Source organism: Rousettus aegyptiacus, unplaced genomic scaffold (assembly GCF_014176215.1).
Source record: "Rousettus aegyptiacus isolate mRouAeg1 unplaced genomic scaffold, mRouAeg1.p scaffold_m13_p_7, whole genome shotgun sequence".
Taxonomy (NCBI): Eukaryota; Metazoa; Chordata; class Mammalia; order Chiroptera; family Pteropodidae; genus Rousettus; species Rousettus aegyptiacus.
Genome location: NW_023416310.1, coordinates 17,325,091 through 17,426,454, shown reverse-complemented (window position 1 = coordinate 17,426,454; position 101,364 = coordinate 17,325,091). Strand labels below are relative to the sequence as shown.

At 43.7% G+C, this 101,364-nt stretch overlaps 1 protein-coding gene and 1 pseudogene across 1 annotated transcript; both read left to right on the top strand.

Moving 5' to 3' along the window:
• The first annotated feature begins 21,568 nt into the window (after positions 1 to 21,568).
• CAPN13 (calpain 13) lies at positions 21,569 to 100,119 on the top strand. Its single transcript, XM_016136025.2, has 23 exons — positions 21,569 to 21,715; positions 41,864 to 42,080; positions 50,926 to 51,004; positions 52,556 to 52,671; positions 57,728 to 57,864; positions 61,972 to 62,146; positions 63,030 to 63,104; positions 67,696 to 67,781; positions 71,526 to 71,600; positions 72,631 to 72,776; positions 74,543 to 74,685; positions 78,464 to 78,475; positions 80,507 to 80,709; positions 81,730 to 81,766; positions 82,115 to 82,171; positions 85,444 to 85,501; positions 85,595 to 85,653; positions 87,257 to 87,325; positions 89,051 to 89,126; positions 91,041 to 91,169; positions 92,077 to 92,132; positions 92,697 to 92,747; positions 100,038 to 100,119. The coding sequence occupies exons 2-22, from the start codon at positions 41,883 to 41,885 to the stop codon at positions 92,721 to 92,723; spliced, it is 2,013 nt and encodes a 670-aa protein (XP_015991511.2). The 5' UTR covers positions 21,569 to 21,715; positions 41,864 to 41,882; the 3' UTR covers positions 92,724 to 92,747; positions 100,038 to 100,119.
• Positions 83,209 to 83,326, top strand: LOC118606350 (annotated as a pseudogene).
• Positions 100,120 to 101,364: the final 1,245 nt, after the last annotated feature.

The window sequence follows — 101,364 nt, the reverse complement described above, 5'->3', positions numbered from 1 at the left end:
TATTTCTTATAATCTGTTCATTATAAGGTTAATCCTAATGTCCCCTTTTTCATTCCTAATTTTAATAATTTGAATCTTCTTTCTTTTTTAAATCCATTTGTTTAAATATTAATCAATTTTGTCGACTTTTTCAAAGAACCAACTTTTGATTTTATCGATTTTCTTTATTGTTTTTTATTCTATATTTATTTCTATTCTAACCTTAATTATTTTCTTCCTCCTGCTTGCTTTGGGTTTTGTTTACTCTTATTTTTCTGGTTTCTTAATTAAGGTAGAAGATTAAAATTTTGTTTTTAAATCTTTTAAAAATAGTAGTTTACAGTTATAGATTTTTCTTCAAGCACTGCTTTGTTGTATCTCATAAGTTTTAGAAAATTTTGTCATTTTCGTTCTTCTCAAACTATTTTCTAATTTTCATTATATGATTTTCTTTGTTTCATTCATTATTTAGGAGTGTATTATTTAAATTCCACATGCTTGTGAATATCTCAAATTTTCTTGTTATTGTTTTCAATTTTATACCATTATGAATGGAGAACATACTTTATATGATTTTAATCTTTTTAAATTTATTGAGACTTGTCTTATGAACTAAAATATGATCTATCCTGGAGAATGTCCCATGTATACTTGAGAATGTCTATTCTGCTTTTATTGGGTGGAATGTTATATAGATGTCTGTTAGGATTAATTTTTTTATAGTGTTGTTCTATACACAGGAGTCCTATTTTTATTGATCTTCTTTCTAGTTCTATCCATTATTAAAAGTGGGATGTTGAAGATTCCAACTATTATTGCTAAATTGTCTAGTTCTCCCTTTAACTTGTCGTGTATTTAAAGGCTCTGTTGTTATGTGCATATGTGTTTATACTTGTTATATCTTCTTTGTCCTAGTAAGGTATCTTTTTTGGTCTCCAGTAACAACTTTCGTCTTACAGTCTATTTTCTTATATTATAGTATAGCCATTCTAGCTCTCTTTTGGTTACTATTTGCATAATATATCTTTTCCATCTGTGTACTTTCAACCTATTTTTATCTTTGAAACTAAAACGTGTCTCTTGTAGGCAGCACATAGTGGAATTACTTTTTATGTATTCTGCTAAACTCTGTCTTTTGATTGGAGTTGAATAATTTATATGTACTGTTTAATCCATTTATAGTTAATGTGATTACTAATGAGGTATTATTTGTATCTGCCAGTATGCTATTTGTTTGTGCACACCTTTGGGGTTTTTGTTGTTGTTGTTGTTACTCTGTTATTTCATTACTGTGTCCTTTTGAGTTAAATAGATATTTTCTAGTATACTTTAATTCTCTTGTCACTTCATTTACTATATATTTCATAGTTATTTTCAAAGTAGTTACCCTGGTGGCTGTTAGGCTGCTGGTTTTCACTGTAATTGTGAGCTGTTGGTTTTCATGGCTACTGCAGAGCTGGGGAGAGGGAAATGAGAACAGAACAAGTTAAAATGCCATATGCTCTCATTTTTTTTAACCAAAGTTTTCTCATATAGATGCCCATCGAATTTCTGCAAGCCTTTGGTTAATTTTCAGAGTTCTGAAAAAGTTAATGTTGAACATGTTTGCTATGTTAGTGATCCTTACCCTGTGATTTTCACCGATGTCTCTGTTGTATTTTTTTTATGTAAAAGTCAAATATGTCCATGCTTTATTTTATTAATTCTGAGTGTCCACTGTTCATTAGTAGAGTCTCCTCAACCTTAGATGGTAGGCTCCTAGGCTAATACATATAGATATAGATAAATATCATATATATTAATAGCATATATGTTATATACCTGTACATATAAATATATATTGTACATTTATATAATACATACAAACAATATACATATTTGTGTGTATACGCACTAGACACACACATATAAATTCAATTTGTCGATATGTTATATATTGATATAATTGTATATGATATAAAGAACCATCCTTAGTATAAAAGCTGCTTAATTATAATATTTTTAAAAATCATCTCCAGATTCTATTTTCTAATATTTCATTTAAAATTATATATATATGATATTGGAATATAGTTTTCTTCTTTGTTTTCTTTGTCAAGTTTCTATCATTTGGAGTAGTTAAATTGGAACTACCTATTTTTAAGTTGTATGAAATCTCAATTTATAGGCTTGGTGACTTATTCAATGGTAACTCACTAATCAATTTGTCTGTGTCTTGCCTAATAATTGATCAAGATTTCCATTTTCTCTTAAATCAATTTTAATAGGATATATGTTACTCGGAATCAATACATTTACTTTAAGTTTTAAATTTCGCTAGTATTCAATTTGAGCATGTAATGTGGCACATGTTTCCTTTTTAATTTTTAATTTTGTCTATTTTTAAACTTTCTTCTCTGCTCACCCCCGCCACCTTAGTTAAGTTTGCAAGAGGTATATTGTTTTATTGGTTTTCTCAAAGTATCAGATTTTAGATTTATCTTTTCTATTTTTAAGTTTCCATGTCACTGATTTCAAAGAGGAAATTTAAAAAGCAATTACTACCTATATGCTAATGAAAAATATAACACTTCATACTAAAATGACATTATAAAAGCATTATTAAAGAAGGACATTGAAAAATAAAGGAACCAAGTGTTCATCATAAACTGGAAGAACAATGAAGTAAACCAAACAATCAGAAAAAAAAAAATCAATAAAGAAAAAACTAAAATCAAAGAGATCTTCCTTGCTTGTATATTTATATTTACCTATCAGGTGAAAATCACCTTCTTAACCTAAAGATGGCACCTAAAGGTATTCATGATCTAGTTCCTGTCTGCCTTTTAGCCCCATTAGTTGGCACTTCCCAACACACTTTATGCTCCAACAATACCAAACTGCTCGTGGTTCCCCAAATACACTACGTTCTCTTTCTTGCCTTCATTTTATTGCATGCACTATTCTCGTTCTCTGGAATGAATTTCCCATCTTCCACCTGGCAACTTCCTTTTAATCTTTTTTTTTTAATATATTTTTTCAATTATAGTAGACATACAATATTATATTATATTATATTATATTATATTATATTATATTATATTATATTATATTATATTATATTATATAAGTTTCGGGTAAACAACACGGTGATTAGATATTTATATAACTTATGAAGTGATCACCCCAATAAATCCAGGATGCATCTGAAAACTGCTATTTTCCCCATGCTGTACTCTACATCCCCATGACTACTTTGTAACTAGCAGTTTGTACCTGCTAATCCTCTGCCCCTTCTCCTATCTCCCCATCTCCCCATCTGACAATCATAAAAATTCTTTCTGTATCTATGAGCTTGTTTCCGTTGTTTGTTTATCCTGTTCTCTAGATTCCACATATGACATTTATCTTTTTTTGTCTGACTTCACTCAGCACAATACCTTCCATGTTCATCCATGTTGTTATAGATGATAAGACGTCATTCTTTTTATGGCTGAGGAATATTCCATTGTATATATGCCACTTCTTTTTTATCCATTTAGACATAGACACCCAGGCTTCCTCCATATCTTGGCATGTAAATAATGTTGTAATGAAAATATGTTAAATAGTGCTACAATGAACATATGGATTTACATGTCCCTTTAAAGTAGTGTTTTGGGTTTCTTTGGGTAAATACCCAGAAGTGGGATAACTGGGTCCTTCTTTGTCTCTTGATACAGCCTTTGGTTTAAAGTCTATTTTATCTGGTATAAATATTGATACTCTAGCTTTTTTCGTTTGTTTGTTTCTATTTTCATGAGACATCTCTTTTCATTCCTTTACTTTCAATCTGCATGTGTCTTTTGATCTGAAGTGAGATTCTTGTAGGCAGCATATGAAAGGGTTCTGTTTTCTTACCCATTCAGCTGCCCTGTCTTTTGATTAGAGCATTTAACCCATTTACTTTTAAAGTAATTGTTGCTAGATATGTAGTTATAGCCTTTTTTTATTCATAATTTTTTTTTTCCTTAAATAAGTCTCTCTAATGTTTCCTATACTACTGGCTTGGTGATGATGAACTCCTTTAGCTTTTTCTTGTCTGAGAAGTTCTTTATCTGTCCTTCAGTGCTAAATGATAGCTTTGCTGGGTAGGCTAATCTTGGTTGTAGATCCTTGCTTTTCACTACTTTGAATATTTCCTACCGATACTTTCTGGCTTGCAAAGTTTCTGTTGATAAATCAGCTGATGGTCTTATGGGAACTCCCTGTAGATAACTAACTGTGTTTCTCTTCCTACTTTTAAGATTCTCTCTTTGTCTTTAACCTTTGGCATTTTAATTACAATGTGTCTTAGTGTGGGCCTCTGGGTTTATCTTGTCTGGGACTCTCTGTGCTTCTTGGGCTTGTATGTCAATTTCCTTCACCAGGTTAGGGAAGTTTTCAGTCATTGTTTCTTGAAATAGATTTTCAATTTTTTACTCTCTCTTTTACTTCTGGTATCCTTATGATGCAAATGTTGGTACGCTTGACGTGGTCTTAGAGACCCCTTTAACTTTCCTCATTTTATTCTTATTGATGTACTGATTGGATGTTTCCTGCTACCTTATCTTCTAAATTGCTGATTTGATCCTCCGTTTCATCTAATTAACTGTTAAGTCCTCCTAAAATATTCTTCATTTTGATTATTGTATTCTTCCTTCCTTTTTTATGTTTTCTATTTCTTTGTTAAAGTTCTCACTGAGTTCTTCTATTCTTTCTTTAAGTTCATTGAGCATTCTTATAACAAGTGCTTGAACTTTGCATCTGATAGATTGCTCGTCTCCATTTTGTCTAGTTCATTTTTCTGGAACTTTGTTCTATTTTTTATTTTTTATTTGAGATGTGTTTCTTAGTCTTCTCATTTTGTCTGCCCACTTCTGTTTGTTTCCTTGTATTATATAGGGCTGCTATGTCTCCTGGTCTTAGTAGAGTGGCCTTATATTAGTAGGTGTGGCTTTGAGTCCCAGTGGCAAAGTCTTCCCTGGTCACCTGAGCCAGGTGCTCCAGCATGTCCCTTGTATGGGTTGTGTGTGCCCTCCTGTTGTAGTGGAGCCTGGTTGCTATTTGCTTGTCAATGGGAGGGATTGACCCTCAGATGGATTGGTTGCGATGACTGGCTGTGATCAGTGGAAGAGCCACTGTGCAGGTGCTGACCCCAAGTAGCAGGATTGGCTTTAGCAGTGCTCTGGTGCCTGCCCTGTCTGACCTTTGGCTGTGTCATCCTCAGATGTGACTCTCAGTGGTGCTTCAGCTCAGACCAAAGCCAGCAACTGAATATGCTGGCTGGGGCGTCCTGGGAAAGGCCTTGCCACAGGCCACATTCAGCTGCAGCCTGTGCCCTGCCAGAGACCACCTGGTTTAAGCCACCAAGTAATCTGCAGATGGCCACCCACACTGGCCTTGGAAGTACCACTAGAGGCCAACTTGTAAACCGAGGCCAGCTGCCTCTAGTGCTAGGCTTGGAGCTGCTCAGCAAAAGGTGTGGGGCATGCCGAGCCGAAGCTGCCTATTTAGGTTTTGTGAACCTTTGAGAGATCTTAGGAAAGTCTGCAGCGTGAGCCAAGATGGGCCATTTGCATGGAAAATCCACTGGAGGCAGCTTGGGCAGGCTGCATGTTGGGGAGGGGCGAGGTCTCAGGGAATCATCAAGGCGGGGCAGCCAATGTTAACTACATCAATAGAAACTCAAACATGGCGGCAGCTTGGGTTTACAAACCTGATTGGGGAGGGCTCAACAAATGCCCTCTGGTAGCACTTCTGTCTGGGAGAAATCTGCCCCTCCAGCCCTCACCCTGAAGCCAGACAACTCGGTTCCCTCTCATGTGTCCCTGGCACCTTTTGAGCTGCTGCCCAGTATCCGGAGTTCAGAGCGACTGAGTCTGTCACTGAGTAAGCCCATGCGCGGGCCCCGTAAGAGTAAAGTCTGAGACTCCTTCAGCTTTTGTCTCACTCAGCCGCAATCTCTGGTGGTTTTCACAGCCAGAAGTCTTGGGGACTTCTCTTCCTGACACTGGAACCCTAGGCTGGGGAGCCTGGTGTGGAGCCAGGACCCCTAGCTCTTCCGGGGGATCTCTGCAGCCCAGATATTTCTCCTGATTCCTAACCCCCACACAGGGTGTGGGACCAGCCCATTTTGCACGTCTGCCCCTCCTCCATTCTTGAACTGGCTTCTTTTATGTGTCCCCGGTTGTAGGACTTCTGTTCAGCTAGACTTCAGGCGACTCCCAATGATGTCTATTCTGTAGTTTAGTTGTAATTTTGATGTGGCTGTGAAAAGAGGCAAGCACAGCATTTACCTACTCAGCCACCTTGACTGGAACTCCCTTTTAATCTTTTAAAACCCATCTTTATGGCAGCTCTGTAGGCAGTTTCCCAGACTCCTCTACCAAATAGAACACATTTTTTTTTTTTCCTCTGAGCTTCACCTGCACCTTTATATACCTCCACCGTTGCTTTTATTGCAGTGTTTGCATGTGCCTTTCTTAAAAGACTGTGAGTACCTCAAGGACAGGAATTATGTCTCCCTGGTCTCTATAGTGACTCCTAGCTTAGTGTCTGGAATGTATTAGGAGCTCATAAAACATTTATCGAATGAGTAAATGGATGTCATGACTGTAATATCCAATTATTTCAGGTCTTTGTCTGAATACTCTTTCAGCATTTTCTATGCTTGCTTCGTCTACACTCTGGACTTTTGGTTCCTCATAATCTTTTACATAATGCATTCTGTTCTTATCACTTCAGTAAAATGGCTTAACCCAAAGTCTTCAACTCCAAAAGGTTTCTTACTGCCGAATTATTAAGTAGCCGCCTCTTCTTCCCCTGGTTTTGGTTGACTTTTTGGCAGCATTTCCCTGGTAAAAGCTCTCCATCTTTTAGCTTATTTCTTTTATTCTAGGGTAGCATTCTCCATGAGTGTTGATTCTAAGTTCCTTCTCTTATCCCCTTCTGAATGAATTTCATCAGTGTGGCTTGGTCTTCTTCTCCATTCTTTTCCCAAGTGGCATCATGCATTCTTGCGGCTTCAATTCATACATTTAGATTGAAGATTCTCCAATCACTGGCTCCAGCCCACACCTGCCTTCTGAGATCCAAGGGGACACTTCTAACTATCAATTTATTATCTGTCCCATAGGCACCTCAAATTCAACTGCATGATTTTCTTTTAATCTCTCCTTTCTTCTGCATTCCTCATCTTTGAGAGTGGTATAAATATTTCCCAAGTCACTCAATCTTTAAACAGTATCATCTTTGTCTCTTTCTCGTTCACCGCTTATGTCACCAGATCTTGTTCGTGCCACTGAAATGCCTTTCAAATCTCTCTTCTTGTCTTCATTCCCACAGATGTGACCCCACATTCATTCTCATCATCTTTTTCTTAGATTATAGTTATAACATTGTATTTGCTTTCTCAGCATCCAGTCTCTTTCCTGCTAATGTATTCTTTATTTCATTTTCATTCTAAAACACAGATTTGGTAATATTTCTCCACTAAAAAAATATATATCTTTGTTAGTTTCCCACTACCTAAAGGACAAAGTATAAACTCCTAAGCACTGCACTCTTGACCCTCCGCAACCTTTTAAGTTTGTGTCTTTTCAAACTCATGTCCATTTTTTCCTCAACAGGAACCCAGCACATCAGGCATGTGAGGTCATACATTTATTCATACGTTTGACTGTTGAATACCTGTCCCTACCCACCTGTCTATCAGCTTCATGAAATCAGAGACTCTGTCTTATTTACTATTGTATCCTTAGTGCCCCCACACCATTTCCGACATGTTGCAGGTGAATGAACATACTTCCACACTTCTTCATTTTTGCTGTTCCCTTTACCTGGGATGCCAGCCCCCAATTTTCTCGTATAAGTGTCTATTCAGCCTTAAGAATAGCTCAAGTATCAATTTCTCCATTGAGTCTGACCTAAACATATTCTTTCCCAGCTCAGAGTGAGTGACTTTCCTTGTCTATGGCCCTAAAACAGTTTCTCTAAAATGCCAGTTTAGCATTTATCTCCTTGTGCTATAATTATTTAAATATGTATCTCCTATTTCACTAGATTTGAACTCTTAGTAGGTAGGAGAATGAGTCTCACTTATGTGCATTTTCAAACACTGATTATCACAGTGCTCAAATATTTGAGCTGGAAGAAGGCGGATTCAGATTTCTGCCTTTTGATGATGTGAAGTCTTGTCTCCAATTTGGGCAGGGCTCCTTCTCTGCAGAGCACCACTTCTGCCTGTCTCGCTAGCTCCTCTCCCATTCTCTTTCACTGAAGCTTAGAACCATAGAATGTCAGAACTGGAAGGAGAAACCGAGGCCCCACAGCTGAAGTGATTTGTCCAAGGCCACGTAGTAAAGATAAGAGCCAAGGCCAGGGCCCGATCTTTCAGGCCAGTATCTTTCCCACTTGATTGTTTCCCTCTGCTCCCTCTTTGTATCATCTTCAACAAGTTGCTTCCTTAATAAGAGACAATGGAAAGCAAAGTGTCAGGGAGTGAGAGGAAATCCATGGGCCGAAGGGTAATATCATGATGAGTGTGTGTGTGTGTGTGTGTGTGTGTGTGTGTGTGTGTGTGTGCAGTCACAATCTAGAAGATGTCCAAGGCCCTCACAACATGAGCTATGACATACTCAACCACACCAACGTCAGAGAAGAGCCCTGAACTGGGAACCAAACAGCTTTGAAATATCACCATCACCGGGAACTTAGATCACCAAATATGGAAAATGATAAGCCTGTGTCCCATCTCATTCCATTACTTTGGCAAACAGCAACCCAGAGACAGCCTCTGACCTCTGCCCTGCCCTGGCTCCCTGTGGTCCAGACAGAAAGCAAAGAATAGCTCAAAGGAATTTGAAGTCCCCGCATCCTCCAATATCAAATTAAAAAAAAAAAAAAAAAAGGGCACTATCCTCAATAGACATGGTTTTATTGTAATTGCTTGGTTTTTGAATAGCGTGCCATAACCATCCCCATAAATTGGACTTTTTTAGATTTATTAAGCTATTTATTGAATGGTGGGTAATAAACATTCAGGATTAACAGCTCTGCAACAGCTCCGAGCTCATTGCATATAGAGTTGCTAAACTCCCATAAAATAATTATGAATCAGCTACCATGCTGACAAACCATAATTGTCAAAAGTTCACTGCAGACTCAGGGCCTTATTTAAAAGTTTGTTCTTGTCTGCAGCTTTTAATCTGACCTTTCTGTCTCTTGGCACTACCTTTCCTGCCTCTCTTTTTTGACTTTCTTCTCATTTCCTGTCGTCTTCTTTTCTCCCACCATCCTTCCTCCTTTCATTTATAATACAGGGAAGTAGCATGGTATGAAGAAAAGAGCAGAGATGTGAGGTCAGAGACATGTGAGCTCAAGACAGAGATCTGCCAACTGCTAGCTCTAGGACTCTCCCTGGGCATGTCACTTCTCTTAACCTTTATCTTCTTAACCATATTATGGAGGTAGAGCATCCAGGATAGAAGAGGCTTCCTTTCCCTTTCTTGGTACTCTGGCTCAGTTCACCTTCAACATGACTGCCAGATTGTTTTCCTGCAGGGATACCCACTCCACGCCCTGTCCCCATGTCTCCTCTTACTGCTGGTCTGTCAAGACCCCCACAATTTGGCCCACTGCCTTCCAACTTTATCACTTTATCTGGGACCCTAGTATTAGCAGGATTATAATTCAAATCAGATAAAACTATTTTTTAAATTGTGGAAAAATATACATACATAAAGTTTACCACTTTAATCAATTTTAAGTGTACCGTTCAGTGACATTAAGTACATCTATATGGTTATGAAATCATTACCGCCATGATTCTCCAGAACTTTTTTAATCTTGCAAAACTAAAACTCTGTAACCATTAACCTTTGAGTTACCACTGTCCTCTCTCCTACTCCCTGGTAACTTCCATTCTACTTTCTGCCTCTACAAATTTGACTATTCCAGGTACCACATATAAGTGGAATCATATAGTATTTGTCCTTTTGTGACTGGTGAATTTCAGTTAGCAAAATGACCTCAAGGTTCATTCATGTTGTAGCATGTTTCAGAATTACCTTCCCTTTTAAGGCCCAATAATATTCTTTTGCATGTACATGCCACATTTTGTATATCCATTCTTCCATTGATAGATACACGAGTTTCTTCTACTTTTTGACTATCATGTAAAATGCTGTGAAAATGGGTGTACAATATCTGTTTGAGTCTCATCTTTCAACTCTTTTGGGTATACACCCAAAAGAACTGGAATTACTAGATCATGTTTGTGGTATTTAACTTATGAAGAACTACCATACCACTTTCCGAGCAAACAAAATACATTAAAAAAATCTTTCCAATAATTTTTTTGATAATACATGTGCTTGTGGATAACTTGGAAAATACAGAAAAGTCTGAACGAGAAAATTAATTACATTTTGAAATATATCTAACCTTCTTTCTTTTTGTAACTTTCTATTTACGGGCTTGACCTGATTTTATTTATTTGTGTTTTTAAGCAGAATAATTTAGATAACCTTGTCTATACAATTTTGATGTTTTTTACTCCATATTATATTATGAACATTTCCCAATGTTGTTAAATGTTGTGTGTGCATGTGTGTTTGTGTTTGAATGGTTAAACATTACTCCAGTAGATAATGTATACTTTTTAGAAGGACGCAGCTAAATTAAATCAATGAAAGTGTCTATTAAGATTTATTATTGTATAAAATATTGAACAAAATATTATATTTTGTGCATAGAAAAGGTGACACTTATAAGTATATAAAATTCATCAGATACCTAATTTTTTTTTAATTTGGGGCTTTTATAAAACTCAAAGCTTCTGCCCAGTACCTATATCCCCTACTTCTTTGATTTAAAAACAAATAAAAATAGTTGTTTTCACCTTGAAGAACTATGTAATGAATATTTAAAAACAAATAGAGAGGAAAGTTACCTACCAGCCTAATACCCAAGGAAAAACTCATAGGTTTTGTTTTAAACTTCCTAAACAATTTTTTATAATTGTTACCATTCTGTATGTGCATTTGCCATACTGCAGTCCTAGTAAAATTAATTGTAATGGCCGCATGCTATTATCCAGAGGGCATGTATCATATTTATCTACCAATCCTCTATGGTTGAACATTTTTACTTTTCCCAATTTGTCAAAATAAAACACTATAAGACATATCAAAGTAAATATGAACTATGTGCACAATTTTATTTTCGTTGGGATGATTTTCTCAGCACAGAGTGCTAAAAGTTAAAATATTGGCTAATTTATATGAGCATTTTTAAGACTTTAAATGAAATTTCCTTTTTAAGAATCAGCTTATACATATATTATTTAGGATTAGTGTCTGATGACTTTATATACCAATATAGATGCCATATGCTTATTTTCCCATCGCTTGGAAACTTTAAGAACCGCTGGAGATTACTGAAATTGTTACTTCACAGGTATTTAGTCAGAAGATCCTGAGCTATACATTTTGGTAGGTTATATAAGCCCTGGACCAGTGGCATGGTAGTAAATGACTTCTTGGAAGGGAAAGAAAGAACTGTGATTATACCATTCGCCAATTTACGTGGTGTAAATGCTCCTATCATGGGTAATTTAAGCTCCCCATGTGATACCACTGAACATGGACTTGGGAAGAGATGCAAATGATTGGTTCCCAGAAGTTGTAGAAGCAGTCTCCAGCATACCACTGCCCTGGGCTGATAAACAACTCTCCTGGACTTAGTTGTCTCATTGCAAATGAAGGTCAGGATGTTTAGGCAAAAAGAGAGAATAAATATAATAAATAAGTCAGAACCTTTGTTAAGAGGAAGCATAATAGGAGGACTCATTCTTCTCAGTATTAAAATATAAAATAATGTTTATAAAGCATCATCATAACGAATATCAGTAATATGTAACATCATTGTAAAATATCACAAACCTTATTTTTTAAAATATCATCATGTTATTATCACTAAAACAACAACTAAATCTGCTAATGCCCTCTACTTTTACTTCTTAATATTGAATATGTTATATTTAAGTAATTGTTTGCATAATTACATTTTAAATGACCATATGAGCATTTGTTGTGAATTCTATGAGAGAAAAGAGGTGTCTATTTCACTACAGTAGACCAGCGCCTGGCCCTTAATAGGCATTCAATATATGTAATATATGTTGTAATAAATGAATGAAAGCCTGATTAATGGTATAACCTAATATCCAGAGGAGTGGAATTTAATGTCTAGAGAAAGACACAAGCCAATATAAGACTCTAGTATTGTAAAAAACTGGCATTTCTGAGCAATGAGTAGGAGATGGGTTAGTATTGCACCCTGTGGAGTGTGGGGTGCTGGGGAGTTTACTAATTTAAAACTCATAACAAAATAAACTACGTATGGCTTAATGATTTAAATGTAAAACCTGGAGAATGTCATGAAAGGATATCAAATTGACAATGGTAGCTACTTTTGAGAAAGAGGCTGAGAGTAGAGGGGTATCTAGATGGAAGTTTTAATTTTATATATCTCACTTGAAATTTTACAGAGCATGTGAGTAAATATTTTTCTAACCTTGCATTAAACCTGATACATAAAGCGAAAAAAACTAATTTAATTTCATAAAATTTAAAAATATTCATATGTTAAAAAACTAAATAACATTAAAAGACTTTAAGCCTCTCATATTTACAAAGGGATTAAAGAGAATATTACCCTTTAATATATGTTGGGCAGAGTTAGAATGAGGGACAATTATAAAATATTGATGGAATATAAACTTGTCAAAAAAAAGAACAAGTTCTAGTTATAATATAAAGAAATTTTGGAAATGAAACAGACAAGATGATGACCATCGTTAACATTGCTGTATGATATATTTGAAAGTTGCTAGGAAAGTAGATTCTACTCGTGACAATAAAAAAAACATTATTTTTTTGCTATCTATAAGAGATAATGGACGTTAACAATACTTATTATAGTAATCGTTTTATAATATATATAAGTTAAATCATTGTGTCATACATCTTAAATTATACAGTGCTGTATGTCAATTATATCTCAATAAAACTGAAAAAAAAAATTTTCTGAAGGCCAATGTGAAAACTGTGTAAAAAGATTAAAATCTGTATAACATTTGATCCAGTTATTCCATAACTATGAATTTATCTTAAGAAAATTATCAAGGATAACGATTTCATTTTTTAGCATCTTCATTTTGCATAAAGGTGTTTATAACAGCTTCTTCAAATAGTGAAAAACTAGAAACGAACCAAATAACCATCAATCAGATATTGACCAAATAAATTGTTTATATAATGGAACACTGGGAGCCATTAGAAAAGATCACGTGTATTTATATTTATTGATGTGGAAAAATATACATCTTATAAAGTGAAAAGAAGAAACTATTTACAGTTTCGGAGTATGACCATTTATTTTGTTCTACAATATTACAAAATATAAAAGTTTATGTACAAACGTGAACTGTGGTTATGTGAAAGTGATGCAATTATAGCTGTTTTGAACTCATCTTTATAGTTTTCCACATTTTCTGAAAAAAATTACATCTTACTTTTTCAATTGGAGAAAAACAAACTCAGTTTTTAAATTTTAAAAAGAAAATGTAAAAACAAATTATCTGACCCATCTACTTCACCAGAATGTTGCAAATATCAAATAAAATAGAACAAAGGGCCATCCTTTTAAAATAACTCTTCCCTTGTACTTTTACAGGCTGGACTTGGATGGAGAAGGGCTAGTCATCAGCAGTGGTGATTTTAACCAAGGTCCTTCTGTCCACTGCCTTCACGCCCTTAGATTCAGAACCTGTCTGATTTGGACAAACTTACTCACTACTCACCAAGCATGGGCTTCCCCTTTTTTCTGGAAAGTCCTTCCCCCTTTTTCCCTGCTGAACCATGTCTCTCTTCTAAAATCACTGCCCACGTGCTTTGCCTCCTCCTGGAAGCTTTTACTGACTGATCCCATTTGACATAATTCACCTGAACACTGTCTGATCCAGTTAGAATTTAAATATATGTACAAACAGAGAGAGACCATGAAAAATAGAGGAAAACAGATTTCAGGATAGATTTTCAAATAATGCTGAGTCCACACTCACTTTTCAAATTAGTGTTCTCCAAAACAGAGCTCTCTCTTTTTTCCTTTCCATTCATTCAAGTTTTTAAAATATTTTTATTTATTTAAATTAGTTTCAAGTAAACAGTGCATTGGTTAGACATCTATAATGTTCATAACACGATCCCCCCAATTGCTCCCTCCCCTCCCCTGACCCTCCACTTAACCAGCATATTAATGCTAACTGCATTCCCTCTGTTATGCTCCCCGTACCCAACTATAAACTACTAATTTGTACTCGTTTAACCCTTCACCCCATTCTCCCAGCCTCCCAACCTCCCTCCCTTCCGTCCTTCACCAAATTGTCCACTATATTTTTGAGTCTGTTTTTGATTAGTTTGTTGCTTTTGTTCCTTAGATTCCACATATAAGTGAAATCATATGGTAGTTATCTTTCTAACAGAATTCTCTTTTTGATAGACTCTCCGTTTAAGGCATTATACACGTGGATGACCCCAGTCACCTGGACTCGTGACAAGAGAAGATAATGTAACATTTAGAAGGAGATCGTCAACATGTTAATTAATGCTGTATCTTATTATCTGTACTGTTGTCTCCCAAGGACCCAAATAGATTTTAAAAACACATTATTAAGACAAGTTTCAGAAACGCAACATTGCCTAGTGGGAAATCTGTATACAGTATCTTTATCATAGCAGGCAAATTTACAAGCTGCATCCAGATTCAGCTTAGCGGAATTTTACCTAATCTCATGAAACTTAGATAAAATAAGATAAAATCAAATACAATAAAAGAAAAAATTAATGATAAAAATTAAAACTTAAAATTTCTCTTAGATTTATATCAATCGATCCTAGCTCTTTCAGTCCTCGGCCTCACTTTCTCACTCATTTAAAGAAAAAAAAAAAAAACATCTTTGATATGGAAACTTCTAGACATTTCATTCTCATATAAAATTTTGAAACCAAGAGAAATTACTTTTTTCCCCATAGTCCATAGCCAATTTTATCGCAGAATCAACCAGGAAAAATCATATCTTCAAATTATGCAAGTCCCTAAAGAGTCAAGATAAAACTGTTTACAGGTCCTGATGTGATCAAGCTGGTTATGTGATGTGGGGCATTTATTGAAATGGTGAACCACGCTCAGGAAGAAATCCATGTTTACTACTCATGTAAGTATTTCTCAGGAATTGGGTGCACCTGTTTATGGTTATCTTACCCTATTTGCATAGTAAGGCTAATCTTGTGATGGACTTTTCACTTTTGATTGTGAATTTCTTAAGAAAGGGAGTTTACTTCTTTATATCTCTTTTATTGATTTGTAGCTTGAAAAATAAGACATGTTTATTATCTGGAGAAGGAAGAAGGGGAGGACATAGTGGAGAGGGGAAGTCCTGGTTACAGTTTCTGACGACATCCCAGAGGGCAAAATGCCCTGGTATGGGAAAACTCTGCTGAGGGTTTAGATCTGCTTGTGAGGTCAGAGTTGGAATGAACTTCTGGATCCTGGAGTCCAGGGTTTCTAAGCTGTGCTCCTGACTCCCTTCATGTTCTTCTGAGGTGTTTCAGTGGCCTCGCATCTAAGGTAGGGGATAGAGGATGGGAGGAATCCTGGAGGACCAGGTCCATTTGCCAATGAGGACCTGAGCAGTGTGAAAATCCTCTTAAGAAAATTCTCTCTAGTTAATTTTTTCCTTTTAGCAGCTATGGTAAACATCACTTGTGAATTGTCCCAAATATTTTTTTTTTTGCATTATACAATTGATTTGACAGTTTTGCATATTAAAGGTTAACGGGATGCGTGAACAAGAAATGAATAAAGCTTGATTGTTCAGTCACAGCGTTAGCAATTCAGCACACTGTACTTCTGTTCACCCTAGTCCACTGTCTAATTATTGTCCTCTCAAGATGTAAGAATGACTCTAGGATGGATGAAAATAGATATCAATAGACTTGTATGCACCTCCTCAGTAGCATCTTCTTATCAAGGAAGCACACCTAGTTAGTTCTCTGACCACCCATCTTGCCTTTTGTAATCATAATTGGCATATCTGAGCTTGACTGAAGTCCTCTCTGTGAGGCATCTCAGTGTATTTCTTACACAGTAGGACTTGGCAATTTTAACTTCCTCACTTAATTACTTTGCGATGGTGCCAGCATCCCTATAAATGAAATTATTTTTATTATCTGTCATAGGTGGCGTGTCAGTGGGCGGCTAGAAGCCCTATAAGGAACCGCATGTGAGTCCCTGCTGGTCCGGGCCCTAGGGTTTCCCCTTTCTTCCTCTCTGAGGCCCGCTCTCACCTTTTGTTCTGGTGACTCATTTCTCGGCTCTGTAGTAGTTTCTTTTGTCATCACCAAGGCTGGCTTAGATGCAGACTGTCTCTTCAAAACATCCTCTTCTTTCTATTCCCCCTACCCCCACCATAAATGAGCATAGGCACCCTTTTACATTGGTTTTCTTGTTCGTTACGTTAGGGAGCAGACGAAGAAGCCTGGAAATCCATAGAAAGTAGCTGTACTGGCTTAACCAGGCTCTCCAAGATCATTTTCTAAGGGGGTCCCTGGAGGTCTCTCCCACTGGGGCTGAGAGCCTCTTTTCAGGCCACTGACACCGAGCTAAGCCGTCCCACTGTAGCCCACATGAATTTTGGTTGGCACTGCTACTACCACATCTGGTGGCTTCTCAGGCTCTGCCGGAACCTACTTGTCAATCCTTTGTCCCGAGCACGCTGCCTCTTCCTCCCCAAGACCTGCTCACCCCCAAGGTTGGTCGCTGACTTTCCTGGCCGAGTGAAAGCTTTCTCCACCAGTTTACCAAATGCCCTTTCTCTGTCTTCAAGTCATTACGCACCAACTTTGAACACTTCTTATCTGTACCTGTCCCTACCCATTTGTCACCTTTCGGGAAGAAGGAAGGGTTTTTCACAAGGCCCCTGGGTTAGGTAATAAATGCAAGTAGAGACTACAGCTTATTCCAACCCTCCCTAACCTACCCAACACGCATTGGCTGACCTAAGCCTTCTGGTCTCAAATTTCTAAAAACTTGTTTATTGGGGATGTAATCAAAGAAGGAAGTAGCAACCACAGTCTCATATCTTTTCTCCTCACCTATTTGTAGTCCTAAAACAGGATATGGCCCTGGTCCACAGTGCCTTCCTCAAACTGCAGTGACAGCGACCACCCTTGGACTGTGCTCTCATGGACCCTGGTGTCCACCAAAGGAGTTCACCATGAGGCATGCTGGACCAGGGACAGAGTGAGGACCCGATTATGTGCCCTGACACAGACACACATCTCTTGGCGCGCTGGCTTCCTCCTCCTTCAGCACACGCAGGACCGGGGTTTGTCCGGTCCCCCCACCCCACCCCAACCATGGCCACCACATGAGAAAGCAGGGAAGGGGTTCATTTCCTTTCAGCCCACCCATGGCTAAGGTTTCCATACTAGTAGCAGAACTCATTTCTCCTTGACCAAATGCTTCTGTATATGACTTACATATTGAAAGAGAACTTTAGGAAACAAGTGAAAATGATGTTCTGCTCCCTACTGGACTTTCTCTTGGTCAATGTGTCCTACGTTACCACCTCTAAGTTTCCCATAGGTATCCGTGGTTTCTGCTTTAGAAGTCCCAGCTTCTCTCCTAATGTGACTCTCCTAAACTTCCATCCACCATATATAGGTCTGGTTTTACTTCATAATAGCCACCATTTATCGAATAGTTATGAAGTACCAGACTTAGTATTAACCAATGTACCTACCTTTGCTTTTTTTTAATTCTCCTGATGCCTGATGAGTTAAGCTATTATCATCACCATTTTGGAGTTGAAAAAACAGGCATAGAGTTCAGGAGCTTGTCTGAAATTTCACAGTAAGCAATAGGACCAGGACACTTTGAAAATGTGAGTGTTTATAATGCTTCTCTTGAAGGTAATGTTAGATTTGTCACCTATCGCTCTGAGTCGAAGAGCATAACTCGGGCAGTTCTTAACCCATCCAGAACACGTTCCAGAGCACGGCGAACTCAAGCTGGGTGAATTCCAGTCCTGTTATACTTTTTTGGCACTAACAAAAGTCACCTCACTTTGTTGACTTCACTCCTCCACCCACAGAGGAACGTAAAAATACATAAAATCTGTTAGATAATCGGTTCGACTATGTGGCAAACACTCTATATACCTGTTTGCCCTTCCACAAAAGTCCCCTTAGTCATATTTTGCAGGAGCATTTGATTGAATCTGCTTAATCAACACTGGGTTCTTATAAAGGAAGAGAGGATGGAGCTTATCAAAATTAACAGGACTAGAGACAGTTTATGTTGGAGGTCCCCTGGAAGAAAGCGATGAGAAGCGGCCGTCAAGGGGGCTTTGGGTACCAGGAACACTGTGTCTCTTAACCTGGGTGTCAGTAACTTGGGTTTCACTTCGTGAAGGTTCATCAGGCTGTCCGTTTGGGATTTGCACTTTCTCATCACCTCACCCCTGCCTGGACTGCCTCCACCACCATCTTGCCTTGCTTGGTTCCCTCTCCCGATCCGTCGCTCCCTAGCAGGGCCTGCCATGAGTCCTCCGTTGAGATCAAGTTTGCTTGTTCTAGGTTCTCGGAGACCTGTGAGCGCCCCCACAGCACTGATTACAAGTGAAATTTCCAGCTCTTTTTGTGGTCATCGGTTTCACGTGTGTCTCTCGCTGGACTCCAAGCAGCCAGGGCTCACTGCGTCCACCGGGTCTGCTGCCGTAGCTCCTGGGCCTGGCACAGGTGGTGGCCACTGTGAAATAGTTGGTAAAGGAATGATGGGGGGAGATAGTGGGAAGCGGGTGAAGAAACAAAATAGAGAGGTGGAGAGAAGATGAGAAGGAGAAGAAAAGGGAAGGAGGAAGGGAGGGAAGGAGGGAAGAAAAGGTGTGTCTCCCAGGATCTGGTATTTTGAGGCATGTCTAGAGATTGGCAAGAGGGGAGCACTTGTGAGTGTATTAAATAAGTGAGTAAAGAGTCTCCTGAGAAAGAAGACATTCTGATGGACGGTAGACTCACTGTGGCAAAACTGGCTCAAGAACTATAGCCTAGGCTCACAGGGGAGGGCGGGTCTACCTCAGATTTTTTTTTCTGGCTGAGAGAAAGTTGCTATGGGAAGTGGAGGGGGAGAAATTTTCCTCTACCTTCATGGTTCTTCTGGATGATCTAAAAATCAAATAGACAGGAGACAGATTAATGAGCAAATAATCAAATTTAAGACATATATGTATGGGAACCCCATATATGCATGAGAGAGGCAGAGACCCCACATGTGCAGGAGGTTTAGAGATAGAAAGGAAATGTGGGTATATGAGATATTCTGAGCTAGGGAGGAGGCAAGGTATCCTGGGGTCATTGGTCATTGCAGATGTTTAGTAAATAGGAGCTGGCCCTGCCCTGTAGATAAGTCAATTGGAATTATCTTTGATAATCTCTTATTATGGGCAAGGCTCCTAATTCAAGTTCTTCTAGGTCGTTAAGGGAGGGGCAGCTTCTCTTGAGCACAGCTAAACTTGCCTTTAACTCATAACAATCCACGTACCACATGGGCACATTTTGGGGTGACTCATTCTTAACCCCGCATTGCCTAAAAGGGGAATTTCTCTGTCATTTCTGTAGCACATAGAGAACATGAGGTTTTTAGCCACCAGGTTCAGGTGGCAGCCTTGGGGACAGCCATGATACTGGCAGAGGAAGGCTGGGGTGGCCACGGCACTGTGGCGATGACAGTGTTTTCTGTATATAGTGAACACCTGAGTTGCAGCCCTGGTGGCCCTGGCAGGGTCTGTGCCATTGTCAGCCAGCCCTTGTGTGCAGTGAAGGTGCCCAGCCCTCGGCGGAAGATGGCATGGATCCCACACACCTCAGCACATGCAAACTGCCTGATGGGAAGGATCTGAGGGGCATGCCACACTTCCTTCAGACCTGGAGGAACTTTAGCTAGAAATTTTTGGCTAGAGGTTACCCAGGCCAGAATTCCCGGAAAAACACAAACCATTGAGAGTCGGCTTCTTAGGAACATGCATGCATGAGGAAGGAGAATATTAAAGAGCCAATGGAGCCCAAAATTCAACTGTCACCTAAAGCGACTTATCTCCTGGTACCAAAAACATTCCTTTGGGAGATAATTCCCTTTTTAGCTCAGTATTTCCTAAGACTGCTCTAAAGCGACCACTCCTATTGCAAAGGGGGGAACTTTTTTTTCTTTTTTGTTACTGTTACTGAAGAAGACAAAATTATCATCAATAAACAGGAAAACGCCCAACTATTGTTCTTTAGGCACTGTCTCAAGGTATACTTATGTGAGTGGGGTTTTCTAAAGCATTTTCACACCTTTTGTTCCCTAAAACTATGGCTTCAAAATGTTTTTGATTGTGTATCCTATTAGTCAAATCATTCTGAGCACACATCATAAGTATATGTGTATTTATTCATTAATTATACTTATATAATAGTGTTTATTATTTACTGTATTTATAGTAAAAATTCTAACAGAATATGTCTCCTGGGATGCAGGTACCCTAGTAAATAAATATGAGAAAGACAAGTCTAGCATCATAATCCTCATTCTACAGATTAATTAACTAAAATTCAGAGGGGGAGATAAGTGCCCGAGTCAGAGAGCCAAAAATTGTAGGAATGAGGTTAAAACCCACTTCTGGTCTCTGAATGACCCCTTCTTGCCCACCATCCTTCCTCCCAGACGTGCGTTCTGAGCCACACTTCCCAAGCGCCGTTTCATCCTTCCATGATCACAGTCCCATCTCTTCCTGCTCGTAACAGTTTGGGGATAGATCTGGTCACACCAGTTCCCGGTGATTTCCACATTTTCTCTTGCTTACCTATTTTATTATCCTCTCCTGTAACCTCAGGTGAGCTGCACCCTTAGGGTTCTGGAGTCAAGGAGCACCTGCTTTCCATGCCTCATCGCCTTCTCTCTGATTCATTAGGCAGGGATGATGTGGAGACCTTCCCAGCTCACCATGCCCAGGGGACGATATATTCTGCAATTATTTGACGAAAGAAGATACTCCCTCCGGCAGAAATGCCATGCGATGGGATTTACTCTGAGTGGCCGCTCTCCAGTGCAGCACTTGGCAATGGCACTTTCTTGCATGCAAATGCAGCATGCATGTTGTTTCTCTGAGTCAGTTTAATACTAATTCCCTGAAGTAAAATTAAAAAACAAAACAAAACAAAAAAAAACAAAAAACAAAAAACCTACAACCCAGGCAGCCAAGAAATCAGCAGCTCCAGGAAGTAAGATGTGATCAAGTGGAGATTACCTCTGGGTGGAGTATCAGGTAGATCTTGAGGTTAAATCTAATATTCCCTCTCCAGGAAGGCCCTCTTCCCCTTGCTTTCTGGAGTCATTGTTTAACTAAGGTGTGACAATAAAAGGCTGGCGTGCCCATATAAGGAAGAGCCTAAGGGGAAGAAGCAAATGGCTGTCAGTGCCAGCACTGCCTTCCCTCCTGCCTCTCTGCAAAGGGACTGCCATTCTCCATCCACAGGCTGCTCTGCTGAGCCCCTGGGACCTTCCCAGTTCTACTCCATCCCTGTGCATATACTGTTAACACCGAATCCTCCACCAGAGGCACCTGTTGAGGAAACAGGTAAGATGTGAGGGGGTGACCTCCCAGGGCTTTGGGCCAATATAGTGCTCTGAACTTAAGTGAACATATGAATTTCCCCGGAGAGCCTCTTAATTATCTCCACCTCCAGAAATATGTATTCAGTAGCTCTGAAAACCTGGTATTTCTGATGCAGTGGTCCAAGGATAAGCTTTAAGGAAGCATAGGGCAAAGGATGAGTTGGCTCCCTAAGAAAAGATAACATAAACTTTGCACATTTCATGCAGCAAGGGCATCTCTGAGTCATTGAGTATTGCTTTCTGCTCAAGGTCACAACCTTGACCATAAGGAATACTCTGTGGGCAGTAATTGTGTTGTCTTTGTTCCTCCGTGTATAATTTCTGGTGCATAATGGGCTTGATATTTTCTGAAGGGAGAGTGGGGCCCAGGCCTCGCCTTTTGTTTTCTAATGATCTAGTTTGATAATTATATAATCAAAGTTGAAAAACCTGAGTTCATCAGAAAAGACCGATCAACGCCACTTCGGAGGGTTAGATGGTTCCTGTACCCACTCAGCTGCTTCACAATCAGCACATGTGCCTCTGTGGCTGCTAAAGTTGTTTAATCTTTATTTGATTTTGTTCTCAGGGAGACAGCTGCAGCTGTTTTGCTTAAACCCAAGCTAATCAGATTAGAATGAGTACAGGTATATTTCCTTTGTAGGTACAGTTGAGTTACGACCTACTGAGGGCCGTGTTTGTCCTAGAACACAAACAACTTTGCTGATTCTCAGGTGGCATTAACTGGATCTTCAGTCAATGTATTCTTAGGTACTGTCCCATCTGTACCCTGCGAGACCTAAACTTTGTTTTTGTGGGTGACAGCTGAAAGAGGACTCAATTATTAGCACACTGGTTGATGAGAATAAAGTTATCTACCAATTACCTAATAGAGAAGAGTTATTTGTAACATGAGGTCATTATAGATGGAAAAAATAAGGTACCTGGTGAGTGACTCGCTGCTAAGTTCATACTAGATACAAATGACAGAGCTAGAGTTATATTGTCCCTGGTACCTTGTCTTGTCCTCTGGTTACCTAGTTATATTCAGTGAGTGACTCACTTGAAAGAATACGTTAAGGAAAAAAGGTGCTATTAAGAAATTACAAATTAATGACCCAACTACAGGCACTAAAGACTTACTCTATATCCAGCACTGTGCTCGTTTCTACTATGTGTGCTGTATGATACTACCATTTGGGCATGTTACTTAACCCCTCTAGGTTCCCGTTTCTCATCATTAAAATATGGTAATAACAGCATCTGCCTCACATAGTTACTGAAAAGACTAAATGAGATAATATGTACAAAGTACTAGGTAGTGCCTGGCACATGGTAAAGGCTCAAAAAATTTTAGTTATTACGTTGATACTATTTGAGCCTCAGTTCTCTACAAAATAAAGCTTGAGGCAAAGCTTAAGTACTAATGCCTTGCTGGGAGGTACGAGGATGAGAAAAATGAGAAATAAGGAGAAGAGGATGGGAAGCAATACAAGATGTGTCACAAAAAGACATAGCTGGCCACTTGGCCAAAACAGGACATCTATGAACCAGCTTTGCAGAAACACTGGGGTAGATAGTCCACTCAAGAAAGGCTGGAAAGGGAATTTACATGCTGGCTCCTATCTTCCAATGCTCAAGATCTGCCCCATGGGGAGATAACTCTCCTGAACTTCTGGTTTCTGCCATCTGGCCCCTTGGCAGCCATTGGGAAATCCAGATCCTCTTACCTGAGGCTCAACACCTCCTCATCTGAGTACAGAAGTGGTTAGAAGAGCCATTTTTTTGCCCGAGGCCAAAAAGGGGCCTAAGAGTCCCAGAGACAGATGACACGAAGAGAACCTGAGATAGCACATAAGATTTGTCCAAGACAGATCGAATTATCATTATTAATATTTGCTAGACCTGTGCAAGGCACTAGTGTTCCCTGATCTTAGAGAGTCGCCTCTTTTTCCCACGAGACAACCATGAAGGGTCCCCAGGTCGAAGAGTACATCCCATTCTCCTCGATGTTGAGGTCAGACTGAGTGCACCCTTCGTTCTCTCAAACCTTTATAAGGCAGAGCATGCCATTGATAGATGGGACTCTGTCTCTCTGACAGGTGTTTCCCAAAGACTTGGGTGAATGTCGCTTCTTCCTCTCCCCTCCTTGAGAGTCCATGATTCAAATTTGCATATAAAGGCTCTGAGAAGGCCAAAACAAAGAAATTGGTCCAACCAAGTGTGACAGCACTTTCCTTATGGTACAGCTGTTGTAAGCACTGCATTGGTGGCCCTGGGTTCAGTCTCTCTTCTGTCTGGACTCCCGAATTCTCAGAGGACTCTTCTCTACCATGTACTACTTTGGGCTTTGCACAAATATTTTTGAATAAAAAAAATCTTCAATATAATGTAAGGCTGTGAGTGCTCACCAGTCTTCAAAGCTGCTTCTCCCAATACTGGATAGCTAGATCATTGAACAAGGCGATCCTTAAGAGGCCTTCCAGCTCCTTGTAATCTGTGACACTCATGCTGAAATTCAGTTGAAAGTCCTCTCTTCCAGTTCCTGCACTGACACAGAGATGATCTATTTAGCTAATAAACACATGCAGATTTTTAAGAGATGGTAGAGGGGTGTGGGGGTGGAGGCTTACCCACTGCTACACCCTATGGTAAGAGTTGTGCTTAAGAGAAGTATCTTGTACTGAGGTAGTGGCTCTGGGCAAATAGGCTGCCTCTGGGTCCTTGGGCTGGAAGAGAGCTGGGCCCCTTGGGTTAACATTCTTGCTCTGCTGCATCACAAGGGACCTTTAAAACAGAGTGGCCAGAAGCTCTGATTTCTCCCTGAAAGGATGGCCCCTTGGGCAGTACTCTGTCCTCTGATCACTGGCTGGGTTAGCCCTGCCATGCCCACCTCCCCTGGCTGTGGATCGAGCCCATCCACAACTTCCCACGCAGCTCAGAGGACTGAGCAGCCCCCCTCACATGGCCTGCAGACAGAGACCCTGAGGGGCATGTCTCTGTAAGAACTGACCGCACACCTGCCTTTGGGCGATGCAGCCAGTGACCCGCATCTGGGTCCAATTAGCTCTCATGTGCCTGAGGTAGAAGAGGTCAGGAACGTGTTTCCCCTTCTCACAGTCAAACATTCCATCTTCTCCCCACTCTAATCCCTATCTAGAAGTGTCTGCCAACCAGCTGAGCTACATCATTCAGCTCCATCTCTGAAATCTTCAGCTTCCTTTCAAGAACTAAAGTTAGGAACCTTACAGATGGCTTTGCTTGGCAGAGGAACCCAGGGCAGAGGTATTCGGTGTGAGCTGGCTCCTGGGCCACCTCGGGCGTGTTCCTTCAACGTGGAGGCTGTCCCGAAGCCGCGGTGCTGTCTCCTTCGGACACTGTTTGCCCACCCCGTCTTCTCCCTCAACCTAGTCACTTCCCCCAGCCAAGCACAAGCGTCCCGTGGCCCCTGCCTGCCTCACCTTTTCTAGAAGGGGGCCTGGGCAGGGGAGGGAGACAGAGCGCTCCTGTGGCAGACTCGTGACCATCTCAGGCTAAGGTTGTGCAGGTGCGGTCCCATCGCCCCCCCCCCATCCCCCAAAAAACACCTCACAAGCACGCTCTCAGACCGGTTCTGCTCCTCTCCTGTACCGTCGTCGCCTTAACCCAGCCGCTGCCTTCAAATGCTCCAGCCTTGGATGTTTTAGGAGCAGGGGTGGGAAAGGACGAAGGCAGGAGCGTGGGAGCCCCCAGAGGCGTCAAAGCCTCCTCGGCCCGCTTTTTCCCTGCATCACTCACCCGCTCCTACACACGTGTACACACCCTTGTGTTCTAAGTTCACTCGCTTTTGGGGTGCTCTTTGATATCCCATACGTCCTCACACTGCCCGGGAAAGGGAGTCTCTCCCTCGGCCAAAGAGCTTGGCAGCCGGTGCTGCTGTACCTCTTCCCCACACCCACCGCCAGGCGCCAGGCGACAGTGCGAGGGGCGGGGCAGGGCCAGAGCCAGAATCAGGCTCCCGTCTTGGGGCTCCGCCCACTCGCCGCTGTGACCCCCCAAGGCCGGAGAGGCCCAGCAACGGCCGGCACAGACTGAGACGCCCAAGGTCGCCAGGCCGCAGGTCCAGCTGCTGGCCTCCCTGTCCTTTTCTCTCCCCTGCTGTGGCCAGAGGCAGTGCCCTTTGATCTCAGCTCTGTCATAGCGGGAGGGGACTTCAAAGAGCTTCTGCAGCGGGGTCTCAGCCGTTGTACATCTGTCTTCCGAGTGCTCCTTGAGTGTTCACCTCTGAGGGTCAAAAAGCTTGGTGGTGTTTGGACTCCATTTGGACCCCACAGGATGCTGGAATCACATGAGAAGGCCTGCCGCCAGGGCACGTTGTCCCTTCCTGCAGCTCGGCCCTCGCGTTCCTCCCTTTCTTCCTTAAGACCCTGGTCTCTGCTGACTGTCTCTGTCGTTCCGTCTCTTTGCCCCTCTCTGCCTGGGTCTCACTGTCCCTCTGTCTTTGTCTCTGCCTCATCCATTTTCTCTATCTCACTTCATTGAAAGCCTAAGAAGTAGGCCAAGAGGAAATCCTTTAAGAATAAATCAATTATCTAAATGTGGTGTTAGCCTCCGAAGAACCTTAAAAGAAGAAAAGGCCCTCCGCTTACTATGCACGGGCTCGCCTGGCCCTTTCTGGTTCCTGCCTCTGGGGAATGCACAGCCTGGAGTCTGGGGCTACCTGGGGAGCATGGGTCAGAAATAGTAGCTCTTAGACCCACCTCATAATTTGCTACATGACAGGCCCCAACTTCCTAAGTTCCCTAATTTGCTTAAGAGGGAGCTTGAATTAGCTAAGTGGGAAGTATATCCTCTCTTCAGGGATGAAAAAAAAAAAAAAAATCCAAGCCCAGAAATCCAAGTTCACTTCAAATATTACACAATGTGTCTGGGACACATATAGTACCCAGAAAGAACATTCCGCCTTGCCCTCTGAATGCTTCAACAGTCTACTCTGGAAAGTTCTAGGCCTTTTTTCATAACTGAATGACACATATCAGAACGTTTGAGAGTGAGAAAGGAGGATTGCTTTATGCAAAGACGAGTTCCTTTTTTTTTTTTTTTTTTGTATTTGCACAGGACTGAAAAGAGTAATCACTGGATTCCTGTTTCATTGTCTGCACAACAACACCTCATGAGGGTACATGAGGACCCACATTCTCAGTCTTGGGAACAGAAGGTCACAGTTGAAAAGCAATTAAAAGAGTATGTCTAACCTTGTTGGTGTTCCCAATGGGGAAACTGGGGCTTGCCCGCAGCTCGCATCTTTAGTGGAGTGGCGCAGACTCCTTTCTGCAGGGTAAATGTTCTCTGTCATTCTGCAGTGTCTCCTGGGAGGGACCCATAAGTTGAGGTCTCTGAGCTCCTCTAGGCCCTGAGTCCCCGAAGAGCCTGGGTCCACATGGCAAGGCCACCAGGGAGAGAGGGGATGGGGTCGCCCTAAGTGAATCACAAAAGCAGTTTTTGCTTTCTGCCTCTCTCGTGCCAGGCTGTTCATCTCCTTGGCAGTCAGCCCCGCTGCTGAACCCAGAGTCACTGGCAGGCAACAGATAGTTCTATTCTGAGCACTTACTTCTCTGGCATGTGCTCCAGATCTGAGAAGCTTCGGAGCTTTCTAAATCTGAAGCCATGTGAGAGGCTTCTTTCATTTCTCTCTCTCTCTCTCGTGGCCCTTGGGGGGTTAGGGATTATATCAGACCCCTCTCAGCCCTAATACAATAGAAAGTACAATGCCCCTTGGTGGGGACAGTGCTGTGCTTTGTCCACGGGCCAGATCACCAGTCTTGAAGCTGGGAGCTAGAAAAGAATCTGTCTATTCCAGGTGCTGTCCAAAATTCTCTTGCTTGATCTTAAGCCTCAGTTTCCCTTTCTGCAAAGTAAGCTCTGCATAGCCTTTCACTGAGGCCTGCCTCTCTAGGGTTCACTAATCCCACCCATGGCTTTCAAGCCACTGAGTCATGGAAACTCACCGAGAGGATTCTGACGTGGGGGAGTGACCCAGAGAAATTACTGGTCGAGGGATTAAGCTCTGTTATAAAACCTAAAATTTATGTTCATTCTCACCCTGACGCTGCCTCAGACTAGCTTTCTTTGAGAAGTCGTCACGCATCCTCCCCAGCTCTCGGTAGATTTGCACACACGGAAAATTCCCCTTTTCTCTTCCTTCCTACCTCTCCTCTCTCCTTGTCTCCCCCTCTGTTTGCCCCTCTCCCTCCCTCCTCTCTCTCCCTGCCTCCTTTTCTCCCTCTCTCCCCTTCGCTTTCTCTTTCTCTCTCTCCCACTCCCCCTCCCCCTTCACTGTTTCTCTCTCCTTTCCTCTCTCTCACCCCCTACTCTCTCTCCCTAGCTCTACCTCTCTCCCCGACTTTCCTTCTCTGTTCTCTCTTTCTCCAAAGCCCTGAGTTGTGCCCAGGTGGCATAGAGCTAAAAGTGGTTTGCAAGGGTTTTTTTTTTTTTTTTCCCCCACCAGAGAGCAGTTAAGTGCCTTATTTTCTCCACTCGGGTGGCTAAATTATTCTCGATGTGTTAAACAGTGTAATTAAACACATACACACGCGAGTGTGCTGAGCGCCTTCCCCCACCCTTCCTTGCTGCTTGTCAGCAGAGAGTGTCAGCCCCAGCCTTCAAGCTCTGTTAGTTTTAATTTGAGTTGTGGAATTAGTAATGGGTTTTGCCGGAACACTGTTGTGGGAAATAGATCGCTCCTCGTGCGGGGCCCGGGCACCATTTCAAATGAGTATTTGTTAAGGGGAAAACCGTCCCTTGTCGTGTTCTGCTACATTACATCAGATTTATTTCCATTGTTCTGAAAAACACCAGCCAGGAGAGAGCTATGGGCTCCACTCGCCAGCAGGGAATAACTGAACGCTGCTTCCTGTTTCTTAGCTTATTGAAAACAAAATGCAGGCAGAATCACCCGTCGCCGATGGGATATGCTAAGATCGCCCTGGATTCTTGGGCATGCCCTGCGCCTGCCACTGTGAGGCCTGAGGAGCCGCTGCCCCTGGTCCTATCATATCACTGGCAGGAAAGTGACTAGGCGGCTTGGCGGCAGAAATATTTTGTTAAAGGAAAGTGATTGAATGGAGATGACCCTACGGGTCGAAGTTGAAAGGAATCTGCCCGCTTTGAGGATGCTTCTGCTCCCCCTTTTTTATAATCATCCAACCTCGGCCTGACTATTCCATTGAAGAATGTGCATGCCCTTCTTGGTCTGTGGTCATCTGTGTCGTTAGCAGTTCTTTCCTTTGGCGCTGTCCAATAAGGCAGCTACTAGCCATGTGTGGATATTTAAATTTCAGGGTAAATTAATTAAGCTGAAATACAATGAAAAATTCAGTTCCTTAGTTGCATTTGCGATATTTTTCAAGTGCTCAATGGCCACAGGTGGCTAGTGGCTACTATATTGAACACAACTCTGGGGACCCAGAGAAACCTACTGTGGGATGTCCAGGAGGTGAGTAGTCAATGCTGGGAATGTTCACCACCTGTTACAGGACCCTGACCACTGGGTTCAAGTACAGGGCCAGGGTAGTGGACGCCTGGGGAGAATTCTGATTCTCCCCAGGGTAATGGTCACAAGACCTACCGCATAGCCAAGCCTTTTACAAGAATTTCTCATTTAATGCCCACCTAGTGCTGCAAGGCTGGTTTCATCACCACCACCTCCAGCCCATTTTATATGTAAGAAAAGGAGGTTCAGAGAAATGAAGAGCATTGCTCAGGATCATTTGGTCACTAAGCAACATCTGGATTCAAACCAGTTTCAACTTGATTCCACATGCTCTTGACCACCATTCCACTGTCTTTTTTTTTTTAAGGGACAAGAGGCAAAGCTTAGTTTTCCAAACAGGACCATAACCTTGGAGGTCAGATGAAGCAAGAGGAAGCCTGGTTGTGGGACCAGAGGTGGTTAAATCTCTGTTCTCTCAGACCAGGATTATGCTATAGGGCTGGGGAATAGGACAGCAGAGCTGGGGGTTGGACAGTCACTTTATGTCCTTCAGTCTATCTTTCTCTCACTAAACATTTCTAGATTTCCAACTTCCTAGGAAGTGATCTCTAGGTTCCTGGCATGTATATCTAACGGCATGTTTGTGCCAATTACAAAAAGTCACCACCTTTTCCAGGGAGATATACCTGTATGCCAAGAAACCCTGCTTGCTAACAGGCTGCATCCTGCCCAGGCACCCCATGCTACTCTGAAACCCTTCTCGGGGAACCTTTCAGAGTGTTGATGTATCTCTTAAAATGCTGCCCTCAGAACTGAACAGAGTGGGTTAGATGTCCATGTGGGGTCAAGAGCAGCTCTGTACAGGGGGCTGGAGCTATCCTGTCCGAAGCAACACCACATTGCTGTCACAGTAGTTCAGGTTGTGTCAAATCTTTTTGCTGTAAGTAGGAAGCCAAGTAAGCCATGTAAAATATTTTTGAAATGAAATTTAGCCAAGGCAGATCCCACTCATTATTTACTTGCACAGTTAACTTCTAAATGTGAAGACAGATTTGCAGTTTCCTTGGTTGAATTCCATCTTCTTGGGTTTTGAGGTCCTTTTGAATTTTGATTCTGCCATCTGCCTCATTAATTGTTCTTCCTTTCTTTCTATCATTAAAAACGATGAAAGAATTGTAAGGTATCTTTATGTTCATTTCAACATCTTCATCCAGGACTAAGATAACAATGTTAAAAAGTAGAACAAGGGACAGAATAATGTGACTACTACAGTAATTCCAAGATAATCCAGAAATATTTGGCCATAGTCTCAGTTTCAAACTGTGAATTCTATTTACTGTACTCTATTGTGCTATATACTACACTGTATTTCTGTACTGTACAATACTACCTACCCAGTCTAGCAGTCTAGTCTGATTTCACTCTCTTATATATAGGGAATAAAGGGGGATTTTATCAAATGCTTTTTAAAAATCATGATATGTTATATATAACATACATAATATATATATAACAGTATATACATGGTCATTTATATCATATATACACATATGGAGATATACGTATATGTATATGCGTATATATATGTATATAGCATTCTTCTGTTCCTCCAAAGAGAAACTATTTTTGGAAGTAAAAAAAACAGAAAGAGAGAAAGTTAAGTAATTGGTTCTGGCAAGGCTATGTTTGCTTCTAGAAATACGAACATTATTTCCTAAGTACTCAGGTGTTTCTTTGCAAGTCCATTTCAGAATTTTGCTATGAATATTACACTTCTTAAAAGTATTATTATAGACCTACAAAATTTTTTTTAAATCAATGCTTTGAGGGAATGAATGTGTTAACAAATTTCCTGTTTTAAAAAGAGAATCTCTCACAGAGTTTCTTACATTAAGTTCCCATAAGAATTAACATTTGGCTCAATTTATAAAAATTAAGCTTCTAAGCAAATATTCATAACACATTTATATTTGTATAAAGTGAAGAATATCTGTGTTCATCAAAGACACTGTAAAGGAAGTAAAAAGATAACCCACCAACTGGGAGAAGACATTTGTGATACAGATGACTAACAAAAGATGAATATTCAGAGTAAATAAAGAATTCCTACAAATCAATAAGAGAAAGACAACCTAACAGACAAATGGGCATAAGATATGAATATTCATTTCACACAAGAGGGGATTTGAATGAAGAATAAACATATTGAAAGGTGCTCTATCTTAACAGTAATCAGGGAAACATAAATTAAGATTGCAAGGAGTTGCCGCTTTACTTTCACCAGATGTATACAAATAAGGAGTCTGCTGATACCAAGCATTAACGACGATATATAGCAATGGGAGCTCTTTTACTTTGCTGGTGAGATTATAAATTGGTACAACCTTGGAAAATAGCTGGGCATATTTAGTAAGGTTCAATACACGCATGCCCTAAATCCAAAAATTCTGCTCGGTAGTTATACTATTTTACATATCCACAAATAGTACATGAAAGTTCCAATTCCATCTCCTCAACAATGCATAGTATGGTCAGTATTTTTAATTTTAGCCTTTCCAATGGGTGTGTGGTGGTATCTCATTGTGGTATTAATTTGCATTTTTCTGATGACTTATGATATGGAAGATTTTTTTCATGCTGCCTACTTTTGTGAACTTGCATCTAAAAATAGGCATGGTTATTGCCTATTTTTATATGTTTTTGGATAAAATATTTGTTTAAACCTATTTTTAATAGGTTATATTTTGGTTATTATTGATTTTTAGGAGTTCTTTATATAGTATGAATACAAGTCCTTTGTCTCATATATAAGCTACAAATTTATCAGCCCCATGTTTGAAAATATTTTCTCCTGTTTTCTTCTAAAAGTGTTATAATTTTAAGTTTTATCTCTAGGTTTGTGGTCATTTTGACTAGATTTTTTAGTGTGGTATGAAGGGTCCCTGCTTGTTTTCCAGATGGATAGCCCGTTGATCCAGCATCATTTTTTGAAAGACATTTCTATCCCCATCGAATTGCCTTAGAAACTTTGTCAAAAATTAACCATATATGTTTTTGTCTATTTCTAGATTCTGTACTCTGCTCCATTAACCTATGTGTCTGTAGATATCTATTTGTCATTCTATTTGCCAATATTATAGCTTTATAATAAGTCTTGAAATCAGGTTAGTAAGTCCTCCAACTTTTTAAAAATTCTTTTGTTATTCTAGGTTCTTTGCATTCAGATGTATATTTTAGAATCAGCTTGTCAATTTCTAAAAAAGAAAAGAATTTCGATTGAGGCTATATTAAATCTATACATAAATTCGAGGAAAATTGCCACCTTGGCAATGCTGAGACTTCCAATCAATAAACCTGATACATCTCTCCATTTATGTAAGTTTTCTTTAATTTCTCTCAGGGATATTTTGTAGTTTTTGATTTAGAGATCTTGGATGTCTTTAGTTAGATTTTTTTTACCCAAGTTTTTTTTTGGAGGGAGGGGGGAGAGGTGGTGGTACTATTTTGCTATTGTTTGCTCCTAGTACATAATAATTCAATTGATTTTTATGTTAACCTTGTCTCTTGTGACCTTGCTAAACTCAATTATTCTAGTAGTTATTTTGTAAATTTCCTAGTATTTTCTATAAAGACCATTTTTCTTCTTTCTGATCTTTGGACTTTTATTTCTTATTGAACTGGTTAGGACCTCCAGTACAATGTTAAAGAAAAGTGTTGAGAGCAGACATCTTTGCCTTAATAATGATCATAAGAGGGAAAAATACACTCTTCCATCAATATGATGTTTGGCTATAGATATTTCATAGATGGCCTTATTTAGTTTGAGGAGGTTACCTATTTTTTTTAGTTTTCAGAGAGTTTCTATCATAAATATATAGTGAATTTGGTTAATTTTAATTCCATCATTGATTTTCTTTTTAATCTTTTAATATGATAATTACACTGGTTGATTTTTTTTTCTTTTAGTATTAAACCAACCTTATATTCCTGAAATAAACCCAAATGGTCTTAATACATTATTCTTTTTCTTTTCCTTTTTACACAGTTAGATTTGACTTCCTAAAATTTTGTTAAGAATCTTCACCGTCTGTGCTCATGAGGGATGTTAATCCATAATTTTTTTTCATGGAGGGTGATCTCCTTTATGAGGTGCTATTAGTGTTATGATGGCCTGATAAAATAAGTTCAGCAGTGTTTCCTTTCTCTGTTTTATGAAGAAATGTGTGTAAGTTTAGTGTTTTATGTCATTGAGGTATAACAGAATTCACCAGCGAACCTCTCTGGGTCTGGAGGTTTCTTTCTGGCAAAGCTTTTAATGACAAATTTTGTTTCTTTGTAAGATATATGGTTATTCAAATTTTCTGTTTCTTCTATCAACTTTGGTAAACTTATTTTTCAAGAAACTACCTATATCATATAATACCAATTTGGGGGGTATTAGTTTGTTCATATTAATCTCTTTTTAGCTCTTTAATGTCTACAGGATGTGTGGCGATAAGCCCTTTATCAGTGATGGTGTTGACGATTTGTATTCTCACTCTTTTGTCCTTGATTAGTTTGACTCTGGGTTTGTCAATTTTGTTGGTCTTTTCAAAGAAGCAGTTTTTGCTTTGTTAATTTTCTCTTAATTTCTGTTCTTGTCTTTATTATGTACTTCCTTCTACTGATTTTTGGTTTTCCTATTTCCCTATGATATCATCTTTGACTCATGAATTATTTAGAAGTGTTTGATTCCAGATATTTGGGATTTTCTTAAATATCTTATTGTTATTGATTTCTAATTTTAACTTACAGTTAGAGCATACTCTGTGATTCAATCCTTGGAAATACATTGTTTTATGGATCAGTATATTGTCAATTTTGGTGACTGTATCTCATGCATTTGAAAAGAAGGTATATTCTGCAGTTAGATGTAATGCAATATATGTGTCAATTATATCAAGGTGATTGATAGTTATTCAAATCTTCTATGTCTTCACTGATTACCAATTTTTTTTTTGTCTAGTTGGGATATTAATTGCTAAAATATGAGTGCTAAAATCTCCTACCGTAATTGTGGAATCATTTTCCCCCCCTTTATTTCAGTTAAGTTTTGGTATTTTCAGGTTCTATTACTAGGCGCCAACACATTTTTGCTTTTTATTTTTTCCTGATGAGTTTTTACCAATATTAAATGCCCCATTTTATCCTGATAATACTCTTTCTTATGAAGTCTATTTGATTAATTAATATCCATCCCAGCCTTTGTATATGTGAATGGTACATCTTTTTCATCCATTCATTTTCAACTTATTTATGTCTTTGTATTTAAAGTGTCTCTTATAGGCAGCATAGTTGAGTCTTGCTTTTTTAATCTACTTTGTCAATCATCACCTTTAAACTGGAGTTAAATTAACATTTGATTTAATTGTCAATATGGTTGGATTTATATATATCTTAAGTTTGTTTATCTGTTGTTTCCCCTTTATGGACTTCTTCTAATTATCTGAATATGTTTTAGTGCTCCATTTCAATATATATATATATATTTTTGGCTATATTTCTTTTTATTATTTTGTTAGTTGTTATCTAGGAGTTAGAATATACATACCTAACTTTTCACATTCTATTTTACCACTTTATGTAAAATACAAAAAACCTGGAATCATAAAGGCCCCCTTAATTTCCTTCCACTGTTCCTTATGTTATAGTTGCCATATGAATTATATCTGTACACATTAAAACCTCTCCAGACAAAAAGTTAAAATTTTTACTTTAAACACATACCAGAATTTTAAAGAACGTAAGAGGAAAAAATAGTTTTACTCATTTACGCAGATATTTACTGTATCTCATTCCTGAAAATTGTTTTCCCTGTTGTGATTGCCTTTCGATTTGAAGAACTTTTTTTTTTTTTATCATTTATTCTGAAGCATGTCTTTGCACGATGAATTCCCTTAGTTTTCCTTTATCTGAAATGGCTTTAATTCACTTTTATTTCTGAAATGTATTTTTGTGAATTTAGAATATCTGATCGTTTCTACATCTGGATCATTGCAAAGCTGACACCTGCAGATTGTGTTTTTTCCCAAGAATGGGTCATGTCCTTTTCTTTTTATTTCGAATAGTTTGGGATTATATTGGACAAAGTGAATGCTGTGCTGTGTAGGCTTCGTGTTCTGTTAGCATCCTCTGGAGAATTTTTTTTTTTTTAATGTAGCCAGTCAACCCATTAAGTCATCTATGCATTCTAGCTCATCTTCTGTGGGAAGTGATAAAAATCTCAGTTCATTTCTTTAAGCCTTTGCTCAGCTGGTTTGGATCTGTCCCCACATATCCACAGTACAGATGAGTTAAGCTAAGATTCATGTAAGTTTATACACAGAATCAGAGGATCCCATCCTTTGGCTCTCTTGGTTCTCAGCCTCCTCTTCCCAGCCCCTTACCCACAAGTCTGTAAGAACTCCCTCACCAGGAAGATGGCAGAGTTTCCATCAAAGCTTCGGTTATCTGTAACAGGCATCCTCATGACTGGGACCCACTGTCATGGCAAAGATATGAGAGAGAAAAACAGAAACCTGGACTTGCACCCTCGGTCTTGCTTCTCTTCCAAGTTTGACTCCCCCCTACAATTTGCCTGCTCTTCTTTTTCATTTTAGGGTCCTAAAGTAATCGCTTTATATTTTTCAGAGGTTATAGTTATAATCAGCAGGAGAGATGGGCTTTATAGAGGAGGGCTTCTTACAGTGCCAGAAAGGAACTGGAAATCCTATATAATTTTTAAACCTGTAGAACAGGCAAAATTAAAACAACACAGTGTGGACATACATAGGTATACGATAAAGCTATTTTTCAATAAAAACAAGAGAATGATAAACACAACATCCAGGTGGTGGTCTCCTCTGAGGGAAGAGAGAAAGTAGCATCAGGCAGGAAAGCATGGTGTCAGTGAGTTCATAAACTGGGTGGTAGGGTCATGGATGTTCATGTGCTTGTGATTACTTGGTAACCTACATAGCTAACATGTTCTCTTATAGATAGCAAAAGTGACCCAGGTTAAAAATTAAACAATTTTAATGGCTTGTGTAGTTTAAAGACTTTGGCTACTTATTATTTAACTGTCCTCAAAAATATTTCTACCAACTGAGAGACATATGGGGGGGGGGATTTGTTCTTCTTAAATATGTTTAAAGCTCATTTGTCTCAAAAGCATAAGGACTACTCTTCAAAAAAGTTTTTATGAAAATTCACAGGAAATTTCTTAGTATATATTGAAGTTATTTCCAAGAGCATCTGTATACACACCTATACATGTTGGTTTTCTCTTTTTCCAAAGATAGCCCAGCCTGTGAATTTTAATGTAGATCAACACATGTGGGAGGTCTTTTCCATAAATGCCCTCTGTTCTGTGTCTGGGTAGAAATACTTTAGACAATCCACATATGTATTTTTCCACTTATTCATTTCTGAGTGGGAGAAATGCAAGAAAGGTTAGAACAAGATTATCAGAGTCAGAGAAATCATAACTTATAGCAGTGCGAGGCTTCATGATTTAAATCTCTTCTCATTTATTTTCTCGTCTTGTTTCTCAACCAAGTATCGTTGCGTCCATTTGACAGAAGGAAAAACTGAGGCGCTGGGTGCTTAGAACATCTCCTTAGGATCATATGGCTAAGTAGGGGCAGAATGAGGACTTGAGTCAGCGTCTTCTGAAGTGATTTAACTGTTGTGGATCTTTTTCATATGGTAATAAGAGTTTTCTAATAAAAATGACTTGCTGGCTAGCCAGCGTGTAAAACACTGGAAGTAAACCTAAATAGGTTTCTTTGCTGAGGATTTCTTAGAGCCTTTTGTGAATCTCCATAAAGACTACTTGATATGAAATATTTTCCAAAACAATTTGACCTCATAATCTGTGCTTTATGGAGCATTTCATGAGTTTTCTGCTGCACAGAACACGCTTGAGAATACCTGATACGTGACATTCATTCCACTGATACTCACAAGAATTTTATAGAATACCTAATATGTGCCAGGGCTGGCACTAGGCGATGGCAGACCAAAGAAATTATTGTCTAAATATCTAAGACATTTCTGCCATCATGGAGTCCTCATCTTCCCGTTAATTTGATTAACGTTTACATACTCAGCACTCTTGGGTTCTGCCTGTCATTGTCCCTTGTGTTCACTGGCATTCTTCACCTGTTCTCTGAGGTCCTGACTGATATGCCCCAATTTCTCTTTGATCCACACACTCCCTGAGATGCGCAGCCGGGGCCAGGAGAGCTGTCGAGGCAGTCTGGGGTTAATCATTGCCGTGGACTGAATTGTGTTCCCCTCAAATTCACATAGTGAAGCCCTAACTCCCAAAGTGACAGTTTCCGGAAATAGAGCCTTTGAGGGAGTAACTACGGTTAAATGAGGTCATAAAGGCGAGGCCCTAATCCAACAGGACTGTGGCCTTAGAACAAAAGAAAGTGAAATTTCTCACTCTCTCTGCCACATGAGGACACAGCAAGAAAGTGACTGTCCGTGAGCCACGAAGAGAACACCTGACCACGCTGACCCCCGGATCTCAGACTTTCGGCTTCCAGCACTGTCAGGAAATAAATGTGTGTTGGTTAAGCCCCCAGCCTGTAGTATTTTGCTGCAGTCCAAGCAGACTGAGACAGTCACCCACCTCAACAGAGAACGCAGGGAAGGACTGAATCAAACTCATTTTATAGATATGAGGAAAATAGAAGAGCAGGGTTCAGAGCCACCAACTGCACTTCTTGCCTGCGTTTCATCCTAGTTCTGAGTCTTGATTCATTAGCTCATACAGCTTCTACATTAAGAACTTATTATCAACTTTTTGCCATTTTTCTAGCTCTTTCTGTGACATTTTTCTTGCTCAGCCTAAGAGATAACCCAGCAGCAAGACAGATTTTTATCCTGAATATCAGGTAGACCTTCCATCTCCCTCTCCCTCCTTCTTCTTCTTTTTCTTCTTCTTTTTTTAAAATAAGGTAGTTGAGTCTTCTCCTGACTTTGCTTATCTTTCGAAGTAAAGCAAGTAGGGTAGAGATGAAATATGCCAAAAGCTCTTCCCAAAGTGACAGACAGGAAAATTGGTTGGCCTTTTCCGCTGCACACAAAAGTGAATTGTTGTCAAGGTCGCTAGATCCTCCTTGCCTGAGAAAATGAGTATAAAGGCTGTCCCCTGACAAAGTCATGAGCATTCATGGAGAAAGAGGGTGAACCTGGTAGGTATGAGGTCTGCCTGTGGGGTTCAGGGGCAGGGCCTCCCCTTCCTTCCTGCCTTCTTTTCTCCATCAAGATTCTTCTCCCTCCCAGAGCAGCTCACGTCCTCCAGCAAGACACACCCAGGCCTTACCACTTGTTCCCCAGAGTCCTTCTCTTCCCTCCTGGGGTCTAAGGTCTCACCTAGTGGGTGCAGAGCAGCAGCAGAGCTGAGGGTGAATGTGTGATGCCTCACCTTTGACCTTCACTCCTGCAGGCCCCTCTGAGCCCAGCCTGTCATTCAGAAGAGCAAGACCCTGTGTTAGAGGGGGTGGGGCTTCTGCACAGTCCTCCCATGGTCAAAATGATAATGGTAATCATACTAATAACCATCATTTATTGATCACTTTCTACTTACCAGTCACGGTGCAAAGTATTTGACAAGTATGGTTTCATCTTAATTTTACTGCTCTATACCATGCATACTTACCACTCTCTCCATTTCACAAATGAGGAAAGTGAGTCTTGGAGTGGGATTCCTAAAGTCAGCCAGTCCACTATCCAACAGCAGGCAGTTAGAGCCCTGCTTATGGCCTGGGAACTGATCCTCAAATGTAGAGTCTTTGCAAGATTCTGATGGAGAAGGCAAGCCAAATTCTTTAGACTCATTTTTACATGCAGTTAAGGGTTGTTTACTAGCAGTCTCATAATTATGTAATTAAAGGCAGCTACAGTTTGGTATTCATAAACTAAAATGAGCTCACTGCTGGAGTTTATCACGTCCTCTAATCCAGCGTTTTACCGGGATGGTGGCACCTTGGCACGCCTGTATTAGTTTCACTGTCCCCAGGCACATACAGAGTTTGCAGACCTACGATTTTCACAGCTCTCCCTTATCGGGTGTTGCTGACTTTGTCTTGAATTGACAAATTCTGTTACTGCTTTCTTGCTCTTGATTGATACTTTACTGTTATTTCAGTTTTATCACTATATAATTTGTTGTGGGCTCTCCTCTCAACCTTATAGTGAGTGGTGAGGTATATTAACGTATTTTCACCCATTATTGTTTAGGAATGAAAGCAAAAAAATGTATATATCATTTTAGGCTAAACCAAATGAAATTGCCTATATTCAACCATTTTTAACTTAGGTGAAACCATATGAAACTGACTCCAGCCATTTCTGACCTTCAAGAATGACAGTTTCACATGGTTCAACCTAATAATTCAAATATAAATTATTCTTACCTCGTTTGCTAGACAATTATGTACATAATTCCCTCCAAATACATGAATACAGTGCCACTTCACTGGTGATAGTCTGCCTACGAATTTGTGCTATCGAAATGACTTGCAACATACTATTATTATAAGTTAACTGTAAGAAAATTGCTGTTATTTTAAGTGTGCCTGTTTTTTCTGTCATCCAAGATCTTGATTTGAGCTCACATTCTCCCATTATTAGTTGTTCATGTATGTTCCTCTCCCATTCTTTATCATCACCTGATTTCTTTTCCACTGGGAAGTGGAAATGGATAGTACATGTGGATCTTGGAGTCTTTTGTGCCATCTAAACAGACACTGGTCAAAGAAGCTTAAAATGCAGGGCTTTAAGGGCTAAGGAGGGTTTTCAAGTCCCACAACTAGTAAGTGTGGACTCAGGATTCAGATCCAAGTCATCCTGCCTCACAGATGGAGGATGTGAGGCATGTTTTAGTAAACGGTGTCAGCTACGCCCCCTATGGCTTCCTGGACAAGAAAGCCCAGACTTCCTTGACATCCTTTTGGAGAAATTAAGACACCCCTATTTATTGAGAGTCTACTGTATGCCAGACACTCTGCCTGGTATGTTAGGCCAAATATGAATACCACAACAAACCCCGGAAGGTTGGTGTCATTAACCCATACAGGTGGAGAAATAGGTTCAGAAGGCTTGAATACTAACTCAGGGTTGCAAAACCGATAGGTAGGTGATAAGAGCAGAGAGCAAACTTCAGAACCCATTTGAATGTCCGCCACACTGCTTTTTCTTTTTCCTCCTTCCCCTTCCTTCTCTACTTCTTGCCCCCATATTCAATTCATCATCAAATCCTATGAGTTCTTCCTATAAAATGATTCTGAAATTTGTCTCCACCATTTCTCTGCTAACACTTGAACACTCTCTCCCATGGACAAACGCAGCAGCCTCCTAGCCTCCTCTCTGTCTCTGTCCCTACCCACGTCCTCCGTGTGGCCTCCCACTTGCTCCACAATCTATATCCGGACCTGATCACGAGCCACCTCTTCCATGGCCCTGGGGTGCTTGCAAGGTATAAAACATTTCACAGTCCAGTTTTCTAACTATGGACAAGAGACAACTGTTCTATGGCATGGCTACCACCTGTCCCACAAACCGGGCCCAGGCCGGAGGTTGCCTTGGTGTTCATTCTGATAGAAATCAGTACCCCTCCCTATCTCCTGCTACGCTCCAGGTCCTGGAACAGATTGTTGTCCTGACCTGGTCAGGCATGAATTTCCAGTACCTGGAAGTAATCGCGTTCTGGTGCCCATGACTGTACCCGTCTTTACACTGTATAATCATTTGACCCCTGCCAAGCAGCGCCAGGGTCCATTTTGTCTTCCTGTCGTATGAGACAAGCCTCATATCTAAGTTTCCCTTAATAAACTGTTAATTACCAGACCGTAGTGGCCAGCCTCTTTCTTCAGTCTGTCCCTGCCCTCTGCTTGCAGAAGTAAAGTTTCAGTCCTCGGTACCTCTTCTGGGTCTCCATGTACTAACATCCACCTACTCTCCTGGCTGTCTCTGCCCACACTCCCTATCCTCAGCCCCCATACCACTGTCTCCTCCAGCCCCTCCCATTTCCTCTAACACACATGACCTTTTCTATCCAACTCCTGGGCCTCCTTGCACTTGCTACTCAGGGCACCTGGAGAGACTTGTTTTTTATAGCTAACATTCTCCACCTGGCAAATTCTTCTTCCTTCAAGGCCCAATTCAAAGGTCAATGGGCAGTTCATAGCTTCTTTATGTCCACAGGACATGGTACACATTTTTAATTAGAAAGTTTCTGTTGAAATGTCTAATCTATCTTTCCCACTTGATGATGAGCCCCTGGAGGATAAAGATCATGTCGTATTTATTTTTGAATTGCCAGCATTCAGAAAAGCGCCTGGCACAAGGTCAGTACTTAATAAATGTTTATTAATGTACAAATACCCGCATAGTCTCTGGGGCACATAGAACATACTGAGAAACTCTCAGTACAGCAGAATGAAAACTGAACTGGAAGGAAAAATGATGGAATTCTAGTCTGGGCTCACCCACCAACTGGCTGTGTCCCCAGAGATAGACTGATCTAGGTCTCACTTGTGAGTGGGGGGAACGTCTGAATGCCCTTCCAAGGCTCACTCTGATGATGCAAAGGACTTGATGTCTCATGCTTAAAAATGTCTTTTTTAGATATCTTCTAAGGAGAGCCATGGCACACAACCAGGAGCCAGCAGCCAAGACCCGCATCGTCAAGTTCAATGGCCAGGACTTTCACTCCTTGAGGGATCATTGCCTAAGCAGAGGTCTACTGTTTGAGGATGAGACATTCCCTGCTGAGACTTCCTCCATAGGTGTGCAGCTGCTCCAGGGGAAAAACCTCTCCAGCCTGAAGTGGTATCGGCCACAGGTGAGTGAGCTCCTCAGTTACACACCCAGCTCCCCGGCCCTCTGAGCCGCCTCGCCTGCCATGTCCCTCTCACTGATAGCTGGTTCCAAGGGCAGCCCAACCCAAATGGGAAGGAGAACGAAATTTATCTGGTCCCTCGGCTACAGTGGGATGGAAAGACCCTGTACCAGGAAGCAGGACCTCTGGGTTCTAAGTTCTAAAACTGAGCACATCACTACATTTTATGCCTCAATATTCTCATCTGATAAAAGGGAAGCCATGAGTGGGAAGAGTGTAGTAGTTGGTCCCTTAGGTCTTTTTCATCTCCATGCTTGAGCCCATCTATCAGTCTTCAACACTCTATTCTCTTCGGGTATCACTGTCTTTACCTTCTCTCTTTTCCTGTTAGAATTTACTCAAAGGGAAGATACCATATCAGTCATTTATTCAAGAAGATGAATTTAAACAATTGCCTCTCTCATTTTTATTTGTATTTCCAAGCTTGTAAACTTTCGATCACATATAAAAGAATTTCAGACATCAGCTGTAAAATTAGGGAGATATTGCCGGGCATCAGCCACACTCCCTTGATTCCTGCAGCCCAGCGGATGGCCACTAACTCCACCTTGCAGCAAGGTGAGCCCTAAAGGTTTTTCTAGAACCATCTCAGTTTCAGGGCATAAAGCTCCAAAGGAAATTTCTCAGCCTGCCTGATATTTTTATAATCTCATGAGGGCTACTGTTGAGGAAAAGGACTCAGGTGAGGACCACTTTGAGTGCCCTGATGCTCATATCTCCTGTTCATGCTCCCAAAAGCATCCAGTAGAACTTGAATAAGAGAAAAAAATATGTGTTGTTCATAATAATTATTTATAATAATTATAAATTATTGATAATTATAATATCAGCAAGAATTACTGAGCACATATTAAATGTCAAGTTCTTTACTGAGCCTTTTCCATGAAGTAAGGTTAGGTTATACAGAAAAGGTATTTTCTAATGTCGTAGAACAGGACATAGAACTCTAGGTACCAACTCCTGTCCTAACTCGGACAGATTTGTAGCCTTGGGGAAGGGAAGGGATTAGTGGAGATCTGGTAGGGCTTGGATGCTGCTTAAAGGAAGATGGGGAGCTTCTGACTTCTAGGGTCTATTTTTACAAGCCAAAGGCAACAAGTTCCTGACAACAACTCTCTTGGGCCTTCACTGCCTAAGAACAAATGAATAGGGAACTCTATTTAAAGTTTGAAAGAGTTATATTTTCCCTTAGTTATTTTCAGACAATGAGATTCTTTTCAAAGGTTTTTTTTTCATAAGGTGCTGAGCAATAGATGTGAGACCATATTTATAGTGTTTAAGAATTCATAGCATTTATTTAGAAAGGATTGAGAGTTTCTCATTATCTTAATTCCAGCAGTATCTCAACTTGTGATGTCTTTTGGGGTCAAGGAGAAACTGAGGCAAACAGAAATAAAATGACTTACACAGAATCATGCCAGGAACCTGAAACAAACGCAGCTAGAGGCCAAATACAAACTACTCCCATTCCTCTTCACATCCAAAAGCTTACCCGAACTCTACTGGTGGGTTCTTTTTCATTCTAGAACTTCTTTTAAAATGTATATGTGGATATGTCATGTGGTTTTGTGTCTTTTATCACAACAGGAAGCAGTTATATTTGTATAGTACTTTCTAGAGCTTTCCGTTCATCTTCTGTTACTTTGTTACTTTTGTTCTTCTCTAGTTTTATAAGAAAGAAAACAGGTTCAGACAGGTGATGTGACTTGCACAAGGTGACACAGTAGAGAAGGACCTGGCACTTAAGCTATGATTCCTGACTCACTTGCTACTTGCTATACTTTTCCTCATATGGGGTTGTGTGCCCAGTAGGACTCTATTAGGTTTGGGGTGAATGAATGAGTGAGTGAATGAATGAGTGAATAAATGACTAGGGGTGCCTGACATGGGTTTTAGACTCCATATGTGCAACGGAGAATCTTTGGGTCGACCTGTTTCTAAGTAGGATGGTAGAGGAGAAAGCCGACGTGTTCACCCCTTCAACGTGGTGACATCCTTGACTGCCACATTTTACAGCTGTGACTACAAAGAGACTTGGAAGAGGAGACAGAGCCAGTGAGATCCAATGCCAGCTGTAATGGTCAACATCTACATAATACTAACCAAAAGGTAGACCCAGCTTTAGGTGCTTTGACTCATTGAATCCTCACAGTAACTCTGTGAGGAGGTACTATTATTAGCCCCCTTTTACAGGTGAAAAACAGAAACAGAATTAAGTGAACTGCCCAAAGTTTTAGAGCTTAGATTTGAACCCTGGAGCCTGTCTCTAAGACCTGTACTCCTAAAGCCACACTATGTCGCCTCCTGTAAGGCCTCATCATGAAGTCATGTTGTATTCTGGGTTCCTATTTGCCATTAATAATATTTAATGCACAATAGACTATCCTACCTCGTCTGGGTAATCAGAAATCAATCTCTCTATGTTCTGCCCTTCTTTCCACTTTTTAGGTGAAAATGAATGAGGATAAAAATGGTACCTGTACCTCACACGATCATTCTAAGGGATAGATTAAGACAATATTTAGAACAGTGTCTAGCATATTGTAAGCACTTACTACATGATGCCTATCGTTGCTGCGATTAACTTGGGAGGAATGGGATAGAGTAGCAGCTTCAGGAGCTATTCCCTCACCCCTTGGGCTATCACAGCCCAGTCATCTCAGCTTCAGCCCTCAGCTAATTTCAGCAAACACTGGTAGGTCAGAGGAAACCATTCGGGGAACTTCAGGGAGGAGCCTGGCAAGGAGTGTGGAGGGAGCCTTTCTTCTCATGATCAGCTGCTTATCACTGCTTTTAGAAGGTTGCCTCCCAATGTAGAGTTTAAATAGGGTCCAGAGGTCTAACTGGCACGCCTTAAACTTCAACCGTATAATGGCTGAGGTGGTACCAAGGTCATTAGGCCATCTCCATACTCTAGGCTTTTCTAGACAATGAGGAAGCTTTATATTCTAGGCTACTACTAAACCATCATGGATATAATTCTATTTTGACTGCTCATCTAGGCGTGGTAGGTTCAACAATAGCTTGAGTCAGAGGCGTGAGACTTTCTAAGTTGTTTCATGTCCCATAGCGTGTGTTTTTTCACCCTGCCACTCCCCACCCTGCCTCTTTTGCTGTCCATTGCTCCTTTTCAGCCTCCTTCCTTCTAAGGGACAACCTAATCCGTTTTACTGGTATGATTTCGTTTGAAGTAGAAGCGTCTTGTCTCCTTCATCTCCTGCTTCATTCAGCTTTCTTTGTTCAAGGAATTTCCAGCCAGGCCCCAAGCCTCACTCCCCGCAATCAGGTTCTGCAACAGCCTGTGGCTCTGCTTGGAGAAAGTGGCACCGACAAGATCCAGCTCCTCATCGGCCTCAGTGATTCCTGCAAACCCCCCATCTCAGCAAGAGACAGTGCCGAGAATTACACTTACACATGGAGTATCATGTGTTATTTCCCTGAAGTATATTTGGTACTTAGAGTGACTTTCTCTTAGAATTTAGAATTTTTTTTATTTCCTGAGTAATAATAATAAATCGCATTTATCAAGTATGCACATGTGCTAGGTATTACTCTAAGCACTTTACATACGACACCTGCCGTAGCAGTCCTGTGAGGCAGATAATATTATTATCCTCATTCAGTAGGTCGGCGCTGTCACAGAGCTTTCTGAAATGATGGACTGGATTTTTCTGCACTGTTCAGTACGGTGGCCACTAGTCACATGTTGCTGTTGAGCATTTGAAGGAGGCTAGTGTGACCAAGGGATGAAAGTTTTAATTTTATTCAGTTTCAATTAATTTAATTTAATATGACTTGTAGCTACCCTATTGGAGAGCACAGCAGAGTCACCAATGTGTCAGATTGAGGGACTAATATGTTATCTTTGTCCCCATTCTTTAATGAAAAACATTTTATTTCTTTACAGAAAAAAAAATACTTTACTTCTTAAGCTGTGTGCCCAAAATATGGAAGGGGGTTCTCAGAGCTTAGCACCCAACCCTACTGTGGATTCTGGCCTGCGGCCATCCCAGAATGAAGCATTGCCTACCCGGGCAATAACTTTTATCTTCCAAGAAGCCAAGGCAGAATTTCTGCAAGGATGATTTAATAGAAATTATTTATCTTGGAACCAAAATGAGTTCTTTAGAAAAGGAAAGAGTAAACGACGTAGAGATATGATTGTGAGTTGTGAAAGCGACAAGTAACAGAAGGTGACAGAAGATGAATATGCCAACAATCAGTTGCCATTGAGCCAAAAAACTTTGATGCCAGTAAAGCAAAGCTCTCTAGCAAAAATACAAAAGTGACGCTGCCACCTGGCCCAGCCTGAACTCTGGCCACCCTCTCAAAGGGCCTGTGTCTCAATGCCAATATGCTCAACCCGCTGCTTCTTTATCCAAGAGCAGCACACCGTCTGGGGACACGCATGAGCAGCCTTTGGAAAGAATGCAGGAATCACTGTCAAAAACAGACCACGTGAAGTCACGTTGGAAGAGACCTCTCCCAGAAATGACTACGGAGAGTGCTGGGTTTGGTGCCACTTTAGAGAGGTTATTTCTAACATTCCAGGGGCTTGAATTATGTGAATTTCTAGCATACTTGATATCATAGAGCTTGCCCCAAACTTTACATCAAGAAAGAGCTCCGTGATCTAAAACTAAATTCCTAAGATTACTTAGTTTGACGATTGCTGATGGTTTCTGTATTAGTCTGGGTTCTCCAGAGAAAAAGAATCAATAGGGAATATGTGCATCCTATAGTATATAATTAATAGGAAATACAGTGATATATCCCATTGATATATTTATTAAGAAGAAGTGGTTCATGTGATCGTGGAGCCTGAGACATCCTACAATCTACCATATGCAAGCTGGAGACCCAGGAAAGCCAGTGGTATAGTTTAGCCCAAGCAGGAAGGCCTGAGAACCAGGGGAGCCGATGGTGTTATTCCCAGTGCAAGGGCAGAAGACGACCAACATTCCAGCTCAGCAGTCAGGCAGAGAAGGGCTAATTCTCCCTTCCTCTACTTTTTTGTTCTACTTTGTTCTAAAGATTGGATGATGCTCATCCACACCGGGGCGGGGGGAGGAGGCGGTCTCCTTTTCCGAGTTCGCCCATTCAAATGCTGGTGTCTTCTGGAACCACTCTTACAGATTCACCTGGAAATAATGTTTAGCTGAATATCTGGACACCTCATGATCCAGCCAAGTATAATATGAACTATTACAGCTTCCTTCCAAACAAACGGGTGTTTCAGAGCCTCAAAGGGCCAATCCGTCCCACGGAATCAGAAAACACTGAAGCTGCGAAGCCCCTGCATGCCGGTGAGGTCTGTGGAGAACAGCTGGGCACTGTGGAAGCAGATTGCCCGGCTCCCGGCCCACCTTCTGTGGGACCCGGTTCAAATCTCTCTGCTTCTCCGAACCTTCCCTCCCCCGGCTGAGCCTCAGAATCATCTGAGTTGCTGTGTAAATCCTGACCGATACCCCTGCTGACCTGCTAAATCCAGGTTGTGGGAGGCGAGACCCCAACAGTCTCCAAGTCTGTGAAGCTCCTGGGTGACTCTGAGTCACACGATGCAAACGATTCCAGTGTTTGCCCATAAACTCGATGCTGCCTATTGACTTTTGATTTGAAATAATTGCCGTTTAATTTTCATGACATTAAAATATCTTTCTGTTCCTAATTAGCTAAAATTTTGTGGTTTTTTTAATTTAAATTTTTATTATTTGGGTAAATTAGAGAAAGTCATGCATATATCAAATGCCTTTATGGCATTTATTGGAAGGATATAAATTGTTTTTTTATCCATGAAAATGCTATTTTATATTATTAGATATTCTGTTATGAAACCACCCTGACATCCTGCATTTCTATGGCAAATGCTACTTGATGATAGTGGGTTAGCCTCATTATTTATTGTTAATTTCCTGGATATTTAAATTCAGCATATTTCCAGAAGTGAAACGAGACTGTAGTATGCTTGTGTTTTTGTGTTTTTTTTCTCCCAGGTTGGGCATCCAGGCTATGCCAGCTTCATAGAATAAATAGCAGCAGCTTTCTTTTCTTTCTTTCTTTCTTTCTTTCTTCTTTCTTTTTTCTTTCTTTCTTCTTTCTTTCTTCTTTCTTTCTTTCTCTTCTTTCTTTCCTTCCTTCCTTCCTTCCTTCCTTCCCTTCCTTCCTGTCCCTTCCTTCCTTCCTTCCTTCCTTCCTTCCTTCTTTTCTTTCTTTCTTTCTTTCTTTCTTTCTTTCTTTCTTTCTTTCTTTCTTTCTTTCTTTTCTTTCTTTCTTTTCTTTCTTTCTTCTTTTTCTTTCTTTCTTTTTTCTTTTTTTCTTTCTTTTCCTTTCTTTTTTCAATACTAAATTGTAAGTGACAACGGAATTGTCTGTGCTCTGAAAGTTTGAGAAAGCTCATCAGGAAAATCATGTGTACCCAGAAAACCTGACGTTAGGGAGATATTCTTTCATTGTTTTAAAAAATACTATGCCAAGGTTATTGATCTTTCAGATTATTTACTAACTTGAATAATTTTGAGACATTTATTTTCATCAAAAAATCATCAGTATTTTTACTGATTACTATAGGATTTTACATCATTTTTTTTATATTACTTAAACCTCATTTTTACTTCTACTTTTATTTAGGTTTCTCTACATTTTTGCCAAAGTTTAGGTCCGTGTAAACTTCTCCCCCAAACAGAACAATTTATTTGCTTTATTGATTTTGCTGGTTTTCTATTTTATAACTCACTAATTGTTTTTTTTTTTAATCACTTCCTTCCTCCTATATTTGCAAGGCCCTTTTTGTGTTTTTCTTTCTAACATCTATGAGTTGACTGCTTAATTCATGTTTCTATTCTTTGTTGTTTAATAGTGAATGGATTTGAGGCTCCGGGTTTGTCTATGAGTATGGCTTTTTTAATTTTGCAAATACTGCAGAAGGAGAGAATCAATATTTATTGAACATGTTCCCTGCCTAACATTGTGCTAAGTATTTACATCCTTCCTCATTTGTAAAACGGAAGGACTCCTGCTTTGCAAGGCTGTTGGGAAACAATCTGTGAATAAAGTACTTAGCCTTCAGCAAAGGTCTGATCATGGCAGCCAGTGCCTCGATCGCTTTATCATTTCAGTTTCCCATTTTACACTTGAGGAAACTGGGGCTCAGCAAAGGAAAGGAACTGGCTCAGGGTCACCCAGGGAGCTGCGCGGGGCAGGATTCCAACCAAGTCTGTCTGAACTGACTCCGAGCACACACACCCCTCCTCTTCCCATCACTGGGGAGAAACCAGAGAAAAACAGTGAAGAAGAGCTTTGCTGTGGGTGGTTTAAGAAAGCTGAGCAACATTGACTTTGTTCCTGGTCCAGACACCCCATGGCCTCCACCTTCTTCTTTAATTCCCACGGCGGAGTGTCTCAGCATCTGCTCACTGACAGCAGGCCTGCATTCGAAACTTACTTCTCTTTTCCATTCGAAGGGGAGGAGACAGTTAAAGCCATTGAAGTGCCCCAAGTTGTTCTGAAACTAGACAAGTTGCTCCTTCCATGGCCTTGCAGAGAGCTCTGCCCTACTGGCTTGGAGACACCCCCAAGTTCCACCCAGCCATGGTGACAGCAGAGGGCCGAGCTTGGTGCCTGAGTCCCAGTGCACCATCTGAGAGGCCCGGTTATTTGTAGGGAAGGTAGCGGGAGGGAGAGTAGTGAGATGATCCCCCCCCTTAGGCACCTGCTGGACTGCTATGTTTGCAAGATGTGCATACACTTTGTTTGCCTCTTGGTGGCTCCACCAAGAAAGTGATTGTTTACAAAGGGCTGGCGGTCTCACAGGCAGGTACAGGACTCTACACATTCATGGCTGTTGGGTAAATGCATCTATTTCCATTGTGCAGTTCTTCCTTCTGGGAACTTATTTGTCGATGTGAAAATAAATGATGCAGGCACAATTACCAAATGATGCAAATGTAGGCAATGGACATCCTCAAGGAGCTGCACAGAGAGGATGCTGCAGAATGTCCCTGAAGGGGCTGGTGCGGGAGCCAAACCTTTGGCCCAGTGTCCCCCCAAAGTGCCTGAGGAGCTCCTTTGGGAATTCCCACCATCCCATGGCTTCTATGAGTTCCCAAAATTCTTCCCAGACATTGCAGCACCGCAGAATCCTCTAACGGCCCCCTCTCTGTGGCTGGCAGGCACCAGGTGTGTTGGGGCCTGTGGAAGAATGGGGCACTGAGTAACAGCACTTGAGACGAGGGGCCCGGGGTCTTCAAGAATCAGTCTGTGAGTTAGCCATGAGGCAGACAAAGATTTGAGTAATGCTCATCTTGCATCCCATATAGCACGTGGCTGGACATGAACCTGGAGCCCACGAGGCTTATGCTAACATCTAAGAGGTGTGACATTTCACAGGAAAGCGTCATTATGTTCTAAAGTTTCTTCTCATAAATGTATCCTTTTTTTTTTTTTTTTTTTTTTTGCTTTTTTATAACCTCTTAATAAAACCGCTTGTTAGGACCAAGGTAGCTGACTATTTGATGTAAGAACTCTGAATCCTTATTTATGTTATCTCTTCATGCCATTTGCTTACATATTTATTGCCTATCTCATCAGTTACATATACACCCCTTTGACATCTGCCTTCCTGATAGCAATAAAACTTGAAGAATGGGGGAAAGTTTTCTAACTCAGGTTTTAAGCACCTATTTAAGAATTAACCTCTACCTCTCAAGGACAAAGTGAGTGATGTCTTGGGTACTATACTAGGACACAGAGAAATGAAAGATGCTCATGGTCGTTCTCTCTCTTTCCTAAGGATTTATTAGAGGGTAAATCAGAGCCTCACTTCATCCTGGAAGGTGCAAGTAGATTTGACATCCAACAAGGAGAGGCAGGTAAAAACTCAACTTTTCTTCCATCCCTGGATTGAGAGAGGCTGCTCAAAGTCAGCCTCCAGATAGGGAGAGGGGGAGGGGGTGTCCACCCAGAGCCTCAGAATTCTGCCCCAGCTGCTGAGAGGACGAGGCCAGCCTTCTCAGTGCTGCTGTGGATGGACAGCTCACACCCAGTCTTATACCCCGCAAGCCGGCTTAGCAATGGGTATGAGGAATCATTGAAGAAATGGAGAAAATGGATACAAGGTTTAGTCTGAGCACTGAGTAGAGAGAGGCATCAGCTGCTGGGAAGATGGGAAGGAAAGAGACACCAAGAAAGAGTAAGTAAACAATTACTGAGCTTCCGCAAGGGCTGTGCTAGATAGTTTGCATATGCTATTTCCTGTATGCCTTGCAGCATCTCCACTCTATACATGGGGAAATGAAGGGTCCGAGAGGTAAAATAATTTCCTTAATATCACATAAGCAATAGTGACAGAGCTGAGTTTGCATCAGGGCTGTTTGACTCCTTCCCACCCACCAGCCAGCCAGAGGGCAAAGTTGTGGCTAACAGCTTAGCAGCGTGGACAGGGAAGAGGAGGGCCTGCCTTGAAGGAGACCCCTCAGTGGTATCAGGATGGCCAGGAGAAACCCCTGAGCGAGAGCCTAGGAGTGGAGGGGCAGGACTGGATGGGAGGGGAAAGTGGACAAGGAGATGAGAGACAGCAGAATAAGACAGCAACTCTTCTGAGAACAGACTCTATGTCCTTAAAATGCCAGCTTACAAATTATGCCTGTACTTGGACTTCATCTGGTGGAATCATGGTTTCTTGGGCCAAGTTGATGAAAGCCTCCATGACTTGTTTTCGGTGTTGGAGAAAACCCCCACCAGCCACTAATCCTCCTATTAGAGCTTCACCTGACTGGAGAAGGGACCTCTCTGAGGAAGGAGTCTTTGTGGCTTCTGCACCCAGCACAGTGCCTGACATAAAATGACATTCGAATACTTGATTATGTTGAAGATAAAGGAGGGAAGACGCAGGAGAAGGGGATGATGCTCGTGATCAGAGGGCCCGCAGCGACATCCAAGGAGAAAGTCAAGCTGTGTGTCCATCAAGGGGGATGAGGAGAGAACCCCTGTGGGGTCTCCAACACGGGTGAGGGCTGAGCAAATATTAGCAAAGAAAAGCACCAACCTGTTTCCTGAAATCATTAAGAGTACCATTGCCACTGATGCTGGCAACAAAATTCACTGTAACTTTAGCTCCAGACACCTCTGGCAAAATGAGAATCAGAAGGCAAGTTGGCCCACTAGCCCTGATGAAGCCTGGCTGGACCGTTCCTGACCCCTAAACTGCCGTTCACCTCTAACCCCTTCTCTATCGCTTGGAACCACCCAGTCAATCCTTCCCCCAACTCTCCTTTCTCAGACAAAAAAAAAAAAAAAAAAAAAAAATCATTATTCAGAAGAAGGTATGTGGACTCTGGTAGCAAAGACCTGTGAAATGCATGAAGTGGGGCTTCCAGGTGTGCCCTACCCCCCTCTCACGCTTGCCTCATGTCCCCTCACAGGAGACTGTTGGTTCCTGGCAGCGCTGGGCTCCTTGACACAGAACCCCGAGCATCTGCAGAAGATCCTGATGGACCAAAGCTTCGACCACCAGTATGCGGGGATTTTCCGCTTCCGGGTACGGGGCGCTGCTGGGACGCGCTTACACGGGTTTCTCTGTGAGCACACGGAGGGACTCTCGAATATTCCCGGGGTCTGGCAGCGCGAGATGTGGAAGAGACACTTGTGTGTTAGTTACTCCGCGTAGCTCTGAAAAGGAATTTGAGCTCATGATCTGACACCGTGGCAAAGACCACAGTTAAAATGTAGAGAGTCACTGAGCAAGAATCCTGTACATCACTGAGCTTTTCGTCTATGTCTGTTCCTGCGCCTCATATTGTTCATTTGATGACTGTAGCTTTAGAGTAAGTCGTAACATCTGGTAGGATAAGTTCTCCTTCCTTGTTCATTACTCTTTTTTTCTGAAAAATATCTTGGTAATTCTTGCTCATTTATTCTTCAATGAGAATTTGTAAAATAATTTTGTCTAATTAAAAAGAAAAGCCAGTGTAATGAGGAGAGGAGCAGCATTAAAGTTACGTATTAATTTGAAAAAAAAATTATTTTTATTATTTTAAATGTTTTTTTCAGAAACATGGTCTATCTTTCCATTTGTTCAGAACTAGTTTTATGCCCTTCCATAAAATGTTATAGTTATCTTTTTGTATTGTTGCTGCGCCCTTCTTGGTGAATGTATTCTCAGATATTTTATAGTTTAATAGTTTATGTGAATGAGATTTCTCCCCTCATTTCTTAACTAGATGTTGCTGAAAAGAGAAAAGCAACTGCTCATTATATATTAAATATTATGTAGCCACCTTACCAAATTACTTTATTTATTCTATTTTTTCCTTTAGTGAAGAAGTCTGAGTTTTTATAGTTATCTAATATTGTCTGCAAATAAAGATAATGTTGTCTCTTCTTTTAATATTTACAGACCTTATTTTATTCTTTGGCCTTGTCACATTAGTTAGAACCTCACGATTCTGCCTAAGAGTGACAAGAGCAAAATCCTGCCTTCTCTGGATTTTGGTAACAAACTTTTTAGCACACTGTTCATTATACGTTGGATTCAATTTCCTAAAACTTTTATTAGAATTTTTGCATCTAAGTCATATGTAGAATTGGAGTATAGTTTTTTATATTATGTTTGAGTTATGCTAACTCTTTAAAGTGAACCACTGAGCTTTCCATATTTTGATCCGAAATAATTTGAATAATGGTATTAACCATTGGCTATCTGGTTTTTGAAAGCAGATAATAGTTAAAGCATCTGGACCTACCTCCTTTTTAAAAGTGATTTCTTTAACAGGTCCAACATGTCCAATGGCTATTGATCTACTTGAGACTCCTATTTCTTCTGGAGTTAATTCTTGGAGTTTATTTTTTGCCAGGAAAGCCAACTGTTCCTTCTATAGTTCTAAATTTATTGCCAAAAAATTGCTTATATGATTCTCAGAAAATTTATTTAATTTCTTTTAATCTGTGGTTAAATCTACTTTATCAATCTCAATTCTATATTTTTCTTTTTTCCTTTTTTTCTTAACTTAGTTTTTCTTAATCTGACCAGTCTATTGTACTGGTTTTTGAATGAATTAATTAATTTATGGTTTTTACTAGTCTGTCTCGTCTTTCTTTGGGGGTTGTTTTCTATATAATTTCTTTCAACTTATTTTCACTAATTCCTGTTTACTTTCTCTTTGTTAATCTTTTTTTCCTTCTATTTTCTGAAACTTCACACTTAATTCCTAGTCTTTTTTTAATGATAAAAGCTTAGGATTTTAACATTTCCTCTGAGACTTTATTCACATCTGTAGGTTTTGATATAAAATATATTTTATTAATTTGAAAATAATATGTTTCTAGTTTTCATTTTTATAGGGGGTAATCTGTTGGTTGTAGAGTTTTAGATTTATTAAATTATGGTCAGAAAATATAATAAATCTCTTCATTTTGGGAAATTGCTAGATTTTGTTTATGGCCATGTCTACCATAGTTTTTGTAAATGTTTTATGGACATATAAGAAGAATATATATTATTTAAATATTATTTTATGTGTAGAATCAAACTCTCTAATTTGCATATAGTATTATCTGCAATTATCTCTTTTATCATGGCTTAATTTTTGTCTCTGTGATTTGTCATATTCTAAAAGAAGCAATGTCAATTGAAGTTCTTCCCCAAAGTTACAGTTTGGAGGATTCCTCTTATGTTTACAGACGTTGTGGCTTTACACTTTTCCTTCTATATTCTTTGATGTCAAAGTTTATGTTCTTGCTATCTGGTTATTGGAATAAAAGCTTACAAATATCTCTCTGTTATAGGTAATGCTTTGGGCCTTGAATTCCTCTTTATCTGATAATCATTTTCTCCTCCAGCTTCCTATTATTTGCTTATCCTGTTCTATCTTTGCTCATCTCTTCATTATCAATCTCATTGTTACTATTGTTATAAGTATGTTTCTTGTACGAAGCATATTTAAAATTCATTGTTCACCACTGTTTCTTTCACCCTTCATTTTCCCTTGTTTTAAGGCTTTCATTATAATTTCATCCTCATTAAGTAGGAGTAGGTAAGAGTAGTTCCTTGAATAATTTCCTCAGATTACGTGAGTGTTTTTCATTTGCTCTTACTTCAGAATGATATTTTTGTTGGGTTTAGGATTCTTGAATCACATTCCCTTTTCTCAGGGGTCTATGGACCTTATTCCATTGTCTTACAGCTTCTAATGTTGCAGAAGAAAAATCCAATGCTAATCCATGCTTTTGACTCTGTATATAGCATGTTCTTTCAAACTGCAAGTTTATGAGGCTCTCTCTCCCTGGTGTTCAGAAATTTCTCTGGAATATGTTTAGATTATACCTTTTTAAAATTAATCTTGCCTGGAATTCAGTGAGCCTTTCTATTCTGAAGACCTGCCTCCTTTTTCTGCTCAGTTAAATTTCCCTCCTTTATTTCCAAGCATCCTCCTTTATCCTGTTCTCTCTTCCTGAGACCAATTATTTGCATACGAGATCTAACAAGCGCCCAGGTGATGCTGCTGTTGCTGGACCAAGGATCACACTAAAAAATGAGCTAGAGGATGCTGATTTCAGCTGTGTCTGAGATTTGCCTCAGGTGGTTGGGACAACCTGAGGCCAAAGAAGACAAACTCTGTTCTTCTGGGTGTTGAAGAATGTCTCACAGTTCCCTGTAACGAGCTGCAGTGCTGACCTCTGTACATCTCTTCTCATCACTCTGACCTTGGGCACCACTCTCTGGAAAGGGCCCAGTGCCCAGGCAATGTGGACACTTTCCCCAAAACACTCCTGGTTTCCCTTCAATACTCGGGTGTTGGCAAAATGGCACCAACGTGCTTCTTGGAGGGTGCAGACATTATCCAGATGCCAGCCCTCGACACCCACAGAGGTGAACCAGGAAATCCAGGTCTGTGGCTTCGTTCTTAACCACCAGTCAGGCCATTTGCATCCTCTCAGGGAACAATGATCTTACCTGATGTTCTCTTTGTATAGGGAGAACAAGTTTTGTGTGGGAAGATGGGGATGAGAGTGATTTCTAAGGGGGAACCCATGAGAGGAGCTCAGTCAAGCCAGGACTCAATCATTCTTGATGGCCTACTCTGTGCCAGGCACTATCCTGGGTGCTGAACCAAAAGGCTACTGAAAAACAGTTCTTACTTTCAAAACTACGATACCGCTTTTACGATCTCATCTGATCTGAATCACAGCCCTGCGAGGTAGTTCTTACTCCTACCATCATTGGACGGATGAGGAAACTGAGACATGGAGACTTAAGAGACTTACGCAATGTTTGTCGCTCAGGAAACTAAAGGCAAAAGCAGGCCTCAGGCACAGTGCCACCGACTAGACACTGTTTACTACACTTTTCTCTCCCACTAAACCCAAATCCAGATTGGGCTGTCCCTTCAGTACTCCATCTAGGAGCTGGAGTAGCTTTCCTTGGTGCTTTAGCCACATACCATGATCTCCCCCTATAACAGCCCGGGTGGCTCTCAAGGGCAGCCACCTATGTCTGTTACTGCGATAGGCACCTGAATTCACATCCGCTCCGGAAGCAGCCTCAGTGCTCCGGTTCATCAGTGACCATGAAAACATCTTTGCTTTATCTCCACTGACATCTCTGTCTTGCTCTCCATCTCGTCTTTGAAAGTACATCTTTCGTTGATGCAACAGCCCAACACCTGGGACATCCAGATGTGGAAAAGGCCACGTGGATGGCTTCCTGTCACTGCTGAGCCAGGTGATAGATCGTATCCACCTGGCTTTACTGAAAGCACACCTGTCGGAGACCTGCCTTCACCAAGGCTCAGACCTGAAGCTGGAAGCCCTGCTGCTTATCCAGCGCAGGAGGGACCAGTGAAGAAATTCCACAAGGCTGGCTTTGCTATGAATTTTCTTCATTTGGCAATGTCCTGGGTGAACCATTAAGAGTAGAATGCTGAAGATTAAAACAGGCTGTTCTGGAGGGGAACATCTGCTTCATTTGCGCTCTTAGCAGTAGTGGCACCAGCCAGTTTTGTCACTGCTGCTCTGATGGCGGGGCCAGGGAGAAGCTGTAACTGCTCCATCCTCCTGAGCACTTCTCATCATTCGGCCTCCAGGCCTTGGCCCACGCTGTCCGTAGCATCTGGGATGCTTTCCCTATCTCTTCCTCCTCCTGCTTAGACCCTGCCTCCCTCAAGCCTTCGGCTCCCAGCGGGCTCTCCTTCCCCTACGCCAGCATCTGTGTCCACCATCCTCCTCTGTTATTCAGCATCTGCTTCTCCTACTGCCAGTTTGTGCAGAAGCTGTACCTGGAGCATCTCACGTTTGGAACTCACAACGGACTTGCCAAAGTGAGGCCAGAGTTAGTAGCAAAGTCAACCTAAATTCCAAGCCTCCTTCTTTTCTGCTAGTATTTTTCTTGACTGACTTGTTCTATGACTCGTTTTCTCCATCTGCCAGCGGAGATGACATGCCTGTCCCCTTTCTATCAACATAGGATGAGATTTGTTCTGGGTAGGGTTTGTTTTTGCTTTGTGGAGGTCACATGATTATCTTTTGGCATGGGTTGAGGGTCCAGGAGCTCCCTCCTGCCTTGATTCTACTAAGCCATATACTCATCTCTCTTCCAGTTCTGGCAGTGTGGCCAGTGGGTGGAAGTGGTGGTTGATGATCGCCTGCCTGTCATAAACAAGAAGTACCTCTTTGTGCATCCTCTCAGCAACAACCAAGAGTTTTGGCCCTGCCTGCTGGAGAAAGCCTATGCCAAGTAAGAATGGGCTGGCCCCTCAGCCCAGGGCCTTGACGCTGGCCCTGCCTACCCAGCTGTGTGCCCTGATAGATTCCCCCCACCAGTTGGCTCTGAGACTTTTGGCAGCTTGGCTGAATGCAAATGATGCCCCTGGGAGCGTCAGAGCATTTGCCGCCTAGCTGGGCATCCACCATAAGCAATCGCTGTGTGTAAATCAGTGTTAGGGCATTTGGGAGAGACCCAGAGGCACATAGTGAAGGATAGGCAGGGCAGATATATGTGCTGACAATGATTATTGCAAGGGCTGGTATAAGAGCTCAAATAAAATATAACATCACAGTCATAGTCCGTTTAGAGGGCAGAGGAGAGAGAAAGCAGTCTTGACTTTCAGACTCACAGGGAGTCAGGCTGAGGCTATGCAGAGAAGGTGGCGTTGAGTTAGGCCTTGAAGGATGGGTAGACTTTCATCAGGGGGAGAGGAGATATGTGGAGGAGGCATCCCCAACAACAGAAACAATTTGAGCAGAGACCTAAAGGTGGGACAGTTCAAAGCGAGGTTGGGGCAGTGGGGGCCTGGTGTGACTGCTATGGGGTTATATTTATGCAGCAGATGTAGGGCTGGAGTTGTTTATGTATGGTTCAGACACCATGATTCAGGGCTATCTTCTGGTGTTGACGAGCTCAAGGACTTTGAATACCCCAATTCACATGTTTTTCTAGTCTCTTTGGGTTGCTTTGACTCAACGGATATTTACTGATGAGTAACAGATGAGCATTGAACCATTGGTCAGGGACTGTGCTTGGCACTGGCATGGAGATGCTGAGACTGGCTCAAGTAGGTATGTGCAACAGTGTGTGTGTGTGTGTGTGTGTGTGTGAAGTCACTGTTGTAAAGACCCACACAGGTGACCAACAGACACCTCAAAGCTAGAAATCAACACAAGGACAAAAGGACAGAGGACCACAGCTTTCAGGAGAAAATGGGTAGTGGAGAGTGTTACCGAATCAGGCTTCCCAAAGGTCATCATCCTAAGCAACTATTGATTTTACGAATGGGGAATCCAAGACTCCAAACAGTGGTGTGATGGCAGGAGTAGGTATCTAGCCTGAATCCACTGAGGTCGTCAGTCATTTAACTAAAGGACATCATTTAGCAAGACTGAAGACCCTGTGAAGTCCTGTCCTGGGCCCTGAGGGAGAGTGACAGACAGCCCCACAGACGGTCCCAGTCCCTGTCCTTCCGGAGGTCGCCATCTGAACAGCGAGGCATCTCAAAGACATTTTTTTTTTTTTTTTTTTTTGTATTCTTCCTTTGGAGCCAACTTGCAAAAAACTAAAGCGGTTGCTCTTCCAGTGTCAAGAAGAGCTGTTCATTAGCATTTGAGAATGAAGCCCAGATAACAGCCAACGTTGTTGAACCAATCCATATGTTTGGGGAGGTTAATTCACATCTAAGCTCCTTACACAAACACTGCCATTATCTTTTCAGTATGGAGTCAGGCCTCACCACTTCAGGGCCTCATTTTTTTTTTTTTTTTTGCAAAAAAGATGAGGAAGCCCAGCAGTCCATTGGGAGAATTAGAAAGCTTGAGGAATGAAATGATGACTCCGACCCCATTTCGTTAACAGCTGACCTGAGGCAATCACTCAGCTTGAAAAGAAATGGGAAACTGGACCCGGAATCCACATTCCACTGCCTAAAGATATCTAGCAGAGAATAAAATGTTTCAAACTATTAAGCTGTTCAAAAGCTTTTTCCTCTATCCAAAGAAGGAAGTTACAGAATGCAGGAGTGAATCAAATAGAAATTATAGCATATCAGAGCTGGACGAAACCACCGTCCACATCAAACCCTACCTTTTTTGAGATATGAAGAAACTGAGGCTCAGAGAAGTCAAATGACTTGCCCAAGGTCACAGGGTGTTTGAGGCCACGCTGGAATGAGAACTATTCTCCCAAGTCATCCATCATCCCTTTGTACTATCAGTCCTTTGGGGGAAAGATTTATCTTTTTGCTTCTTTGGAACTCAATGTCTGGCTCACAAGGGTGCAGGCAACACCAAGCTAACATGTCAACTCCAAACTTTCAATTATTCCTGTGGCCTGGGCGTCTGGAAATGCACTGCTTATGGCAGTTGGATGTGCGGGGGAAATCATGTTTGTAGATTCCCACCCCATCCCATACCCCCCGAGGTTATAAAATAGAGAGGAGATTGGGATGCAAGATCTGGTAAGTTGTATATCATTTCTTATAGAACCTCTGCAGATAAAAATCGCAGCATTTCAGCATCCTTTCCGACTCTGATTTAGACATCTGAATTCTGCCCTGTTTCATATCATTTCCGGGAAGATAGACATTTCCCCCAAATGAGGCTGAAGCAGAGGATTGAGAACGAGGCTCTTTCAGAATTCCTGGGTCCAGGTGACAAAGCTTAGTGACAGGTGTGGTGAACACAGTTCTGTCTATCATTCCTTCCCTTGCTATCTCCTGTCAGCCAAGGGGGCTAAGAATAGCTGCCATGTTCCTTGAAGCCTCAGCAGGATTTGTGAGCTTGTGTTTGTAAAGCAGGGAGATAGCTCCTTGTCAACGCATGCAGCTGCTGTTGGGACAGGCGTTGTGGGCACTGCAGAGAGACAGTGAGAAACGGCTGCGGAAGACGCCGAGAAGGGGGATGCTGGCCACAGCTCCTGTCCTTTCCATTGGGTGTCTCTGTGGGGACTGCAGAGTGGTGTGGGTGCAGACACCAGGCGAGTCCCATAGACACAGAGGCAGCGGGCCCGAAGCGACGGGATAGAGCCCGACAGCTGCTTTCTTGGAGTGGCTCTGGTCCAGCCCCCTCTTTGAAGCCAGAGAGGGCCCCCAAGAGTTCCACCAGGGCGCTACAGTGTAGGAGGTCATACTGGTGGGCTCAGCAATGGGTTCCAGAACCCCAGTTTTGTGAACTTCTAGTCCCCTCAGCCAAACCCTCTTAATCTTGGGCCAGGAGCCAGAATACCTGTGGGAAATCAAGGGAAGCAGACATTCAGACCCAATTGGGTGTGATCATGGTAAAGGCACGCTTTGTGGTTGACTAAGCAAACAGCCCGGAGATAAGAGTCAGAGAGAGGAAGAGGAAGATGAAACCTAAAACCAGTTTGATGACAGGCTGAGATCAGTCACATGGTGCTTTCTGTAGAATGGCCCTTTTGTTCTGTGTATACTCGGCTTTCTTTAATTAAAGACTTTCTAAACCATCTATGGCATTTGTGCTTGGGAAGGTATCCTGCTTATAGTGGCTGCTTGATATGTATTTGCTGAAGTGAATTTATGTGAATTCTGGGTAATACCCAGGAGGAGAGAATGACAGAGGTGGAAATAGGGTGAGAAGGGAGTATCTGGGGTGGGGGCCCAGAGTGCTCCAGTCAACCTCACAGTTTCCAAGCGAAAGGCTGAGGACCAGGAGGGGAAGAGTCGTCCAAGGTCACGGGCCCCATTGAAAACAGCTGCATGGATGGACCCAGGCCCCTGACCCCTGAGTGACTGCATTACCAGAAAGAAGACCATCCTCAGTGTCCCCACTGCCAATTGCCCTCATCTTTCTTACCTTCAGGAAAGTTGATGGCGCTGGGGTGAAGAATCTGAGAATGGGAATGGGAAATTCTGGATCAAGCTTTTGACAAAGTGAGAACAGAGGCTGTTTGTTTGTGGCCACAGCAGGCATCGGGGTTGTTGACTGTAAAGGCAGGATCGGGGTCTCGTTCGTCTCAAACACTCAGAGCCTAGCAAAGTGCCCTGAACGTAGGATGCACTTACCATGACTGTTAAAATAAATGGGAAGCAGGGGATCCTCATCATACTAATATCTAATATGTACTCACCTGCACACCTAACCTCTATATAATACTGCCACTCATGGGGCTGCCCAGGGAAAAGAAGGGGGTGAGGGTGACACATCACTAGAATCTCCATCCAGGTGAATGGAAGGTAGATGGCTGTGGTGGCGGGGCAGGGGGAGGCGGGCGGTGGCGGGGGAAGCCTGGCTGTCCTCCGCCTGGGAAGTATGCAGAGGTCAGGTGTGCAGCTTCCCTTCCCGAGCCTCTCATGGAAAGCACCACCGGGGTTTTGTTCTAATTTCCTTCTCCCAGGTTTCACGGGTCCTATCTCCACCTGCACTATGGCTACCTCCCCGATGCCCTGGTGGACCTCACAGGAGGGGTGGTCACCAGCATTGACCTGCACTCCTCCACTTCTGACCTGGTAATGATGGTGAAGACAGCTGCCATGGCGGGGTCACTGATGACCTGTGCCACCCCAGCAGGGGTGAGTGGAACGAGAATCCCTTTGCACTGGTTCAAGCCTTTCCTCACAAGGAGTATTTGACCACTGGCCCATTCAGCTAGGGAGGAGAGTAGCCAAGTGGCCATCAGGGAGCTCTGATGCTGTACTTTACCAAGGTTGTCATTTAATGCTCATGACAGCCTTCCCTCTGAGAAAGGGATTGCAGGATTCACTTACAGAGAGGAAATGGGCTCAGAGAAGCCAAGTTAAATGCTCCCCATCACACAGCCAGTAAATGCTGAGCAGGGGTCCAAATGTTGCTGTCTAACTTCAGAGTCTTTGCCTAGCACATCCCCTTGACCAGGAGTGATGGATCCAGAGTGACTAGTGTGTGTGGGAGGAGGGGGTTGCTTCTCCCTGGCTCTAATTCTAAATGCAGCATCCCAAGGGTAGCATGTCCCATTCTGAAAAGCTCAGACAACCCTCTAAATTATTTCAGTGTGAGATAGGCAGCTTCCTATCCCTGAGGACTCTTTCTTCACTCCTGAAATTCCACCCCAGAATTAAGATGCACTTTAAACCCCATTTACTCGCAGCACAGGTATGCCCGGCAGACACATTTAGTGCTGTGTCTCATTGATGACAAGTGATTGGAGGAGCAAGCAATCCAGGTCCTCTGGACTCTGAGGGTTCCATCAGTAATGGGGTGGTCTCTTGAAGTATGAAATGCCTAGGGTCTCAACTCCCCAGCAGCCTTCAAACTCTCCTTTCTAGAGAAGAGTTCCAGAAATATATGCCATTCCAATGTGAGTCAGTGGGATACTTTTCATTCAACCACAGCCTGGCTGCTGATTGAATTGTGCTTTTGTATTTCTTTGAAGAACCTGTGAATGTTTAATGCATGGTCTGCTTTTCTACTTTGAAGCCAACAGGTGAGGCTTTAAGCATGGAGAATGGCTTGGTGAGTCAGCATGCCTACACAGTGACTGGAGCTGAGCAGGTAAGGCTCCCATGAGCTGGGCCCCAGTGTTCATGCTCCTTTAAACAGGAGTCAGAATCACATGCCTTCAGCAAGCCCAGCAAAACTGAAATGAGTATTTATCACCCCCGTCCCCTGGTGGCGTCCATCATGGATAGCCTCGTGCCTTCATCCGTAAGTTCGGGTGCCCAGGATCCTCATCCCCCAGAGACCCACCAGAGATCCCACTTCCCTTGAACTGTGTGTTCCTCAGAAAGTGAGTGCCTAGCTAGACTGGAGGATTAGCCCCAAAAGGAAGCAGAAGGAACTAGCCAATTGACTCTGGGGGAAGTTTTTCCCCGAAAGGGTTTTATTTGTAACATACCATCTAAACTGCTATAACAGAGATACTCCAAAATACAGAACTCAAACAAAATTCAGTTCATTTTTCTCTCAGGTGAGCAGGTGATTTCAGAGCTAATAGGTGGCTCTGCCATCTCCAACGTGAGGCTTCTACCCATGAGCCCAGGGCACCTGCTCCAGGTCTCACCTCCCAGCCAAGGGAAGAGGAAGAGGCGAGGAGACACTATGTCCATACATGGGGCATGCGTCAGGAAAGGCACACGCCACTTCCTCTCAGGTTCTGTTGTTCTGAACCCAAACATGTGGCCACGCTGAGGCCCAAGACAGCCTGGGAAACATACCACCTGGCTGGGCTGCCTTACACCCAGCTAGAACTTTATTTTCATAGAAGGATGGCTACGGAGGGCAGTCTTTCCTTTGATACAAGCACTGACTTTGAGTTGATAAAAATGTATGTACTGGATGCAGTATCATTTGGTCTGGGGGGAAAAAAAACACACTATTAAAGTCCAGCTTCCTCCAGTCGAAAATGAAGATGCCGAGGCCTTAGAAGGGAAGGTCTTTCACAAGGTCACGCAGCTACTTGAAATGCCTGGGCCTAGACACCACGTGTCCTTGGCCCGCATCTGTGCTGGTCACGCAGCCACGCAGGGATAGCACTTCCTGGCCTTGGAATGACTTCCCACAAGCGTTCCCCCATCTCTGTATTTCTCACAACTCTCGAGGTCTGATAATGCCCTCTAGGCCCTGGGAGATGGCATTCCAAACTCCGGGATACATTTTTCGCAGGAGTGTATGGGCCAAGGAATGCAGAGCATCCAGTTCTGTTTCTAGCATGCTGTCTCCTATTTGCCTTCCCTTTCTCCCTATCAATCTGCCTCTCCTGTCCGTTGACCTAAGGCCAGTTGCTCTAGCATTTCATGTTTGGTGAATGTGCTGACCTACAAAATAGGGACAATATCTTCTGTCTCCTGCTTGTCTTCCTAAGGTAATGAGTAACAAAATGCTTCCTCTTTATAGTACCTGGGAGGCAGTAGGCACCTAAAAAATGCTTGTTAGGTCAATGGATGGGTGCACTTTAATGAGTGAATGATGCATTTGTTCTTGGCCTATGAAGACAATATCACTGATCCTTTATGACAGGATGTGTGTGAGGAGCTCAAAAGATATTGCCCACAAGCAAGGAAAAAGTTGTCCTGATAAACCCAGTCACAGCAGCTCCAGACTCCCTTCCTCTACATTCTTCCAAGCCCGTCTCTGAATTCTCAATGGGGACAGCCAATACCATCATCACACCTGGCTGTGTACACTCCCCATAGCTCCCTGTTGCAAATACGGACAAGTCTAGACTGGCAATAGCAAACAGATTTTCTTAAAATGTGTCAACCTTAATCGACTGGCTACGCTACCCGGATTACTGCGTTGACAAGACTTTGTAACTGCTTCTGGGTTTGGAGAAGGAGAACTATGATCAGTAAATGATATCTGTGCTGGGTGTGGAATGCAGGGACTGTGGCACCAGCGTCATGTAGCTGCCTTTCCCGGATAAGGCCCTTTTCATACACTGAGCAGCTTTGTTTCTCTTCTGAACACAGGGGAGAGGAACTTGTGTATACAGAGGTCCAAATGGCCATGGGGTGTGAGTTCCCAAATAAGCGAGCATAGAGCTGGCTGTGACTGCCAGGTGGTAGAGTAGCCATGTAAACGCCAAGGGCCAAGGGAATGGAGGTGAACTCAGGAGCTGGGCTGTGAGCTAACCCTGGGTTTGGGCTCCCGATGACTCCTCTCACAGCCCAATCATTTGCTTCCCACAATACACACTGAGTGGTCAGCACAGGACACCTCCCCTGTGATAGGAGGTTATTAAGACTACGTATCCGGAATGGTCTGTTCTCACCGTTCCTGCCATTCTGTGGCTGTTGACACTTCCCAGCCTGTGTTCTACAGAGCACCAGTCCAATGAGATCCTCAGCAAAGCTCACCATGTCCCCTATTTGGAGATTCATAGTAGACATTTACATTTTAAAGGCTCTGAGAAAGCCTGTATTAATGACACAGATGCAGTTTGGTTGTAATCTACCATTAGCCATGAAATGATTTTTTTTCTAAAAATAACTATTAAGAGCCTATGTAACTAGCATTCATGAGAATATATTTAAGGAAATAGTATCCTAGGATAGATAACCAGGATTACTTCTTGCCCAATCCTCTCTGACAGAGCTGACCAGGGTCAGTGGTACAGTTGCGTAGCCAGGAGAGTAAAGCGAGTGAGCTAGCCTATTCTAAAATACAGCCGTGACCTTGGCCTCCGTGCCACCTGGTATTGGCCCTTGCGATCATCACTAGGGCACTGCCGAAAAGGAGTGACATCGTCAGAGGAGGGCCTAAGAACTTGACTTGGCTAAGGATTTCTCCTCCAGAAAGAAGAGGTTATAACTGTCAGCATGTGCTAAGATTAAACCAGCCCATAAATGCAGCGTGCTTTTTAATCTGCTCGTCCTCCCTCTGGCTGGGACACAGACAGGAAGATAAATGAAATTGGCATTTTTTATTATGTACCTAGCTTGGTCCGTGACTCCCCTGGGCAAGGGGGTGAGTGTTTATCTGCATGCCTCATTTAGCCCTCCTCCAGCCCCCTCCAATCACTGGCCACTGTTCTAGCCTGTGCCCCGCTGAGCCCCTGACTGTTCCTTAGGCACCGAAGGGGGCTCATTAAGCTCTTTGGGCCACGAGGCAACCATTTCTCACATCCTGCTCCATGGGCCCCTCCAGGTGCTGGCAGTTAATAGTGCACTGTATGCAAGGCCTGACTGCCTGAGTGTGGGGGAGACAGGGGCAGGAAATCTGGGTTTGTGCCAGGAGCACCCCCGGTCTGTGTGGCATTAAAAGCCAGAGCCCCTTCCACTGCAGTGCCAGCCAAAGACAGAAGCAGACAAGAAAAAGCCATAGAAGAGAAACTTACGCAAGCCGGGTTCTTGGGCCCCTGTCGGAAGGCACTGTTCTTTCACGGCAATGCCCCATCGGTGATTACATGGGCCTTGGCCAGGTGGCCCAAGGGGTTATACACGAGGTCAGGATCATAGCCGCATCTGAGAATGGTCTGGGCACTGGAACAACTGTATGATTTATTCACCTCTAATTCCAAAATTAAGAGCCTGGGCTGGAGACTGACAGGGGCTGGGGCCAGAATTCTGCCTCTGCCGCTTACTCTGTGGCCTTGCAAAAGTTGCGTAACCTCTCTGATGCTCCATTTCCTCCTCTGCAAGAGCAAGGATGATGTAAAGACGTACCTCGGAGGACTGAAGGATGTAAGGCACGTTAGGCACCGGGCTGGTGCCTGGCTCCGAGCCCTGCCTCCACACGAGGGTTCTTTTCCAGGTGGGAATATTCCACTTGGCTGCCTCTGACCTAGAGTCAGTGAACAAGTTCATCCCCTCCCTCACCCTCCAGGCTTCTGCGTCCGCAGACAACATTAGCACAGATCGATATCACAGCTACAACTCAATCATACTTTAATTTCTCTCTCCAGGCTGAGGGCTCCTGGGTCAGGCACTGTAGGTTTAGGAGTGGCTGCTGTTCCATTGTAATTTTTCAGCAGTCCTGCCCTCTGGCCTCAGCGGTCTGAAGGAGCAAATGTGCCAACCTGCTGTTCTGGGAAAGCGATGATGGGGTCCCTGGGGAAAAAGAAATTCCAGGCCATCGTGGCGCCCTGCTCCTCAGCAGAGGCAGGGGAGCAGGATGAGGTGGGCTAGCCTCCGGTATCACGATTCCCCGGTTGTAATTGTTGCTTGACCCCGCCTCCTTACTCGGGAGGGCACTGTGGAGACTCCCACACAGCTGCCAACAGGCAGCTGGCAGGGAAGTGGCCATGTCTGTGGAATAGAGATGCCGGCTGTGACAGGGCTTTGGAGGTGGCTGGGGACCCATGAAGTTCTCCCCTCTGCAGTCTGAGAGCAGCATCCTGTGCTGTTTATCTGCTATTAAATCTCAGCTCGCCCAAATTCTGGGATGCAGCCGTATGGGATGATGAAGTTGCACCTGTCCTGTGCGGCACTGAGCAGAAAGGGGCCATTTTCTCCTCTATCTCATTTCAACGCCATGCAGGCAGCAGACATTGATTTTTTTTCCCTTTCAATTTTTTTCTGGCTTCAGCCAAATGAGGTCAGAAGTTAAATTAGTCCTTGGAGGGAAAAAGCAGCTGCATTCATATCCCCTCTTTCTGCTGACTTTTGCTGGAGTGCACCCACAGTTTCTTTTCCGTTCTTAACAGGTTCAGTACAGGAGGGGCTGGGAAGATCTTATCCGCCTGTGGAACCCTTGGGGCAACACCGAGTGGCGAGGGCGCTGGAGGGACGGGTATGGCTCCTGAAAACCCCTGTACCCATCACTGAGACCCAGTGTGCAGGGGCCGCTCTGCCCCAGGAAGGCGGGATCTGTCTCACCTGCTGTGGATCTCACTGCAAGCTTTTCCACTTCACACCTGTATATGGCTGTCGGTCCATCTCACGCTCCCATGATGCCATTCATCTATTAGACGCCAACCGTGTACTCTCTGTACTAAGTACACTGGGTTAGGCGGGTGCTTGTGGCATATCTACAGATGACAAGGCCCTAGTGTCTGTCCTTCAGAATGTCACAGCAGAGCTGTGGACCCACATATCCAGAATTATTTTTTAAAAAAGTAGGGGAGTGGGCAAGGCAAGAACCAAGTTCTACCTGTCAGAGAGCTGGAGAGAAGGTGCCTCATCTCATAAACAGGTTCTGTGGGATTCTGTTCCTGATGACACCATGTCCTCAGGATGGAAAAGACTTCATTTTGGGGGAAGTTAGGGGAACCAAGGAAAATATCTAGATGATATTTTTATTCAGTCCAGCTGGGTCGTCATCCTGCCCTACTGATCTGGCCTCTCACATGTGACCGATGCCAGGATTAGCACCTTGTTCAGAGTAGGAGCGAATGGAGGTAAGGGGGTCTCAGATGCTCCTGTTGGCCATGTCCCTGGCAATTGCTCTCTGACCCAGCTGACCAGTGGGGACCTGACTATGTGGTCAGAGGTTCCCAGGGAGACGGGCTGGCATTTCCCAGCTGCCCAGAGAACTTGTCCCTGGTCCTGCCCCCTTGCTGAGAGTGAGATGGTGGTTCTGGGAGGGACAGAGAGACAGTCACAGGTTATTTGCTCCTCTGGACAGCTAGTGGGGCCCAGTCCCGTGGCATTCCTCTGAGGACCTGTGTGACTCCATAAGAACAGTGGTGACCACAGCAGCATTGCTGGGCATGGGGTCAGGGGAGCTAGAATATGTGAGGAGAAGGTGGGAGTAGGATAGGGAACATGATCTAAAAGGAAATACAAAGCATTCAGACATCCGGGAGGACAGGACCCGACGAGCGGTGAAAAGCAGCACCCAGGATGTGGCCCAGTGGCCCAGACTAGGCTGTGGCAGGGACCGCTCTGATCCTCCGCGAGCCCCGACAGCTGATGTGAGCCTGACCCATGAGCGCTCAGCAAATAGGAGATGGAACTACAATTAGGGTGGAGGGTAGGAAGGCGAGGAAGGAAACAAAAAAGTGAATTCATAGCAAAAAACCTGACGTGACCACAGATGCACCCTGGATGACTAGGCCGCTGAATCCCCTCCACAGGAAGGGAAAGAAGTTGCAAAACTGGGAACCACTGAAGAACATTTTCACTTAGTCACCCTGTCTCCTCTTCTCTCACTTCATTCTTCTCCTTCCCAGGGGTACCCTTTGCTCCCTCCACTGTAAATCTTAACAACTTCTGGTCTTTTCCAGTGCTCCTTCCCAATCATTACCTCAAGCTGCCAGATATAGCCCGGGGGTGATATGATTAGCTAGAATCCCTGGCTCGGGGCTGGCTATTGGGTATAGGACCAGAGGAGGGGCAATGTCAATGACACATTCCCCCTGGGGTAGAAGACCAGGGTATCGATTCATGTGAGTTGATGTTTTGCCCAGTCTCTCATGCTAAATATCAGATGACCCGTAAAGGCAGGATGTGACGCTAGAGATCAGAAAAGAGAAGCCCCAATGGGCTAGCATGTTCAGTGAAAGCTTTGTGGATGGGGAATGAACTTGAGTTTGGCCTCCAAAAAAAGGAGGAGTCACTTCGGAAGAGATCATCACGTAGGTGGGGAAGCGAAGGCCGCCGTGCTGAGCTAGGAACGTTTATAATGTGTTCAGGGCCAACAAGCAGGCCTGAGGCAAAGGAACTGAGGAGCTGGGGCTGAGCCCAATGCCAGCTTGCAAGCCTGGATTTTCACCCTATGGGCCTGGGGGTTCACGAAGACCTCTGAGCAGGGCAGAGATGTACGCGCAGCAGGGACCAGGGAGACGAATATGGCAGCACCTGCACTGCGGGAGCAGGTCTTTCGGCCGAGCACTAAGATTCACCATTTTCCACCAGAAACCAGGCTAGGAGAAAGCCACAGAGCCACATAATCACTGTCTCCATGCAGGTGGTCGATTTCCTCCCTACTTATTAAAGAATGGGGATGGAAGGAGAGAGCCGGATGGTCTAATCTTAGGCATAATTGAAATTTCAGTCGCACACACTTAAAGGCAAACTTGCATGAATCGATAGCGTATTGATTTACACTACATTTATTTTCCCTTACACACTGCAGAAAATGTAATTATCACTTAATTATAAAATTGCCATTTTACAACAGTACATCTGACTGGCTCAGCCTGCAGCCAAGAGCCTGAGGGGTGGTTCCTGCCTGGCTCTCCCGGCACAGACGTTGACCCGGGCTCTCTACGTAAGCCACTGGCAAAGAGAGATCTCATTACACTTCTGTGCCTCTGGGGCTGTTGCCTCTGAGCACGCCTCCACTTTTAGCAGCAGGCTGTGAGGGTCTCCTCCTTCACCACAGACCCTAGCACTAGCTTCTGGAACACATTACCCCCAACGAAGTGCACAATTTTAATTATTAGTTAAGCAAGCAAAAGTTCACTGCATGCCTGCTATGTGCCGAGGCATTGTGTTAAGCCCCTGTGATGATATCATTATCATCGTGAGCAAGGTTCATCGATCTCACGGAACTTGGAGTCTAGTGAGAGACAGCAAAAAATGGACAAGCACCAGTAACACCGGGTACCAAGTGCTGAGACAGGAGTGGCATAGGGTGCCGGGGCTCAAAGGAGGGTCGCTGACTCTGGAGGCGAGGTGGGAGTGTCAGAGGAGGACGAAGTTTCCTAGCAGAAACGCCTGTTAGGAGGAAAGACAGTGAAAGTTATCGAGTTACAAGACGGAAAGGAGGAAAAGGATTCCAGGCAGAGGGAGCATCACGGTGAAGGCCGAGAGGTGGTAGGGAGAGGGGAGGGGCAGGTGTTTTTAAGAAAACGAATACTCATTATTGCTGGAGCGTAGAATTCAAGGGTGGGTGTGGGGTGAGGACACAGGGAATTGCTCAGGTAAAGCTGGAGAGGTAGGCAGAGGCCACGGCTCTGTTTCAAGAGTTTGCACTTCATCCTGAGAGTCAAAGGGGACCATTCATGGGTTTTAAGCAGGGAATGCCAGAATCAGATTTCTGTTGTAGGAAAATCATTTTAATGGCAGCGTGAAGAATGGGTGGGAAAGCAGGCAGGGCTGAGTTCGGGGAGATCAGTCAGAAGTCCACGAGAGAGATGGGAGATTCTGAACTAGGAAAACAGCAGTAAGGACGGAAATATGCAGGTGGCTTTGAGGGGAGTTTAGGAGGTGGAATCATTGATATTTGGTGATTGTTTTGCCATGGGGGTGTGTGAGAGAGAGACTCTCATGTTCTCGCTCGGGCAACAGGAGGAGCGAGAGAATGAACACAGATTGAGATGGGTTGATTTATGGTCACTGGGCCTCTGGTGGAGATGTAGGATGGACCACAGCACGCATCCAAAGCTCAGGAAAGAGAAACAGGCTTGGCATAGCCTGGAAGCCACTGGCATGTAGAGAATGACTGAATCCTGTTACTAGGTAGAATGGCGCTTTCTACTTGGACCTAGGAACTAATGGAGGCCTGAGTGAAAGGCCCCTCCTGGGCCACATGTGGTTGAGATAAAAGACTCTGGAGATCTCATGCTATGGTCTGTCTGTCCACACTTAGGTCTTCAGAGTGGCAGGAAACTCACGACAAACGGAAAAGCCAGCTGTATGAAAATAAGGACGATGGCGAATTTTGGTATTTACCCTTCTTTTAAAATTGTATTTTAAATCTTTAACTATTGCCCAAATCCTCAATCCCTACCCCTTTCCCTAAACTTTTGTGAGACTAGTGATTAGCTTTGCAGAGACTAGGACTAACTTCCGGAATACATTACCCCAACGAAGTCCTATATAGAAGGAGACTTTTCTTTCTGCCAAGATGCAAAAGCTTTGAACTGGAAATTACCTGTGTGCCCTCTCTTTCTGTGAAGATTTCAGCTCTGAAATATTTGAACTTCCAGAAAATGATAATGGTAAACGGGGATATTGGCACCAAAGCTTTGAAACCAACAGTTTCCTGGGAACTAGGATGTGTGATCATCATGCCTGTATCTCCCGGGCTTCTTTGTGGGCCCTGGAGCTCCACAGTGTACCTCTGGCATGAATTCCAAAAGAGCATCTCAGCTCAGTGTTCATATTCCAGCCCTGATTCTAGAGTTCTAGGTGAGACATTAGTGTCATTGCCCAGCAGCTATGTAGGACTAGATGTTTTGAAAACACATTTCTGACCATATGCTCACATCTTAAAGGATATGATGGACATTTTTCTGAGGGGTTGACTGCTTTACTTAATGACATATTTAAATAAAACTTAGCATGTGGGAAAAGGAGCTTGGGTCTAAGTAATTAAGAATCAGAGGGACAAATGCAAATTAGAAGGAAAAATATTTCCCGAATCTCCACTTTAATCACAGCATGAGGTGGGATTTTACGTGTGTTGAATGCATTTTATTCTAATAAAGACCTCATCCTGCTGGCCATGGGAAGGCTCACAGTTTGATCAGTGGTTTGAGGAAATGAAAGTTAATAATAAAGCCCTTGCCAGTTGACATGTGAACCCAGAATTTGACTCTGCCCTTGATGGCAGATGACCCTTGGGTAGGATAGTGGTAAGTTAATGGATACTGTAGCTGACAGGCAAAAGTACAGTAAAGTGATGGGAAACCGCCCCCTACCCAAGGGAAAATAACTGTGGTCATTAAGTGATGTGTATCTATTTTTAACAGGATGTCATGTCATGATTTCCAAGAGAATTTCTCCTGCTTGTATATATGTAACCGATTTCCAATCAACCTGGACCACAAAAACAGGCTCCATGAAAGATGGTCCCAAATGATGTTTAAGAACCGCGTGATTCCAGGAAACACTGCAGGTAGTTATGACATTGGTAATTATTTTGCCAAACAGGAAGCTGCCAGCCCTAGCCCTGTCCTGGCTTCAGGTCTCAGTGGCCCTTGATCCTGGGCCATCAGCCCAAAGTTGTAAGGAGAGGAATTTTTCAACCTAAAGGGACAGCTGTAGTTCTCCAGTGGAAATGGTTGCTGGCGGGGGGTGGCAGGAGAATCTCAAATGTGCGTCCCCTGTCTTTTCTTGCCCTCCCACTGTCCTTCTGCTAAACTCGACGCAGCTCCCAGGAGTAGAACAGGCTCACTGCTCTCCAGTAGTTAACTGGGGGTAGAAAGAACACTGAGCAAGAGTCAGGGTCTGGGTTAACGCTCGTCCTTGCCCATACTGGCTTCGTGACTCTGGGAACATAGCTGGTCTCTGTCCTCAGCCTCCCCACCTAGAAACACTGTGATTAGTAATCCCTGTCTACCCCTGGAAGCCACAAGCACCACCCAGCAGGAAGGGAGAATTTGTCTGCCCCCTTGTTTGGTGTGTCCTGAAACGGTGTGCTGAGACAGAGGCAGGTTCTCGGAATCCGTCTTCGGGGAACCCCTGAAATGGATCTGGTTGGTTGTGATCTTAGGAGAGCCACACATTCTCACCGCATCTCATGCTCTCTATTTGTGGCATGTGTGAGTGAAATAGCTCTCTGTGAAGATGAGCCTGAGGGTGCTTACACATCTTTGATAGGAGAGGCTGTGTAAACAACATGTGTATGTGTATGTGCTTGTGTGTGCGTGTGCGTGTGTGTGTGTGTGTGTGTGTTTGCACCCAGACATGTTCATTCCCTCTTCCTATCTAGGATAGTTTGTTTAAATGACCCTATCTTCCAGGGTGTCCTTTTTTTTTTAACCTCCTGTTCATTCTGCTGGTCAGAGAACCTTGTCACCAGGAGGCCATGGTCAGACTCTAAGAAACTTCTGAGTCACTCAAGTTTGCTGATTCACCTTCCTGAACTGTACTTGTCCTGCTGTGGGGCCACAGGCCTCTTCTCTGGTTATAGTGCATGTCAACGGACTAACCTAAATTATATGTTGGGGCCATTTTTAGTAATTCCTTACAAGGAAGAGAAGGAAGCCAGCACACAAGCACGTGCTAGGTGCTGCTAATTCACTAATTCACTTAATGTATCGTTTTGTTCGACCCTCACGAAAGCCTGTGACAGTGATAACCTTCTGCCTCCCCATCCCCCTTTCACAGTTTTCCAATTGTGCCCTAAACCTTCTGATGTGTATTAATTCATCTCTATCTTGACTTCGTTTCTTCATGCATCTGAACCTAACGGTTTTCACATTTGTTCTCTGTCTGGCTCTGGCTTTGATGCACATGCTTGGATGGTGGAGTATGACGAACCACCATCTCTCTGCCTATTTTCCTATCTCCATTGGTGTTTGGGGAATTGACATCTTTGCAAGGCTCTGATGTTATTACCAATACATAAGCTCATGCATACCTGAGGACTCTGAAACTCCACTTACTACTATAAAAATAGTATTCGACTTTACAGTTTAAGAACTGTTTTCACCAAGTGGGGAGTATGCCCTCCTCCTTGTTTTTAAAAGGAAGAGACTGAGGCTTACAAAATAAAGATGCTTGTTCCACAGCTAGTAACTGTGGGGACTGAGACTCAGGCCTTTGGTCTCCAAATCCAGTTTCTAGCCCGAGCCACCAGGGGTCTCTGAGCTGAACATGGCCCCATCCAGGAGTCTCAGGAGCTGAGTGGAGCTCTAGTGACAGGTCTTTCTCTTGCAGAAGGACTTCAGAAGGACACACAGTACATCTTCTCTGTGCCAGAGAGCCTGGAAGGCAACAATGTCATCGTGTCCTTCAATGTTATGCCACAAAATTTAAAGGCAGAAAATGAGAAATTTCCACTAAACTTCCACGTGTTCAAGGTAAGAGAGCCTGCTTCGGGGCTTGCCCGTTCAGGACATTTGCGTATAACTTGCGGGGAAGAACTGCCAAGCAGGCGGGAAGAATTCATTAAACCACAGCCTTGGAGATAAAACCCAGAAGGGCTATAGAGTTTATCTGGTCCAGCTCTGTAAATTTGCAGGAAAATCTGAGACAGAGGAGATTAGACTCGACCAAGTTACAATGCAACACGCCTCCCGCCTGTGTCACTTGTCAGCACGTCCTGGTATGCTGCAGGCTCGAATAACTCAGTGCTTGAAACAGTCTCATCCAAGGCTAGTTGTCGTAACAATACAGAGATTCCTTGGACCACCCCAAACCTTCCGAATCTGAATTTCTGTAGACAAACTCTGAAAATCTGCATTGTAGTCAGCTCCCCAGGTGATTCCTATAAACGTGAAAGTTTGAGAATGATTGTCTAAAACTTTGGAGAAGTTTGAGAAAAAAATAATTCTGGATATAGAGCTAGGAAGTATCTTTTCTCTTGTTTAGACTAAAGTCCAATCATCGCTCTGTGGTTGGCTTGCAAACATCTGCTTGGCTGCTCATCTCAGGCCAAGTTTTCCTCTCCACCTAGCCTCCCCTCCTCTTCATGGCATTCCCAAAGCCAGCTTTTCAGCTCCTGAGGGGTCATTCCCCATCCACAAGCCTGCACACACCCTAACTGTGAGTAGGTAATTGGGGAATTTATTTTTGAAAATATCGTTTAAAAGAAAAGTGTTACAAAAGAAAACTGATGTCTCTGCTCCTTTCTCCTTCCCCAAATAATTTAACGCATCTCAAAGATAAGTGGTTGGTTCTTGAATCACATACCCCCCACAGTCTCTCTGCACTCACTTGTATAACTAGGATCATGCAATTATGAAATGCTGGGATCACTTCTCCTCGTATTAGACTTGAAGAAATGGAGACTCAGTAAAGTGAGGTGATGTAGTCAGAGTTCATGGCAGAGTTGGAGACTGAGCACCAGAGTCACCCAAGCCTGCAGTCAGATATACCCATCACCTCTATGGCTGGAGCTCTGATAACAGCATCTCTAGGATAACCTCAGTTTCTGCCCACTGAGGCTAAGGCAGTGTTTACACATGGATCTTAGCCCATTTACAGATAGCCGGGGCTCCTGCGTACTTCGCTCTCACAGCAGAACAGTTCTGTGTGCTGGCTGTAGTTCACTCTTCTAAGAAGGCCTCATGATGATATAGTATTTCAGAGTGCCGAGCATGTTCACATTCGTTTTCTCAAAAACCTTAGTATCTCCACTGTTATGGATATGGAAGCCAAAGCTCAAAGAGCAAGAATGACCTGCCCAAGGCACAGCTGGGAGGTGATGGGGCAGGGCTTGATGCTGGAAGGTCCCAGGTTCAGGGCTCTCAGCAGGGCTTAGGCATTTGCCTTTCTGGGGATGCTCACAAGTCAAAGAAACACACATGATTCTGGCTGTAGAAGCAGGAGAGCCCTTTGTGTTCTGCCCACTCTGAGCATAATTTCACTTCCTAATTGCATAAAATCAATGGAAAAGAAATTGTTGGGATTTAGCACAATATTTCTGAGATGCCTCAACCCTGCTAAGACTATCAAAGATCATCTCCTAAGGATGCAATAATGGACAGTTGTTATTTTCATCACCGCAATGCACTTGAACATCCTTTCCGCATGGTGGAGGAACCTCAGTGGAAGGGAGGATCCAGTCTCCCACTGCAGCAAAGAGGCCAAATATTCCTTCTCCCTCATTCTCAAATGCAAAGAGGAAGATTTGTGACCCAGGTTTGTCCAATTAGATGCCCCATCATGCCCCTCTGTTACACGTACACACTCTTGGTTCCTCTTGGCTTTAGCTCTTGAGGAAGTAACTAAAAGAGATAGGACTGCCAAACGGTTATTTGCAACAAATCTTTGGGCCTGGCAGCAGCAATGGGTACAGACCCTGTGGTGATGTCCAGCTGTGTAGCCATCTCATCTAGTTTCTGCCCATTTTCTAAGCTGCATTCTCCAGAAGTTCCATTAATTCTATGAGCTAGCCTTCCCATAAGTGACTTTCTGCTCAGCCTACTCTACGTTCGTTCCCATTGCTTTCAGCCAAGAATCCCAACTGATTCAGGTGCTTTCTAAGAAGACCCTCATCCCCAGATTCCCCCCCCCCCCTAGTTCTCACCTCTGAGAAGAACAAAAAAGAAGAGCATTGAGACGTGTTGAGAAGGAATTGAGATATCTGATCTACGCAGCTAAGACTGAAAGTGCAGAGTATCAGACAGGACAACTGAGAATATCTCAGCCAACTCTTCCCCTTCCTGATGGGAGAGACAGAAGCTCAGAGAAGCTATGAGGGATGCCCCAGCACACAATTCCTGAAGGTGCAATTTGCATTGTCATCTGTGAGTCTGGTGCCCCAGAGCTGGACAACATAGAAGCCTTGTGTTAATTGATTTGCCCAAAGCCTTTACAGTTCATGCTAAAGGGGCACTCAGACCCAAGACCTCCTCAGTCTCTCTGGAGATCCCAGTGGATCTTGCAGGATCCTGACTGACTTAAACACCAAAGAATAGTCCAGATCTTGATACCTCATGAGACACTTGGGTTTCTTTCACAGTTCAGCTGAGAAACAGGCTAAGGTGGTGCCAGCAACAGACTCTCAGAAGTCTTCAGGGCTCTAATGGTGTTTGTAGGTACAGCGCTGCCTGGATGCCATCTACGTGTGGTGCTCCAGCCTTGGTGTGGGTCTGTAACTCCCCAACTGCTAGGGAGCACTGCTCTGCCTTGCATCAAACTAAACATAGGTGGTGTACAAAAAGGCAAGGAGAAGACAGGACAAGAAAAAAGGACAAGGATAGAAAATCCATTTCATCTTTACCCCAAAGCTCCTCCCCCAGGCTGACTTTCTACATCCCTTCTGGCTCACCCCTGGTCTTCAGAGTAGTCTGCCTGGGCAAATCAAGTGGTCTGTTACTCATAGGTAGGGCCCAGGAGAAGCAGTAGAAAAGAACTGAAATCCAACTGTGGAAGATAGTATCTGATGGTGCATCTTAGTCATAAAAGAAGCGTCACAGTTTGCTCTGTTCTTACCTCTGCTACTTAGACTGCTGAGCCTCAGCTTCCACATTCATAAAATAGGGAGCCCAGTGTCTGCTTGCAGGATCACTATGACAATCCAACACACTGTATGAATGTGCTTTGCAGACAGTGGAGTGGCTTAAAAAGGGGCTGCATCCTCGGTGCTTCCATCTGCCCAATGGAAAGACTGGTACGTAGATATTTCTCTGTTCAGAGGCACGCATCCATCCCCTACAAACACCACGGATCCTAGAACAACCCCCATCGCACTTCACAGTTGTCTGATGGGATAAAAAAAAAGTGTGCATCTTATTGGAGCTCCGATGTTGGGGAACTCGTATTTGGACCAGGTTCTATCTCATCCCCAAGCCCCATCGACGTCTTACTTTTCATCCCAATTGTATCATCGTTGCTGTGACAAGCAACCACAGCTGGCTGAGCTGACAAAGGGAGAGTCTCCTTCTCTCAGGCACTTTATTTCCCTCCTCAATGTCCTTCCCCTTCATGCTCCCTGCAACAGGTGCAGTTTCCTTTTTCACAACTCCACGCAGGGGATGAGTAACGGTCTCTGTTCATCTCCGGGTGTGCCAAGGAGCAGGCTGACCATGCAGGAAGAAGGCATGTAGGGACCTGATCCAGGCTGCTGAGATCTGCTTGCTTGTGTATGCTGGTTTGGGTTCCTGAACCCACCTTTCTTTTCCTTCCCCACAGGTGGACCCTCAGGTATGGCTCGCCGCTGCCCTTACTGGGCTTCTCAAGCCTCTGTTGCTGTTCATTAAGAAAGTATTGTGCCCCTGCCAACACCAGTGGCCTTGACATGTCTCTTGCTGATGATAAGTCTGCTGCAGCTGCTTCCCATTTATTTAAGATGAAAGACAGGGCTAAAGAGGATAACTTGAGGGGATCTTTAGTCTTTTATATACTTTGTCAGCACCCAAATCCACAACAAATAGAATGCATGCTATGCAAATGCAGCTTCAAGGCACATCCTCTTGCTCTTCTTAAGACCAAATTGCCACCCATCCTAAGGAGATATTTTGTCTCGACATTGGTGACAGGTGGTTTAAAATATGAGTAAGGATGGAGAAGGACAGATGGTGTTTGGAAAACCAAATCTCACAGGCACTCAGACCCCTTAACTGGATATAGGCTCTCTGGTGCTGTTGCTGCTGGGGGAGGCACATGTGCCTGGGGACCACTGATGGAAGGGAGGGAGCCGAGGGTAGCCACAGCTGACAGGTGGTGAGTGTAGCACGCTGGCAGGTCTGGAGGAGCTCCCGCAGGCCCTCCGGGGCTGTCCCAGTAGTTAGACAAAGGCCAAACAAGGGCTATTCAGAAGCCTGGGCACCAAGCGAGTTTGTCACAGCAGTAGCCCAGCCACAGAGCTGGGTTTTGGATCAGATTTTGGTCCCTGGCCCCCCAATCATGGAAATGGAACTTCCGGAATGGCTTTAAGGGAGACATTCAGGTGCAAGAAATATGTCAGTGTTTCAACCCCTGAGTTGGAGAATGAAGTGGGGACTTGATCCAGGAAAAGGCACAAGCCCTATCCCTAGTACTTACTATAGGGTCAGGTCTGTGTGGGATTAGTGACTAGCGGTTAGTGTTAATTTAGTGCGGGGTCCTCTGAGCACTGAACCAAGAGCCTCCCATCACGCCTCCACAGTCATTGAGCAAGTCTGTTCTGAAGGATTAGGAGCCTGGACAGGGTCACAAGGGTCCAGTGGAGGAATGAGGACAGGGGAGCAGAGAAGCATGGAAAACCTTCTCTTCTAGATATTACAGGGCACGATGCCTACACACGTGTGCACAAACCCATGTGCGCATGTGCACGCACATACATACACACAGCTGACTCTCTGGAGAAAACCTGATGTCATCATTGCTTTTGACAGAAGGACCCAAGCAAGTCAGGCTCCAAACCCATTGGTGCTGCTGTTAACGTCACCAGAATCACTTTGGAGGTTCCACCCAACCTCCTGCTACATTCCTGTGACCGTCACCTACCTCCTGTCTCATCTTTTAGCCTAGCCCTGTCCCCATCCCCTGAAAAGAAACTCTCCCATTCTCCCTGTTTTTCCCCAAGGCATAGCTCACAAATAATCATTTCACGCTGCATAACCATTCTAAATGGAATCCCCATGCTCAACTGTATTGGGGAAAATTTATTTAGTAAGGGGTTTTTATTATGTAATATGTATGTGACATCCAGTAATAGGAACTGCATTATATTTATTGTTTTATCTCTAAGAAAATATTGAAATAAAAGGAAAATGATCAGGGCCTATTATTCTCCAATGAAAAGAAATTTCAGGGCTCTGCTAGAAAGATGAAATGGAGGGAATGAACGGAGTCCAACTCTACAGCGCTGTGACAGTCCGAGGATGCTTTGCAAAAAGTTCGGGACAGAAGGAGCTTTTGGGCTCCAAAAGTAATTCAGTGTTGGAACAATCTCACTAGTTTTCATGGAAGTCTTCTTTATATATAAGCCAGAAACCCAGGATGCTGTTAGAGTTAATAAAGCAAAAAACCATGTGTCAAATTTCTTTGCATTCATTGTGGTGTTAGCATCTACGTTAAATAACGGTCTTAAACCCTACTGCATTTTGAGCTCGGTTAAGCACCATCCTCCTTATTAGGGCCTCGAGTGCTGTTTCAGTGTGCGGAGAGGGATCTGGAAGGTAGTGGGTCTCTTCTGATGGCTGGGACCCACGCACGTGGGGGGCTTTCTCACCATCGTCATGTTTCCTCTAGTTCCAGCACTTCCGGGAGAGATTGCCCTCCACCTTTTTTTCCCAATTCAGAAATGCTGGCCAGGGCATAGCGACTAAAACCAAGTGCAACCTCACAAAGTGCTTTACTCTGAGACCGGGGACCTATGTGGTGGTCGCATCTGCATACAGAGAAGCAGTCGAGTTCTTGCTCAGAATCTTCCTGAAAATACCAGACAATGACAGGTAAGAACCTCTGGGATCCCGAATGTTTTATTCTACTTAATTTTATTTAAAAAAAAAAATACACTGTGTCATTCTGTGCAACATGTACTGTGTCAGCATGGGATCTGCCCTCAAAATGCTCACCATGAAGTGGGGGAAGGAAATCTGAACCAATAGCTAGACCACAAAGAGGATGGAACCAATGCTCAAGGGAATTGCCAAGTCACACAGGAGGACAGAGAAGGGGGAGACACCTCTGGCAAGAGGTACTCAGGAAGGCTTCTTGGAGGAAATGGCATTTGAGCTAGTCCTTAAGCGAAAACATAATTTAATATTTCAAAGGGGAAGGCAATTCAGTAGGGGGAGGGAGAGGGAAAGCATGAGCAGAAGCAGGAAAGTGAGTGAGCAAGAACAAGTGATGTTGGCCGTATGTACAGGAAGGTAGTATATGGTACATGTGTACATGGCGATTGTGTGAAATGTGGCCAGGATGTGGGGTACAACAGGAAGACAGTGAAAGACGGGCCCGAAAGGCCGAGCCCAATCACGGAGGGTCTTCAGTGCCAATTCAGAGTTCAAGACTGGGATCAGTAAGCACACCCCCTATGAGGCACCTCATCCCCTCTTACACCCAAGGCAGAGATCCCTGTAATCACAGCAGTCTTCACAGTTGAGCTGTCTACTGAGTCCAACATGCCAGACAGCCCCCTGTGCCATCAATCAGAGCTGGAACTTGAGATAAAGCTTATCTGTCATTCTGCCAATGGGGATTATTGTACATATGTATGTGGTTATGAAAAAAAAATCATTTACTAAATGATTTGAGGACCATATGCCCCAAAAGACTGGACACATGGTCGTGACGCCCATCTGTCTACGGACCGCCATAGCTGTCCTCTTCATCTCCTGCTGTGCTGAGAGCTCTCCACTCAAGTCCTTCTTCCCATAAATGTCCAGTGCCACCTACGTGCCTTTCATATGCAAGCTTCTTTTGAATAGTGAGCTGGTCATCCTTGTCACACTGTCTCCCTGATTTTCTAGGAACCTGGGCAGCAATTTCAACCTCCGAACACTGAAGGTAGGTGTGTGGCAAGGTTTGATCTTCATTGGCTACATCTCATCCCCAAGGGCTTCTATCTCCTTTCTTGCCTCACAACTGACCAATGAAAACAGAGACACCACATGAGCCCACGATGGCTCAAAAGGGCAGAGCAGAGGGGAGAAGTCCAGGCCTCTAAGGGCAGGCTGGACCCAACCATCTTCTTTCCACAAACTTCCATTCTTCCATTCCTCTAAATGTTTTATCTGATTGCTGGATGAAGCCTCTGTCTCAGATCCACATAGGGAGTTCTTGTGCCCTCGCTATACCAAACAGGTGGCCTCCTTCCCCGGAAACTTGATGTTCGCTGTTTTTCCTTTGATCCAGGCAAGTCTTCCAGAGAATGACTCTGAACAAAGGATGTTCTACAGATATGCTTGGCAGGTATAGTACTTAGCATGGGGACAGGTGAGAGAGGGACCACAGGGAAGAAAGTCTCTCTCAGGCTTTATCAGGGTACAGAAAGGAAAAGTGACTTGATGGGTTATTTTATCAGCCTCTTTGCCTGGATGTTTCCAGAACTGATCTGGCTACCAAACAATGGAGAGAAATGATACCCTATCTGGGTGACATCTGGGATGGAATGTAGAGCTTGGAATGGGAGGGGCTGTTTGGGGGGTGGGTGTAGGTGTGTGTATGCTTTTAAAATCTTTAAACAAGCAATTGGCAGCACCCCTTGAAGTCTTTCCTTCTCCTGCTCCGCCGCTTCCCACCAAGCTTGGCGTCATTCCTTCCTGGAGCTGGCCAGCTTCAGAAAGCACCAACAGCTCTCTTCCTGCCAAGCCACCCATGTGCGCAGGGGATTTTCTTAATGACTTTATAAACCATTATAAAGAACTCCTTGACTTGGCAGGTTAAAATAGCTGTCAAGGGCTCTGCACGATGAGTTTCATTTTTTGGTTTTTGGTTTTGTTTTGTTTTGTTTTGTTTTGTTTTTTACCATTAATACCCATGTTTTTCTGTGGGAAGTGGAAAGTAATACAGATAATCACGTGTACAGAGCCAGCCCTGGGGCAGGCGGAGTCCAAAGACATGAAGAGTGCCAGGCATTGAGAGGGCTAATGGGGCAGTGGTGGCCAGGGGTCAGTGGTGACCAGGAAGCAGCCCAAAGGGAAAACATTTAGGTAACGTGGGCCCACAGAAAAACACAAGGAGAAATGAAAACTGTGTCTTGAATGAAGGGTACATGTTGCACCGAATGGCTCAGTATGGAATCTCCTTGAAATCAGGATGGGCTCAGGATTCAGGTCCACATATGTGCTGATTCAGAAAGCATTTCACTTGATGCAAGATGATTTTCCCCAGTCTGTGAGCTCTTGAAGACAGGAATAACAGCATATGCATTCCTTGTTCCTAATACCTATCACTCCCCTGGCACAGAGAAGAGTCTCAATCAATTTACATTGAATTAAGACAGATTAGTCTATGGCTATGCTACCCTAAACACTCCCAATCCCGTCTGATCTCAGAAGCTAAGCGGGGTCATGCCTGGTTAGTACTTGGATGGGAGACTACTTGGAAGACCAGGTGCTGTAGATGTAAAAAAAAAAAAAAAAGGATGGATAGATAGATAGATAGATAGATAGATAGATAGATAGATAGATAAAAATAAGACAGATTAGCTTCCATAGAACATATGCCCAAGCTAAGGTCCCTGACCCCAAGGCGATCAGCAGGACCTGATCAGGATACCTGAGACCAAGGGGCAGGTGGCAAAATCCTCAACATGGTCCATGCACCTGCACATCTGAAATAAGAAAAAATATATGTTGTGTCAGATGAGAAATGATACAGACTGCCTAATTAAGACTTTTCCAAACAATCAAATATCTCCTCATAGAGGATAACTGGAGCCTTCATAGGAATTAGAATTAGCTGCAGGTGCAGCTTTGTGCCAAGGAGCATGGCCAGAAACTGGAACCCAAGCTGGGCTGCAGCCTCTTGTCACTCCTTGGCTGGGCACCGTTGAGTAGGGCCAACCTGGCATCATTCTGCACAACCTGCAGACTGTGCTCAGAGGTCGCACCCTCCAAGTTAAGCTGAAAACAAAATATTTGTCAATGCGCTCACCATGTCCTCTCTCCTGATCTCTTGTCATCTGTTTAACTAGTTTAAATGAACGCTTAACACTACCACCTCCATGAGTTACCTTCATTGGCCATGGTAGTGGCGACGGTCCCATAACCTAAGGGTGGTCTGTGGGCAAGCAAGGACACACTCGGCTTCTGGGTCAGGCCAGGGCCATCTATCCATCATTTATTCAGTTGGAAAACATGTCCCAAATACCTAGGACATTCCAAGTACTGTGCCAAGTTTTGGGAATGCAAAGTGTCTGTCCTTGGGGGTCTTATGTTGAGGTGATAGAGACAAAGGGAAATTCTTTGGGAATTTGTGGAGACAGACTTCATCTCCGCCCTCATCTTCCTATGCTCATCTCCTCAAACCTTTTGGTGTTTATTAGGTACAGAGTCCAGGTCAAAGGCTGTCCTAGGGTGGGAGACATGCAGAAGGACGGGGATGTGGCCCATGCCCCAAAGCTGCTTATATTCTCGTTGGTGATCTCATGTCAGTTAGGGTTCCTCCCCATGTCATCTGGTCTTAAAGTGAGGTGCCATGATTCTCCTGAGGAAAACACTCAGTCGATGGTGAGCACATCACACTGACTTCCCTAGCATAACCGACCAGTGAGACCCTGGAGAGATGACCTAAGGGTCTCTCTGGATATATCATGAGGGGTCATCCTTCTAGCTAAAGGACTCCCATAATGGCAGGCTATAAGGACTGCTTTCAGTATCAGTCCTGTGTGGTGAGGCAAACTCTGGGGACAGCATGTCTGTCACCTATGGGGTGCTGGCTCTCAAAGAGCCCTAAGAGGCACTTTCTTCCACATGACCTAGTGCTCCTCTGCAAAAGTCACCTGCTGAGAGACCTCAGTCCAGCTCTTTCCCCCAGGAAAAATCTTTTCCAGGGTGTTGACGTTGCCTCATCCCCTGAGCTTTTACCGGGTTGATATAAGAAACGGCCACGCACAGAACGGCTCCCTTTCTCTGTAAAATCATCACGGAAGACACTGCCCATAAAGCCACTCAGTGTCCCCTGTAGAAAACTGAATGCAGTTAATGCCTCCAGAAATTTAGGCCAGGGAGTTTCTCCCAACTTCAGTTGTTTCTGAAGGAAATCCATGATGTCTCCCTTTCTGCTTCAGTGTCTAGGAAGAATAATGCTAAGTAATGTCCTCAATTAGAGCAGCTTCTCTTAGGCTCAGTTCCCGTTATGTTAACCTCTCACCACACACGCACCTTCGGTAGTCATATTTTCTCTCAGTCTCTTTCCGGAAGCAGATGGGGAAACACAGCTACAGGGCTGAATTGAGTCATTCGGCAGAACTCCTGAGGGGCTCCCAAGTGCCAGGCTCAGTAGGGAGGAAGCAAACACTGCTTTCGATCCAATAAAGAATGAAGAGATAAATGCAAGGTGATCCACACAAGGTATCAAGTATCAGGAGTATTCAACACTACAGATGTTCAGGGGAGGGAGTTAGCACCATGGCCTGGAGCCATAGGAAAGGTTTCTGGAGCAAGCTGATGGGAAATCTGTTGTGCCCCTGGGCTCCTGGGCCCTGAACGGTTCCTGCGCTCCTCCCTCGGTTGCGTCAGGGACTGGACATTGATGCCACCCAGCTTCAGAGCCTTCTCAACCAGGAATTCCTGAAAGGTAAGGCCCTGCTGCCCCCCACCTCGTCCCCACTGCCGGCCCATTCCAATGCTAGCCCGAGGTGTCAGTCCTTCCTGTTCTTCCTCATCTTAGGATCTCCGGGGGACACATTCTCTTTGGATGAGTGCCGGAGCATCGTGGCTCTGATGGATGTATCCTTTCCCCCAGCTCTAGGATCCCATCTGCTCCGTGGGCTGCCCTGGGAGTCTAATTAGGGAACTTTTCTCTCAGTCTTTTCTCTTCTTCCTTGGTTCTAAAAGCTCACGAAAGAGCCTGGGGTTCTGTAGATTCCATAATGACTTCCTAATTCACCAGAACAACCACAGCAACAATGACAATTATTACCTTCTACCAGACATCTCCTGTGTGCCAAGAACCGTACTGGTATATACGGATTTTCTTCCTTGTAATTCTTGCGACAACCCCTGTGATGAGAAGTATTATCATAAAATGGAAGTAGGGGTTCAGGGAGGTTAAGTAATTTGCCCAGATCACACATCTAGAGAGAATCTATGCCTGACTTCTGCCTCTTTACAGCACCAATGGGAACTATTTTCTCTCCGCCCCGCCCCTTGCCACTGGAGGAGTCTTCACTATCTAAATAGCTTACTCAACAAGCCCCGATAAAACTAAACACTGAAACTTATAGAAAATGCCTCAGTCTACACAGCACCCCATTATTAATTACGCTGCCTTTGCAGATGAAAAGACTGGGGTTGGGGCCGTCCTCTGACTTGTCCAAGTTCCGTGGCCACAAGTGGCAGGTCTGGGAACCAAACCCAGGACTACTGACTCCTCCCTCCCAGGAGCCGTTTTGGACAGACGCATGACCCCCACTGCTGCCTACGGCTCTTCCCTCGGGTGTGTGCCGTCTGCTGGAAGCAAGACAGATTCCCCAGCCCTTTCACGCTTAACAAGGCTCCAGTGGGAATTTGAAGCTGGCCATTGTCAAACAAGAGGGCTTTCTGATGAAACCATAAATCAGGCCCTGTCTCTGCTGGCAGGGTTTGGAATCACTCAGAGACACTGCCCGTCCCCGCGGATTGATCAAAACTTATCTGCAGGGCCACAGCAGCCGGACGGCCTGAGCCAAGTAAGCCCAGGGGTGTCACATGTGCCAGACCCCTACAAAGGAGACAGGTCTTTTCTACCTTTTCCCCTTACTCGCGCTCCAGTTCCTCCGAGATCCGGCCCTTTCTTTCCATTAGTTCTCATTAAACCCGTGGGACGGACCCACCAGGGCCGGCTTTCAGACGCCTAGCGCAGCCCACTTGTGTGCACACCTGGCGCACAGTTCACCTCGCGTGATGCTTCGGGAGTTGCCGTGACTCCCTCGTGCTCTGCCTCACTCTCCCCTGCCACGGCCCCCACGCCAACTGATGAAGGTTTTTCGGGCTGTGTTTTGGGCGCGCGCGCTCGCGCGCGCGCTCTCTCTCTCTCTCTCTCTCTCTCTCTCTCTCTCTCTCTCTCTCTCTCTCTCTCTCTCTCTCTCCCCCCCTAGATTCAAAGGATGTTGGCCCCACTTTCTCAGATCTTTCTTCTCCCTCCAATTCTTCATTTCTCTTGTAAAATAAACATAAGCCGAGGCCCTGCCAGACGCAGCGGGAGCCAGCTGGCGTGGGGCCATGTCCCGGCCAGCCGGGTGGTGCTGGACCCGACTGTTTTACTAGTTCATGGATGGAGGGCTCATGGGCAGGACCCTCGGCCTCCCTGCTCACTGCACACTGGACTGGTTAACTCTTAACTTCCCGGCAGCTGAAAGTGAACGGGCGGCTGGATCAAGAGGAGTTTTCGAGACTGTGGCGCCGTCTCGTCTGCTGCCAGGTACCGGCATGTTTTCTTTCCACGAGCTCTTAGTCCGTCCAGGTTAGCAGATCTTTCCTGAGTGCCCGACCCTGTACCAGGGTTGAGGGGTACAAAAGCAAAGGAACCTCGCCCTGCCCTCGAGAGCTCTCATTTTGTTTGGAGAGACGTGCAGTGGTCCGCGGCCTCCCCAGTGTTCTTAGGACAAAGCCAAAACTCCTGAGCTACGCACGAGACCCTTTGGGTCGGGATCCTCCTCTGGGGTCCGGGAATAGCCCTCTTTCTCATCCCGGCCGCTCCTCACACCCCAACGACAGGACTCCTTGCCGTTCCCTCCCTGCACTCCCAGCCTGGCCGGGGTCCACCCACCCTGAGCGGCAGCCTCAGACACACCTTCCCTGCAGGGCCTCCCCGAGGGGTCTCGCTTGCCCCTGAGGCCAGGTTCATTTCCCCCTCAGCTCCTAATACTTGAACCCACAACAATAAAATAAAGTTCCTGGGTGGGGCATATTCCAGGGTGTATCACGTAATCCCTGGCTTCGCGTTATTTTGTTTTTCAAAGGGCACTGCAATGGTTGACATGTACCCCTATTCAATTGTGGGGTCCACCAGGGCCGGGGCTCCCTCACAGTCATCTTTCCCTAGCTCCTTCCTTAGTCTCTTGCACACAGCAGATGTGCAAAAATGCTGTACAAATGACCGAATTAATGAATTGCTGAATGAATAAATGAGTGACCGTCTCATTGAGAACACTCCAGGTCAGGCTTTATACTCACCAAAAGCCAGATGAGGCCAGGAAAAGTTCTCAAGCTGCCATTTCACAGTAATTATCACCTGCAGAGGGCCTCCGTAGCACACCTGCCTGGGGCTATTTTGCCTTAGAACAGCTCCTGTGGGGCAGCTGTGCGTAGGCCCACGTTAGGAGTCCAGCATTCAGTTCCAGGGCACTTGCATGCTCAGGCCCAGGCAATCGCTCACCTGCCCGAGCATTAGTGTCCTCACCTGTGAAGTATGCTGATGATCAGGGCTATAGTTAGAATCAGGGAGGGTTAGAAACATGCCAGGTGAGTGGAGAGCCACCCTGTCCAAAATTGAAATATTAGGGTTGCTACATCCTGTGACTGCACTTGGTCCCAGATGCAGCCCTCACCTGCCTTCAGTGTGTCCTGCTCTGAAGCTCACATTGTGCAAGGCACTCTCCCAAGCGCTTTGTAAATATCTGTTCATTTACTCCTTGCAACAAACCTGGGAGCTAGGTACTGTAATTAGTCCTGCACTACGGATGGGGAAACTGAGACCTGGAAAGATTAAGTAACTTGTCCAGGGTTAAACAGCCAGGATTTAAACCAGGCTGGTTGGTTGTAAAGTCTGCACTCTTAACCAGCAACTCTTTAGAGAGCTGTCCTCCTCCCTGGAAAGCAGAAAGCTGCCCTGTGTGTCAGGAGCCCGGTCTAGAGGGCGAGGTAGGAAGAGCAGACTGGTTGAGGGGAAGCTGCGTGCCTAGGAGGGGAACCCGCAGCCCTGCAGCTGGAGATGAGAGTGGGCGGCTTTATCAGGCGGAGCCCGTCCCTGCCTTTCCCCGTCCTCGGCTGGGCTTCCCTCCCTGCCTCTGGCCTGGGCCCACTCGAGTTTTAGTGAACCAGCCTCCAGAGATGGAAAAGGGACTTCCAGGACCACCCTCTACCCAGGACATCTTTAAGATGGGCACTGGGACTCACAAGGGCTTTTGCTTCTTTTCCATATTAGAGGGTTTTCCAGAACACTCAAAACAACTCTGGCGTTTTCCTGAGCTCAGATCTGTGGAAAGCGGTAAAGGATACAGGTAAAGCAGGGGACCCTTTGAGCTGCAATGACTGGGGGTGGCGATGGTGTGTGTGTGTGTGTGTGTGTGCGCGCGCATGTGTGTGATGCACACCCTACCATGCTGTAGGCAAGGCTTGGCGCAGCAGTGTGGGCAGTCAGGGGAGAGCAGAGCTGTAGCTCCCACGTCCTCCCCTGGTTTACATTGGCTTCTGTGGGCCTCCAGGCTCCAGACTCAGACTCCATCTCCTTAGCCCGAGTCCTCATGTGCCAGTCCTGATTGCCCTTCCCCTCAGCACAGATCTGATTGTGAGAAAATAACCCGGTATGATTGATGCCCTACCAGAAACCAAGTCCCCCTTAGACACGCTTCCCTCTCGGGATCTGGGTCATCAGAGTTAAATGCCCTCGGGTGAGCTTATGCATCCTCCTCACAGAGGGTTCGGGGCTAAATGAAATCAATGGTATCTGTCTGCTTCAATGAGGCAAGAGCATCCAGGCCCGGGCTGATGATACTACTACCTTAGGGCGCAGGAGCGCCTCAGAGTTCAACAAGAACTTGTACCCCTGTCATCTCATTTGATTGCCTCTGGAACGGGAAAGGGCAGGGGTCTGTATCCCCACTGTACCGATGGGGGAATGGATCACAAAAAGGTTAAGTAAGGACATTGCACCTTCCTTGATAAAATGCAAAATCAGGTAACACCAGGATACGGCTGGAAGGAAAATCTTAGTTCGTTCTCCCTCTCCCTCTCCCTCTCTCTCCCCGCTGACCTGGAGAACAGATTGAAACATGGGCTGTCGCTTTCTGCTAGAAAGCGAGCTGTGGTTCTCAATTCAAGCGAGCATCAGAACCACTGAGCGCTTGGTTAAAACTCAGACTGAAGTGCCTCACCCCCAACCCAGCGTTTACAAGTCAGGGGGGCTGCGGTGGTGCTCAAGAATGTCCATTCCTAACAAGTCCCTGGGTGAGGCCGAGCTCCTGGTCTGAGGATCACACCTTGAGAACCACTGAATAGCCAGTGAAAGATGAAGTCTTTAAAGGAGACCTGCTAATGAAGCCACAATAATTAAAAGAAGAAAAAATGGAGACTAGCTGGACTTCAACTCGAAAGCCTTCAGAGGCCAGAGAGTGGCAAGTTGGAGAATGCATGCTCTATTTAAAGGCATTCAAGTTCACATTTTATTAACTCTGCTGGAGAAACTAGTCTCTGGCTGTATGGGGCCTACAGGCAACCAGGCGTGTCCTCTTGATAGATGGTCTGGCTTGCATTTTCCCCTGCTCACCAGAGCTCGAAGGTCAGCCATGTGATTGGTACCTCCCTGGAGTGCATAACTGGACATACAAAATGACGAGGCCCGAAGAAGGCAAGGCACCTCTGTCCTGCCCACCCGAGGCCACCTACTGAGTTGAGGGCCCCTCTCTGAGACCAGTCTCTTCCCTGGGCAACCAACTTAGGACTGAATCCCCCTCTTCCAGGAACCACACTGACCCACACTAGCAGCACCAGATGTGAGACCCACGTGTAGTCATGGGTTCAGGGAGGAAGGTGGTTTTCCAAGGTCACCAGCAGAAAGAGGCAAGGTTGGGAGCAAACTCCAGGTGCCCTGCAGCCCCCACGCCTCATGAGAATTAGCAGGTGATCATACAGGCCAAGGTGTCCTCAGAGTAGTCAGGTGTCAAGTATCTTGAGTTGGCCTCTGGCCAAACTTCAGAGCACTGTTGTTAGGGCCCAGCTGCCAGGAAGAAAGAGGGAACTAGAGAACCATAAAAACACTGAACAGAAGGAATGGACTGGCCACAGGGCCAGGCTGAGTAGGAAACAATGGCGGAAGGCCGCCAGGCCCTCTGCAGAGGCTTCTCGGGCCCTGCGAAGCAGAGGACCACCCCCGCTCCAGGCCTCCTCCCTGCTCACTGGCTTGCTCTGCGTTCCAGACTTCCTTGCAGGGATCTCCATCAACAAGGAGCTGCTAGATCTCATGGCCCTTCGGTACAGTGACAGCAGTGGCAGGGTCAGCTTCCCTAGCCTGGTCTGCTTCCTGATGCGGCTGGAAGGCACGGCAAGTAAGTGTCACTTGGACGCCATTCTGGGGACCTTCACCGGGATGAAAGTACATAGAAGGCGGCCAGAAATGCACCCCTGCCCCAGGCCTGGGCGAGACTTCAGTGGTGGGGTGGCCTGGGGCCCTGCGTGAGAACCGTTGCTCCAAGAGACAGAGCCAGTGTTAGCCTGTGTAGGGATGTTGTTGACTTGTGTCCCCAGCCTCCCTTCTGCACCCTATTCTCCCCAGGACATTCCCCTATCCCAGGTCCCTCATTTCCTCATTACCCGATGAATTTGCTGCCTCTGTCAGGAACAAGGTTAAATCACTGTGTCCCCGCTGTGGGTTGTGTTTATAGTTTAAACCTACTCTTTAGCTGTGCAATGAACGATCTGGGTCTCAGCTGAAGGAATTGTACACACAAGTGAAGAGCTGGGGGCAGGAGGTCTTTCCCCAGGCTTCGGAAGGTAGGCCAGACGTTTTGACACTTTTCAGCAGCAGACCCCTTTGTTTTAAATAAAATCTTATGTGAATCCTCAGGCCATAATAGGGCTCAAAATGGAGCATCTGTGGTAGAAGCGGGATCTGGCCTGAACTCTAATCCTTTGCACTATCCCTGCCATGTGGCACCTCTGTAAATACTTCCTAAGACGAGCCCACACCACATCTCCAGGGCCAAGTGTGGTGAGATGCAAAGTGCAAAGGAACTGGAGGAGGGAGAGGGGCAAGTGGGCCAGCGCGGTCAGAGAGTGGTAGTTTGAAGACAGGAGCCCCAAGCTGTCCCCCAGGTGTGGAGTTTGCCCATAAGGAGAAAAGTAGGCCAAGGCCAAGTACATTCTGTGCAGAGCGAGAGAGTGCTTTTCTCAGAATCACTGCATTTGCTCTTCACTTTCTTTTTATCCTGATTTCTCTCTTCCTCTTCACCCTAGAGACTTTCCGGAACCTCTCCAAGGATGGAAAAGGACTCTACCTGACAAAAATGGAGGTGAGCTGCCTTCTCCTCCCAGAGATAGGGCATCATCCCACGCCACCCTTCCTTACCTGATTCCAGGGAGCATTTTTCTCCTTGAGGATATCGAACACTCTGTCAAAGGCCAGCCAAGCTGCTGGCCCCACTGCCTCCAATTACTACCTTTATATATTGCTAGCTACCAAGGCTGCTTTAGGATCTTGGCAGACAGATTTTATTTTTTTCCAATAGCTTAATAAAGCAGAGGATTATGTGGGAGTCATAAATCCAAGAAGGAACTGAGGAACACCTGCTGAGCTCACTGTACATTAAACTCACTCCTATTGAGTTTTAGAAAGAGCCTCCTGGCCCAGCTGGCTGGTCAGCCTCAGCCATTTCTGTCACCACCTGGCTGTTCAGGGAGCAGCAGCAGATATGCTGTGACGGGGGGCTGGGACCTCATGCTTGGGTTGGAATTAGCTGGAAAGGGTTGATGAGACTAGACTGAGATCGTTCAAGGGAGGAGGGCACTGTTTGCCCTGGTCTATATTAAGCTAATAAGTTTAAAGATTGGTTGTAATGACGATGCTTATTTCTTAGTGGATGAACCTGGTCATGTACAACTGAAGCAAGGAGTAGAACAGACCCCAGGTAAGACGTAGCAGCTTCAGAATCATTTCTTCTAGAGGCGTGACAATTCCCCTTCTCCTCCAGAAACTGCACATGAGGTTCTCTCCCTGGGAGCAGCCTCCCCTGAGATTACAGAGCCCTTATCCATGTGAGCCAAGGCTCAGCTGCTTAGGGGGCCCCTGAGTTTCAAGGCCGAGGCTGCAGATTTCATCCAAGCCACATAGAGCAGTGAGCATTCACAAAAGAGTGTGGCCCGAAAGTCATGAGTGAGAGATTTAGAATTCTTTTATAAAATTAATTTTATCGAGATATAATGGACATTTAACATTGTATTAGTTTTAGGTATATAACATAATTTACATATGTGTGTATATATGTGTGTGTATGTATATATACATAAATATAGTAAAACAATCATTACAATAAGTTTGGTTAATAGCTGTCACCACACAAATGTTTTTCTTATGATGAAAACTTTATGATTTATTCTCTTAGCAACTTTCAAATACACAATAGTATTATCAACTATAGTCATATGCTGTATATCACATCCCCAGGATTTAATTATCTCATAAGTGGAAGTTTGTACCTTTTGATCACCCTCAGCCATTCTGCCCACCTCTCAACCCTCCACCCCTAGAAACCACCAATCTGTTCTCTGTGTATATGAGTTTGGTTTGGTTTTGGTTTTCTTTTCTTTCTTTCTTTTTTTAGATTCCACATGTAAGTGAGATCATGATAGTATTTGTCTCTGTCTCTGACGTAGTTCACTTAGCATAATGCCCTCAAGTTCCAGCCATGTTGTTGCAAATGGCAGGAGCACTTTCTTTCATATGGCTGAATCATATTCCATTGTATATATGCACTGCATTTTCTTTATACATTCATCCGCTGGTAGACACTTAGGTCATTGCCATGTCTTAGCTATTGTAAATAATGCTGCAGTGAACATGGGGTGCAGATATCTTTTTGAGTTATTGTTTTTGTTTCCTTCAGATAAATACCCAGAAATAGACTTGCTGGATCACACAATAGTTCCGTTTTTAATTTTTTGAGGAACCCCCATCCCATTTTCTGCAGTGGCTGCACCACGTAACATTCCCACCAACAGCGCACGGGGGTTCCCTTTCCTCCACATCCTTGACAACACTGATTATCTCCTGTCTTTTTGATGATAGACATTCTGACAGGTGTGAGATATATCTTACTGTGGTTTTGATTTGCATTTCCCTGATGATTAGTGATGTTGAGCATCATTTTATGTACTCGTTTGACCATTTGTATATCTTCTTTGGAAAAATGTCTCTTCACTTCTTCTCCCCATTTTTTAATCTGATCATTTAATCCTCCCATTATGCTAGAGGGTAGATCCCTCTGAGAAGGTTCTGGAATCTCATTACCTTTCACCTTCGCAGGGGCTTGTTTGAATGAATTCTCTCCTGACTTATGAATACTAAACTGCTCTCTCTTCTGGAGCCTTCTAATTCCCACTTAAACACGCTTATCTTTTAAATTTCCTTCCAGCTACAACTCCATCTCTCTCCTCCCTTCACAGCCAAATTTCAAGAGCAAATTGTCTCCACATCCTCACCTCTCACCTTCCCCTCAACTACTACAATTCAGATTTCTCAGACATCATTTCTCCCTGATTTTTGCATTGGCTCCCTATCTGATTTTCCTATATCCAGCCATACGCGTCAAATCAATTTCCTAGAGTCTTTGAGTGCGCTTTTAAAAATTCAAGCTCAATCATTGTACTCCCCAGGTTAACATCTTTCAATGTCTTCCTGCTGATATTCAGGAAAAGCCTAAAGACATGTAGGTGGCCTGCATCATTGGGCCCTGCCCACCTGTCCAACCATTTCTTCGGTCTCTCCTCCTTCCTGCCAGCACACCAGCATTCCCTTTATTTCCTGTAAGGTTTTATTCTTTTCCCGGCCTCATGCCCTCTGTCCTGCTCAGACCCGGGGTCACTTACCTAACTCCTGATCCTCATGTCTTAGCCCTATTGGTTCCCATATTATTTACTCACATATCATACTTCCCAATCACAACATCTAAGATACTGTTTTTTTCTGTTGGCCATTTCTTCTTGTTTTTAGAAGAACCTTATTGATATATAATTCATACACCATACAGTTTACCCTTTTAAGGTATAGAGTTCAGTGGCTTTCAGTATAATCACAGAGCTGCGCAACTATCACTACAATACAGTTTTAGAAGATTTGTCATCACCACAAAAGGAAACTCCATGCCCATTAGCAGTCACTTCCTATTGTTGCCTGACCCTTCTAGTCCTAGGCAACCTCTATTCTGTTTTCTGATTCTATAGATTTGCCTACTCTGGACATCATATATAATTGGAATCATGTAATGTGTGGTCGTGTTAATGACTTCTTTTCCCTTAGCATAGTATTTTCACGGTTCATCCACGTGGTAGCATGTGTCAAGACGTCATTCTTTTTTAGTACCAAATAATATTTTATTTTGTTGCTATACCATATTTTGTTCATCCATTCATAACTTAATGGGCATTTGTGTTGTTTCTACTTTCTGTCTATTGTGGATAATCCTGCTATGAATTTTTCTGTACAAGTTTTTGCATGGTTTTATGTTTTTACTTCACTTGAGTATCCCTAGGACTGGAATTGCTGGGTCATAAGGTAACTCGATGTGTGACATTTTAAGGAACTGCCAAACTGTTTTCCAAAGCACTATACCATTTTACAATCCCACCAGCAGTTAATAGGAGTTCTAATTGTTCTACATCATCAGCAACACTTGTTATTATCTGTCTTTTTCATTATAGCCATTCTAGAAAGTGTGAGGTGTTATCACGTTGTGGTTTTGATATGTAGCTCATTGATGGCTTGTGATGTTAGGTATCTTTTTGGTGCTTATTGGCCATTTGTATATCATTTTTTCTCCCCCTCTTTAATGCCCCTCCCCACCCCCCAATTCCACTCCTGACCTACGGATGTTGCCATTTCCCTTTAAGAGATGGATTTCTGAAGGCGGGGCGTCTCCTCCACACGCTCACAGCACATACCCGGGGCCTGGCACACCCAGAGTATGGTGCGTGGCTCCACCTGGGGCCCAAACCCAGGACTTTCTGCGTGTAAAGCAGACGTGCTAACCACTACAGTATGGAGCCACCCCCTTCTATATCTGTTTTGGAAAAATGTCTAATTAAATCATTTGTCTATTTTTAAATTGGGTTATTTGTCTTTTTGTTACTGAGTTGTAACAGTTCTTTATATGTATGTATATATTCTAGAACAAATCCCTTAATCATGTTTATTATTTGCAAAAATTTTCTCCCATTCTTCCGTCTGTGTTTCAAGTTTCCTGATATCATTTACAGAACATGAGTTTTTAATTTCGATGATGTCCAAATTATCTATTTTTCCTTTTGTCGTTTACTCTTTTGGCGTTGTATCTGAGAAATTGCCTAACCCAAGATCATAAATGTTTGTTTTTCTTCCTAAAATTTTTCTAGTTGTACACTTAGACCTTTGATCCATTTCGAGGTAACTTTCGTATGTGGCATGACATAGGGGTTCAATCTCATTTTTTTGCACGTATATATCCAGATGTCCCAGCACCACTTTTGTTGGAAAGACTATTCTTTGCTCCGTTTTACTGTCTTGGCACCCTTTCCGAAAATCAGTTTATCATAATAGAAAGATTTATTTCTGACCTTTCATTTCTATCCCATGTATCTATATGCCTCTCCTTATGCCAGGACCCCACTGTGTTGATTACTATAGTTTTGTATTGAGTTTTGAAACCAGGAAGTGTGAGTCTTCCAAGTCAGTTTCCTTTTTCAGGATTGTTTTGGAAATTCTGAATTCCTTGAGTTTGCATATAAATTTCAGGATGGGCAGGACAAATCCTGTGGTGGTTGGGTGGGAGGAGGGGAAGAGGCTGGGATTTTGACAGCAATCACATAAATATGTAAATCGATTGCAGCGGGGGTGGTATTGCCTTCTTCACAATACACAACATGTGGTTTTCTGATCCGTAAACACGAAATGTTCCTCCATTTTTTTTTTAGATCTTCTTTCTTTCAAAAATGTTTTATTGTTTATAGTGTAGAAGTCCTGTACTTCTTTTGTTAAATTTATTCCTAAGTAACATGTTCTTTTTAATGACATTATAATAAATAACTTTATTTTCAGATTGTTTATTGTTATAAAAATAAAGAAAGTGATGTCTGTATATTAATCTTATATTCTGTCACCTTGATAAATTCATTTCTTAGTTCCAATAGTTTTTTTGGAGGATTACTTAGGATTTTCTATATACCAAATTATTTCATCTGCAAATGGAAATAGTTTTATGCCTTCTATCCCAATCTGGATGGCCTTATTATTATTTTTTTTTTGTCTAATGTCCTATCTAGAACTTCTAGTACAATGCTGAATAGAAGTAGAGAAAGCAGACATTTGTTTCTGATCTTAGGAGAAACCACGTAGTCTTTTATCAATAAGTATATTAATTTTGGGGTTTTTGTAGATACTGTTAGTCAAGTTGAGGAAGTTCTCCTCTATTTGTAGTTTGCTGAGTCAACTTTTAATTACCTGCTTGATGTCCGTATTCTCTGTCATACTGTAAGCCTCAGTATGTCTTATTCGCCGCTATCTCCTTAGCTTGTAGCAAAGTCCCTGGCCCAGAAAACCCATTCGGTAACAATTTCCTAAATGACTGCAAGAAATTGTCCTTTCAGGTTTGTGTCTTCCTTTGTTTTGTTCTCATCTCAACTTTTGCAAATATTGCCTTAAACCCAAGTCTTCCTGTTATTTCAGCGATTTCTCTATTTTCTTCCCCACTAGGATTACTAAGGAACATATAGTTAACATTATTTCGTTATACTCCCTAATACATCATGATCAATATTATTCCATAAAGGCTATTGTCTGATCTGTTGATCTTCTCACCCCTTTTAAAATCTGCTTTCCTGAGTCCAGGGCACATTTCAGCTCTGCCCAGCATCCTCTCACTTTGCTCATTCAAAGTTGCTTTCTTCTGGGGTCTCCATCACTCCCAGGTTAGCAAAGAGACTTTCACTGTCGGTCAGCATTCAGTCCAGAGGCAGATTCCCTCTCCTCGCTGATTTGGCCCTCTGTGCAATGAAGCAGTCTCTGGAACAAGCAAAGGCCTCGTCAGATGGGTTAAGTGAGCTTCTCCCCAGAGACTGGGGTTGCTGATGGCTCTCGGCAGTCTGCTTGCCTTCCCGGCCGCTCCCTACAAACTGTACAACCAGCTTCCAGCTGCCTCTGGGCTCACCAGGCAAGCCAGAGTGTCTTCCCATCGTGAGCACACTTCTGTTTCTCTCTCATTTTCCACCCATCTGCTCTCTCTCCTCTGGCTGAGTAAATTAGGAGATAGAAACGTGCAACCAGACAACTCCCCTTTCTCTCCTCCCATCATCTCTTTTTATTTTGGACAAAGCCTGCCCCTCCATTGATGTACTGTGAGCAAGGTTTATGTTAAAAATCTTTAAAAATATCAAGCTCATAGTTTTAAAAATGCTAATAGTCAGCACATGGGTACATAGTCCTTGGATACTTGAGGCTATGTTGCTATTATTTGATTTTAGAATCTAGAGGTTTAATACACTGCAGGTCACACCCTGCTGAGAGTTTGTCTAGCTAATGTCATCTTTGTTCATGTTATCTACTGTCAATATGGCAGTAAAGTGCCTTATTTTAACAAAGTTAGTATTTATAACAGTTTCCCAGTTCTTTATTCTCTGCAGGAAGGTAAGATGCGGGCAGCAGTCCTGATCCTGCTGATTGACCAGCAGTGAGTCCACTTCTATCCTAATCAGTCCATCTCTCTATTCTTCAGACTTAAGAAATTCTTTTTGAAAGTTGGGCATCTGGATTTGCCTCTGGGGATGTGAAAACTCCCTACTTCCTCTGGCCAACATATACCTGGTGATGACTAGGCACCTTTCAAACCCAGGGTGTCCAGACTGCTAGAGCTGGCATTCAAAGAGAACTGTATCCAACTAGAAAAATGACATGAACACTCCAAGGGCATAAACCAAGAAGGAGAGAGTTGGAATCCAGGACACGGGACATCTAGCTGCCCAAGACCAGGGCTGTGCAGCAGGACAAAAGAACAAGAGGTTTGGGGGGAGCAGGAAAAGCGACCAGTCGTTTTGCCTGATCACTTAATCATGAGAGAAATGGCGTTCAGAGGATTTTGAAATTCTGCTGGAGAGCTTCGGGAGAATTATTAGGATAATGACATAGACTAAGCAGATTGTTAAATGAGGTAATTATTAATTCCTGGAAGAACAGAGAATTATAGAAGAAAAGAAATGTGATCCTAGAGTATTTCTTCACTCAGCAGTGAGCAGTACATACATAATTGTAATAAAATAAAAATTGAATATTGATTTAACAAAAAATGTGACATAAATCTATTAGAGAATAGAAGTGGGCTTGTATGAAAGTGGACTAGGAGCACCCCAGCCCCATCTTCCATCATGTCAATAAGCATTTAGCATTGATAAGGGTAACCACGTAAGCATATTATTTAGAAATATGGAGGTCGGCATCAAAAGGAAGGGTTTGCAGTGAGGAATTTAGGAGAGGAATGGAACAGGGGACCACTGTTTTTCCTTCACACCTTGTAATACTATTGGAATTTTTAAATTATGTACATTGGACTGAATTTTTATAAAAATAAATCAGCAAACTAGCAGATTGTCTGAGAGACAAGAGTTTAAGACTCCAAGGGAGGGAGACAGTGAAGAGTCAAGACTTCTTTACCACAGGGGCAGGAAAGACGGCTGATTATAGTTGTAGAAAAGTATGTCTATCCAAGAATGTCGATTTAATCCAAGAGACATGCACCTGAGAAAAGCCGCTCTTCGGTGGGAGCCCACAGACGGCATATCAGGGCTCAGCTGCAACAGGACACAGTTATCACCACCTCTGGTGTCTGCCCTTTCAATCTGCCTCAGGGGTGGAGGAAGACCATCTCCCCCAAATTTCCCTCTGCTTTTCTGTGGGCACTCAGGTGCCAAGTGAGCCTTGAATGCAGAGTAGGTGCATAGGGTGCCTCCGAGGAATTTTGAAGGATGAGGTAGAGACGTTCCCATCCTTTGGGGAGCCATGGGCATGATGGAACTGACCCTGCCTTGCCAGCAAGTGGCACATGTGCTTCCTCTGCTGTCTGGTGGCCCCGAACAGTATCTGTGGGAGTGGAGCTTGACCTCTGTGGTCCCTCGAAGGAAGGAAACCTTCTTTACTCTCTCCGGGTCTTCTGCCTTTGAGCATCTGTATCTTTTTCCAGGACAAGTTCCCAGTGATCAGTCAAGAATCTGTTCTCATTCCAATGGACTTGTTGCCCCCCTGAGTGGGATACAAATGACACCCGCCCTGCTGAAAATGTAGTCAAACTACCTTCTAGGAGCCCGGGTGGGGTTCTCAGCTGAGTTAGGCTCTGGTGATCCTGAGGTCACAGAGCAGGTCATCTGAGTGCTTCGGGAGAGCAGCCTGGAGTCACCTGGAAAATGAAGCGGGAGATGTTCCACTGCGGGAAAGAAGGGAAGAAGCTGCCTCTTGATCCCCTCCCATCAGTCCAACCCATTTCCTGGAAAAGCCAGAATAAGCCAGTCCGCCCACCCACAAGGGCTGGGGGTGACACAGGACCAGTCTCCTGGGTGTTTGCAGAATAATCATACTCTCCAGCGTCTGAATCCTGATTGTTTCACAGTCAAATGGCAAAATAAAACATGGTTCCCATAAAGCTCTTGGACTCCGTGACAAGTAAGATCTTCATTCTGGATGAAAAATACATTTGGGATAGGGGAAATTCAGCCAATAAGGCAGGTACCTCGCTCCTTCCTTATCCATCAAGTCGTCATCATTTCTCTTCCAAAGATCTTGGCCTGCTAAGGTACAGAAGAGGTTCCAGAGCATGCCCAGACCAGACCCGACTCAGGAGAACCCGTGGTTTGAGAATTCTTTCCTGGAGGCATCTCCCCAATGAAGGAATCTTTGTAATTCTGTGTTTCAAGAGGACAGAAAGGCAGGGGGTGACCTCCTTCAGTGTGACCTTTCTGACTAGACACCTTCAGAAGGTGGATGGTATAGACGGGAGTGAGTCATTATGCAAACTACTATGCTCAGAAACAAGGTCAGAGCTCAGAAGTGGACACATCCTGGTACAAAGGACAAATGCACAGCCAACTAACCTGCATCACACAGGCACTGCAAAAAGTGCTTGCAATCGTTTTAGTAGGAGAGCAGTGTCAGACGCATAGCATAGCTTAAGCCAGGTCATTTTGCTTCCTGGCCCTGCGCTTGGTTAACCACAATAGATGGCCATGGTTATCGGCATGGAGGCAGACAAAACTAATGCCTAAAGACTTGGAGTCCTGCGCTGTCAGACTGCCCTGTTACATAAGATATTCTGTATGCAAAATACCAGTACCGATAGGTCAACATAGACTTTGCCAACAAAGGCCGGAAGAATGAATAAACCATATCCGGCAGGACTCAGAGATGACCTTCACCTGAATGTCTGGATAGACAATGCAACAAACCACACTTCTCTGCCTCAGCCACATGTCACCCCAGGCTCCTTATGGACCCGCTCGGGCCCTGGGAGACAAGAA

Coding starts and splice junctions, on each gene's coding strand:
- CAPN13 (XM_016136025.2), top strand. CDS start 41,883: ATGGCACACAACCAGGAGCCAGCAGCCAAGACCCGCATCGTCAAGTTC. Junction 63,105..67,695: donor CAGTGACTGGAGCTGAGCAG/GTAAGGCTCCCA, acceptor CGTTCTTAACAG/GTTCAGTACAGGAGGGGCTG. Junction 85,502..85,594: donor CAACCAGGAATTCCTGAAAG/GTAAGGCCCTGC, acceptor TCCTCATCTTAG/GATCTCCGGGGGACACATTC.